The sequence below is a fragment of the Tiliqua scincoides genome, chromosome 4 (genome assembly GCF_035046505.1).
Source record: "Tiliqua scincoides isolate rTilSci1 chromosome 4, rTilSci1.hap2, whole genome shotgun sequence".
NCBI classification, from domain to species: Eukaryota; Metazoa; Chordata; class Lepidosauria; order Squamata; family Scincidae; genus Tiliqua; species Tiliqua scincoides.
Genome location: NC_089824.1, coordinates 84,900,483 through 85,044,661, shown reverse-complemented (window position 1 = coordinate 85,044,661; position 144,179 = coordinate 84,900,483). Strand labels below are relative to the sequence as shown.

The 144,179-nt window shown below is 43.4% G+C and overlaps 1 protein-coding gene and 1 pseudogene across 2 annotated transcripts; one reads left to right on the top strand and one right to left on the bottom strand.

Moving 5' to 3' along the window:
* The first annotated feature begins 74,626 nt into the window (after window positions 1–74,626).
* CDH20 (cadherin 20) lies at window positions 74,627–131,987 on the top strand. Of its 2 annotated transcripts, XM_066626173.1 has the most exons (11): window positions 74,627–74,881; window positions 88,507–88,801; window positions 92,098–92,217; window positions 96,870–97,037; window positions 100,666–100,853; window positions 105,805–106,058; window positions 113,644–113,780; window positions 118,906–119,027; window positions 120,875–120,992; window positions 128,932–129,183; window positions 131,488–131,987. In XM_066626173.1, the coding sequence occupies exons 1-11, from the start codon at window positions 74,627–74,629 to the stop codon at window positions 131,985–131,987; spliced, it is 2,409 nt and encodes an 802-aa protein (XP_066482270.1). The 2 variants fall into 2 exon arrangements, with proteins under 2 accessions (XP_066482270.1, XP_066482271.1); XM_066626174.1 differs by lacking the exons at window positions 74,627–74,881; window positions 92,098–92,217.
* Window positions 131,988–140,433: 8,446 nt separating this feature from the next.
* On the bottom strand, window positions 140,434–140,551 carry LOC136650206 (5S ribosomal RNA; annotated as a pseudogene).
* Between the last annotated feature and the right edge of the window lie 3,628 nt (window positions 140,552–144,179).

Below are 144,179 nucleotides of genomic sequence, written 5' to 3'. Positions count from 1 at the left end.
GAATCCAGCAAGTCTCCAGAGGGCCAGAGGCTCATTGGAGACTGGGGGCTCCCTGAGGACCAGATTGGGAGTCCTCAAGGGCTGCAAATGGCCCCAGGGCTGGGGTTTAGGCACACCTGCTTTAAATGAAGGCAGAACTTCACTTTATTCACCAATCTGAATGTATTCTATATTGACCAACAATGTCATTAAAATAATGTCCCCTTATCCACAGGGGTTCTATTCTGGAACCATTCCCCCCGCAAATAGCTGAAACTGTGGCTACGGGCAAACACCCGTCCCCACAGTCCCAGTGGGCTTCCCCATCCAGAGGCAACGGGATATGTGGACACTGGGTCTGAACCCGATCCTATTATGTCCTAATAAGGAGGTTTTAAAAGGCAATACACATGCGTCTGCCACTTAACAACCATTTGCATAACAATGGACCACGTATGTGATAGTTGCCAAAGCACAATAAAGATGCTCTTAATGAGGCAATCATGTGTCCCATAGCCTGCAGCAGGGTGTCTGTTTACACAACAGAGAGACTCTTAATGTAAAGAAGAGGCAATCCATCTCCAGTAGCCTATGCAGCCAGCTAGTGTCTGGCAGGGAGTGTCTGTTTACACAACAAAGGCAAGAGATTGGACTGAATATTCACTTAATGACCTAATCACATAACAATGGGGATAGGAGAATGTATGCCCATCGTTAAGTGACGCACTCCTGTAGACCACGTTGCTGGAGAATACTATTCACAAGACACCTTCTGCTTTCAGACACTTTGGGTACTCCAAAGATGATCAGCCAACATATGTTCAACTACACTAGCCAGTCAATTAAAGGAGCCAGGTGATATTGTAGTTTCACTTCCTGTATTGTGTGTTAAAATGTCTTTTGTGACCACATGAATTTCTTGAATTAACAAGCTAGTTTTTATTTTATAATGCGATGGATTATCTAAAGTGGTTTGCTCATTTATTTGATAAGTACTGTGTAGTGTTAAGTATTAGCATCAATAATTTATCGCATATTAAATTATATACAATGATGAAACCTGACAGAGTGTGTGTAATGTAATGCTACCATTATGTAGTGTGCAGCTTTGAAAGTTAGACTGAACTGGAATAATTCCACTTTTAAACATGTGTCTCCAAAATATGCTATCACTCTCTGGGATCCACTGTTTGCCTATGTGATGTGAGTGATCAGAAGGAAGTTAAGGTTGATGAGTATTTATCTCAGATGAGGTACAGTTATAGAAGCAGATTGACTCATTGACAGCCCAGTCGTATCCAAGATTGGGCTGTACTGTGGAGCGTATTGTGACACTGGAAGTCACTTCCACTGGTGCAGTATGGCTGTCTACAGCACATACAGTACTCCACTGGCAGCCATTTTGAAGAGTGGGAGACTGATGGAGAGATAAGGGGAAATAATTCCCCTTTCCCCTCTGCTCCTCCCTCCTGAATACAGCTTGTGCCTTTTTGGCATGACTGCATCTGTAGGGGGAGGGATGATAGGGTTGGGCTCTGAGTGTATACGTTTACCCACTTCTGGGCAGAGTTGTAGACCCTAATAGCTCAATCCTCTCTACCATCATTGGTGATGATGCAGCTGCACAAACAGGGTCAGTGTTGTATCCAAGGAGGGAGTGATCAATTGGTCTGGGAAAGGTAAGAAAAAAATATTTTCCCCTTAACACTTCATAAGCCTCCTGGTGGCCTATGGGTCTTCTCTGATCTAGGCCAGCTATAATGCTAATGCAAGGAGCAAAAGGGGGAAGAATGGGTTCAAAAAGAGGTGATAAGGTCCTGGTGCATGCTGATGCCAGCAGGATCCATTGCCCCCCTTCCCCAACACAATCCTTGCCCTCCCCATCCCCAAACCCCCTTCATCCCCACCACTGCCACCAACTTAACAAGAGCAAGCATATCTCCTAGAATCTGCTGCTGCATGGACCACACCCGTGCCCATTTGCAGCAGCCACCCAGAAGCGCAAGATGACAGTCTGGCTTTTGTGCCACCACAAAGGACCTCGCGCTGCCAGAATTCAAGTTCCATCAGCACAAGACACAGAAAGGATTTGGTCAAAAGGAAGCATTCATAATGGAAAGAAACAACTGGCCCATACAATAATAAATGAAAATCCCCATTTATACGTGTACGTCATGCAAGACTGTGATATGATAGCTTAAAACGAGCATCAAATTCTCTACTCATTTGGCACTCTTTTTCATCCTCCCTCCCCCCATTCAGAGTTGCCCAATATTTGGGGTTGGTTTATCCCTGATGAAAACCTGATCATTTCTGAATAGCTAAGATTTACCATAAATTTATCCTGAATAAGTCTGCAGCTAAAAGTGCATTTTCTTTTTTGGGGGGTAGCCACGAGTACACCGATGCTCTTCCAGTGTGATGCATGGAATATAATTTCAGTAAATGAATAAATGACTTCTTATATGAAAGGCACATGCATGTTTCTAACCACAGAATAAAAGCATTATGATACAGTTCAACAAACCATGGTTGAACCAAAAGCAAATCATGGTTTTTTTTAATCAAAAACCGAACCTGAATGTTTCCCCTCACCTTTCCTCCTTTGTAGACCTGACTGAAAGGAAGGAGTCCTAGTTTTTTAAACCACAGTTCTGTATTTCATCCAAATCAGGAAACTGTGCTGAAGCACTTCTTACAAACCAGAATCAAATTGATCTGATCTGTATGGCGTACTTAAAGCACAGTTTCCTGATTTGGATGTAACACAGACATGCAGTGGAGAGCTGCAGTTGGCCATGGCTACCTAGCATGGGTGCACTACAGAACCGTGCATCTCCTTATTCCGTTCTGAATTCACACACAAAAGTTCAGTTCAGCCTGAGACTGTCTTTCTCATTATGTAGTCTATATCACTGCACACACTTGTCTTATATCTGGCATTCCAGTTTACTTATTCCGTGAAATTAATTCCTTGCAATTATTCCTCAACAATTAATTCCTCCAAGTATGCTATCCCTTGGTCTCTGTAGTGATTATCTTATACAAAGTCTGAACCCAGTAGTTTTGCTCTCACTCATTCTCTTCTTGCATCCCTGAAATAGCATTTAGGGATAACCTCCCCCCCCCACCCCACCCCAAAAAATCTGCTATTTTTCCAAACAGTTCTTGAATGATGGACAAAAGAAATGCATGTATGAAACATTGTTAAAATTCAGTCTTTAAAGTGAAGCTCTTTGTATAGAAATTTGTTGTTGAGAAAATTAATCTGAGGTTTTTCCTGCAAACAAGAAAAAGTTGTGCTGAACTGAAAACAAGTCTGTGCCGATGGTGGGTCACCAGCACGAGGGGTCTGGGGAAGTTAGGAAGTTAAGAATCCTCAAGTTAGGAATCATATACACGAAATAGAACATGTTATCATTGTTAACGACCAAATGAAACCATTGATTTCTTGCGTTATCCTGTCATGTGTTAATTGAATCAGTTCATGCTGAATCTGTATATTCATGTAAAGAATGGGATAATAGGATAAGACTCCTTGCCTCTAGAGTCTTAAAACACAATCCTTCTGAGCCTAAACTTGTCTTTATTGGCCTTTATTAAAGCAAAGCACATCCCTGCTAAAAGAATGAGGGAGGTGGGGTGTAAATATTTAAAAATAAATAAATAAAAGCAGGTTTTGAGTATTGATGAGACTTCATAATGAAAGAACTGCTTCATGTAAGGTGCCATTTCTCTAACCACAATCAGGCATTCTTATCTATTTCTATCTGAATGGACCCAGTTTATAATCCAGTGGGAAAAGCTAATGGGCATCTTATTAAATAACTACCAAAAAGGAATTTTTTTAAAGAAGCATAATGATGATAAACATGAAAAGGCAAAAAAAAAAAAAAGGCTGCTGTTTGCAATTTTGACCTAGCTATTAAATAAGCGGTGGGAAGGGAGAAAACGAAGTTAAAGGGAGTTGCCCTTTCTGTACAAGAACCATTTCATGAACAGGATGTAATGGGCACATTTTGAGACCTTCTGCCCTGGCTCAGAATGTTGTTTCTTCCCACAGTGCACTGGGATTTAGTTGTTTGTTGGTTGATAATTGCAGGAATTATGTGTTTGATAGAGGTGTGCAGTTAGGAGAGTAAGGGCACAATCCTATCCTGCACTAGAACAGGCAAGCCAAGAAGCTTGCGCTGTATCCAGTGCAGGATTGTGGCCATAGGCAGCTCGGCCAGAGGCAAGGGGAAACTTTTCTCCTTACCCCTGGGTAAGGGCCGCTGGCCCCTGTGGGTCTCCTTGAACTTGCACCACCTGTTGAGGTGGCACTAGTCCAAGGAGAGCAGAGCAACTTGCAGCTGCTCCGTTCTCCCTGGGAACGGGGGGTGGGATGTGGCATAACTGCCAGATCCCAGCCCTGCCTCCCAGCCCCCGGAGCTGCCCACCCTCCCCCCACCCAGGAAGGCCTCCCTCCTGCCTCCTTCCCGCCTCTCCCCTGCCTACCTTTTGTCCTTGCGTCGGCCCAGCTGGACCGACATACGAGTCGAAGAGCAAGCCGGCGCAGAGGCTTGCGTCAGCCTTCCGAGGAAGCATCAGCCGGCTTCCTCTCGAGAAGGCACAAGCCTGACTTACTGCACGTTTGCGACCCTCCTCAGCCGGCACAAGGGACTTGCGTCAGCCCAAGGGCGCCTCTGGATTGCGCCCTAAGATTTTTAAAAGACCTATGTGACAATTAGATCTGGGTAGGGGTGAAACATGCCTCTGCACTGTCAGGATCCATCACTCACTTCTGCCAATGTTCTTGTGTGCCCATGGGCACTCCTCCTATGGAAAGCAGGTGGGTAAACAAGCAGGTGCACTTCCATCTTCCCTTTGCTTTCAAAGTATGTGCCATGCAGCCTCTGTAGTCCAGGCCTCTTCCATGGGAAACAGTTTGTTTCTTTTGCTCCTGTTCCATTTCTCCAACTATTCCTGTACATTGCAGCTGTTTATTTCACAACTGGAAGTTTTATTGGAACCAGACAGTAGGCTGCATTCTCTGAAGCCTGGCCTTGTCTTAAGCCAGGTGATCTGCTGTCTTTGGCCACACAGAACCTTAGCCTAATTTCGTCTTATACTGCTTACACATGTCCTTGACCCTTTCATCCACCTAACGTCTACTCAAAAATTTAAATCTAAAACTAATCATGATCGAACTCATTCAGCCAAAAAGCTCACTTGGTGACTGGGATTTGGACCCGGTTCCAGTATCAGATGGCTATGGCCCCCAAGGGCAAAGTCCTGTATTAGACACACACCCCTATGGTCTCCTCCATTCACCTCCCAGATGGCACGTTGGGCAATACTGCTGAATGGTACAAGGATTCAGGGATTGGTCTGGCAGGGTTGGCCTCACAGATGAGCATGGTTTCCTAGCTAGTGCTCAGCCTGGCCAGTCCTTGCATGGATCTCATTTTTTTCTCCTCTTCAGCTACCTCAGAGGTTTGGAGTAAGGTTAAATAGGATAAAACCCAATTATACCTTTCCTTAGAGCAAAGGTGAATTCAAATGTAGTAATATTAAAGTAGACTGACTCAGGGTACCTTTGGCATAAATACGACCTGTTTGAATCATGCTTAAAGGGACTCTCACCAAGACTCATAAATATGTTCTTGTTAGGATTGTGCCTCAGGTAATGGGCAAGTCAGCCCAAGTCAAGCTGCTTCAGGTGTCAGATCTGAAACCCTGAAGCTTCTAGGTTGATTCATACTGCTCATAAGTGCTTGTCAAATGAAGTAATTTTTTCTTTGAGATTGACAATTAAGGTAACACTCTCTGCTAAGCCATTTTCAAGGTTAACGTGATCTGCAGCGACATTCATGCCAGGATACAATCTCAGTGCACATGATATAGCCATAGTGCTAAAGCTAAGCAGGTCTTAATTTGGTCAATGTCTGGATGCTAGATGGCCTGGGAAACCCATCTATGCTGCCTTGAGTTCCAGGATGAGTGAAAAGCAGGGCAGGAATGGAATAAATAAATATATGCATATTTTCCCTAGTATTGTAAAAAGAAAAACTAGCTTCAGAGTTACAGGAGGAAGCAATGGGGTAACACGAGAGAGTAATGGGGGAACTGAGCTGAACTCTTTCCTATCCCATTGTAATGCCACAATTGTTAGAGCCCTCAGTTCCATGTTCAGCATCTTCAGACTTATTACTGAAATCTGTTACTTCCACCTCCAGTCAGTGCTTCCCTCCATCTGATCAGACTTCACAAGCCCCCATGTTCTCTTATATTAAGACAAAGTGTACCTCTTAAAACAAAGAAAAGGTATGCTTTGCCTGCATTTGTGCCAAAGGATTTATTTAATCCCCTTGCTTTATGATTTACCATACTTGAGAAGTGTAAAAAAATTATTTTATAAATCCTCTCATAACAGAAGTTCCTGACTTGCTTCATAATTATACTAAATGCCACTGGGATTCAGCTGGGGGAGGGGGGAAGCGCGCACACACACACACACACACACAACGTTGCTCAAACAAACCATGTTTTAGCAAGATAATAAAATGTTCTAAGAATAAATTAAGATGCCTTTATTCATTCAAATAAAACTATTATGCCATTTCATTTTTGCTTTTGTACAGTGATTAAAATGTGGCACCTTGTACTGCAGTATTTTCCTCAATTGATCTTACTTAGCTAAACTTTTCCACTTTAGAAAAACTGAGCTTAAAATTTACCTCAAATATACTGGGTAGAATAATATTGAATTCATTATTATAACTGAACTCTATCTATAACACATCTCAACTTAAAAAAAAAAAACCTTTCCAAAACTGGTTATAGCAGGGCTTTTCAAACTGGGGTGTCGCAAGTCTCCAGCCCGCTGGCCCTGGCCTCTGCCCCCTTAAGGGGTGGGGGCAACCTGGAGGCAGGGAGGAGGGAGTGAAAGCGGAGCGATCGCGCTCCACTTCCGCTTTAGCGGAGGCGGGGTGCGATCGCTCCGCTTTTATGTTCACTGCTGCAGGGAGCCCTGCCAAAGGTTCACACTGGGCTCCCCGCACCCTGGGGAGGCTGCAGGAGGCTTGGGTAAGTGCTCCCAAGCTCCTGCAGCCCCCTGAATGGCACAATCCTGGGGATCATGCTGCTGCCTTCCACCTGCCCCTTGCCACCTCCCCTCCCCCCCCCCGTCCCCACAAGCACTTAAGTGGCTCAAACTCTCCAGGAGAGTTTGAAAACCACTGGGTTATGGAATGGTCAAATTAGTGAAACAAACAAAACAAATATCATACAAAACAAAGAACACATGGCCAATATTTGCAATTCCATCATTTGTATTCACTCAGATGGCTGCTTTGTACATATGGAATGTTTTAGAAACAATATACATAAATTCTAACCGAATTCCAGACAAGCTTGGAAGACTAAACTTGGCTGAGTGAGTGAGTGAGTGAGTGAGTGAGTGAGTGAGTGAGTGAGTGAGTGAGTGAGTGTGTTCCCGTGTCTATGTCGTATCCCCTGCCTATGCTATTCCCTGCCAGCATGCTTTGCTGCCAGTGGAGAACGTGTTGCACGTCATGGTAGGGGGAAAGACCAGATGGCCTGGAAGAGGTAAAAACACTTTATACTTACTTCCCTGTAAATCACTTGGCCATCAATGGTGATCAATTCCAGATCTTTTCAAGGAGAGTCAGAGGTGAGTCCATACTGGGAAAGGGGATGTGCACTGCCACCACCAAGATCTATCTTCTCCTGCCCCTGAACCTGCCCTTCTCCTCCCGTGTCCCTGTCCCATCCTGCCCTGAACTGCCTGTGTCCCACCCCCACGATCACCTTATCTGCTCCAGTGTGTCCTTGGTGGGCCATTGGCGGGCATAGGAAGTCTCCAGCCATTTGCACCAGGGGAGCTGGATCACCTGATAGCGGTGCACCTTTTGCTCTGTCATAACTGCATGCTCCACTGCCTTAGGCCTAGGATAAGACTGAGCCATGTGTGTTTATATATATGATTTTTATAATGTGTACTCTTAAAGGATACAGTGTGCCAGTGTGTTCACAGGCATTGTTTAACTCTGAAGATTCTCCAGAGTTTTGTGACATCTCAATATGACTTTAGAATTTTCAAAACTTAAGTCCAGCGTCACCTCCACTGACAACCCAGCTGATGCAGCCACTGCTACCACCACGCCTACTGATGCAGCTGCCAAGAAGGCAGCCAATGTTTGTTCTGACTCCAGCTCAAGGGAGTTGCAGGTGGAGCAACATGGGGAGAATGAAAGCACTCTCACTCAGGGTAGGCTAGTCTCTCCCACTGGACAAATTCACTTGACCAATACACAAGAACACGAAGCCTTTGAGGATTTACTAGTTTGGTCAAGAGAGTTGGTTTGGTAAAGGAGGCCTGAGGCTGATCTTGGGCCTTCAAAAAACAGGAGATAGACTGACCCATGCTCACCCAACAGCACTCCCAGAGAGGAAAGGCAGAGACAGTCACTACATGTGCAGTCAGTTTGACTTCATGAAAGACAAAGACAAGGAGTTCCATATTACTACATGCATCATCCCTACAGATGAGACTCAAAGGGGAAGTGAGATTGATTGATTGATTGATTGATTGATTGATTGATTGATTGATTGATTGATTGATTGATTGATTGAAATAACAAAACAAAATCCTGCTTGGAATGGCAAACACAAAAGAGGTTTTGAATCTTTTAAGCAATCCTTCTGTAGTCACTCCCTTCAGGGTAGGTCCACTTCCTGCCTTGTCAAGTGGGGGCCCAGTGCACCTAGGATCCTTGAGTTGTGCAGTGTTACCGCAGAACCCAGCTCACCTGCCCAGGTCAGACAGGCCTTGGAGTTCTCTGCAGGCTGTCTCATCTCTCTGGGGGGTGCTGTTATAAATGGGTTCCCCCAAATCTGCCTACTTGATATGCAGCTCTGCCTTGCCTCAGCCTCTGGGAGCAAGTCTCTCCTGGAGCCACTCAGGATGTTGGTAATGGGTTTCTCCTTTCCGGAGTCTCTAGTCCTTTCCCTGCTGCAGGTCTACCTTCCTGGAGAGTTGTGCCTCCCTTGCTCCTATCCCTCCTTCTCTGCTTGGGTTCAGTTTTTGTTGAGTCTTTCGTCCCCTTCTCCAGGTCTTTGACTCTGTTTTGCCCTTTCTCCTTCTCTTGTCTTTCTCTTACTCTTTCTCAGTCTCTTCCTTCTCTTTCTTGGCTGTCTTACTCTCACTCTTAATTCCTTCTGGCCACTTGCTTCAGCCCATTTGAGGGCTGGTACCAGCCCTCAGTTGTCATCGTTTTTGGTTGCTTAATAGCCGAAGAGCTATCAGTCCATCATTGCTTCTCAGAGGCACTCAGCAATGGCATCATGGCCAAGTGCCTCCTGACTGTTCAGAGTGAGCCACAGCAGTGCAAGGTTTGCATGATGCCTCTGGGATCTTCTTACTCCACAACCTTACTGATTCTTTTCAACCGATAGGATCCAAGCACTTGGGAGCTTATCAATACATGCATGCACATCATTAATTTGATGAATATGTGAACTCCCTCCATTGAAAAGTATTGTGTTTCAGGACATGCGTAGTGATATGAAGGCTTTGTCAGTAATGCTTGGTCGGTTCACAGATGAAAGTCATCACCCAATGCTGCAGCATATGTTAATGATAGTACTGTGATGATAGCATAAGGTAGCAAAACTATTTATCCTACAATTTACAAAAGCTGTAGCACTGCAAGTAGGGAGGGCCAAAACTAAGAGTGTGGCTTACTAAGGCATCACATGAGTTTGCAGCTGAGCTGAAATCTGAATTGTGGATTTTAGAGCTCATGCCTTTTATCCGCAACATCATTCATTTGTAGTCTCTGCTTTTTAAAACCTGATAACTTACTCAAAGTATTGATATAGTAGATCAACTCATCTAACGATTGTGTGAAAAGGATTTGAGGTTCCTGCAATCTTAAAAAGAAAAAGTATCTCATTTGAATTTCATGGAGTTTATTTTCAGTCAATTCTATAAAGATCCAAGGTAATCTTCCCCTGAAAATATGAGTATTGGTATTAGAATCACTATACTATACATGACTATGACAGAAAAGGAAAAAAAAACCCATTGGCTATAGCTTCATGCTTATATCTACTTTTGTAAGTAATGGGTATCATAGAGAAACTCCTTTTGCTCTGCCCTATTCTTTATTCTTTCTATCATGCTGAAAGTGCAGGAAAATGAAGACAGCATATTGATTTGGGATTTCTCTTGTGGATTAGCAGGGTTTACATCCACCCAGGCTTGACCTTAATCCAGAAAGGCAATAATGCCAAAGAATTCATGAAATGAATTACGAGTAGTCTATCACCTCAATGGGTTCTCGCAAAAGTGTAACTAAACATTTATGGTATTCCTACTTGAGGGGCAAATGTATTCATTCCCATTCCCCTTTTGGGCTGGACTATATAATCAGCTTTAACTATGGGCAACATTGGGAGGTGCTGCTTAGGATATCATGGGAGGGCAATACTTCTGAGATACTGAATGAATGATGTGTTTTGTTAAAAAAAGAACCTTCCTATTTACATGTCTTTCTCAGAAACAATAAGGGGCAAAGCAAGGATGGAGGAGGACGTTACCCTTACCCCAAGGAGGCCTCTAGGGACCAGAACCCCCCCCCCCGCAAGATGCAGGAGCTGTACCAGTATAATCACACTACTGTGCTGGTAGTTGCAGTGTCAGGTCACAGAGCCTGACAGAGGAGCAATTGATTGGCATGGCATAGAGAAAGTAGAGACCAAGTGAAGATTTGTATTCTTTATTTATAAGCTTATTAGTCACTTCTCTTTTAAAGAAAAGGTTGTCAAAGTAATTCATGAACAACTTAAAAATTAAAACCACAATTAAAATACATCTGGGAGAAAATAGTTTGCAATAAAAATAAAACAGAATTGCTAAATAAGTATAAGAGGCACTAATAATAATAAGAGAAATAAAACCGTCATAAAACCCACCATTAGGGAGTTTAAGACATGGATAAAATTAACCATCTGGGAATATCGACTGAAATGAAGACTAGCAAGAGAAGGGGCAGAGCAAGAGAAGGGAGTTTCATGCCATGGAAAAAACCCCTTTGGGATATGTGTTGATACATTAGTAGGGATGAGGAAGTCCAGTCCCCTTGGGCTCCCGCTCCTGCCCTCCCTCAGCCAATGAAAATATTAGAATGCCCATGCTTTGTTCAATAATCATCTGTTCCTCCCTTCCTATCAGAGACCGGAAAAGAGAGCCCAGTTCTGCCTCCATCCCATTCACTGCAACATTAACTCTTTCCTGCCCCCTGGTTGGAACCTCCCTGCTGCTCACCCAGTCGGAATGCTGACCCCACACGGTTTTCACACCGTGAAAGCAGTAAGCAAGCACACCCAGACATAGGCAGACTCAAGTCAGCATGTGTGGGGGTGAGTGCTGAGTCAAGGGGGCCCTGACTCGAGTCTTTTTCAGTCTTCCACATGTGCGACTCACGAGTTGCCAAGTCACCCAAAATTTTCACAACTCAAGTCCGAGTCGTCCGAGTTGAGTTCCCAGTCCTGTATGTTAGCTATCCATTAAAGTCAACCCCCCCAACTGTCCAGAGAGAAGAATGATATGAAAACTTTCCAAGAAACAGTAAAAGTTGCTACAGTTATGTTTTTCCTATCTTTGGTCTGATTGACTTTTTCCCAAAGAAAGGTCTACTGATATACTGTCGTAAAAGACCCACTGAGGGTGCAAACATTGTGCTGCTGCCAGGCCATTCAGGATTGCCATTGCAAAGCAGTAGCAACTCTACATGCCTGCTACCATGGAGCCTAGAGTGTGCTGGCCCCAGTATGTCAACAGAGAGGGTGTTGTGGGCAGAGAGGAGGAGTGCAGGGGGAGTTTCAGGTGAGGATGGGGAGGGCAAGGGCATGAAGGGGGAGGGGACGGATGGATCCTGGCAGCAGTGACTTGCATCAGGATCCTATCACCTCTTTTCCAGTTCATACCACCCTTTTCCCTCCTTGAATTTACGCTGGCTACATAGCTGGCATAAGTCTGAGAAAATCCATATGCAGCCAAGCGGCCTCTCCGGAAGTAAGCAGGAAATATTAAACCACCAAGCTATACTAATCACATAAGCCATCACATTCTGCACCAACTGCAGTTTCAGTGATGTCTTCAAGGACAACCTCACATAGAACTGTAACGTAGGGTACATTAAAGTAATCTAACCAGGATGTCACCAAGGCGTGGACCACTGTGGTCAAGTCTGACCAACTCAGGTATGGCTTCAGCTGGCATACCAGCCAAAGCTGGGCAAAAGCTGAAGCTGGTTGTCTGTGTACCCAGTGTTGCCTGATAGCATTTATTTTAATGCATGCAGGGATCATGTGGGTCAATGTGTGTATTGAACACTGGGTGTGTTCCAAAAGAGCACAACCCAATGCAGTGTTGCATTGATTCCAGAACTGTCATATCCTCAGACCAGGAAGACCACATTTCTCATCTATCAGAGAAATCACCCTCCCACACCCACCCACCACAGAGCAATCAGCTGACTCTGATGGAGCTTTGCCTACTGCAGAATTCTAATGAAGCTACCGCACCTTATTGGTGCAGCAAATTTAACTTTGTCACAAAAGCCACATCCTAGAAGCTCTCTTGCCCAGAAAAACAAGTTGATAGCAAAACAAGAGAAGGATTCCCAACCTTAGTTAGTCCTCACCAACTCATGGATAAACTCAAGGAGGCATGTTAGTGAGCCAGTGGACCTCCTGAGCTAGCTACAGCACCCTCAACGAGGTTCAAAGACAAAGACAGCACCCACTCCTATCCCTGAAAGCAGTTAAAGCTTTTGCACCAGTGTGAACTGGACAGCCAAACACTGTAGTCCACCTCGCTGAATGCCTATCTCCCCAGAAAAAAACAGCTTCCACTCTCTAAACCTGCTTCCCTCCCTCTGCTGTTGCCTAGTATTTAGGACCCACTTCAAAGCTCTCTTTCTATCTTTCAAACCTGCTTTGGTCAGCAGACACACTGGCTTTGATCAGGAGGAACACCTGCTTTGATCAGGACTAGCACTTGACACTCTTGCCTCTCAGCTCCTGCAACGCATTGCACTCAAGCTTAGCAGAAATGGATCAGCAGACCTTGTCTTTGGTGCAGCCTCACCACTGATCCACAGACTCCCCCACTATCTTTCATTGTCTGTCTTGTGTGCAGTCAAATTGATGACATAGTTAGTGTTTGCTATTTCTTCCTTTGTGAGAGTGCTATATGAGAGCAAGTATTCCCTTTCTTCTCTGCACCACAGAACTCCTATTTCCCTAGCCCCCAGTCTTGTTGGGAAACTCACATAATTTCACTATGCCCCTTTCCCCCCACATGCTCACATTTTACCCCTTTCCTCCTAAGGACTTCCTCGCCCCTCCTGTCTTCTATCTACCGCTTTCTTTTGTCCTGTCTTCATAGCAGCAGCCTAAGAAACCATGCATTGCTTTATTTTGATATCCCCTTCTCAATTTTGTTAAAGATCTTCACAATAAAGTTGTTTCACTTGCACCTTTCACCCTTGCCTCCTCTTCCCTCCCCACCAAACCAAGTTACATGTGTTTAAATGCACACCTGATAACATCAAGTACAAAACATCAAAAGGAAAGGGGCCCTAAAGCATTGCACTCTCTAGAAGTTGGCCTAAATGCTTTGTAAATGCCAGTTATCAGTATCTGCCTCTCTTTTCAACATAACTCTTTTTGATCACCTTGTTATTTTCTTGTTTCTTTACTAGCAGCTCTCTTCTTGATCTGTTCTTTCTCATAATGATACTCACCCATGAAATGTTCTTTCTTTAAAAGTTTTACCTCCTTACTTGGCAACTTCAATACATGCAGGTTTCCCCCCACATCTCCCTGTTCCCCCCACATTTCCCCTGAAATCTCTTGTCAATTCAGTCATCAATTCGAATGTTTTCAGTTAATGGACACATGGATACTGTTCCAAATGGGGGGGTCGCTAACCAACCTTGCTAATGGAGAGGTGTGGATACACGATATTTGTCAGGGGAGTTAATAACCGGGGATGTTTTCTTTAATTGTCAAACTACTTGCAAACTGTTAATGAGATAGCTCGGCCGATGTAGGAGTGTTGTAGAAACAGAAGGGAAGACAGTTTTGAGAGACTGAGAGGCAGGCAAGAGCCAGTGCTGGCCCAAGGCATTCTGCTGCCTGAAGTGAAGGATGAGACGGGCCCTTCCCCAGATAGCAGAACAACATAAACTTGTAGATGACTGTGTAGACATAAGAAGAAATATCCAAAATTCAAAGGAGAATGATACTTTCCATTTGTTCTAAATAAAGAGAGCAAGCTTTTGTGTTCTGCAGAACATTTAATCAAATTAAAGTTCTGGTTAGCAAAAAGACAGGGGAGAGCATCTTGTAGGAGCCCCGACAGTCTTCAGACTGTCAAATATAAAGAAGTACTTTGCTTAGCCTGGCTTGACTTTCTTTTCTCAGCCCTGAATAATATGAGATGACTTTAATGCATACAAAAGGAAGGAAGCTAGAAATTGTTATACCCTTCTCCCATCCATTCAGGAAATACAAACGCTGCAGTAAAGCAATCCTATGCACATTTATGCAGAAAGAAGCCCACTAAGTGTGGTGGAACTGAATGTTGATAGGATTTCAGCCAAAGGTAAGGGGCAGCCCAATCCACCATAACTCCCCATGTGGTGATGCAACAGCGCCAGCATGGGGTCCACTGTATCCCGCGGTATGTTGAAGCCTCCTCAGGGTAAGGGAACATTTGCTTCCTTGCCCTGAGGAAAGCCTGTGTCGTACTGACAGGACTACTTGGACCTGCGCCAGCAATATCACGTTTACTCAAGAAGGCAGATCAGGCCTGGGAAGGGCTTCATGATCCGATGGGCACTGCTGCTGCTGAACCATCCCCCTTCTGTGCCCAAGCTGCCCCTTTTCCGCCCCTGTTGCCACTCTCTTCTGCTCACCCCCTGCCCTGTTTTGCCCTCTCCCCACCTTCCTCCCGTTCCCTGTGCAGACTTACCTGAGATGACATGTGTTCGCATTCCATTGCTGCACTTTTGTTGAATTCAGTGAGGCTGACTTCTGAGTAGATATGCATAGGATTGCGCTGTTGCCTAGATGCCAGTCCAAACTTGAAACACGTAGGTTCTTTAAAGCATAGAGATTGGGGAGAAGCAAAACTGGAAAGATTGTGGGGGTTGGGGAGAGGGCAAAACTGGAGCAAACTGTGAGGATAGCCAGTCCTGGCAAGTGTTCTTTGCATACGGAGACTTTTTGGATTCACTTGCTTGGGACTTGAGGGGCACAAAGAGAACTTGTCCAATTGTCCCAGACCAATAACCACCACCCTCCCCCCACAGCTGGTGATGATATCAGAAGGCTCACCTTAAAGAAACAAACTGAGTGAGGAGGAGGACATTCACCTGTGGCTCCCACTTTTCTGCACGTATTGATGTTTTCCTTGCATGAGAGGGACTATAAGGGTAGACAGAGGACAAGATGGGCACAATGTCAATGGGGTAGTGACTGGAACTCACCTTTGTGCTTCTTGCTTCACGCTTTTAACTGGGTAAACTAGAAACTGTTCATTTCCATAAACTGGAAACGAACTGGGCAAAAGGTAGTTTTTGCTGACACCATCCTAAACTATAGAACCCATACAGAAGGAAGCTGCTATGGGGAAAAGAAACTTGGGTGAGGAGCAGAAGAGAAAATATGGCGGAGAGGAGAATGGTGGGCTAGAGCTTTGGTGTTTACCTGGCCTTCACAGGATAAAAGTATAGACCTTTTACCACAAGGGACAGCATTTAACAATCATTTCTTTAGTTGGTACTTATAGTTCATTGAAGCGGACCTTTCCAGCATTTTTGGAAAAGCTAATCTGCTGTGCCTCTGTTGTAAAAGGACTTTAAGTAGTCAAAATGCAAAATGACTTTTGTCTTGAGATAGGAGCCCAGCACCTCAAAGGAGTGGACCATGTTTAAAGTTGTACTTTTTTTTCCTTTTTGACTCCAACTTGGAGAATCATTAATAATATTTTACAATGGGAATTAAGACTCTGTGAAAGATCACCTCACCATAGGATGCCTATAAAATTATATAAAAAGATCATTTCTCATGGGTAATTATTCAAAATGTCTTTTAGAGCTGTCACCACTAAAAGGTCATAACCAGAAACCACACGGGGATATCTGGCTTGCTGTAGTTATAAATAAAGAGAAATGGTGTCATAGCTCATATGCCTCTGTATGAGAACTGCTTCTTATTATGTATTATTTACGTGCACATATTACAGCTGCACAGAGAAATCCCTTCAGGCTCAAGGACCCTATTTTGCTGTGAAAGATACAAATATGTAGTGGTTTTGGCAGCAGGGTGGGGTGGGGGGAAAGGGGTAGAATCTGACTTTTCTAAAAATCACATTAATAAAGCTGTTCTCTGTTACAACCAGTTCTGGACTTTCTGTGATTTGAAAATTAAACAGATGATGTGCGCAGGCAGTATTAACTAAACCAGCTCTACCATGACTGCCTCTTCCAATTTTCTGATCATTTGTTTGTGCATAAATGCAAGGACCCTACCAGAGACCATGATACTGTGTCACTTTCCTTAGCCCATTCTGTTTACTTCTGTTTGGATTTCTTCAAATCTTAAACAAAGAAGTAACCTTACCTTCAACAACTGTTGTCGTACTGAGTCTCAATGCAAGTGCATTACTAAGATGAGGCCTTCCACACCAGTATTGCACCATATTCCTGATATCAGCACAAATCTTGCAAGGCATCTCTTGTATTGACCTCTGCTATTCTTTCCATCTATGTTTATTTATGCCCCCAGGGTGGTTCATGTTATATAGTGGGTCCATGCGAATAAAGGAAGGCATAGAGATAACAGCTCAATACGTTTATTCCATCTTCAGAACAGGACCTGGCAATGAATCTGACACAAGGCAAACAGCCCTGGCTTTTATACCCTTTAGCTCCACCCAGACCCATTGTGCCTAACCCCATGATTGCTGCAGTTGAAACATTAACTAGAGGGCCAATCAGATGGTAGGATTTTGATCCATCACCCAATTGGCCAGCCATAAGTCTGGGCCAATCAGTTATGCAGGATTTCGATCCTACTTAACTTACATACATAACAGTTCACAACAATAAAATCAACATGACAAGTAATTAATCTCAAGTTAAATAACCATAATACATGTAGGTCCATCCTAATGGAAAGAGTCAGAATCACTTCCCAAAAGACCTAAAGTGGAAGATCTTTGGGAAATTTGCTTCTGTTTCACTATTGTTCTGTGAGTTTGCTTGCTCCAGTGTTCTGCCTCTCCTTCCTTCTAGGCTAACCTGGAGAATTTCTCAAATTAGTAACCAAATTGGTGCATGTGAATATCTCGCAATTTAATTCCCATTAATGTGTTCATCTCCTTTTCTGTCTACCACCTTACCTATTCACCTTCTCACAGCCATTTTAAAGGTCTCCACACTATTCACGGGCACCATTTTGAAGGTCTCCACCACATTCTGAGGGTCTCCACTGCATTCTGAGGGTCTATGTTGGCGTTCCAAATGCAGCAAAGACCTTCAAAATGGCATGGAAACCTTTAAAATGCACCTGTAAATGCCTTCAAGAATGCCTCAGATAACTTTATGGTGGCCATAGATGGTGTAGAGACTGTGGATAGTCAAGAACAGACTGCAAATTGAGTGAAGGAAGTGGCAATCCTGCTGCCCATGGATAACAGTATCCATAGGTAGCAAATTCATGGTTAGTGAGGATTGACTGTATATTACATGCTCCCTACAAGTGACACCAATCTGGACATGTCAGTCTGTTCACCAGCTGAAGGCAACCCTATTTAGAACACATTGTGTTAGTCCAATCAAGGTGTGATGCATTTCCCAAAAAATGTGGTGATGTTGGCCATAAACCCACCAAAGTCAAACACTTTTAAGTCTCATTGATTTCAGCACATTGTTAGGATGTTCTTTGTTCAGCCCAGCTGAAATCAATGGGAATTAAAAGTATTTTACTTTAGTTAAGTTGTGCTAATTGTTCCCTTCAAACTAGTCCAGCGCCATGGGTTTTATTTAATATATCCAGTGGCTTGTACATCTCCTCCTCCCCATTAGTAAATAAAAAATGAAAAAAAGGGAAAGAAAAAGAAATGGAAAAGAATAAAAAGGAAAAAATGCATAATGTAAATAAAATACATCATGCTTACAAGGAATATTAATAAGCAATCTATACATTAATCTTAAAAAGTTTCCATATGTCCAAAACTTTATTCATATGTTGTTGCCGTTTATACACCATACATTCAAATGCTGAAAAAGTTAAGAGATCCTCAGTCCAGTGAGTAATAGAGTGTGTGTGTGGGGGGGGGGGGGGGACTTATTCTTCTAGTGTTTTAATAGGGCAACCCAATCCTTACCTGTGCTGGAAGCCACAGTGCCTTGCCCTGTATCTAGAGTGGGGTTGGGCCAGGTTGCAGCTCAACTTGGACTAAGGGGAATTAGTGGGGTTACTTGGATCTGCACCACCAAAATAGACAGTGCAGATCCAAGCAAGGTGCAAGGCTGGGCCACCTGGGATGGGGGTTAGGATCTGTCTTGTGCCAGACTCTGGTCCCACCCACATCCTGGGCCCGGCCTGCCCACAGCAGCCCTGCTCCAGAACATCCCAGTTCCACCCTCCCCCTGCCCTCCCCAAACCCCGACACCGGCCTGACTTGGCTGGTGCAGACTTACCTGGCACCTGTGCAGCAGAGGACAGATTTGACCTCCCAACTTTCACGGTGGCGCAGAAGTGCCTTGCACTGGCCTAACAAGGAGTTAGGATTGCACAGTAAGGCCCAAATCCTAACCAACTTTCCAGCACTGACACAGCTGTGCCAATTGGGCATGTGCTGCATCTTGCAGTTGGGTGGCAGACACAGATGCCTCTTCAAGGTAAGGAAATGTTTGTTCCCTTACCTTGAAGTTTCATTGCCCTTACCTTGGTGCTGGAAAGTTGGTTAAGCAACTTTCCTAACCAACTTTCCCGCACTAGCATAGCTGTGCTACTTGGGGCATGTGCTTCATCCTGCAGTTTGGGGGACAGTCATGGAGATCTCCTCAAGGTAAGGCAATGTTTGTTTCCTTACTTCAGCGTTGCATTGCCCTTAAGTCAGTGCTGGACAGTTGTTTAGGATTGTGGCCTTACAGCCCAATCCTATGCATGTCTACTCAGAAGTAAGTCCCATTAGAGTCAGTGGGGCTTACTCCCAGGAAAGTGTGGATAGGATTGGGCTGTTAGTTTTGTACTACAATATACTACTATAAGGGCACAAAGAGTCAATTTCTGCTGTCTTGCAATTAACTTCCATGAAATAGGCAGATAGTTCAAAAGAACATAAGTATCAATAAATATCAATGTTTGTTATAATTTGGAATTAATGCAGCTAATAACATCTTCAAAAAAAATCGTATCACTATATGAGCTTATTTATATTAAGAAAATGCTACCATTATATATGAAATTTATTTCCAGAATTTTACTTCATGTAATGACTTTTACTTGTTGTATTTAACCATATTTTCATTTGGGACATAGATCTCCAGTCTTCTCTGGCTTTATGTGGTTTACGGAAAAATGTTAATGCATTTCTTAAAATATGAGAACTCTTAAGTGCATGACTTAATCTAATAGATCCATCAAGTGTCTCTATAAGTAGTCGTTATCGCTAGGCGGTTGTGCTGAAAATTTTAGGATTTGGAGAGAACAGACACTTCATACCACTATATTTAAATTTCAGAAATAAACCCATCACTAAATTTAACTCCTGCTAATAGCTAATCAACCCTGACAGTTTTTTGCAGTAACTATGAATGATCAGTAAAGATGTATAGAAGCCAGCAAAGATTGAAAGTATTCTTCTACATGTGCAGTTTTATCTGTAGTTGATTTGTGTCAATTTGATTTATCTCTCTTCTCCCAAGTCATTACATATTGGTGAAAAATGTTTTATTCAGAAATGGTCTCCTACTCTGACTTCATGTTATAAATTTGTTCATTGCTGTTTTGAAAAAAAACAAAAAAAAACAAAACCACCAGCCTTCTTTAATGAGGTTGCATATTACTGAGATTTGTACAGCCCAAAGAAAACAGCTTTTTCTTGTAATAGCAGTGCTGATTCATGGTAAGCTTGGATCTACCAGAGATGCATCACTCAATTTAAAGACCCCCAGGGTAAATGTAAGAAGATCGACTCACTCAATCGCATTTGGAATAAAAGAATTACTGCTTAACTCTACATGGAAATGAACAAGCATACCTTAGGGCAGAAAATATCATTAGAAAAACATATGTCATTGGAAAGCTAGTGGGAATTTACCTAAGCTGACGATATTCTTTAAAAAGCTTATTTAATGAGTCACAGAATCTGAAAACCACTTTTCTCCTGAACTTTTGCTTTTCTGAAAAAAAGAGCTCTGGGTAAGGACATCAGTCTATGCTCTGCAATCTTCAATTAAGGGCGCAATCCTGAGGCACCCTTGGGCTGGCCCAGGAGGATCGCAAATGTGCCACAAGGCATGTTTGTGTCTCCTCGTGAGTCAGTTAGGCTGGTACACGGAGGATGAATTCAGCTTCCTTGCCGTCAGAGGGACCAAGTCTTACATAATCTACGCTCCGCCATCGCAAGGCTTTGGGGTGGATGGAGAGGAGGTGGGAGGGAGGTGTTCCAGGGCAGGAGGAGGTTGGGCGGTAGGCAGCCCCAGGGGTGGATGGGCGGGGAGTGGGAGGTGGGGCTGGGACCCAGCAATTATGCCAGATCCCAACCCCATTCCCTGAGCAGCACGGAGCGGCTTCAAGCCACTCTGCGCTCCTCTGACTTTTGCCACCTCAGAAGGTGGCACAAGTCCAAGGAGACCCATGGGGCTGCAGTGGTTTAACTGGGGGGTAAGAACCTTCGGTTGAACCACTTTGCAGCCCTTTCTTGTGCTGGATACAGCTCAAGTCTCTTGGCTTGCCTGTTCCAGTACAAAATAGGATTGTGCTGTAAATTTGAGGAACCTTCTTTTTCAAGGGGTTCTTTAAAGTTTCCAAAACATGTGAACAGGATATCTCTTGTCTGCCAAGTAATGCACATGGCTGCAATGGAAGCCTCAGATCATTTTTGCTTCCCACCCCACACCTACTCTGTGCATATCCTGTAGTTTTCTTTCAGGCATTCAAAGTGACATTGGATTATATGGGTATAGAGGGCAAATGCTGCAGAACTGTTCAAAATTCAACACTTTCTCTTGAGATGGCTGTAAGATCAGAAAATATACATGTTCTGGGTGGAAAAGAGCTTGCACAATACCCTTTACTGTCCTTTTACATGCTATGATAGATGCACAATAGGAGGCATTGTATTGTCTCTCTCACAGGTTGCTCACCCTCTCTTTACATCTTTCAGGTGAGAACTTTAGAGGTACAGGCGGGACCTCAATATCAAATGATTTGGTATCAACTGATTTGGCTTACCACTGATACCAAGTTCCACCTTGTAAAATGCCTTGTAAAGAGAAAAAAAGCACCCAAATCCAATTTTAATCCTCTAGGGCAGGGCTTTTCAAACTGGGACATCATGACGCCCCAGCCTACGGGCCCTGGCCCCTGCCCTCTTAAGGGGCAGGGGCAGCCTGGAGACAGGGAGGAGGCAGTGGCGCGATCCCCAGGATCGTGCCGCTTAGGGGGGCTGCAGGGGCTTGGGTACATGTACCCAAGCCCCTGCAGCCTCCCGGGAGTGCGGGGAGCCCAGCGCGACCTGCAGCAGAGCTCCGCACAGCAGTCAAAGTAGATTCGGAGCAATTGTGCTCCACTTCCGCTTTACCCTGCCCCTGCTGCCTCCCTCCTCCCACCCATGCAAGAACTTAGTGGCTCTCAAACTCTCCCAGAGACTTTGAGAACCACTGCACTAGGGATTCCAGAATGCTTAGACCTGTGCTAGCATTGTAGACAGCACTGGTAGTTTTTAGATTGGGCAGTCTCGTATCCCTAGCATATGTCATGTCATCTGAGTTGGTTCAGGTAAACAGAACTGCTTGTTTCTGCATTGATAATGTTAAATGGGGAATACTTAATACATTAGGATTAATTCTGATATCAGATGATCTGGTACCAGGGGCAATTAGTCTGCTTGTTCTTTGGAAAGCATTTTCCTTTTACTCTTTGACCACTTTAGGCTTCTTCTCGCAACAACAAGGCATACTGACAATCGCAAAACTGTGTAATGATGTTCACCTTGCAGAACAGGGACAGGATTTTAGCCCCTGCTCTAGCAGGTTTCTGGGATCATTTGCTTGAGTAGTTTGGAAAATCTTGATAAAGTGTTCATTGACTGCTGACACCTCTGTACTATGTATCTTCCTGCTTGTCGTGTGTGAGACATGTAGTACTCTGTATAAAGTAGATTACCCCCACCCCCGCAATAAAGACACCAGACTTCGGCTTGGATGAAAATGGGCCACTTTATTGAACTTTAACTGCAGCAGGGCAATAACACTGAACATCAATTGTGCGGGGCCATATGGGGGAAACGGTCCTAGCCGTCTGCCTCCCCCTGCGTTCTCATTGGGCGTACTACCTGGCTCGAGGCCCCAGCCGTCAGATGCCAGCTTAGGTCTGTCACCGCCACCCCCTAAAGGGGGGCAAGGCAGCTGGACTTCAGGCTAGTCGGCCGAGCCGCACCATCCTGTCAGTCCAGGCAAGGGGTTCGCCTGCCTGCCTCCTGGAGCCGGTCAGGCATCATATGAGCGGTTCAGACTTACCCCTCACCCTGCTGCCTTGGATAAACACCGAGCCAAGTACCTGCCTACCCAGCCCCGCACGTACCCTGCCCACACTGGGAGTGACCAACCCAGACTAACCTAATAACCGCACCACCCTTTGCCAGTCTGAGGTAGGCGAAAAAACAGCCGTCCAAGGTCCAATCAGGATGATTGCAAAAAATTCCTACCCGGCCCCTGAAGGCGACCAGCTAATCCCAGACTGGTTAACAGGGCGAGCGGGCGGGGTTGCCAACTGGGAGCAAACTGAGCTCCAGCCAGAGCACGCGCTCCTCGCTGGCGCTCAAGTCCCGCCTCCCCAGCTGCGTCGCCCAATCACGGCTCAAGCCTCTGCCCTGGAGCACAAGGCGGGGAGGGGGCAATCGGCTGCTAGCACCTGATTGGCGCTAACAGCTGTTATTAGTGCAATGGGATTGATAGTGCAATGTGGATGAATATGGGTCAGGATCCTGCCTGAGGGTTGCATTAAATAGCTTGCAGTCCTGGCATATTTCTGTGACCTAAAGCTCTGTGGAGTTTGTTCAGGCCAAGAGGCTTGAAATGAGAGTTGAAAAGTAAATAACAGCCGTAGAAGGAGATTTTTGTTGGGGCTGTTCTGATACAAAGGGTTTAAAAACTCTTCCTTTTGTGATGGACTCAGTTCCAATTGGGCTTTCCACCACCCCCCTTCAGTAGCTGCTATTCCCACTTGAAAAAGCTCATGCAGAAGGGCGAGTGACAGGATGAGCATCATATCTACTTTGGCCCTCAGTCTACTAGAACAGGGGTGCCCAAACCCCGGCCCTGGGGCCACATGTGGCCCTCAAGGCCTCTCAATGTGGCCCTCAGGGAGCCCCCAGTCTCTGGCCCTCCGGAGATTTGTTGGAGCCCACACTGGCCCGATGCAACTGCTCTCAGCACGGGGGCGACTGTTTGGCCTCTCGTGTGAGCTGTGGGATGAGGGCTTCTTCCACTGCTTGCTGTTTCACGTCTATGATGCAGTAACGGCAGCAAAGGACAGGCCAGCCTTGCTTTGTGTAAGACCTTTTATAGGCCTTGAGCTATTGCAAGACCTTCATTCATTCATATAACTTCATCTTTAATATATTCATTTATGTAAACTTATGTAAATTTATTCAAATTTTAAATGTAAATTAATTCTTTTCCCCCCAGCCCCCGACACAGTGTCAGAGAGATGATGTGGCCCTCCTGCCAAAAACTTTGGACACCCCTGTACTAGAAAATTCATATAAATATGTTTCACTAGACTCAACAATAATCTATCATGTACCCATCCATTTGAATGTTAGCAGTATGTTGTGCCTTATGCTCTGTTCACAGAGAATGATTCAGAATTGACCAAGCAGCTGAGAACTGTGTACTGTAGTACTAGCTTTATAAAAACTTGGCCTTGTACTTCTGTCGAAAGCTGTTTTGGAAAGCACAATTTACCTCTGTGGTTTTTAATAAGATACCATAATTTTTGAGCAAATGTCCCACTGTGGTTTCGACTCTTGCATTAAACCAGTCTTTTTATTTTTGAAAATTCATCACTTGCATCACATAGTAATCAACATGATTTGAATTGGAGTTTTGTCTTTCTCTGGAGACATAAAAATAGTCTAAAGCCATTGGCTTCATTTGGGTAATTAGTTTGTTTGCAGTCATCTTGAGAAACACAGTTGTTTTCTGTGTGAAATTCACAAGTCCTAACAGATTTTCAGGATCAAAAGGTTTCATTCAAGTGTTGACAAGCTTAAGATGGGATCACATACTTCCTCTTATTTGTTTGTAGGGTCCCTACAATTTGTGTGTGTGTTTGTGTGTGCATCTGATTTCACCCAGAGGAAACCTTTTTTCCCCTTAGTGATGCTAGCTTAATTACAGCTGGAGAAAATACCTCTGCAACTGAGATGGTTTGTTAGCGTGTCAGAACTGGATACAATATCCACATAAATTAAAACTCAGTAATTAGTTGGAAGCAATATCATACAATAGAATAAACTGTGAATGCATAAGCAGCACAATATGCAGACAAGCGTCTTGAGATTTAGAGTGATACAACTGTATCCCATATGAACGTAATTCACAACCCAATCCTATCCCCCACCATGCTATAGCATACAGCCGCACCAATGGAGGGTGTGTTATAGTGGGGGAAAACCAGTAGGCCAACTAGAGGTAAATAAAACATTTTATTTACTCATCAATAGGCCTTCTGGCTGCCTATTGGTCTTTTCAGATCCACACCAGCTATTTTGCTAGAGTAAGAGAGGATGGAGGAATCCATTTTAGAATAGCCACCACAAATGGCTGTGGTGTCTGCAGCCTGATGTACAGCCAACTACACATGGGCCTGCTGGTAAACCGGGGGGGGGGGAGGTGGTGGGAGGAGCAGGGAGGGGGATAAACAGGGGAGTCAGTGAGCAGGGAGTTGGCAGATGAGAGGTGGGAGGTTGCCATTGAGCAACTTGGGTGTTTGTTTTACCCAGCTGCCATCTTCCAAGGGAGCTATCTACCGTTGCTGGTCATGTGTAGTATCCTTGAGTATCTCCCCACGGTCTCCCTCCAGTTGGCATCACCCCAATAGTGGTAGCTCACTGGCTCTGCGCTTGCCTTGCCCCCTGATCACTTTGCCCTGGTGGTGCTTCTCTGGGTGGACACAACGGATATAGGACCAACATCAGGACACTGCTCCATGGACTACAGGCTGTGCTGAGGTTTCCATGGATGCTGATTCCATGCATACTAGGAAGACTGTGTCAGTATTACATTGTCTAGATGGACTTACCGTGTTTCCCCAAAAATAAGACACTTGCTTATAGGAAAGACACTTTCTTTATATGTGTCAAAAAAACACACTAGGTCTTATTTTCGGGGCATGTCTTATTTTTTTTTTAATGTACACAATCCACAGTCATTCATGTACAAAAATACACCTTACAAAAATATCCCCTCGGTACCCAGGGGGATGCCTGCCTGTCTGCTCAGAAGTCAGTCTCTTTATAGTTAATGGGACTGGAGAGCCTCAGAGCCTGGTAGGCAGGGTTGCCTCACTTGCTGCTTCCCGCCTCAGCTCCTCCTCAGTGTCCTCTGCCCAAGGCAGCACAGCAGGCACTTTCTAGGTGGCGGGTGCGGGAGTGCAGTGTTCCTGGCCACATTGTCCGCCGGCCCCCCTGCCCGAGGACCTTTTTCATCCCGCCCCCTGTCCTGGCCCTGATCACAACTAGGTCGTATTTTTGGGATAGGTCTTATATTTCAGCAATTCTCATAAAACACACTAGATCTTATTTTCGGGGAAGCACGGTAGGATATGCTAGTTGTTGTGCTTGTATCAGACCATTGGTGTAACATCTAAATAGTATTGGGACATGAATCTTGTTGATTTGTTTTAGCACAACAATTTAAACAAACAGTAATGAAAGATAATTTCTGCATCTGGGAATTTCCATTCTTTGACAAATGCATTGCTAAATTGTTCACTCACTCAGATATTAATCAACAGCATGCAGGTTCAGTAAAGCCTCTCTTGCAGTGCAATCCTATGCATGTCTACTCAGAAGTAAATCTCATTGTGTTAAGTGGTGCTTACACCCAGGAAAGTATGTATAGGATTGCAACTTTGATTTTTTTTAAAATAAGTATATACAGTAATTGCAAAACTTTTGAAGCATTTCAAAATACAGGCCCAGCCTATTTATACACAGATTTGGCTCAACACGAATGGCCCCTGCAAATGAGAAGGAATGTGCTGATCCCTGGAGAAGGGGGAAATGCACCCCTTTAAAATCAGTTTAAAAAACTGAACAGTCCTTTAACAATAGCCTCCTTGAGACAGAGAGGGCAGCTGGCTGGCAATCCATCAATCCTTCTCTCTTCAGGCAACCCCTCCCTTCCCCCTGAGCACGTGAAAGAAAGGTGATCACTCTGCATTGGTGAAGGGAAGGGCTGAGTGAAACGCCTTTGTAAGCGCTTGGAGGATGACTGATTGATGGATTGCCTTCTTAGTGACTCTTATCTTACATCACAAAGGTCAACAAGGCTGTTTTTAAATCACTGGAGCAAAGAAACTTTGTTTTTCAAATTGATTTGCTATAGTGTGTTTTTTGCCATCCACGTGTTTGGAACGGAACCCACGCAAATAATGAGTCTCAACCTGTAAGGCCACTTTTATTAGTCGATAATCATAATTTTTGTTATTGGTGGATAGGTAACAGGAAAACTGTGATCAAACCCAATAATTGCCAGTATCCTGGCCAAAACCAGAAAATGTGTTTTTCCTAGGAAGCTGCCACCTCTCCTTGGAAGTAATGCAGCCATGGATCATGTTTATTCAGGTATAATTAATGCTGGTTTTCCCACTTAATAATGGCAAAATCTATTGTTAAAGTAGTTATTTAACAGTACATATTAATTGTCATGTTTTGTACTTTTTTAAATCAGTACAAATTTTTTAGTTCCCTACCAAAGAATTTCTGCTAATAGATTATATACATTAAACACATTATAAATTTTTCAACATAAATTAATGAAAGTTTGTACTTTAAACATTCTGGATTGCTAACTGTATAAAAAGCACTTTATAATACCATAATAGTGCTTAATATCAGAGTATCATATCAAAGTACCCTAAGATTATGCTTACATTTTTTTCCATGTGTTGGCATAGAAAGGCCATGGCTAGGTTCAAAATCTAGTTGTTAATGTGATCTAGTTCTCTCTTCAAATTACTTTCCTCCTAACTGTGTTGAGTTTTCTTTTGTTATTTTTTAGCCAGTATGCAAATATGATAGAGATGTCAAACTGAATATATGTACTTGGAATTGTAAATGGCAGGGGAAATGAAGAAACTTGTCCTTGTACAATATTATACTGTAGGACGCTGGAGTGAAGGAGGGACTTCCTTTCACAAAACCATCTCATACTTCTTCATGAAGAATGAGCAAATGTCGGCATATGCAAACACCACTAATTCTTGAAGTTTCTAAAAAAACAGGCTAAGGCTGCAATCCTAACCACACTTTCCTGAGAGTAAGCCCATTGAACTAAACAGGACTTACTTCTGAGTAGACCTGGTTAGACTTGTGTCCTAAATTTCTTAAGAAAAATTTGTCAAGTGCCCTTACAGCTTAACAGGACCAAACTATGTCTGAGGTGGTCCTGTGAGGTTCAGTATCCTCTATGTCTGGGCATGTAAAACATAGCCTGATCCTATCCCCTTATGTTTTCCTTCCTCTGCCAGCTAACCTGGACCCCTTTTGCAGTTTCCATCTTCCCACCCAACCTGAATCCCTTGCCTGATCCATGCATCTCCCTTGGCTTCCTTCCTTCTTCCTTCCAACCTGATCACAAATATGGTTTCCCTTACCTCAGTGTTTCTCAAACTGTGGGTCAGGACCCACTAGGTGGGTCATGAGCCAATTTCAGATGGGTTCCCATTTATTTCAATATTTTATTTTTAATATATTAGACTTGATGATACCATGGTATGTGACTGCATCTGGGGAAATGTTACAGACCTGTACTTTAAACAAGCTACTATATATATTCTTTTTACAATGATAGTAAATGGGACTTACTCCTGGGTAAGTGTGGGTAGGATTGCAGCCTAGGATGGTTAAAAATTTTCCTGCTTGATGATGTCACTTCTGGTCATGACATCACTTCTGGTGGGTCCTGACAGATTCTCATTCTAAAAAGTGAGTCCCTGTGCTAAATGTGTGAGAACCAATGCCTTACCTTGTAGCTGCCACCACCAGTATCTTTCTGCCCGTTCTGCCTTTTCAAAAAACAGAAGGTGGCAGTAGGCATAAGGAAATGGAGAAGACAAATAGAGTGGCACTGGTGGTACACCAATGGCCTCACTAGCCCACCAATGTCACTATACTCCACGCTTTCTTATTCCTTATCCTGCCAAAAGAGCAGATGGGAGAGAAGAAATGCAGCAGTGAGGGTGGCCTCCATGTGGCTACTGCTACTGATGTGGGCAAGCACAAGGAGGCAGGGGGAAGTGACTAGCAGAGGCAGCTGGTGGGCATGGGACACCACAGAGCACCCCAAAAAAGGCCTGAAAAGGCAATCATAGCCCTTCTCATCTGCAGGGCCAGTCCTAAATGTTGGTGAGTATATTTCCTACTTTCAATAGCAAGCTGTTCAGCAATATGACTTTTCCTGTATCTTGGGCCTGGTCTGCATACAAGCAGAATGAAGTTGGGAACTCAAGTCAGGGACGGGAACTCAAGTCAGATGACTCAAATTCGAGTCACAAAAATCAGTGTTTTTCGCTGACTTGTGTACACTTAAGTCACACATGTGGAAGAATTTGCAAAACACTCTAGTCAGTGTTTTTCGCTGATTCATGTACACTCAAGTCACACATGTGGAAGACTTGGCAAAACACTCTAGTCAAGGGCCCCTGACCACACTCAGTTGCCATGCATGCAGACTCGAGTCTGTCTGTGACTGGGTGTGCTTGCTTCCTGTTTTTGCAGCATGAAAATCTTTGAGGTGCCATCATTCAGACCAGGTGAGCTGCAGGGAAGAGTTAATGTTTGCTTTTTGCATTGGGCAGGAGGGCAAGAGGCGGGAGACGGCTCTCTTGCCCCTCCCTAAAGGATCAATGATCATTGGACGAAGGATGGTCTGGTTTTTTTTCTTTGGAGGAGGGAGGGCAGGAGGAGTATCCCAAGGGGGTTCTTGGTTTAGGATTAGATAGAGAAGTCCAAGGAGGGGGGAGCACAACCCAGCAGCAGTCCTGGTTTTTTTTCCACACCTGTCATGTGTATCAAAAGGACTCATGACTTGAGTCTTTTCAAACCGCAAAAATGCTTCATGCAACTCAGAAAGTGCCCCCATTATGACTTGTTTTTTTACTTGAGTCTTGGGGGTAAAAAATGACTTGTTTTTTTTACTTGAGTCTTGGGGTAAAAAATGACTTGTTTTTTTACTTGAATCATGACTTGCGACTCAACTCGAGTCAAGCCGTACTGGATTTGCCCATCCCTGGTAGAATGCTGAAGTATTCCATAAGAACATAAGAACAGCCCCACTGGATCAGGCCATAGGCCCATCTAGTCCAGCTTCCTGTATCTCACAGCGGCCCACCAAATGCCCCAGGGAGCACACCGGATAACAAGAGACCTCATCCTGGTGCCCTCCCCTGCATCTGGCATTCTGACATAACCCATTTCTAAAATCAGGAGGTTGCGCATACACATCATGGCTTGTACCCCATAATGGATTTTTCCTCCAGAAACTTGTCCAATCCCCTTTTAAAGGCGTCTAGGCTAGACGCCAGCACCACATCCTGTGGCAAGGAGTTCCACAGACCGACCACACGCTGAGTAAAGAAATATTTTCTTTTGTCTGTCCTAACCCGCCCAACACTCAATTTTAGTGGATGTCCCCTGGTTCTGGTATTATGTGAGAGTGTAAAGAGCATCTCCCTATCCACTCTGTCCATCCCCTGCATAATTTTGTATGTCTCAATCCCTCCTCAGGCAGGATGTCCCCCCTCAGGCATCTCTTTTCTAGGCTGAAGAGGCCCAAACGCCGTAGTCTTTCCTCATAAGGAAGGTGCCCCAGCCCCGTAATCATCTTAGTCGCTCTCTTTTGCACCTTTTCCATTTCCACTATGTCTTTTTTGAGATTCAGCGACCAGAACTGTACACAATACTCCAGGTGTGGCCTTACCATAGATTTGTACAACGGCATTATAATACTAGCCGTTTTGTTCTCAATACCCTTCCTAATGATCCCAAGCATAGAATTGGCCTTCTTCACTGAAGCCGCACATTGGGTCAACACTTTCATCGACCTGTCCACCACCACCCCAAGATCTCTCTCCTGATCTGTCACAGACAGCTCAGAACCCATCAGCCTATTTTTTGCCCCAATGTGCATGACTTTACACTTACTGACATTGAAGCACATCTGCCATTTTGCTGCCCATTCTGCCAGTCTGGAGAGTTCCTTTTGGAGCTCCTCACAATCACTTCTGGTCTTCACCACTCGGAAAAGTTTGGTGTCGTCTGCAAACTTAGCCACTTCACTGCTCAACCCTGTCTCCAGGTCATTTATGAAGAGGTTGAAAAGCACCGGTCCCAGGACAGATCCTTGGGGCACACCACTTTTCACCTCTCTACATTGTGAAAATTGCCCATTGACACCCACTCTCTGCTTCCTGGCCTCCAACCAGTTCGCAATCCATGAGAGGACCTGTCCTCTAATTCCCTGACTGTGGAGTTTTTTCAGTAGCCTTTGGTGAGGGACCATGTCAAATGCCTTCTGAAAGTCCAGATATATAATGTCCACAGGTTCTCCCACATCCACATGCCTGTTGACCTTTTCAAAGAATTCTATAAGGTTCGTGAGGCAAGACTTACCCTTACAGAAGCCATGCTGACTCTCCCTCAGCAAGGCCTGTTCGTCTATGTGTTTTGAGATCCTATCTTTGATGAGGCATTCCACCATCTTACCCGGTATGGATGTTAGGCTGACCAGCCTATAGTTTCCCAGGTCCCCCCTCTTTCCCTTTTTAAAAATAGGCGTGACATTTGCTATCCTCCAATCTTCTGGCACCGTGGCCGTTTTGAGGGACAAGTTGCATACCTTAGTCAAGAGATCTGCAACTTCATTCTTCAATTCCTTAATAACTCTTGGGTGGATGCCATCAGGGCCTGGTGACTTATTAATCTTTAATTTATCAATGAGGTTCAATCCAAGGTTCTTGTGAATGAATGCTTCCCCACATTAAAAATTCCCTGCAAGTAGAATATCAACACAAGAGGCAAAGCCCTGGGTTAAAACTTTCTCCAAGTTGTGCTGATTTCTGTTTCCAGGGAGATTTTATTTTCTCCTAAGAGGAAGTATTCAAAAGTGATACCTCTTTTCCTGCAGTCTGAAGTGATATGGTCTACTTGCTCATTGCATTCCCATTCTGCTGCCTGATTTGACCCATCTGTGTTCTCCTCTGGTCTTCAGTAGTTAAACATGTTTAAAAGAGCTTGAACAAAAAATCTCATACTTAGAATCAAAATTTATCATTGGATTTTTTTGTCTTTATTATTAGCTTCTCAGTGATGCTGTCTTTCAAATGTAGCATTACCAAGAAGGAATATACTCATATGATACTTTCTTGATAACCTAACACTGTCTGGGTTCAGATATAATGTGTAACATGATTTGTTTAGGTAAACTGAGGTTTGTCTGTTATAGATGCTCAAACCATAATTTGGATTCTTAACAATGGTTAGCACAAATCATGCTTCTGTGTGATGTTTAAATGCAGCTGAAGTTCTCTCCTAAATACCAGGTATGTGAAGACTTGTTTTGGTTGCTGTTCTGTGATTAGAGAACTTCACCCAGTACATTCTTCAAAACATTTTGTCCCTGATAAGTACTTAATGTTACCATGTTAAACACAGGCACTGAAAACATGTTCCAAACCTACAGTCTGGTGAGTTTTGCTTCAAACAGAAAGATTGGGAAAGGACCATATCTCTGTGGTAGACCACAAGCTTTTGCATGCAGAGAGTTCCGTGTTCAATCCCTCGCGACTTCACATAGGGTGGATAAAGACCACTTTCTGAATTCCTGAAGAGCCACTGCCTGCTTGTATAGACAATCCAGATCTGCATAGACCAATTTTCTGATTCAGTATAAGACAACTTCATGCATTCATGTTATGATCCCAATCCTGAGAAAGATAATTATTGTTAAATCTCATTGAAGTTCATGGGACTTAGGTTATAGCTTAGTCCTATACAAGGTAGGACTGTGGCATGTAAGAGTCTGTGACAATAGAGCTGCAAAATACTGCCAGAGGAGGCAGCACAACAATCTCAACTGATGGACCCTGACACACCTGCCAGACAAAGTAAGGTGGGGGAGGGGAAAAAGTGTGATGGGTGGATCCAGCAGTAATGATGCTCGCCAGAGCCCATTCTCTCTTTTTCAAGCTTCCCTGCCCCTTCTCCCGAAATTTGGGCCAGCTACAGAGCTGGTGCAGGTTTGAGATAACCACTTGCAGAGCAAAAAGCAGACAGAGTAGAAAGGGGAAATTCCCCTTTCCCCTCTGAAGCAACCTGTTATGTGTGGCTGCACCAGTGAGGGGAGGATCATATGACTGGGCTCCAAGTCACAACTAACTTGTGTAAGTACCATTAATTTTGTCAGGACTTCAGTGCAACTTTTCTGAATCAAGGCCTTGGTATTCTAATTGCAAATTTATCTACCTATACACATGCCCACAGAGGGAGAGAGCGAGAGAATGGACAAAGCTCTGCAGCATTATTTGCTGTAAAAGATTTCAAGAACATTTCATAGTGGAAGTAATTAGGTCTTGATTGATTAATTATGACCCAGCAACATTAACTTACAGGAATTCTGTAAGTAATGTCTTAATGTAACATTACAGGAATTCTAGTAAGCACTAATGTAACAAATAGTGAGTAGCACTTATTTTTTTCATTATCTTGTCTTTAATACAATCACATTTGCTGCTTTTCATTGAAGAAGATAACCTGTTGGTGCTGAACAGTACTTCCCCCTCATATAGCAATTGGGAAGTGATTAATTCTAGTTGCTGTAACACTCACTATTCTGCATCCAGTTCCTTTTAACTTTTATTTATACTTAATGATACTTCTTGGGAAAGAGTGCTACACAAGCAAGACACAGTAACTTAGCCCATATCACAACAGACTTATGTCTGTTGTATATTCACAGTATATTCGCAGTATATTCACAAAATGTCATTAATATGCTATGCACCATGACATTTTTTTTATACATCACCCTCTTTAAGATTTTAAGGTGCAAAGTGCTTGTCTTCTCAGGCAAGAGATATCTCCTGGGATCACACTGCTTTAGACAATTGCATCATGAATAATTACTTCCCTTTAGGAAACTCTTTACTTACAGCCCAATCCTATGAGGGCTTTGCACTGCCAGAACTAGTGTTCCAGCAGCACAAGGTCCTTTATGTCTTTTACAGAGCATGGTATGCCATTCAGATGACCAGGACACTGCTGCAAACAGCGAGTGGCTGCATCCACTCACCCTGGAAAGAGCCCTGACACTGGTCAATTCATGTGGGGGATGAGAGGGAAGCAGTAAGTGGGCAGAACAGGGCAGGGAGGGGGAGAAACAAGCAGGAGACTGGGGCAGGGAGGACGGTGGTTCAAGGCTGGGAAGAAGCTGGTATTGGTGGCAGTGGTGCTGCCAATATCCTATCCACCTTCCTATTCTAAATCTGCCTTCCTGTGTCCACTTGGACTTAAGCCCTAGGCAAAGGAACAAATGTTCCCTTATTGAGAGGAGACATTGGGTCTTACTTAAAGGCCAAGTGTCATGAAAATCCCTGCTCCCTCCCCCTTTGGCCTTTTTTCCCTTATTTTAGGCACTTTCAACTCCCTAGAGCAGTGCTCCCCAAACATTTTAGCATAAGGACCCACTTTTAAAAATGACAATCACAACCCACTAGACATAAAAATCTTTTAAAAATTTTATTTGTTAATAATTTTAGTACATTATTAATAATAATTGGGATCCTGAGCTCCCAAGATTGATAGAGACCTTACATATAGCATGGAGTAGAGATCTGCTAAATTCTCCCTAGAAATGGAGTTCAAGGACTCTTCCCTCAAATCTTTCTACAGTCATTCCAGGGTACCAAAAGGTTGAACTGGAGAGCAAGATGTGCAGTTATGGACTTCCAAGCCAGACAAAAGGCTGAAACTGCGTTCACATGTAATCTACAGCATGCCAGTTACTAGAGAAAATAGGAAAAATTAACCTTTTAATTTGGGAGATATGAAGATCACCTCATACTACAAGTTAGCATTCCAGCTAATGATTTTCTTCTGCAAATTGGGCAAAGGTGCTTCCAAAGTTGTTGGGTTTTTTTAAAGTTTCAAAAGCTTTATGCTACCCACCAAAAATCAGCTAGCAACCCACTGGTGGTTTCCAACCCATAGTTTGGGAAACAGTTTCCTAGAAACTTCTCTGGTGTTTCAGGCTCTCAAACCAGGTTACTAATAGCCCATTCCTGAGCTACCCGGCACCCAGAGGAGCAGTGATGCCAAAATGGCTACCGCTGCATCCTATGAGCTCAGGTCTGTGGAACTCCTTGCCACATGATGTGGTGCTGGCGTCTAGCCTAGACGCCTTTAAAAGGGGATTGGACAAGTTTCTGGAGGAAAAATCCATTATGGGGTACAAGCCATGATGTGTATGCGCAATCTCCTGATTTTAGAAATGGGTTATGTCAGAATGCCAGATGCAAGGGAGGGCACCAGGATGAGGTCTCTTGTTAATTGGTGTGCTCCCTGGGGCATTTGGTGGGCCACTGTGAGATACAGGAAGCTGGACTAGATGGGCCTATGGCCTGATCCAGTGGGGCTGTTCTTATGTTCTTATGTCTGAGTCTTCTCGTGGGAAGGGAACATTCATAAGGGTTCAGTTTTCTCAATGGGTCAGCTCCAGTCTGCGCCAGCTATTTTGCTTCTCAGCCTGACATGGAGCATTGGATCCGGCAAAGCAGGGCTCCACAAGTCCCACCATGGTTCCTCTCCCCCGTTCCACCCTCCCCCCCAGAATGTCTCTCCCTTGCCCGACAAACCTCACCCCTGCCTGGAGCTCTTCCCTTGCTCCAGGTGGCATCTATCCTGCTCTCACTCAGCACCAACTGGTGGTGGGCCAGCGCCTGCAGTCCCTACGTTCAAGGTTCTGTAAATACGCTTTACAGCATGTTTATTATGGCTGGTGGTACACTCATACTGTTAGTGCAGAAAAGCTCAGGATTGGACTCCAAGATACCCTGCTTCAAAAACCTCTTTAATTCAGCAGCATGCCACAGATATCACATGGCAGAGAAGACAGTTCAAAGTATATATTTGCTGTCTTCACTTTTTTTTTTCATCTGAGTTGTAGTTTCCCTGGCAAGGGGCTTACATATTGGGGTTGGTGTTCTGTGATTGGTTGCCTAATGTAGTCTGTATCCTGTGTCCATCATAGGAAAATGAACTGGGCAGGGAGTGGCAGGAGGTGCGATTTGTTTGGTGTTTTGCCTTTCCCTATTATTCCCTATGCATTTACGCTTTCCTATCCCATCTCTTTCATTGGCATACCATTTTTCCAGCATTGCAGGAGCATTCATTATTTGAGTCGCTCTTGGAATATGACATATATTGACTACTCATCCCTCCTACATTACTCCCCTAAGTCCTCCACATTGTGCCTGTAAGACTGCACCAGTATCTACTGCATGTCTGCTGGTGGGTGGAGCTCTGTGTTGGTGGGGACTCCATTGCACTGATGTACTTTGACATGTGCTGGCATATCTTAAGTATAGGCTTGGGCTGCTGGTCAACTCTTCTGAAACTATAAAACCCTAAACTCGCTGTGTCTTCTTCCTATGGATGATGTACCAATCCCTGATCATTTCAGGTGCTTTTTTGGGGGTGGGGGTACCTTTTCCAGAACTATGGCATGTTTCTTTTGAGTTGACAGCTGTGCATAATGTTCTAACTGTGGACATACTTTAGATAAATCTTAAATTATTATGACACGTGTAGTCCACACTGCACATGGCGTTTCTCTTAGAAAGGAATGCATTTTTCACGTCCTAAATGATTTACTTGTAAGACTATTACCAGAGCAACCAACTCATCACCCCTTCCTGAGGCACCTTATCCATCTCTTGACTTCTGTCTAGGAAAGAAGTGTGTGAACAGTTGCTCCAGTATCTAGAGAAAATCATGCAGCTACGTGATCTATTCTGAGAGAATAGCAGGGTAGACTTCAATGTTCTGATATAAGATGTGGTCATGTCAGTTTGTGCTGCCAGTACAGTGCTCTTACTAGAAGATCAGGAAATGTCATTAGAAAAAAAGAATCTTGACTGCAGGATTCTTGACTGCAGATTCTTGACTGCAGGAAGGAATTATAGGGAAACACGCTTGGAGATGATTGAAATAAGCTTGAATTATGATGATTGAAATGGCATTCATAAGATGCCATTGGCTCTTCTTGAAAAGGAAAAGGGTTAGCATTATGTATTAAAATGTGTGAAAAGAAAAATAAAGAATTCATAGAATCATAGGTGTCTTGGTGGTCATCTAGCACAACTGCCTGCTCTGTGCAGGCAACTGCTGCAACATCCCTGACAAGTGGCCATTCAGCCTCTGCTTGGAAACCCCCAAGGAGGAGGTCACTGTAACTGGTTGACTGTTTCAATACCAGATAGATTTTACACTTGGGAAATTCTTCACAACATCTAACCTAACAGACCAATCCTAACAAACTTTCCAGCACTGATGTTGGAAAGTAATGGAGGCCTTCTCAAGGTCAGGGAACATTTGTTCCCTTATGTTGGGGCTGCATTGCAGCAGTCTCAGCACTAGGAAGCTGGTTAGGACTGGGTTGTTATAACCTCTACTGAAGAAAGCAAATGCCTTTGATCATGGAATAGAGTAGCATTGCTTTTGCCAGTTTCACCCAAATGTCTTTGTGAATGCCTTACATTCTTCATGACCAGAACTTCAGTTCCAGCATAAATTATGATATAATAAGCTGTCTATTTTTGGTACATATGTGGCTGTTCATTAAGAGTCATGTCAAATCATCATTTGGTCATGTCAAATACTTGCGTGCCTTACTTGTAGTCATATATATGAAGTAAGAGTATATCCTTTGTTATTTCTGTATTCAATTTTAAATGGGTGGATTCTTAGTTAACCCACAAGAACACTTTGACAGTCTTCATCATATTGGGAAGACTATTTCAAAGTGTTCATGATTTAATACCATTTCGCCCATTAAAAATAGCATGTCCATGTCATGACTCTGCACCAGCTGAATTGAATCTATTTCTGCACTATATGTATTGTCATCTGTTTAAATTGGTCTTGTTCTTCCATTCCCTTCATTTTCCAACTGAAAGGGGAAGGGAACAGACAAGCTCCAGTTTAATTCGTTCTGGCAGTTATTGGAAAGTTCCCACTGTGAGGGAAGCCATTGCCTGTTGGTGTGGAAGGGCACTCAACCATACAGGACCCAAACAAAAGGGGACGCTACTTTTCTACAAGTATATTCAGGCATGTATCGACATATTGGTTAAAGAACCACCCATTCAAATCCTAATGGGGAATAGAGAGAGACTAAAAAAGAAAATAATAAAGGCTATGAGAACTAAGATTGAAGAAATTAGCACAAATTGGGAACTGGTGAGAAGGGGGTGGAATCTGTTTTGTATATTTACTCCCATAGATTACTGTAATGCTTTTATATGTGGCTTAAAGCTATATGAATGATTCTGTTATGAGTGATAACAGTTACTGTAAGATTAATTTGGAAATGTGAATAGAAGAAAATGGTGTTTGGAGACAGGGTAGAGGTTAAGACGTTTTCCGTCTCTTTTTGCAGCAAATCAGAATTCCACATTAATTCAACCTTTTAAAAAGTATATAAGGATAATATATTTCTGAGAAGCTTTCTAAAATATAATTCTGGCAAAACCTGAGTATTTTGCTTTATTGAAAAGCCTTGAAATAGTCAAAAGGTGAAGGAAATGTATTGGATGATTATGAAGAAAGGAACAGGTTATTTAAGAAATCGCTGAAGTAGCAGTTCTTTTAAATTGGCATGCGAATGCTTTTAAAAGTATGATGAAAAGGGTAGGTTTTTTTTAAAAGCTTTTTTCCTCAGTTCCCGAGCAAAGAGGAAGAGAAAATTTGCCAACAGAATCACTTTAAATCCCTGGTTTGTTCTGTTTCTGCTTGAATTTTCCTTACTTTCCTCCCCTGTTTTACAAGTTGGACAATTGTTCTAGCCATATGACATCCCGAAAACAGTTGTTAGGAAGAGATGTCAGACTTAGGTTCATGACATACAAATAACAGGCCCCCACTGTGCTAATAACATACATTTCAAAGAGAAGCAGTGATGTGAACTGAAAACTAACAAACAGCATCTACCTCACTAGGAAACAGTGACCTCCTCCAAAGGCTGTTGAAGTGACAAGTGAAACTTCAATCAGGCATCTTGCTTAGAATGCTAAGTTTTGCAACCCTAGGCTTTGGAGGGGGGAAGGGACGGAGGGGTTGCACATGTTTAAAAACTGTATGCAGTGTTTTACATTATTTTTAGTACAATTTGCCCTCTCTTCCTACAAACAAGCTATTTCCATGAGAAATCACTAGCAAAGCACCCAGCCGTTTTAACTATCCCTCAGTATAGCTATGCAGAAGAAAAAGAAAAAATTTTGACAAGGTAGAAGAGCACAAAGAATGTTACGAGTCAGTTCTAAAACTGGAAAAGGAACCCAGCAGAAATAAGTTGATACTACATTTAGTAACTAATTTGCTTGAGCTTTCAGAGCCTGGGGGAACTTAATAAACCAGCTACACATTGCCATTAATGAGAGATTTCTCAGGAAGCATTACTTAATTAACAATACTTTGAAAGGGCAGGTTAGCTGCTATACTCTGTCGTGAAGTAGACTAGCTGGGCAGTAATAAAACTGGAAAGGAATTGCACTGGAATATGCACAGAAAAAAGTGCATATTTGTTTCAGAGTCAGTGTGTATGAGGTGTATAGGTGCATTTTTACGCATGAATAGGTTGGCAAAGGGCTGCAACAGAGGGCTGGGCTCTTCTTATGTTTTATTTTTGGGGAGAGAACAGAATCCATACATGGGCAGCTACTTATACAGGGGTAAGATGAGCTTAAAATGCCTTTTTTGAACAGATCTTTAAGATACAGGAGTGCTTTCCACCGTTGCAACAGGTCAACTATAATTGAATGAGTTATCCTGTTTTATTGAGTACAAATGTAACAACTTCTTAGTTTTCACTTCAAAGTTTGCACCTGTTTTCTTATCGTTCTCTGTTTATGGATTGATATAAATTTTATCTGGGTTTGCAGGCTTGAATAAAGAATTCTTGGGGCCTCCCCCCCCCCAAGTCAAAACAGGATAGCCGTTAACCCCACATATGCATTATTCATTTTCTACCATCTCAGCATAAAAACGCTATCTTATTGTTCTCGCCATCCACCGAGGGGCTTGTGTGCCATCAGTGCCTTCCTCATGAATGGCTTCTGTAAACCTTGCCTCCTGGGCTGCTGTATTCATCTAGTGTCTAGTGCTTGAGTGGAAAGAGGCAAAAAAACTTCAGATTCAGAATTCTCTTGCAGGTTTAAGAAGATGCTTTTTGCCTGAAAGTTGATGGACTCTTAAATTACAAATGAAACTCCCCCCTTTTTTTTGTTGAAGCTATGCTGTACTGATAAAAGGAGAGAATTGCTGATGTTTCTGCCAGAGAAGCTGTCGAATGAAGTATCTACCTATAACCTCAACTGCAATAGTAAGTGACAGGAGCACAGAAAAAAGGCCAACATAGTGACACCAGTAAAAGAAACAGAAAGGTATGATAAGATGCTTTTTTTGTATGGCATAATGCGTTCCAAATCTCTTCTTTTCCAAAAGACAATTTTCTAAAATGTTTTCTGTCTTCTTTGTTTATAGAAGAATCAGATGAAGCTGCAGAATTGTGTTTAAGTGTGATAAGTTGCATGCAGCCTCATTCTAGGCAAATTAACCTATACGCAAAGGAGTTCAATTGGGTTTAGGCCAAGTATGCATAGGACTGCAATGTTAAATCTTAAATCATTTTAAAACTTTAAGAATTAAGGTGTAAAATTTCTGGAATTTTTCATAGAAGATTTTTAAAAATCCCAATTTCCCCTCCCTTCTTGGAAAAATGGGAACTTGGGAAAAGCATTGGGTGATTATTATTGACACTTGGTAATGTCCTTTGGGCCAAGAAATATACAAAATACAAAAGAAAATCATAACTATAAATAAGAAGTTGGCATACTAAGATAGTCTGCCATGTATGTAAAACATACAATCAGATTTTATTTCAGTAGGATATAGATCAGTGTAATCTATACACTGATTACAGTGTACCCAGACTGTACATAACCCAGACTTACCTGTATCCAAATGATAAACCAATGTAACCTACAGTTAATACAATGCGAAGGGCAATGTAGACTAAACCTTCTATCGTCTAAACAATGTCTGAACTCTTATGTTATGACCACTAGCTTCAAAATTTCAAGGTTTGAATGAGTTTACTCTAGTTATTCAATTTTTTTAACTTTTCAGCCTGTGTGTATTTCCCAGTTTCTTGCACATATTACAGATGGAGGAATTTGACGCAAGAGTAGGAGTTAGTATTTGTTTGGTAGATTACTTTCTCCTATGATAAGAAGGTTATATAGGAATCAGATTAGCTATGTCTTTGTTGTACAGGGATGTCTCCGTATCTGCAGGGGTTCTGTTCTGGAACACCCCCCCCCCCCGGGGCAGATACCTGAATCTGCAGATACAAGGGGATGCCTCCTCCCACCCTTTGGAGACAAGGGGAGCTCCTCCTGTGGCATCTGCCAGGCTCTTACAAGGGAAGAAAGTCACTTCAGGTTTTAAAGCAAAACCAGAAGTGATGTTTTTATGCCTTTAAAAGGCCTTATGAGGCTTGGGACTTTTTTTCCTTGTAAGAGTCATTCTGAACCAACAGAGGCTATGGGAGAATGCACGCAGCCTCTGCTGGGCTTAGAAGACCCTCCGGAGGCAAGTGGGGTGCATGTGGGGTGGGTGCATGGGGGCCTGCAGATCCCCGATCTGTGGATAAGTGAAATCATGAATATGAGATCCACGGATACAGGTCCCTCCAGTTGTTTACAGAACTGAATTATAATTAAACACCAGTATATTCAACTCAAAGGTTCTTGTAGTTTGACAGCCCAATCCTATCTACGCCCCCGCCCCCCACTGAGGCAGCTGCACCCCCTCGCCTGGGGTGAGCCTCCATTGCTATGAGCAGTCTACTAGGAAATTTGCAACAATTTTGCTGTACAACTCCAAGTGGACCTGGAAAAGATAGAATGAGACCAGGGAGGGGAACATGATGTCAGCAGAGCTGATGCCACCAATACTATCTCCTTCTTATTCTCAACACACCACCCTCCTCCCCCTGAATTCCATTCCACTCCTCCCCTTCCCCACCTGTTATCCCCACCAACTGCCCATCCCCATGCCAACTTACCTGCTGCAGCTTTTCAGGGGGCTGCTCACAACCTACACCAGCAGCCTGGCTGTGTGGAATGGTGGGTTGCATTTTGTGACCTCTATAAACCATGCAGCACTGCCGGAATGTGAGTTCCAGCAATGCAGTGGTCCCATAGGATTGGGCCATAAATAATATCAACATGAAAAAATATAGTTTAAGTAGTTTCTAAAAGATTAGAAACATACTTTACAATGCATGCTATATACCACAGCAAACATTTTTAAAACATGATTCATGATCTACTTCAACAATTCAACCACCCTCCTAAAAGGGCACAGCTGGCTAATCTTCAGAAAGTTTTTGGAGAGTTGGCAAGATATATTGCTCTAAGAACTTTGTCCCATAGCCTGAAAAGCAGCAGAGGTGGATGTTGAAAGAGCAACAGCATGTGAACACAGTTACCCAGTATAAAATCAGTGGGTGTACCTATGTTGATTCCCATCTGTAGGGAAAGCTGTTACCTAGCCTTTTGCTAATTGAAAGGCTTTCAGGTTGTTCTCTCCTACTTTGACTATACTTCTCATTAGTTACTTTTTCTTTCTGTTGCAGTAAAATTCTTAGCAAAAACAGATTGACTTCCTCCATTCTGTTGACAGTGGACTCTGCAGGGGCATTAAGGGGCCTTGGAGGTGTTTTGTCAAACTCCTGTTCGTTGCTTTCCTTAAAGAATTTTTGCCCATGTTAAACTAATTAGTTCTTCCAGCTTAGCCATAGCTAGATCTAGCAGACTGCAAAAACTACCACTGTACCCCAACACCAGCAGGAAGGAGACTAGTAGATGGCTGGCTTGCCTATAAGTCTGCAGGTTCTCTCCTTTGAGCAGCCCTTTCAGATACAGCAGCACCCACCTCAGCTCTCCACCACTCAGCAGTCTCCATTGGATTAATCTGTTAGTTCATCCATCAGTCAGTGCACCAGTTTGTGGTCTGTCTTCCAGTCAGGGTGCCAGGAAGTTGTTTGCCAGTCCATTAATTGTTGGCAACCTTCAGTCTCGGAAGACTATGGTATCGCGCTCTGGATGGTGGTTCTGGCACAGCGTCTAGTGTGGCTGAAAAGGCCGATTCAGGAGTGACAATCCCTTCCACACTGGGAGCAAATGTAGTGTGTCCCTGGTCTGTCTCCCTGGCTATGGGCCTTCCTTCTTTGCCTCTTTGTCTCAGACTGTTGGCCAAGTGTCTCTTCAAACTGGGAAAGGCCATGCTGCACAGCCTGCCTCCAAGCAGGCCGCTCAGAGGCCAGGGTTTTCCACCTGTTGAGGTCCACTCCTAAGGCCTTCAGATCCTTCTTGCAGGTGTCCTTGTATCGCAGCTGTGGTCTACCTGTAGGGCGCTTTCCTTGCACGAGTTCTCCATAGAGGAGATCCTTTGGGATCCGGCCATCATCCATTCTCACGACATGACCAAGCCAACGCAGGCATCTCTGTTTCAGCAGTGCATACATGCTAGGGATTCCAGCTCGTTCCAGGACTGTGTTGCTTGGAACTTTGTCCTGCCAGGTGATGCCGAGGATGCGTCAGAGGCAGCGCATGTAGAATGCGTTCAGTTTCCTCAACTGTTGTGAGCGAAGAGTCCATGACTCGCTGCAGTACAGAAGTGTACTCAGGATGCAAGCTCTGTAGACCTGGATCTTGGTATGTTCTGTCAGCTTCTTGTTGGACCAGACTCTCTTTGTGAGTCTGGCAAACGTGGTAGCTGCTTTTACCAATGCGTTTGTTTAGCTCGGTATGAGAGAAAGAGTGAAAGAAAGTCCATTAATTAGTGTGATTAAGAGAAAGTCCATTAATTAGCGTGCTAGAAAGTCAGTTCGCCAGCAAGTCAGTTCATGAGTCAACAGGCCCTTTTAACCAAAAAGTCAGTCCATTTAACCAGCAAGTCTCCTCTTTCCTCCTCTACTCTGTCTCCAATTACAACCCACAAACTCTCCCCCACCATCAGGTGCTGCTTATAACCCTGAAGGCCACATTTCCTCTAGTGGCTGCAGCTGTGCAGCACACTCCCTGCTGAAAGTCCAGGCTTTAAGCCCATGTCTCCCAGATTCACCAGAGCAAAGGTTTACTGTAGGCACCATACTCTAGCTCCTTGGAATAGTAGCTGTGGGTCCAATACAGGAGGTAGGTGCTTATAAATCCAAACCATGAAGGCTGGAACTCTGTACAGATCACATTTGGTAGTGGCCAAAGGCAGGACTAATAACTTGCATTGCTGGCTGCCCTAAGCTAGTGCTCCTTCCAGGATACTCCAGTAGATAGTTGGGCTGCCAGAGATTCTGCCCTTGTCATGCCAAGGTCATGTTGCAAGCTATGATCAATAAATTGTGGGCCATTGTTATCCAATCAGGTGTCTGCATGGATGACATCAGGAATCAGCTAGTTCAGGAGCCAAAGGACCATTTGTATCAGAGGCCCAGCTGGCTGGGCCAACCCCTGAAACTTCAGTACCAGTGGAAGTAGTAACCTCAGTTGTACTTTAGGGGTGGGCAGGGGGTGTCGTGCATGAGGAGCCCTGTGCAAAACTGTGCTTCGAGGCTCTGAGCAATGTGATGCCAGCAGTTAATGTCTGCATAATATTTTCTTCCACTTGCCTTGGTCCCTGCTGTGATTAGGAAGTGTTTCAAACAGGGTGCATCACCACAAAGAAGGGTAAAGAAGGATTGCGATCTAACCACCCTTATCCCTGCCTTTGTAGATGAGAAGACCCTGAGCAGGAGGGAAGGAAACTGGTTTTTTTCCTAAACATTTCTGGGGCAGTTGCCTGAATGCTAACCTCACTAGTTGATGTTAATATTTTTACAGCCCAATTCTATCCTCCCCTCTCTGCCAGTGGAGCCATGCCAAAAAGGATTGAGCTTCCACCTTTGGGGCGGGAGGGGCAGATCGGGACGCTTTGGGGAAGTAAGGGAGAATATTTTTCCTTACTTGCCCATGAGCCTCTCAACTGACAATGAGATCTGCGTCAGCTCCTTAGCTGGTCAAGTCTGAGGAGAGAAAGAGGTTGCTGCTGGTTGGCAACCTTCAGTCTCGAAAGACTATGGTATAAGCCTACAGCACCTGGTATTCTCAGGCGGTCTCCCATCCAAATACTAACCAGGCCTGACCCTGCTTTAGCTTCCAAGAGGGCGTGCCTGCTATTATCGGAGGGGATAACACCTGATGTAAGCTGCTTGTGTCAGGCACCACCCCTCCTACCTCCATCATGCCTCTCACCCTTTCCCTGCCCTGTTACACCCTCCCCTGCTCACCTACCAGGTTCAGCGGGCATTCTACATGCTGCCATCGCATATGGAGCTGCTCCAGCCCTGCTGCTGGCGGTCCGGTAGCGGGCGGCTCTGTGTATTTGTGGCAGCCATGAAGCACATTCTGCCATCAGAGTGGTAGTTCCTGCTGCGGTTCATGCAAATAGGATTGGGCCATAAATCTGTTGATTTATTAATAAGATATATATTCCTCCCAGGACCATGTTTCCATTTGTTACGCAAACTTTACTCGGCATAACATCTTAATTTACTCTGAAATCATGTTTATGAAAAATGTACTATCAGAAAGTGTGACGGCCTCTTCTGATGATACTTTGGGGGTGCAGGAACTGCTGCTCTGTGCCCCTCCTGAACCATTCTGGTAACACTGGAAACTCTAGGCTACGTGGAAAGGAGCAGCTGTTCCCCACGCTACTGTTGCTCTTTCCAGAATTTGGCATGGGAAGGAGCCACACCACAGGCTTCTCCCTGGGATCTCATGTCTTCTGGAATTACTGTAACAATGTAAGAAGAACCACCCACCGCAATAACCACCACGCTACTGAGATAGCACCAAAAGGAACCCTGAGTTCCAACTCCCTGAAACAGCACAGCAGAGAACAAGAATGCTGTCCATGAGTATCTTCTCTGCCAAAGAGATTATTATTCTGACAGCAGTTTCCACTTGTGCGTGCAGGGAGAAGACTGCCAGAAATCAGCTGGCCGTTTAGGTGCTGATTCCAGTCTTTCCTTTCACAGTATCCTTTTCTATGGGAAGATTACATCCAAAGGGGCAATTAATGTGTGGAAATTTTGTTTTCTAGGTACAGGGTTACCACTGCAGGCTAAGCATGTGTAGGCTTAGAAAATCTCATGTTCAAAACCATTAACTCTCATCCATCCAGTTTTCTAGTGGTGGTCTGTATTTAGATGTATACTATAAATGCAATCTACTGGAAGTTGCATCCAGGGCAAAGCCCCCCATTGACTTCATGGGTGAGAGTTTCATAACAGTGATGCTTTTGTGCAAGTTCCCTTTATTGCACTAAACACTGGACACAAGATTGCAGTTGCATAATGTTATATTGACTTGCACTCTGGATTTAGATTGATTGCCATATCACATCTTGCCTTTTGAGTTTAAAGAATTCTTTAGCTCACTTAACTTCAAAGTCAGCCTTCCAAATAAATATCTGAGTGGTTTTTTTTATCTTGGGGCATGCCTTATTATGAAGGATATAATCAGATTGATATGGTATTGCATATGGACGTGTGATGTTCTTTTGAAATGTGCCTCATAGCAAAAGAAAAGAGGGATATATAACTATGTATGTATTTCTTTGAAGAGGCAGGCAAATTACAATGGCTGAACGGAGCCCTGCTATGCTAATTAAATGTTAGGCACTGGTCTAGTCTTGAAATACTGAATAAATATAAAGCAATATAGAAAAAAGTTTTACTTTTTTGATAACTCTTTTCTTAGAACATACACTGTAGGTTTCCAAATGTAAATATACATGATGCGAAAGATTAATGAATAACAGCCCAATCCTGAGCTATCTGAACAGCTGAAATCCTAAGCAGCGCTGAAAATGGTTGCTGCTGCATCCTGTGCACTTCAGGCAGCCTGTGGCAGCTCCTCCACAGAAGGGGACTTTTGTCCCCTTCCCCCAGGTAAAGAGAGTAGCCCTGCAATGGGGCTACTTGATTTACTGCCAACGAAAAGGTTGGCAGTGAATCAAGAGCCTCCGCGTAGGCCAGCAAGCCCAACATGGAGACTCTGGATCTGGTGGAGTGTTGCTCCACCAGTCCTGCCTCCCTGTCTTCCCCAGCATGCCTTCCCCACCCACTCCCCGTAACATCTCCTTCCCACCCTCCGCCTGCCTCCCCAGAACGCCTCCTCCCTGCCCCCCCCCCACGCCCCTGCTTACCTCTCCACTGCTCAGCAGTCCACGCAACTGCCGAGCGGCAGATGTCAGGTGCCCGCCCAGCAGTAGTCCAGCACCCGCCAGCACTGAGCTACCACCAGCGCTCACCCAGCAGTAGGGCCAGCAAACGTGCCTTATGGCACATTTGCAACAGTGCATGCCAGCAGTGAGCTGGCGCACCGAGCCCAGGATTGGGCTCTGAGTCAACAAAAATAACTGAAAATAGAAGTTCACCATTTTCAGAAAAATGAAATATGCTTGTATTGATTTGATTTTAATTCTTCCTCTTTGGGAGATTCTAGGTAACAACAGAAACCATAAAAGCTCTCTGACTTTCCTGCTGTGATTCACCCTGCTTTCATACAAAGGATAACTCTTGCAAGGAGGGAACCCAGGAAGAATTTGCATTGGAAATTCTTCCTGCGCTCCCTCATTCCCTGCAAGAGTCACAGGGGTGCAAGCGGGCGAGAAGCCTCAATGCCTGGCTCCTTTTTGTTGAGCCTTGTTCGGGGGCCCAAAAGCAGCATGTGCCTTCCTGCAGCATGGAGGAAGGCACATGCTGCTTCTGGGCACCAGAACAGGGCTAGGGGGGGAAAGGAGCCAAGAGGGGTACTTCTCACCCACCTGCTGCCCTGTGACCACCACCGCCGCCGCCGCCATCCCACAACTCTTATTGGGAACAAGGAGGGATCTCAAGGGTGGTAGTTGGTTTTTAATGTTAGTGGCCATGCATTCATTTGTGGTGGTCTTTGATGAGTGCAACACTTGGAAAAACACTGCAATATATATTTTGGAACACTCAACATAATATCCCCCTTACTGCAACACAACAGTATGTCCATACAGTATACCACAACAGGACAGTAAGCCTATATTTCTAGCCTGGAAGGGTCTTTTCTTCCAGCGGATGTGGGGTGCCCTTCCAAGGGCATTTTGCTGGTGGTTTGCAGGTCAAATGCCAAAGAAATTTCCATACAAATTCTTGTCATGCCCATCACTGAGCCTATGATTTTCTAAATGTGTCAGATCCTCAGTTCTGCTGCCAGATCTATGTTATTTGATCAAACTGTTTTTAATTCAACCGATAATTGAATGCATAATTAAAGCTTTCATCCATTTGCTAGCAGTGTCATTAAATAGTTAGTTGTAAATAAATCTGAAGATTTATAATAAATCTTAAAACCAGTTTCCAGAGGAATTAGTTCTGAGAATACAAAAATCTAAGAGTTAGATTTTTGTATTCTCAGAACTAATTCCTCTGGAAACTGGTTTTAAGATGTGTGTTTAATCTCTTTTGATATTAATAAAAAGACCTTGTGCCCATTTGTCTTGGAAAGGTCATCATCCGTTTGAAATTATTGATATGTGATTGCCAATGGTTGTCTTAATATCCAAGGAATCCATTCACTGTTGTATTTGCTTCTCTAGACATTTTGGCACACATGCTCTAGTATGGTTCTAAATTTCTGTTCCATTTGCAGGTTCTCATGATCTGCCATATTTGTGGATCTTGATGTCCACAATCGGAACAGGCAAACTCTGTGTTCATTGCTTCCAGTGGCATCACTAGGGTTCGTGTCACCCGGTGCGGTATGCCAGCGCGTCACCCCCCAGTGGGTGGGGCAATACCCCAGGTGGTGGGCGTGGCGATGTACCGTCGCTCCGCCCCCACTGGTTTTTTGGCTGTACCTTTTGATAGGACAAAGATAGAACACATTCTGCATGAAATTACACATTGACTTATATATAATATGATGGTATTATTCTTCCAAATTATGATTTTAGTGATTTTGATCACTAGTGGTATCACACACACCCCCAAGGGTGTCAACTTACTAACACCTTATTGCAGCAGTTCTCAAACTTTTAGCACTAGGACCCGCTTTTTAGAATGACAATCTGTCCAAGACCCACCAGAAGTGATGTCATGGTGGAAGTAACATCATCAGGCAAATTAAAATAAATAAGTATAAATAATTAAAGTAAAAAATAATTAAATAAGCCAAAGCCAGCCCTGTTCCACCAAATGAATTTCCTTTGTAGCCTGCCTGCAATAACACCCCCCCCTCCAAAACCAGTAAGGTTTTCAGCCCTACCCAGTGCCCAGTTCAATTTAAGAACTTCTGTTTAAACCAGATCACTGTCAGGATCCACCTGACTTTGCAAGTCTCAGAAATGTTCACCTTATCAGCTGCAGCCTCTGTTTTGATCCTGTTTAGTGGGGGGGGGGGGAGGCTGCCTTCTGGAGCACTTGTTTAGCTCCAGGTGCATAGGATCAGGACCATTCTGGTAGCCTTGCATTCTCCTTCACCTGATCTTCCACACTAGCCAAGACACGTTTGCTTACTTGACCGTGAGTCAACTAAACTTGACCGTGAGGCTTAGTTTCACTTTCCATAGGGCTCAATACATTCATATGCTTGGAGGAAGGGACTTCCTTCTCAGGTGTTTTTGGGGGCTGCATTCTTTGGATCAGAACCATTCTGGTGTTGCTGGATTCCTCTCAGCCTTCCCTTTCCAATGGTCTAAGGCGCGTTCACCTACTTGCGAGTAAAGGTGTGATACGGCTCACTTTCACTTTCCATAAGGATCCATGCATTCTTTGTTCTCCAGGTTTTTGGCCATAACTTTTGATAGAAAGGAGATATTTCACTGTGGTTTTTTGCATTGCATTCCTCTCAAAACTCTGCATTCAATGATATGTAACATGCTGGTATTATTCCTAACCACCGCAATTTTAGCATTTCACCCCCCGTGCATGTCACCCAGTGCGGTCCACAACCCCCACACCCCTCTAACGACTCCACTGTTTGCTTCCTCAAGAATCAAGGTATCACGTAAGTAATTTTTGGGGAAGCTGAGAGTAACAGGATGGGGGGAAAAAGAATTGAGTATACAGGTGGAGCCTCTTTATCTGTGGTAGTTCTGTTCCTGGACCCCCCACGGATAATGAAAACCATGAATAAAGAAATCTGTGATTTATGTAGCCCACCTGAAGCTGTACTCTAGTCACCTCTACAGGCTCTTCTGGGGCCCCTAGAGGCCGTGCATGGCCTTTATGGGCCTCAGAAAAAGCCCCAAAGCGTCAGAAGGCCACAAACCTGGTTCTGCTTTTGCCAAAAACCAGAAAAAGCATCAGTGGCCTTCTGATGCTTTTGGGGCCTTTTCTGGGTCAGTAAAGGCCGTGTGTGGCCTTTACGGGCCATGAACAGCCCCTGAAAGTATCAGAAGGCCATTTCTGGTTTCACTGAAAACTGCTTTTCTGAGACCAGTTTTTGGCTGAAAAGCGGAAGTGCCCTTCTAAGACCTCCAGAGACCATTCTGATGCCCATAAAGACCATGCATGATCTTTCTGGGCCTCAGAAGAACCTGTGAAGGTGACCGGAGCACAACTCCTGTCACCTCTAGAGGCTTCAAGTTGAGCCAAATCCGCAGATGTAAAATCCACAGATATGTAGGCTCAACCTGTAGTCCTTAAATTGCCATCGTATTGTGTTGATATTGTATTGCCCTTTTAATATCCTACTTAATAAAAGGGTCCAAAGTTGTTGGTTAAAAGAACAATTAGAAGTTGTTTGTTTAAATAGTAGTAAACAAGAGAGGTGTTTTTTTTTTTGTTTGTTTGTTTGTTTTTTTGCATTATTATGGTAGACTTACCTTTCATAATTAGAGTCAGGGCGAGATATCTTTTAAACCCCAACGGGCACTCATTTTTTCAGGGGATTCACAGTGACGTGCTAGATGAGGGGCTGGTGGCAGGGATGGAATCAGGTTGTCTGGGATGGAAGCTGGCTGGAGACCCAGGTCCACTGGAGTGCCCACCCAGCTCAGCTGACCCTTGAACCTCAGTACTAATGAAGAAGGATGCCATGGGAGCCTTAGCTCAGGGTTTTGCTTCATGGCTCCTAGCAACCTGCTGCCAACCGTGGTTGCAGCATCAGTTTTATTTTTTGATTTCAACCCCAGGTTCTGACAGTTGAAGCCAGGTGCAAAAGTGGAACTCAGAGTTGGGATGGTAAGGAACAAGATCTCAGTCTAGGAACTTGTTTTCATTACCAGCACTGAGCTCGCAGTCTTTTCACCCCAAAACTGGTTCAAAAACCACCAAAGCTGTTGACTAGATATGGCAGGGGGAGAAAATAAATGTGTTTGTGCACTACAGACATCAATAGCTTTGTCAGAACACCCTCAAGTTGCTTTTCAGATGTCTAACAGAAGATGTTGAAATCAAATTGGGGAGCCTATCCATTTGTTTTCTTCTACCTTGTTATGTGTTTATGATAGTTTTATTATACCTTTCAACTACAAGGTTCCCAAGGCAGCTCACAAATTATAACAATTCAATAAAATGTTGCAAAAATATACTATCACCATAAAATGTCCAACAAGAATCAGTAGAGACAGAGCATGATTCATCAATAATGTGCCACTGTATGCCTCAAAATAAATTAACCTGGTGTCACGAGGCTTCAGTGGGTGCCAGACTGGTGGTAGCAATGGGGTGAGGCGGTACCAAGAGTGAACCAATTTTCATCCTAGCTCTGATGTCCCATTTTGCACTGTTGTTGTCTCCTTGGGGCCAGCAGCAAGCTCAGTGAAAACTGTTCAGTTGTTGTGATTGAGATGCTTGTAAGGATGGCTATCCTGCTCTGGTAGTGCTTAAGACAAGAAATTAATGAATGACTAGTTGCTTGACACTGCAAAGGGAAATGCAGTGAAATGCATCCTGACACCTATTAATGACAGACTCCCATTTGTGCTGTGTTGTCAGGTAGAATGTCACCATATTTTAATCCATCTTGTTTAGTCAAAGCAGACAAGGAAACGATTGGTTTGTCTTCATTCTGATACAAATGGTGACTAGATTCCAGCGCTGGCAGGCAGCTCTCATTCATATCTGTTGTTTTGTATAACAATTCCTGCTGTTAAAATGAGAACATCTGAAACGCAGGTTCAGAGCACTTTATTGTGCTGGTCGTTTGCCATGCAATCAAATAAATCCATATGAAGCATGTTGGACATTCTTAATGTATGCAGCATCTTTCTTGAACACACTTGTAATACACGTTGTGGCACCTCATCCCCATGAAGCCACACTTCACATAACAGTGGGGTGCACAAGATGATCTCCCCAAAATATTAGGGTACAAGCAAACTTGTGCGTAGAGGAAGTGTATTTCATTTCAGGTATGTATTTCTTTGTAATCAATAAATTCAATTTAGTGTTTCTTAAAATATTTTTAAAAGGTGAAATTTAAAGAAAGGAGATGCCTGAATCAGCATGTTAAATACTGTCTCCCTTACTTGGCGATGTGCCAGCCTTCAGGGCTCCACATTAGAACTTGCTGATAAAAACTACAGGGTTGAATGGAAAATGAAAGAGTGCTGAGTCCCCCATTTTTTTTTCTTCCTTTTATGATCTGATAAAACAGACATGCTTGTTTTGTTTGTCTGTTTATTGCTATGTAGAGTTGATTGAGTTTGTGTACCAGAATGTATCAGTGTGTTTTCATTGTGCATATTAACTGGTGTTTGAAGGTCTATATTTCTTTTTAAGGAAATGTATATAGATGTATTTGTTATCACTTATATTGTGAACAGTTGTGTTGTTAGTGATGGATGCTTGGTGTTGTGCTGTGAAACAGTTGTAGACATCATGTAAAGTTCCAAATATAATAATCCAGTAATTAGGATTATAGGATACCCATTTATGATAATAAGGCAGCCATTTTCAACCACTGTGCCGTGGCACACTAGTGTGCCGCAAGTGGTCCACAGGTGTGCCACAAGAATTTGGGGGAAGATCATTTATTAGTAGGGCCAATGGGGATGTGAGCCCCCCACTGGCAGCATGGTGTGCCTTGTCAATTGTCAAAATCCTGATGGTGTGCCTTGACAACTTGTCAGTATGCCACGAGATGAAAAAAGTTGAAAATCACTGCAATAAGTTATATGGTGATAAGGCTCCAATGCTCATTTAGTCAAACCATTTACTGAAATTACAAGTAACAGACCTACTGTAAGCCCGGAAAAAGTTGGCAGGGTTTGGAATTTGCCAGGTGTAAGAGAGGGCACCAGGATACAGGAATCTTGTTGTCTTGTGTGCTCCCTGAGGCATCTGGTGGGTCTCTGTGAGATACAGGAAGCTGAACTAGATTGGCCTTTGACCTGATCCAGCAGGACTCTTCTGATGTTCTTAAGAATTAGCTGCACTTACACAGCAGCACAGAGAGTCTTGCTTTTGAGTCCAACAGAGTCACTGTGCTTCATATTGGGTGGTTGCTCTCCAGTGCTCATGTTGTTGCCACCGCTCCTGTTTTGTGGTTTGCTCCTTTCAGACAAAAAATTCCTCCCCCCCCCCACAGTGTTTTAGATCCTCTATGGCTTTTTGAGGGGGGAGTGCACCAACATGCTTACATTGCTAGTTCCCTTTTTTCAATATGCATGTAAATTAAACTAATCCAGAGTTCAGAAGAATCCTTTTAATCTCCAAAGGAATTAATTTATTTCTTCCTGAGTGCTGACAGGTGTTAGAAGAAAGGGGGTGGTGGTCGGGCAGCCCAATCATGAGCTGCTGGAGCACAGAGCTGCTGCAGTGCCAAAATGGTGGCTGTGGCATTCAACACACCCTGGGCAGCCACTGCCGCCGCCTTCTCAGGAGAAAGGGACTTTCATCCCCTTCCTCTGCATAAGGAAAGTAGCAACGCAATGGGGCTACTTGATTCTGTGCCTGCTATTGAGCGGGCACAGAGTAACAAAGTCCCATGTCATGCCAAGAGGCTCGACATGGGGCTCTGGATCTGGTGGAGCAGAGTTCCACCGGTCCCACCTCCTCCCTCCCCCCATCACGTCTCCTCCCCACACTCCACTCGCCCCCCACCTGTTTCCACCTGCCCCGGAATGCCTCCTTCCTGCCTCCCCACACACCACCTTTGACCTTTCCGCCACCAGGCAGTACAGGCAATCGCCAAATGGCAGACAGACAGCCTCCCACCAGCGCTGGCCCAGCACGGGCTCACGCTGGGCTAGCTCTGGTGCTGGGTTGGCAATAAGCCCACAAACGTGCCTTATGGCACATTTGCAGCAGTGGTAAGCTGGTGAGCAGAGCTTGGGGTGGTGTTCTAAAAGACAATACAGGAAATATTAACCCTGATACCAGTCCTACCTTTTCTGTATGTGTTGCAAACACCTTCCTCCTACCCTCCAGCCCTTCCCATCCCTCTATACCCACACCCTGCATTCCATTTCTTTCAGCTCTGTATCACCTTCCAAGCCATGTGCTACATTACAGAAAACCTCTTTCTCCCCCACCTCCCAACTGTGCTTGCACCCCACATTACTCTGACTTTTTGCGCCTTCCTGATCTCTCATCTAGACCAGGGGTGCTCAAACCCTGCCCCGGGGTTCACTTGCGGCCCTTGAGGGCTCCCAATCCGGCCCCCGGATAGCACCCAGTCTCCAATGAGCCTCTGGCCATCCAGAGACTTGCTGGAGCCTGTGCTGGTCCAATGCAACTACTCTCAGTGTGAAGGCAACTGCTTGACCTTGCATGAGCTGTGGGATGAGGGCTCCCTCCACTGCTTGCTGTTTCACGAGTGTGATGCAGCAGCAGCAGTGAAGGAAAGGTCGGTCTTGCTTTTTGTAAGGCCTTGTATAGGCCTTGAGCTATTGGAAGACCTTCATTCATTCATATGAATTCCATCTCTAATATATTCATTTATGTAAATATATGTAAATTTATTCAAATTTGAAATGTAAATTAATTCTTTTTTATTCCCGGCCACCCACACAGTGTCAGAGAGATGATGTGGCCCTCTTGCCAAAAAGTTTGGACACCCCTGATCTAGACCATAGGAAAAGCCACCAGGTTTTGCAAGGCCAAAGCAGATTCCTCATCTCCCTGTTTCTGTTCTCAAGCTGCTATTCCCTTATACCCTTCTCCTTAGTGTGCTCTTTTGTGGGTTTGCACCTGATTTTTCAAGTGACCTATTCCTGCTTTGTTCACCAGATGCTTAACATAAAGGAATTAAGACTCCTAAGAAGCGTTATGGAACAAAGTGGAATTTCTGTGTAAGATTGTGTTTCAGTGAAGCTTTTTCTGACATGGCAATGAGCTCTGGGGATGTTTTGCCTGCTGCATGTTGTTGGAGGGGGGGAAGGGGTTGGTCTGTTTATCTCCTGCACAAATTGAGTGGTGGGGACAGATCCATCACCATCTTACCTATATGTAGGACTGTTTTCTTTTGGTCTGACTGTGTAGTATGCCTCTCCCCCACTGCACACATTGAACAAAAAAATTGTTCCAGTCTTTCTCTGGATACTTAAACACCCAGTTTCAGGGACTGGGAAGATACAAACACCAGAGTTATTTTGTACTCAGCCACTGTGGTAATAGGACAGACTCATCAAATGTCTTGGAACAAGGAACAATGGAATGTTGTTACTTCAAACTTGGATGACAGAAGCATCACCTGCAGATCTTTGCACACCCAGCTCTTGTGAACGTGCGGTTTCTACTTCTGCTTCTCCTTATTCAAGAGGTGGCATTTCTGATATTTCTCTCAGGTTGTTTGGTGCTTCATTGGAGTTTCAGCAGAATGGATAAGTGGCTCAAGAAGACTGTGACTACTGCTGCAACTAACTTTCAAAGTCATGAAGAGGGGGCTCTAACAGCACAATCCTATCTTGCCCTGGAATAGGCAGGCCAGAAGGCCTGTGCTGTATCCAGCATAAGTCTGGGACCAGAAGTGGCTCAGCTGGAGGCAAGGAGAAACTCTTCCCCTTAACCCTGGGTAAGCCACTGTGGGCCCAATGGGTCTCCTCGGATTTGCACCACCTCTAGAGGTGGCACAAGACTGAAGAGAACGGAGTAGCTTGAAGCTGATCCACACTGCTCCGGGAATGGGGTTGGGATCCGGCATAGCAGCCAGGTCTCCCACTCCCCATATGCCCACCCCCAAGACTGCCTTCCGTCCGCCTCTCCCCATGCTGGAACGCCTCCCTCCCTGCCTTCTCCCTCCCCTCCCCAGACCCCTGCATCAGCCAAGGTTGGCCAATGCAAGTCTCCCTCCCCAAGTTGGTATGGAGGGCCTCCGTGGGTTGGCGTGCGTCCCTGTGCCGGCCTACCTGGCTCCTGAGGAGGCACAGACATGCTTTACAGCATGTTTGCAACCCTCCTGGGCTAATCCAAGCATTCACAGGGAAGTGATGGCTTACAAATCTATGCCAGAAAATTTGAAAAATGTTTTGAACGCTACAGTCAAAATAGTGATCTTAGAGTTCAATCCTGAGCTCGGCATGCCAGCTTACTGCCAGTGGTAGCCCAGCACTGGCACCAGGCTATCACTGGGCAGGTGCCCGATCTCTGCTGCTTGGCAGTATGCAGCAGCAGCATTTTCGGTGTTGCCGCAGCCCTGCACTCCAAGCAGCTCAGGATTGGGCTGTTAATAAAGGCAAGACCACTACAAGCCCGCTTCTTTGAAAGGTAGCGCAAGGAGGTGGGTAGTGCCCATGTGTCCTTTCTTCTGCACACTGAGGCTGTGATTTATGGATTAAGAGCACGAGAATGGCAGCTTTGCCTGTTTTGAGACATTTCAAAGTTCCATTTAAGAAAAGGAGGTGAAACTGTCTCAAGAAGTAATTATGGAGATCTCTGTACTTTTGAATATGCTGAAAGATAATTTTGATTCTTATTTTTTGGAAGAAATAAGAAAGTACGTGCCAAAGAACTGGATAGCAAATCCGTTTCAGCGCAACACGCTGAATGCTAAATATCAGCAATGGCCTATGAAGAACTGATCGATCTTTCCAAAGACAGATCCTTAAAACAGCAGTTCAGTCAAAGAGAATTGATGCTTTTCTGGCTATTTGTTCAAGAAAGATTTCTAACAACTGCAATGGAAGCTTTGAAGGTGCTGCTTCCTTTCTCATCATCATACACCTGCGAAATTGGATTTTCGGCAATGGTAGCAATCAAAAATAAATTTCAAAACAAGCTGCAATTATCAAACTCCTTTTGCCTCAGAGTATCAAAAATCAATGTGTATTTCAATGCTGTGCTCCATATGTACCGAAAACAAGCGCGCCCTTCGTACACACCTCATTATGACAAATAGATTGCATTTTTTGTAAATAAAGAAAAATCATGCTTGCATAAATAAATGCATACATAAATAAAATAGAAATATATAAAAATACTTTGTTCTCCTTTTTAAAAAAAACTCTTGTATCACTTGTGATTGCTGACAGGCAGGATGATTGCTTCCATGGTAGCATGAGGAGGGACCAGAAAATGTTTCTGGGCTGGAATAAAGCATGGCACTGGATGCCAAAGTGGGTTGGCATATATCTCCCTCCCAAGCAGTAGCAGTCTCTGCATAGTACATATTTGCAGTTATTCTTGTAATTTGTAATTTGTAAACACAACTCTAATTGTTGTGTTTATAGTTGTAATTTTAAGTTAATGAGTTCCTAGGTGAGAAACATCACTTCCTGCTGACATCTCTTCTAGCTCTTGGTGGGTCCTGAAACATTTTCTTCTTTGAAGTGGGTCCTGGTGCTAAAATGTGTGGGAACCACTGAAGTAAACAATACTAGGATGCATTCACACACATCACATATCCCTATTGATTACAAAATACTACAGGTGGGGCTTTGGTATTCATGGGGGATCCGTTCTCAAACCCTCTGTGGATACCAAAAACCACAGATAAGCAAATATGCGGTTTTGACCTTTTAAACCCTCCGAAGGTGACCAGAGCTGTGTTGCAGTCACCTCCAGAGGGCTCTCTGAAGCCCGCTGGAGCCACATGTGTCTGCCTGCAGTCTCAATGGGCTTCAGAATGGCCGTTACAGCCAAGCTGCTTTCCGTTTCCCTCAGTTTCCCTCCCTGGGCCTCAGAATGCCTTAAAAGGCATAAATATGTCACTTTTGGTTTCCTGAGGGTGGATGCGCAAAGGCCGCTGGAGGATATGCACGGCCTCTGCAGACTTCAGAAAGCCCACCAGAGGTGACCGGAGTACAGCTCTGTTTGCCTCCAGAGGGCTCAGGTGGGGCCAAGTCTGGGTCAACATGGGTTCAGGGGACACACACTGAGCCAGAACCATGGATAGGTAATCCACAGATACCAAGGCTTCCCCTGTATTGTATAAGTTATTAGTTGCAGCAAAAATCTGCTTGTCAGAAGTTTGGAAAGATCCTCCAGTTATGAAGATAAAGAATTAGGTATGCTATGAAATATTGAAGATACGAAAACAGTGACATATGTTGTCAATTTGAGAAAGAGGAGGTCACAGACATTTACCACGCAATCCTAACTGGCCCTTGAGCTGGTGCACCCTTTGCTGTGCTGGACCAGACTGTTGCAAAAGTGCCGTAAGGCACACTCATGTCAACTTGTGAGCCAGCTGCACTGGCGCAAGGGCCTGCACAGGCCTGCTTTTGCTGTATCCTAGAGCACCGCCAGCCAGCACAGGTAAGGTTGTGCCGAGAGGTGCAGGAGTTGGGTGGCAGGAGATGTTCTGGAAACAGGGGGGAGAAGTTTTTGGGTGGGGGCACAGAATGGGAGGCAGATCAGACCCGGGGGGGCGGAACCAGTGGAGCAGGCCTTCACAATATTCTAACCCCCTCCCAGCCCACCTGCCCTTACACCATGTTTCCCAGATTTGCGCCAACTAAATAGCTGGTGTGGATCTGAGAAGCCCTATATAGGGATGGCTGTACGCAGTCACCAAGGAAACCTCCAGCCACCTCCTGAGCTGCATTGGATGCAGAGTAGTCTATGTGGCCAAGCTGTACCAGTGCAGTTTAGGATTGGGCTGCCCAAAAGAGAAGGGTTTCATGTATTAACTTTAAGAAGATATGTGGATAAGGGTATGGTTTGTTAAAGCTGTACAAGTTGTTCACCATATGTTTTGAATGAGATTTATTTGTAAATTTGAAAAGAAAGACAGTCATTAGGCAATAAACAAGCAACTAATGTTTTAGAGAAGAGAATTAAAGATACCATAGCTGTAATTAATTTAAAAGCAAAAAAAGGCCATGGCACATAATTAAAGCTCATGGAAATCAGAGCATTTTACCTTGCAGTCAAAGATGTCTTAGTACAATGTCCATTGTAGTCTTTTCCCTTCATTTCTACTGGCAATACATTGTGTCCTTAATGAAGATTATGGCAATTGTGCTGTTAATGTGCTTCCCATCCCTTTATAATGAATAAAAGAAACTCACACCAATCATAGCAGAAGAATGCTAAGAAGCTTTTTCCCACTCCACGTTTTGTACAGTTGGGGAATACATTTCACATTGTGGAAAGAGAAACAAAAAAGTTGTCCTTGAAAGAGTTGTGTTGAGTGTAAGAGAAAGTGGTTGGTTAGAAGACAGAGGGAGAGAATTTCCAAGAATAATCATATTGTCAGATTTCAGACTTTCATCCATTTGCTCTCTTCTGTCGTAATCCACAAAACAACTGATTTTTAAAAATCTGCTCAAATACGTTCCTCTTTACTGTCATTGGTCTTCCTATTAGTGTCCGATATGGCCTTTCTAGGTGAGCTGGACACAGATGACAATGGTATGGCCAAGAGCCATCATTGCCCATGGCATGCACAAACAGCCTACAAATCATCTGTGCTCATACAGGTTATAAATTTTGTACTGCTTCAAAAAAAAAAATGCCTCTTTGACTAGAGCTGACAATGGGACAAAAGAAAAGAGTGCGCATACCAGAGGTCACAATAGCTTTTGCTGTGCCATCTTCAACTGCCCAATGAGCACCAGGAGAAGTAGAGCCATCTCGGCAAATGGCTATCATCACCTCCATCTATTGCTGCTTCAATGGGATGAAAATGCATTATTGTTAACAGTAATGAAACAGTATTTCATTACTGAATAATTATTCTATTAAAGCCATAATCTGTCTCCAAACCTATAAAGCCTAGCATATAGGCCAGTGTCTCTCAAACTGTGGGTCGACACCCACCAGGTGGGTTGTGAACCAATTTCAGGTGGGTCCCCATACATTTCAATACTTTTTTGATATATTAGGCTTGATGCTACCATGGTAGGTGACTGCATTTGGGAAATATTACAGACTTTTAACAAGCTACTATGTATAATCTTTGAACAATGATAGTAAATGGGGCTTACTCCTTGGTAAGTGTGGGTAGCATTACAGCCTAGGATTGTTAAAAAATTTTCTGCTTGATGATGTCACTTCCAGTCGTGATGTCACTTCCAGTGGGTCCTGACAGTTTCTCATTCTAAAAAGTAGGTCCCCATGGTAAATGTGTGAGAACCACTGATATAGGCTATAAAGCCTAGAATGGGCTTCTGGCAAAGAAAACACTGTGAAACCTATGGCTTCTGAAAAGAAAATATGCCTGGGTTTAGCCTGGGTTACATTCCTGCCTGGGCAGGAGGTCTGGTCTAGAGGGTACAGCCTCCGTTGGCCCAAAGATAACATCAGATGGTCGCCAGTTCGAGGACACCGGCAGCTCCATGAAACGGCTGAGAATGGCGAGACCTTGAAGCAGCTGACAAGCCCAGCTGAGTGATTCCACCTGCTCTTGGTGTGAGCAAGAAGTGTCTTGGCTGCCCTCCATGTGAGAGACGGAACTGCTTGTCAGCCTGTAGGGAGAACTGGAGGCCAGAAGTAAGACCAAACCAGGAAGATCCATTCTGAAATGTTGTTGGTTCTTGAAAGAGAGAACCTCTATGTTTGTAAAAATCCCCTTGAGGAGTTTAGAAATGCCTGCCTATGCAAACCGCCTTGAATAAAGTCAGTGGAGTAATCCGATGACCAGAAAGGTGGTATATAAATACCTAGTTATTATTATTATTACACCATACTCACCTTGAAAAGTACTGTTAGAGCTTATAATTAATTGCTCTTGCCAGGTTAGTTGAATGTACTCCATACAGCTTTCTCTGAATCAGGGCCATCACTGTGCTCAGGGAACAAGATCTATTCATGCACAGACTCTGAAGTGGCATTTGAAGCTTTGGGGACATCCTTTCCACAGCATTAGGATTGTTAGGGGATGACTGGGGTCAAGGTGTCGTTATTTTCTTTTACTTTATTCTTTTAGCCTGAAAGACTGCTGAGAAGGCCATGGACTCATATTTCATATTCCCAGAGACCCTTTGAAGTCTGGATATGAGAACAAGGTATATAGTTCTGTTGCACCTCCAATAGTTGTAGATATACTGTAAGGCTCTTATTCCTTCCCCAGATTTGATTTCACAGGCAGCTGAAAATGTTCTTTATCTTGCTGGCAAATAGTATCCCTTCATGAAGTCGAGGCAATCAGCAAGGTCAGAACCAGATAGTATAGATGTCACTTCTGGCCAGCAGTTACAAATGTCAGTTCCAAGAAAAGATAAATTAGCCCTTGAGTTACCACATATTGCAGCACTGCGGGATGAACTGGCAGCAAACCTTGGCTTGCTGCTCCTACATCTACCCTACATATAAATGTAAATGTACAAAATAAAGTCAGTACGTATGCACAACTCATATACTTGCTTGTACCTGGAGGTTATGAAGAAGATAAACTGCTGACAGGTTGACAATTTAGGAAATAGAACTGATCTCTTTTTACTTCAATGTTTTCAAAAACTGTTGATAGATAATGGATTTGGGACTAGAATTGCCAGTGCCATCCAGATAACCTTCCTGTTTCTTAAACAGTCACATAATTGTGAAGCAGAGAGCCAGAATTGCTTCTTTTCCCCATTGCTCACTCTTCCCATGTACATGCTTGATTCAGTAAAGGGGGTTGGGAAAGATGGGCAATTGAGCATAGAAGCATCCTCCTTTACAACTGCAGAGGATTCATTTAATTGCCAAATGCAGTGGCAGACCTGCCATTGAATAAACGGGGCAAATGCCCTGGGCACAGAGCCTTGTGCAACTTTGGGACCATGTGGAAGCCTCCCTGAGCAATTGAAAACCATTTAAATAGTTGGGGAAGCTTCAGGAGGCTTCCCCAACACAACCTGGAATCGCACTAGGCTCTGTGCGCTCCAGGTAAGTCGGGGGGGGGGGGTGGATTTGTGCACAGGGACAGTGGCATCCCACAGGGGGCACCATCACGAACCTTTGCCCTGGAGCACGGGGCTGGGGAGGTACACTACTGGCCACATACAAATCTATTTAGCCCAAATGCTAATATGGTATGTAGTTGGAATTTGAATTAATTTTTTGAAGCTAGTGTGAGGCTGCAATCCCATACACAATTACTTGGTAGTAAAACCATTGGACTCAGTGGGACTTACTTCTATAACAGCCCAAGCCTAATGCAGCTTGCCTTGGAGCTGCATTACAGCTGCATCAGCGCTGGAAAGTTGGTTAAGTTTGGGCTGTAAGAGGTCTTGGTGTTTGTTTGGGTTTTATTTATATATTTACTTCTTTATTTTAAGCAGATGAAATACTTTGAATGTTGAGTGAAATGAACTGCTGATGTGGCCCATGAGAATCTACTGACTGATCTCTAGTTGTAACTTTTTTACAAACAATATTCTCAGTGTTTGTTTATGCACCATATGGTGCCTTGTCAGGTTTCATTGTGGAATTACAGGATCTTAATAAAAGAAAAGGTAGTTAAAAAATCTAAAACCAGCCTCTTTTGATAATGAAAACAAATCCTTCAGGATACCTGTGGTTTGGGGGTATATTTTTTTAGAAACTTGCAGTAATATGTAGCAGGGCACAGTCCTAACCAACTTTCCAGCGCTGATGCAATTGCAGTAGCGCAGCTAGAGGGTGTGCAAAGCACTAAGTTTCATAAGGTGCCTCACCACAGCATGCAGGCAGCCCCTCCCCTTCAGAGCCATTCCAGGCACTAGAGCAAAACAGAGGATACACCTCCCTTTTGCTCTAGTGCCTGGAATAGTTCCAAAGGGGCAGGGTTGCTTGCACACTGCAGTGTGGCCCCATGTAAAACTTAGTACTCTGCACCCCCTCTAGCTACACTACTGCTGCAGTGCAGCCCTAAGATAAGGGAACAAACATTGCCTTGAGGAAGTCTCTGTGACCCACCCACCCACCACCATAGGATGCAGCACATGCCCCTTTGGCACAGCTGCCTCGGTGCTGGAAAGTTGGGTAGGATTGGGGCTGCAGTCATCTAGCTAAGGCAATAACCTCCAACATTTATCCATCATCCAAGAGCATTGGTGCATCTTGCCAGAGCTGGCCCATCCATGAGGCTGACTGTGTAGGTCACTTCAGGAACCGGATTAGTGGAGGGCACACACACGTCCACTGGCTTACCTCCACGGCTAATCCTTCTCTGGATTGGATAAAAATCTCTCTGAGAGAGCAATAACTGATGGCACAATCCTAGGCAGATCTACTCAGAAGTAAGTTCCACTGTGTTCAATGGCGCTTACTCTCAAGAAAGTGTGTGTAGGATTGTAGCCGGGCAGCCCAATTCTAACTTGCACTGGAACAGGCAAGCCAAGTGGCCTGTGCTGTATCCAGCTCAGGTTAGGAGGTAGCTAGAAGGCTATTTGTGGTAAGGGGATATTTTTCCCCTTACCTCGGGTAACTCCCCAGTCACTCCTATGAGGCTACTCGGATCTGCACCAGTGAAATCGGTGGCACACATCTGTGCAGCCTGTATAAAGCTGGTAATGCCAGGCGTGGGGATTAGGATACAGGCTGGTCCCACCCTCTTCCTGGGCCTGATTTGCCTATGGAATGACACTCTCCTGCCCCAAAATGCCCCCTCCCCATTCACCAATCTGCCCTCCCCCACTCTCTCCCATCCCCTACACCAGCCTGCACAAACTTACCCTGTCCAGGGCTTGATCCGGCACTAGCAAGCCAGCACACATCATTGTGCCAGCCTAGCCGGCTCTTGAGTAGCCGTGAATGTGCTTTATGGGACGTTCATGACACTCCTGGGCCAGGAGGCTACGCCAGCCTATCTCACCATTAGGATATAACACTACAGTCTGTTCAAAAAGAAGACAATTTGCAATACCTTTTTCCAAAACTTTCTAACCCAGTGGTTCCCATACTGTGAATTGGTACAAACTGGTGGGTCAAACTGGTGATTTTTAGTGAGTCGCCATAAGGTAATGGAAGGATCAGTTAAGTATTTTCCTCAAGCCCTGAGGCTATTGAAAAACCAGATAATGTAGATGCTAATTATCCTACAAAAAGCTCAGCTCCTGCAGTCTCAAAGATAGCTGCTAACTGCCCTGCAAAGAGCTGAGGTCCTACAGTTTGCAAGCATATGTAAATATAGAGACATAAGGTTTGAGAGTCTTTTTCTGGTTATTATTACTTATAAATAAATAATATTTCTTTCTAGATCTTCTTTTTCTGAAGTCTGATAAACCTAGGTGAGTCCCGATAGCGTGTCATTTAAAAAAAATGGGTCCTGGTGCTAAAAAGTTTGGGAACCACTGTACTAACCTATAATAAGAAACTCATTTCCTTCCTCAACCAAAACCAGAAGCAGGGTACCAACCAAGGAGAATTTGTTGCAAACAAAATCAGTTTTTCATGTGACATACCCTAGGAAATTAGCTAGTGCAGTGCACATGTTGTGAATGGTGCATAATACTGTATACAGCAGTGGTTTTCAAACTTTTTAGCACCTGGACCCACTTTTTCGAATGACAATCTGTTGGGACCCACCAGAAGTGATGACATTAATCTGGAAGTGATATCATGGCCAGAATTGAAATCAACAAGTAGGAAAAAAATTTTGACAATCTGAGGCTGCAATCCTATCCAAACTTACCCAGGAGTATCTTTGTTAAAAGCATATGCACAGTAGCATGTTAAAAGCACAGATCTGTAACATTTCCCCAAATGCAGTCACATTCCATCAAGTCTAATACATTAAAAATAAAATATTGAAATGAATGGGGACCGACCCGAAATGGGCTTTCAACCCACCTGGTGGGTCCTGACCCACAGTTTGAGAAACACTACAGTTTTTATCTACTGAATTCAGATGGACAGAATTGGTGATATTGAAAAACATGAAATGTTGTCATTTATTAGTTTACCAACCCCATGGTTATGTGAGACTACTAGGTAAGAATTATAGAACAGTGGTTTGAGCATTAAAGTGCATGTGAGATTAATGGCAAAAGTAAGTTGGGAAACCATGAAAAGTAAGCTCTTTAATGAAGAAAAGTACTTACCCCCTGCTCTCAGTTTTAAATATCGCAACAAATTAAAGAGCAAAAATAAACAGCTCACTTAAAGCATACTCTGCACTCTGGTTTAATTTCTTCCTACTGTGTTCATTACCAAGCTGTTTGCTTTCTTTAAAGAAGGATAAGGGCGAGAGGGGAAAAATCTTTTAAAAAGAAATCATTACACACGGAAGTCAATCTCCTCTAATGTATTCCTACAACAGGGTATGCGCTGCTAGAAACTGCTTACTATGTAAATATATATAAAAATCAAATCTAAGTATAGATACATACATATGCAATTTTAGAAATTTGATTACATCCCTCTTTCTCCCTTGCACTGCCACTTGACTCAGTGCAGCAAATATATTGTGTAGCCCCTTCTGCTTATGCCCTGTGGAGCTTATGCCCTGTAAAGTTGTCCTGAAGTCCATAAAGTTCTAGAGACAGATCCAGGCAGGCTATTCAGAGTTAAGCCTGCACATGGTTGTGAACTCTAACATTTAAATTGTGTCTTAGAAGCAAGTTGGATATTCATATCAAATATTCAAAGAGTGACCTGAGCGTATGTAAAGGATGACCAGCACTAGGACAAGCTAAAACCTTCTAAACAGAACACCACTGTATTACCCCCTTTCCCCAACCAACAATTTGTTACCATGTGACCTTACAGCTGCTGTTCAGATATTTCAATATACAAAGACCAGGGAAGAGTTTCTTATATCGTTGCCAATGTGAAAGGAGAGAGAGAGCCAATATAAAGGTGCAGAATGTGAATGAAAATGTATGTTCCACTAGCGCTAGTTAGGATTGGGCCATCAGACAATGAGTACAGATTTGCGGAAACAAAAGCTCTATCCTGGAGTTGACAGAGATGGCTCAGTTTTTGAAACACACCTAAAAATAACCATATTGCTTTGTGCTGAAGAGAATGTGCCCTTGTTCTTGTTGTCATGAATTATTGTTAGTACCCTGGTTCAATCTACATTTCTAATAGCAAACTAATCACTTACCTGGGAGTAAACCTCATTAAACATAACAGGATTGAGGGCCCAATCCTATGGCTGATGCAGACTTGAGAAGCCCCATTGTGGGACTTCGGGCTTTCCATGGCGGAAGGGGATGAAAGTTAGATGGTTTTAGATTGCAGAGAAAATGACAAGGTAGTGGTTGCTACATACTTGGTGGGTTCCCTCAGTATGCAGATTTAGATATGTCTGTGGAGTGGTTGGCAACCTTCAGTCTCAAAAGACTATGGTATAAGCCTACAGCACCAGAAGGACCCAAAGTACCTAATGCAGACTGAGCACACTCAAGTGGCCTCCAGGAGCCTTAGCATGTTGAAGTGTTGAGTTAAAAATACCAGAACACCAATGGAGTGGGCACAGATGGGGAATTAGCCTACTCAAGCTGAGAATGGAGAGATGCAATATTTTGATGCAGGTCCCTCTTCTTCTGTATCAGCACTGTGGCTCAGTGGGTCGTGACCCAATTTCTGGTGGGTCCAGCAGAGCCACCAAAGAAAACACATGTGATGAAAATATCAGATAATCGCATGCATCAAGACCTGAAGCTATTCAAAAATCAGATAGCAGCTAACTGCCCTGCAAAGAGCTGAACTCCTACAGTTTGCAAGCTTATGTAAACATAGGGAGATAAATGTTTGAGCGTCTTTTTTCTGGTGTGTTTTTTTTCCCCAAGTCCATCAATGACAGGTAGCGGGGGCAGGTGAAGGCTGAGTCAAATCCCAATCCTGAGCTGCCTGGAGCGTGGGGATGCCACGGCCCCAGAATGGCTGCCATGGCATCCAACACACCCCAGGCTGCCGCCACCACCTCCTCAAGAGAAGGTGACTTTGTCCCCTTCCCCTAAGTAAGGGATGTAGCCCCGAAATGGGGCTGTTCAATTCTGCAGTGGCTCCAGAGCCAGCACAGAATCAGACAGTCCCATGTTGGACCGGCAAGCTCCACCAGTTCCACCCTCCTCCCAGTCCCTCCCCCGTCACACCTTCCCCGCCCTCCCCCTGCCCTGGAATGCCTCCTCTCCATCTCCCCCCACACCCTCATTCACCTCCCTGCCACCAGACAGTTCAGGCGACCACAGAGCGGTGGAACCTGGTGGAATCGCAGGCTCACGCTGGGCTAGCTCTGGTGCTGGGTATGCAGTAAGGGCTTGTAAATATGCCTTACGGCAGGATTGTGACAGAATCATTCAGAATCAGGCCCTAAGTCCCTCAAGCCTTGAGGCTATTCGTTAGGACTGTCTCATTACAAGAAAGAGATTGAGTTTTGTTTTGTTCAAATAAATATATAAATATTACTTGTAAATAAATAAATAAAATATTATTTCTTTCTGGATCACATTTTTTAAAGTCTCGTTAAGCTAGTTGGGTCCTGATAAGAGTGTCATTTTTAAAAGTGGGTCCCAGTGCTGAAAAGGTTGAGAACCACTGTGCTGTATTAATACAGACTCCCCGAATCCCAAAAGATACATAATAATGGTCCAGTGTGATATTGGCATGCTGGAAATGCTGCTCAGGTAAACACTGCTTCATTCCCTCCTCAGCCCACTCCACTTTCAAGTATTTTTTTCCAGTCTTTAGTAAAGCTCTAATTCATCTACTACACACAATGCAATAGAATGTCAATGCAAAGGTGTGGGTTTTCTTTTTTTTTTAATGGACTAAAAAAGTGTATAGATTGGACTGTAATTGCTTTTTACTACTTAGCTAAATGGCTACATTAATCATGCATGAATACATAGTGCATCTTACCTTTTGCTTTACTAATTAATCAAAACTAAAAAACATCATCATCCTGATGTAAGAGCTTGATCCTGTGAATCTGATCAGTGTTCTGTATCCAATCTACTAAGGCACTGGAAGTTTCTCCTCAAGTTAATGCACCCATTCACATTAATATGCAAGATGCAGACTGCTCAGTGCTTGGCAGGAATGAGCAAATACTACACACATGAGACAGATGATTTTCAAAAGGCTTGTGTAATCCAGTTAATCAAAACCAGTGTGTACTTATGCCCTTCTCAATGCAATCTCTTCTCATGGTGAATGTCAAAAGATTTTATTCAGCTTGTTTTAAGAGCATATTTTATTTTTAAGGAAATCAAAATCTTATAATTATAACTAGGTACAAAATATTTTTACTGTACTTTAAGCATACATGAGCTCTGGAAGATTGAAAATTTGCCTCCCTTGCTGAGAAATATTGGTCCAATAATAATAAAACTTAACACATTTGGAATGTCTCAGTGTTTAGCCCTGGTCAGTTTTCATGGAGGGCCACTTCGTTAATAGAGTTAGGTGTGGAAGGCTAAGGCCATAGGTCCGCCTCTCCCACCCACAGGCAAATCCTGTTGCCTTAAATGCAGTGATAGGACCATTGCCTCCTGGACAACTGTGACCTGATCAGATGTGTCCTGGTATTGAACATTTGCATCTGTTCTTTTTGTGTCCCAAACATTTGTGTCCCAATATATGTATATTTATACTAGATGTGCTTTTCAATTTTTTTAACTCAAAGGTAGGGTTAGAGTAGGGCGGCTGGGATAAGACACATGGGATATATAACATAGGGTTTGTTGCTCAGTTACTGTGGGATGCAGATAACCAGGACGCCAAAAACAAAAAAAGACATTGGTGTTCAGAGACACCAATGACTGGGACACATTTGACCAGGACACAATCATCCAGGATGCAAATACTCTTAAATGCCACCCCTTTCACACAGGTCACTCACATCTGGGTTGGTAAAACCCACAACATGGCCCAGGGAGGAGTATCTTCAGGAGAGACTGTGGTGTATAGAGCACTTTAAAAATTCTTTTTGATTATTCATTTTATTTGTTGTTTCCTGTAACCCATTAGTGACTAGATCCCCTTGTCTCCACACATCCTGGCTTTCACACATTCTGACATTCACACATTTATTTGGCACAGGAATGAATTTCAGTTATACAATTACACTAAAAATGATTGACACAAATACATACCCAGAGGAATTCTACCGGAGGGAAGTTTGGAAGTGGATTCCCATGGAAAATCAAGCCACAACAGGGGCACTCATTGCTCAAGGGCACTATGGAAGCATCTGGCTATGCTAAAACTTGAATTTGCGGCACTTTACTTGCAAAAGCAAACATATGAAAGCCTTCTGTTTCCAGTAAGAATGGTTTAATGCTGGATCATTTGTTTTCCTTATTATTTTAAGCTGATGTACACAGATGTTCAATAAACAAGACTGCTTGCAAGTTGACTTTAAGCTGAACCTTCAGTGACTCGTATTCCAATATTCCTACACCATGGCATTAGTAGAAAGGTTAATGCATACCTTTGAACAAGTGTTTGTTGAGATCACAAATGCAACCCAAGTTAGGGGTAGGATAAGAATTTGTTGCAATAGGCACATTTGACTATATGAACAACCTAGCTTGAATAAGTGAGGAGAATCTTGGCAGACCCCTCCCCCATCTTCATTCTGATAACACACCTGTTGAAACTCTCCCTTGCCAAAAGAAAGAAAGAAAGAAAGAAAGAAAGAAAGAAAGAAAGAAAGAAAGAAAGAAAGAAAGAAAGAAAGAAAGAAAGAAAGAAAGAAAGAAAGAAAGCAAAATCTTTCCTTCGACAGGGAAAAGATGATGTATGGTATATAGGTATGTATATAGTGGCAGTAACAGCAGCAGTGAGGACTCATAGAAAAATTCAACAGACCCCATTTACTCAAAGTCTGAAAACTGGCCATTTTTACCTCTCTCTGTTAAAACTCAGAACATCTATTTTCCCTCATAATAGCAGCCAGCACTGTAGCAATAGAGCAATGCAAGGCACGAGTGAGAATATGAGATGAAACAGTGTGAGTTATTTTCTTGACACTTGGAGCAGCCTTTGATTGTAGAATCTTTCAGGACTGTGTTTCATAGAATGCAAGCTGAAATTACCCATGCTCAAATTATTTTCTTTTAGAAAACAAATGCATCCATGCTCACTATTAATTCAATCTGCTCCTTTCTCTCCATTTGTTATACTTGGCTATCGCTTTAGCAAAAATGAAACATCTGAATTCCCCACAAACTTCTGTTTCCTAGCGCCTAGTGGCTCATGGAAACTGTCAAGGCATCTTTGCAACTGCTAGGTAGAATACTCTGGATGCTTTCCTTATAGTAGTGACAGACTGCCTAGGGCCAGTCAGATAAAGTTTCTGCATATGACATTCTGTGAGACCCGGGAAGGCAATGTGTGGTATGAATGTGTGAAGGATGTGAGAGATAACAACTCCCCTGCTGGACCAGGCTACAGGTTCTTCTAGTCCTGCATTCAGTTTGCAGTAGCAACCAGCTGGATACATATCTGGATATGCACAAAGACAGCATGGAGGTTGACGGCCACCCCTCGTAGGGTGGCCCAAACCATCTCTGAATCAAAGTGCATTTGTAGAATAGGGGATACAGAAAGGGTATCTGTCCCTGGTATCTGACATTCGAGGGTACACTGCCTCTTCTGTAGACTACTAGCTTTGATAGACTTACCCATAACTGAGTCTTGTTCTTTCTCTATGCTGTGACCTTTAAAGTACTTCACGGTTTGGAGTCAGGTTATCTGAGTCACCACCTTCTCCCATATATTCCGGCCCACCCTCTTAGGTCACCTGAGAGGTCTTTTCTGCAAGTGCCACCTTTCTCCTAAGTTAGGGGGATGGCGGCATAAGGGCAAGCCTTCTCGGTTGGTTCCATAATTGTGGAACTCCCTACCAGAGAAATTTAAGATCTATGCCCTCCCTCATGAAGTCTCAGCAAGAGCACAAAAGATTTTTGTTCTGTCTGGCGTTTGGGTAACAGGTTGCCTGCCTCATGTATCTCTGGAGCAGTACCTTGGTTGTAAATAGTTTGCCTCCTCCAATTGGTTTTATTTATTTTTTGTGATTTTATCTATTGTTTTTGTATATTCTATTTTTTGTTAAGTCGCCTTGCGCATCTGGCCTGGGAGATTTTTTTCTGTATCAGTCCTAAACTTATTGCCAGTCAGTTTCATCAGGTTACTCTGAATTTCCCTCTGTCTGTGTGTCTATCATGTATTTAAATTTATTTACTTATTTAAAAGACTTATTTCCTGCTTTACAGCTTTGGAATCTTCCAGGACAGTGAACAATGTATACATACAAATACTTAAATACCTATTATGATGACAGCATGAAAGCAGCAGTTAAAACTGTGATAAATATCTTCCTGGCAGAACATTTTTTTTAAAGGTTTTTCAACCCATTCTTATCAACATTTTCTGACAATGGGACTAGTGCCCTGTTGGCATAAAATGACCTGCGATGACTCAGAGACTGTGCTGCTGCCAGGCCATTTAAGGCCACTGTTGCAAGGCAGCTGCAGTGGCAGATTCCCACTGCCATGGACCCTGAATGGCGCCAGGACAGGTAGGCTGGTGCAAGGATGGTTCATGGTCAGGGAGGTGGAGCAACCGGGGGCGTATTTTAGGACAGGAGGAGGTAGATCCAGCAGCAGTGGCTTTCACCTGACACACTCCCTAGCTCTCCTCAGAACTGCACCAGCAAAGTGGCTGTTGCAGGTCCAAGGAGACCCAAAAATGATCAACCAAAGACTATCAGCCAACCTAACAGGAGGTAAGTAAAAATATATGAGCAGGCAATTGACACTTCTCTCTTTTCTTCTCCCCCGCCCATCCCCTCCCCTCCGACACACACATTCCCCCATCTCATAATTGCAGTTAAAACCTCTCTTACTGCCCCTCCTGTCCCTCTTCCCCACCTTCCAAAGTCCAGAATCATTTGCCTCCCATTCTCTCTCTCTCTTTTCCCCCCACCTCAGTTGAATCCTGCATTTGTTTCAGTCACTTCTCCTTACTGCCCCTCACCCTGCATTTCTCCAGTATGTGTTCAATCTGACCCCTTTGCCAACACTTTCTGGCACTTCTGAGAACAATTTGATCACCCTGCTTCAAAACATTATTCCTGCTTTCCAGAAATCACATACACTTCCCTCTCCAAGCTTCTTGTGAATTTCTTTAATTGCTATGTAATGATCTAATCGTATTAGTTGTATTAATTAAAAATTAATTGTAACATAATTTAAAGTAATTAAAAACTAGTAGTGTGCCTTGACAACTTTAGTGCCTTGTCAGTGTGCCATGAGCTGGAAAAGGTTGGAAATGGCTGGTATAGATGCTACACTGCATTCAGCCACTAGATGAGGTGAATAATGGAATCTAATGGAATGAAATTACAGCTGAATGCAGTATAGTGTCTATACTCATGTGTTCTGGAGTGACAATAGAGGAGCAAAAAACCCAGAAGTGGGTCTTCAAAGCTATCTTTAATCCCAAAAGCTTGCAACCAGTGCAGTTTAACAGCATGAAGGTAGGAAATGGGATTTCGGTGCTTCTTTTCCTTGTTACAAGGCATTTAAAAGTAGACCTCAGTATCAGTGGTGATTCAAAACAGTGGATACCAAATCAGCGGGCAATGAGGCACAACCTATACAGCTGTGCAAATTAATTTATAATAGGTTTTGCTTCTTTGGAAGGATTTGGGTATGAGCATGATGAGGTATGCATCCCCTATGTGTTTTTTTTTTTTAATCGTCTTCTCTGGATAAAACAGTTAAGTGGTCAGTCAAATCATTAACCTAATTTCATAACAGAAGATAAAGTGAAATCTTAGTAGACTTTAAATACTTTTAGAAGATCAATATTAAACTTTCTGAAGAATATACTTGCCCGAAATGAACCCAAAGGCAAAGGAGTTTCTTTTTTTTCCCCTGGAAAAAACAATCTGAAACATTAAGCACACAGAGGATGTTAAATGCATTGACAGAGTTACAAACTGCAGTGTCACCTCATTAAACCCAGCAAACAGTGAAAGGAAAGACTGCTACAAAGCATGGCCTGCAGTGAGATAAGTTAGTGTCATCTAATTTCATGACAACAAAAGATCTGTGACTGATGAGAAAGTGTTCGATGATGGCGATCAGCATTCCTTGTCCCAAATGAGTTTTTCAGGCTCAAGGAGGAAAAATTTATTCGCTTAACTCAGGGGTGCCCAAACCCCGGCCCTGGGGCCACTTGCGGCCCTCAAGGCCTCTCAATGCGGCCCTCAGGGAGCCCTCAGTCTCCAATGAGCCTCTGGCCTTCCAGAGATTTGTTGGAACCCACACTGGCCCGACACAACTGCTCTCAGTGTGAGGGCGATTGTTTGACCTCTCACGTGAGCTGTGGGATGAGGGCTCTCTCCACTGCTTGTTGTTTCACATCTGTGGTGCAGTAGCAGCAGCAAAAGAAAGGCCAGTCTTGCTTTGTGCAAGGCCTTTTATAGGCCTTGAGCTATTGCAAGACCTTCATTGATTCATAGAAGTTCATCTTTAATATAATCATTTATGTAAATTTATGCAAATTTATTCAAATTTTAAATGCAAATTAATTCTTTTTCCCCTCCGGCCCCCGACACAGTGTCAGAGAAATGATGTGGCCCTCCTGCCAAAAACTTTGGACACCCCTGGCTTAACTCATTGAGGCATATGCCACAATCACAGCATTCTGAGACCTTTTGTGGGTGATATAATGAATGATTAACTGACCATTCACAATTCTTGAAATGTCACATTAGCTGCAGTGGCCAACTCCTCAGAGAGCAGGCAGCAGCCTGCAAGTAGCCAAAGGCTGGGTGCTAAAAAAAATAATAATTAAAGGCAGAGATCATTTACAGATGCTAAAATTTAATCAAAGCATTGCATTGCATTACATCAGCAATATCCATCTGCATGCATACAAGCATGGGGAGACCAAGAGAATTTTGCAGAAGTCAGGAGAAAAAAAGAGATGAACCAGATTGGTACAGTGGTATATTAGTTATGATTTTTATGAGACGACTCCTTCTAAATATTATCAAAGGGTCCAGGTTATAAATATTTCTTTAAAAATGTTCTATTAACTCAAACCAATCAATAATAGAGCAAAATCTGGCAGCTGCCTTAGCAAAGCGGCAGAGCCTTCCTTTCCAGCTACTCAATCATTACATTCGTTTGACATTCGTGCAGTACTTCAGTCATAAGACAAGATTCTACCTTTTTATGGAACAGGCGCAACTTATCACGTTTTTATGAGGGAGATCAAATACTCCATAATGCTTCTTCCTTGTCTTTTCCTTTTTACTATGCTCACCATTACTTGTCAGAAACCTGAACAGGAGAATTTCTTTTGCTTTACAGGCTACCAGTACCCTAAAAGTGGTCATCTCCAAATAGCCAAAAGACTGCTCTTTGAAGCTTCAGAGGCCTATCCATTGGATTCTTTAAAAGACCAGCAGTAACTTTGGAATCAACCTCGGTATGGCAATGCGAACTTCTGGTGGAATGAGTGCTGCAAAGACATGGCTTGGACTCAGTATATCCTTATGCTTTTGCTTATTGATGAACCTTCTTACAGTTGTATTTTCCGAGAGCACCAGATCACCTAGCAAAGGCCATGCTGACCACCTGTCAGACAACTTGCTTCTGCATCAGCGAATGAAGAGGAGCTGGGTATGGAACCAGTTTTTTGTTCTGGAAGAATATACTGGCACTGATCCTTTGTATGTGGGAAAGGTAAGAGGCAGTATCAGAGCATTGTTACATTGCACAAACATATGTAAGCTATATATATTTTTTATTTCAATAGAACCATTAATATACATAATAAGCAAAAAAAAAAAAAAATAGCCAGGTCCTAATTCCCAAGGAATTAGCCTTGGGAATAACAGTCTTTGGGCTGTTCTCCCACTCCTAGAGATGTATCTATGGACATCTAATTTATTTCATTTCCTGAGAGCTTCCAACTGGTGTCACCTTGAACTGTGAATAATGTCTATTTTGAGAGGTTGTCGATAATTTGTCTTTTTTCCAAAAGACCAGCACTAACAATTATCAACGGTAATTGATGTCACCTCACAAAATCTCCGGTGGTCTTTATAGGAATAGCTCCAGTGTTGGAGTGCAGGCAGGTTATATTGATGCAAAAGGGTTTGATGGGGAGAGAGAGAGAGAGAGAGAGATTGCAATGGCACAAGTGTCAGTAGCCAAAGTTGAAGACAAAGCAAAACCAAATAAGATTAGCCAGCAAATTTTGAAAAGCAGATTTCTTCAAGAGCAGGGGTGTCAAACTCGTTTCATACAGAGGGCCGAAGTTAGCATTCAGGACTCCAGCTGAGGGCCAGAAGTGATGTCATTAAGTAGAAAGTGACATCATTAAGCAGCTAATGGCCAAAAATAAGACCCTGTTCTCATATAGAAACTCATTAACTGCAAATGACACAAGAGAAAGTACGCAAGATCATATTTCAAGATTTGGGAAAGCTCAATTTTCATGTGGGCTGCCATTTCAGCTATAACACACCACAGCAGCTGAGAACCTGAGGGCCAGATAAAAAGCTTCGGGCCTTATGTTTGACACCACTGTTCTAGAGTCTTTAACAAGAATTGCTTATAATTTACTCAAGGGCAGGCAACATAATCAAGGCTCCTTATGCCAAGAACTATCTCTTAAATGTGCAATGGCCACCAAAAGCAGCATCTGTGCATTTATTTTCTCCTCTCAACTTCTATAATTTTTAGGGCAACTTACCGATGTCCTGGTGTCACAATATTTTGCATTTCACCATTCTCTGTCTGTGTCAAACAGATAGACTTAAGACGATGGATATGTTGTGCTAGCCATTACAAAGGAGAGGTGGAATTGACCGTGGTGTTTTTGGCAGGGGCCATATGTTCAGTGGAACCCATATTTCCAGCCTAATTGGTTCTAACCTTGTGTTGTATACGTGTAGTGTATGTATAGCACATGTCACTTATGGGCCAATCCTTACTTTATGCTGGCACAGCAGCCACTGTGTCAACCTAGGGCAGGGGTGCCCAAAACCCGGCCCTGGGGCCGCTTGCGGCCCTCAAGGCCTTTCAATGCGGCCTTCAGGGAGCCCCCAGTCTCCAATGAGCCGCTGGCCCTCCCAAGATTTGTTGCAGCCCGCACTAGCACAATGCAACTGCTCTCAGCGTGAGGGCAACTGTTTGACCTCTCATGTGAGCTGTGGGATGAGGGCTTCCTCCACTGCTTGCTGTTTCACGACTGTGATGCAGTAGCTGCAGCAAAGGAAAGGCCAGCCTTGCTTTGTGCAAGACCTTTTATAGGCCTTGAGCTATTGCAAGACCTTCATTCATTCATATAAGTTCATCTTTAATATATTCATTTATGTAAACTTATGTAAATTTATTCAAATTTTAAATGAGAATTAATTCTTTTTCCCCCCGGCCCCCGACACAGTGTCAGAGAGATGGTGTGGCCCTCCTGCCAAAAACTTTGGATAACCCTGACCTAGGGTGTTGCAAACATACCATAAAGCATATTTGCAGCACCCAGAAAGTAGGCTGCACCATAGAGAACGAAAGCTACTGCTGGGCAGTGCAGGGGTGGGGGAAGGGTGAAATTGAGGTATGGAGCTGGTTAATGGGGCAGGGGAGGGCAGGAAGTGGATCAGGCTTGGGAGAGGGTGGGATTGGCCAAGCTGGTTTATACCAAAACCTATTCCCCCTCCTGAAAACCTGATATGGGGCTTCCTGGACTTGCGCCAGTGATTTGCTGGCACAGATCCAAGTAGCCCCATTGCACACAGGCTGGGGCTCTACAGAGAGAAAGGGAAAAAAGTTCCTTTACCCTGAGGAAACCTCCAGTCTGTTCAGTCCCAGCGCTGGATACAGATGGTCCATGTGAACCCACTGTGCTAGCGCTGGTTAGGATTGGGCTCTTGGTCACCAAAAGCAAGTGCAATGTGAATGTAAGCAATCAAACTTTCTTTCCTCATATAAATGAACAATTCTGTGAATTTCTAGCTTCTACAGATTGCTCTCTATAGGGAGAGTACAGAACAACAACCAGTCATTTTGTACTGCAATAAAGGCGCAATGGTAATTCATTGGGCAGGCTCTAGATATCCTGCCTAGGAATCACTTATAGGAATATTGCATTTTACTAGGAAGGAAGCAGAGAAAATAATTGCTGAGAAAATAATTCTTTGCAAAATAGTTTATGCATCACTCTTGTAATTGGTGTATAGATTATGGCTGCATGGGTGTCATGGATACCTACTGGATATGTATAGCCTATAGCCTTTGGTGCTCTTTGGGGCAAAATTTGGAATCTAAATCAAATAAATAGTTCACTTGTAAATGATGTGATGATGATGATGATGAGTGAAGCAGCATCCGTCCCGTCATACCTCTGCAAAATTGTGAAATCTTATTTTTCAGTGTTCTTTGTTCTTTTTAATTAAAGAAAATGGATTGTATTCAAAGGAAATGAATGAGTACTATTGAAATTAATAGGATTTAAGTATATCATGACTACTTTATCTCATTCATTTCAATGGTGCTTAATCAAGACTTTCTTTGGTACAATTCTATGCATCTGCAGTGGTTATATATTCCTTTACAGTGCAATGCTGTACTGATATACACAAAAGCACGTTCTTTGGGATCAATTGACCTTATTCCTTGGCGTGTCCTCATGTCTGTTCAACACTAGTGTGTTTTTTAGTTTTAAAAAAAGACGCAAAGCTACCCCTTCCCTGAGTTGCTAGGACCAACTACGGGTTAGTTCAACTTATTGTTTCAGTCTGCTTGAGCTTAGAGAGACAAGGCACATCTATCAAGTGCTAACATGAAGAGCTAATAGCAAGCTGTTGTTAAATAGAGGTACCCCAGTATCCATGAATCTCTGCGGTTTCACTTATCCATGGATGCACCCCATCCCGCATCCTCTGGAGGTGAGGGGAGCTTGGGTGAGGGGAGCTCTTCTGAGTGGGTTGACTGCCTCTGCAGGGCTCAAAATGGCCATTTAGGCAAAAAAAAGGAACTTCTGGTTTTTCCGTAAAGCCAGAAGTAACTTTTAATGCCTTTAAAAGTCATTAGGAGGGTCCAGGGAGCAGGGCAGGCACCCTGTGTATCCATGATTTCCACTAACCATGGAGGGTTCTGGAATGGAACCCCCCCGCCCCACAGATACTGGGGCACCCCATATGCAGTTCATGCAGTTCATGAACATGGAATATTATGAATTGCTAATATTTATCAAAGCATGTGTTTTGAGAATTGACCCTCAAATACCAGGATGCTGTGGATAGACAAGAGGGGAAGTACACATCCTACTTGAGAGCTTCCAGGAGCATTTGACTAGCTCCCTTAGGAAAAAGAAGGCTGAACTAGTTGGAGCACTTCTTATATGACCACCCCTCCAAGTTAGCTTCTCCAAATCTGCTATTCTGTGTTTGTTTTTTTTATGTCCAGTGGCTTTTTTGGGTCACCTTGGCTTGAGTGCGAACATTGTAGATAAGATTCCAATTTTGAATGCCACAAGACACTCATCAGACATATAATGTTGATGGTACGTTAAATTTGACTTAGGGATGGGTGAGATTAGAACACTGAACTGACTGCAAATAAACACTAAATATGGTGGTCCCAACTGCTCTTAGATTCTGCATGTATGTTCTTTGTTTATGAGTGTGTTCGGTTTACTTCATTTTTATGACAGTAGAAGTCATTTCATATATATTGCTTATGACAGTATTTCTTGTCTGTATGCAAAACAGAGGATGATTTTCCACCTCTGTTTTGTTTTCAGGTTAGACAAACACCCTTATTGTGTTTTCTGTAAGATTTGGAAGGTATTTTGGTCAAATTAGAGATATTTTTCATTTACCAACCAGCTGTTCTTACCGCCTTGTACTAAAGGTTAAAGGAAGGGCCTTAGCAAGTGTGTGTGTTGCACACACAAGATCAGAAGTTCAATCTACAAATAGGACTAAAAAAGCTGCAGTCTGAAGATCTGTTGCCAGTCAGTGCCTAATAATAATAATAATAATAATAATAATAATAATAATAATAATAATAATATTTATGTACTGCTTTTCAATGAAAAGTTCACAAAGTGGTTTACAGAGAAAAATCAAATAACTAATCGCTCCTGTCCCAAAAGGGCTCACAATCTAAAAAGATGCAAAAGAATGCTAGCAGGCAGCCACTACAAAAGTCACTGCTGGGGTGAGGAGAGCCAGTTACTCTGTCTCTGCTAAATAAAAGAGGAATACCCACTTGAAAAAGTGCCTCTTATCCAGTTAGCAGGGTTAGTAGAACATTTGACTGCCTAATTACTTTTTACTTTGTTCATATTCCTATCTTATAACAAATATGCCCTTCAAACCTGAACAATTCCTCCTTCCCATTTTACTTTCACTGGGAACTGAAGGAATATGCCTTGAGATTCATCACGGTAGTGGAGGCTTACCCAGGGCAAGGAAACATGTGTCCTTATATCTGGAAGAGACCTCCATGACCACTCCCCACAGAGTGCAGCACACGCTTCAGTGGAGTGGCTGCATCTATGGGTGGTGGTTTAGATAGGACTGGGCTGAGTTTTTCAGAGTCACATATGATTCTGCTTCCCAGGTTCTAAGGACAGTTTAACGATGGACCATTGTTTCTAAAATTATACCTCTGTATCTTATGCCTAGCAAAATCCTTCACCCCACGAATGCGTTCAATACCTCATCAGTGATTACACAAAACAAACAGCACTTGCGGTAGAACACACTGCAGAAGAACAAGACAAATCTTACTGTATTTCTTAATAGGTTGCATCCTCCCACCAACCTCAAGTTACTCCCCAAGTGACCTTAGTAATTTAGGTGCAGCATCGAAACCTTCTAAAACATATATGAAAATGCCAAAATGCTTTCTAGGAATACATACAATGGTTTTCTTCTCTTTTTTTTTTAAATTCACAGATGGATGCTTGCATGATATCAAAATTGCTGTAACAAGCAGTTTTGTAAATAAGCATGCATGAATTTATTTTTGCAAACTTCGCTTTTCTTGCCATTTTTGTAGCAATACCTGCACATGCAAATAAAAATGTTTCCTAATACTGAGAAGGAAAGTCATGCAATTTTTATTCTGCCAGGACACTCGCTTAATTCTGAAAAAGTAGTGCCTGAAGAGGACCCTAAAAATCTTCCATGTTTCTCGTAGAATACGACTTAGACAAAATTACTTACCTTGTGTCAGGTTAATTGTATCAAAAGGCACCTCCAATTTTCATCACTTGTGAACACAGCCTCTATAAATTACTTGAGTGACAGTGGAGGACTTATCTGTTGATAAGTCCAGTCAAACATGGACTAGAGCCCATTTTTGAGGCTACTCCCTGGCAATGATGGTAGTGAAGAAGGTTTCCTTCTCTGCCATCACTGACTGTGGAGACCTATTCAGTGGAGCTGTTCCAGGCAGTACAGGACTTTTTACATCTGGACTTCCTGGAGGATGAACCAAACCTCCATGGCCCACTATGATCAGTTTGCAAGACACTTTGGAGATCAAATCTCTCACATCTGCCACAATTTGGACTCTGCATTGATGGTTCCTGTTCATATACTATCTGAATCTGCTTGTACAGGTATTATGGATTATTTTCAAGTTATGCAGTCTAGGGGACAAGGTCCTTAGAAATATGAGGCTAACCACATGCCTGTTTGACCCTTGCCTATCATGCTGAAATCTATGTAGGGAGGATGGGATGAGGGGGCTGAAAGGGTGATAAATGCATCTCTCAGGGAGTGTGCCCCACCCTGCTTTAAAGTGGCAGTCCTCTTTAAAAACATCCTCCCTTAACCTCACCATGTTGGGCCATTACCAACCAGTCTCTAAACCCCTGTTTTGGGAGAAAGGTTGATGCATATTAAAAGGCAATGTGGGCAAACATGGTTGAGAATTGTGAGAATGAAGTAGAAGAAAATGGAACTTAGAAACAGCTGCTACCAGGAAATGGAACAACATTAAAACAGTATGAGTGGATCTTGAGGTGAGTTTTTCAGTATTTTTTGACTATATCAAGTGTGCAGCTTTCAAAATGAATGTCAAAATTAGAGAATGTTCAGCACAGCGTTATTCTAGGCAATTTGGCCAAACATGCCAAAGAGCAGATAAATAGTAAATTATTGTAAATCAGTCGACGAAACCATAATAATGTTTTCCACTAAAAATTCAATTTCTGGCTTCTGATATATAGTCTCTCAATTACAAAGAAGAGAGAAAAAGAAGCGAGAAAAAGAAGCTTCCTTTTAATGAATTGAAATTAGTGATTGGTTTTTAAAAAAAAACACACCATATTTATTTAGAATAGTAAATGCAAATTGTTTCCAAGAAATCAGAAAATGACTCCTGTTATTGCTGAGTTCATTCTGAAACTCAGATCCATTGTGGCGACTGAGAGGAGAGGGAAATATTATAGGATTCATGCTGTGGAGAAAACTGTAGCTTAGAATGGCTCCCTGTAGCCTGAACTAGTGGCTACAGGAAAAGAGGTGAGCCTCTGAGCATGCTGTGAAAGCACTTAACCCATTTGTGGTGGGGGAGATAGCCTCTCCAAACAATTGAAGGCTCAATCCTGTCCAATTTTCCAGTGCTGGTGCAATTGTGCCAGTGAGGTGTGCGCTGCATCCTGTGGTAGAAGGGCAGTCACTGGGGCATTCTCAAGATACAGGAACATGTGTTGCCTTACCACGGGGCTGCCGCCTTGAGTGCTCCTTTCTGGAGTGGAAAAGGGGGATATAAATAAATAAACAAATAAACAAACTGTGGTTACACTGGAGCTGGAAAGTTGGATAGGATTGGGCCCTGAGCCTCCTGACTGATACTCCTAGCCTCCAGAGAGGATGACAACTCTGTCTCCTAGTTCAAGTGTACTTTAGGGATCTGTCAACAAAGTTTGTTTGGAGAAGGGAGTCCAAGGCTGACCTCTGGTCCATGATAAAAATGGTACAAAAACAGAAATAACCGCTCAGAAAAATCTGTGGCTTCTTGTCATCAGTCCCGTAAATAGCTCTGTTTCTGGCCTAGCCTTTGCTCTCCAGGCCAGCACAAAGTGCATATGTACAAATGCATATCTCCTGCACACCTTGAATTAAAAAGATAAAACTGAAAGAAACTACAGACACCCCCCCCCCCGTATCCACAGGGATCTGTTCCAGGCCCCCGCGGGGGTCCCAGCGGACCCTTTAAGTCTGATGCTCCGCCTTCCCATGCCATTGCCTTCCATTTTTTCATTAGCAAGCAGGCATGTTTCTTACTTTTATAGATGTTAGAACAGGAACGCACCATGAGGCAGGCAGCCTGCACATTAGAAGGGCACAGTAAGAATGTTAATAGGAAGCAGGAAACTTCCCTCTGTGAGGGAGAGGGAAGGGAGATAGGATACAGCAGCACACACATGCTGCTGATCCCTCCCCCTCCCCATTCCACTTCCCTCCCTGTCCAGGAACAGCCCATTCCTCCCCCCCCTTCTTGCCACCACCCACCTCCATTTTTAGCTCACCTGGCACTAGCAGACAGTGGTCTTTCTTCCAGCCTGCATTGTTTGGCCACCAGCAATTGCCTCATTGTGCTTGCCAGCACCATTGCACAATGTGCACCAGTTCCAGGAATGTATGATCCACCAGCAAGGCAGTTTAGATAGGATGAGGCTATACAGTGTCTCCTGCAAACAGAAGACATTCTTAGGGTGCAAACATTGTTCACATTTGATAGTTGATTGTTTAAAGAGGAACCTTTTAAAGTGGTGGTTTCCTCTCATATTTATCTGGGGGAGAGCAACTGTCCCTCTTCACCCTAGTGTAGTGTCTTTTCCAGTGGCTGTTGCCAGTATTTTTTACAGTATTTCTACTGTATTTTTTAAGTTTGTGAGCCCTTTGGAGACAGGGAACCATTGACTGATTGATTTTATTATGGGCGCAATCCTAATCCCTTATGTCAGTGCTTTCCAGCACTGGCATAGTGGTGCCAATGGGACATGTGCTACATTCTGCAGTTGGGTGTCACTCACAGAGGCCTCCTCAAAGTAAGGGAATGTTTGTTCCCTTATCTCAGAGCTGCATTGCCTTTATGTTAGTGCTGGAAAGCACTGACATAAGGGGTTAGGATTGTGCCCTATATAAACCAATTTGTGAACTACTAATGTTTGAAAAGTGGTATATAAATATTATTATGAGATTTTTGCACAGGCAGACAGGTGTTATGACTGCTTTGTTTTATCCAGACATTGAATCCTTCCCAAGGATCTGGGAAGCCTGATTTTTATCTTATTTTGCTGTGATAAATATCGTTGCAAGATGTAAGCTGTTCCCAAATAAAGCTGCTTTTTGTAGTTGGTGGATGGTAATTTCTGTGGCCCCTCTGCTGTTCTGGTGCTCTTCAAGATGTTTTGGAATAGCACCGAGGGTGCCAATCACCATTGGGATTATTCTGGTCTTCTGCCACAACCTTTCAATTTTTTTTTTTTTGTAGATCTTTGTATTCTGTTATTTTTCCAGTTCTTTTTCTTCTACTCTACTGTCACCTGGTATTGCTATACCAGTTATTTTGACTTGTTTTTCTTTCTTCTTGACTACAGTTATGCCTGGTGTATAGTGCGATAGATATTTGTCTGTCTGTAGACAGAAATTTCATAGTACTTTTGCATCTTTATTTTCAACAGCTTTTTCAATTTCAATTTTAATTTTTCAACCAGTTTCAATATCAATTCTTCAACCAGTTTTTGCCTGCAGCTAGCTTATATTTTTTTGCAGATGTTTCAGAGTATCATTGTTGCTACCTTGTCATGCTTTTGCTTGTAGTCTGTACGATCTTTTTACTACAACATCATCATTATGAAGAAGAAGAAGAAGATTATTTATATACCACTTTTCAAACAGGTTGAGACTAATTATTCACATGGGTTCCGTTCCAGGCACTCACGTGGATGGCAAAAAACACACTATAGCAAATCAATTTAAAAAACAAAGTTTCTTTGCTCCAGTGATTTAAAAACAGCCTTGATGACCTTTGTGATGTAAGATAAGAGTCATTAAGAAGACAATCCATCAATCAGTCGTCCTCTAAGAGCTTACAAAGGCGCTTCACTCAGCCCCTCCCTTCACCAATGCAAAATGATCACCTTTCTTTCATGTGCTCAGGGGGAGGGGAGGGGTCAGTGGGAGAGAGAAGGATTGATGGATTGTCAGCCAGCTTCTCTCTCTCTCTCTCTCTCTCTCTCTCTCTCTCTCTCTCTCTCTCTCTCTCTCTCTCTCTCTCTCTCTCATTAAGGAGGCTATTGTTAAAGGACTGTTCAGTTTTTTAAACTGATTTTAAAGGGGTGCATTTTTCCCCTTCTCCAGGGATCAGCACATTCCTTTTCATTTGCAGGGGCCATTTGTGTTGAGTCAAATCCGTGTATAAAAAATCCGTGTATAAATAGGCTGGACCTGTAGTTCACAAAGCAATATACAAAATACAATCAATCAATTGTTCCCTGCCCCAAAGGACTCACAATCTTTGAAAATACAGAACAGACACTGGCAACAGCAACCAGACAACCAGCAATAATAGTAATAATATGCCTTGGGCATTTTGCTAAATGGAAAGACTGAATAAAAATGTTTATACTTTTAAAACAAACAGAAGAACTGTCTTTCTTGATCAGACCAGGCCTCATCTAGTTTGCCTCCAATGGTGGCCAGCCAGATACCTTTGGGCATCACAAGCCAAACACTAAGGTGATGGCTTTTCCCTGTTGTTTTACCCATCTGGTCAGAGATAGACTGCCTCTGAATGGGCATTTTGCCCCACAGTTTCAGAACAACTGAATAATAAATGTGCCATTAAATTAGAGAGTGTCTGTGTGATCCGTTATGAAGCATGACAAGATGAAGCACGTAAAGTTGTCAATTAACTTCCAGGCAGAGGTTCCAGCACCTTTAACAGCTACATGAACTTGGTTTCCGATCATGGGCCTGCAGTGACTGGGAAAGCAACAACCATTGAATTTCTCTCTGTACAACTGCTCCAGGACCAACTTGAAATGTTCATCAACAGTGGATCTGTGGCGGAGGGAAGAGGGAGCAAATAAAAGTCAAAAATAACATATTGCCTGTACACAACAGAACTTTCTTGTTTGGAATAGATCTCATTTTGTGATACAACTTTGATTGCTGAGTAAAACTGCTGATCCTACATTGTTGTTTCGACATTTTAGTCATCGTGATCCATTCCGAGGGAACACGGTGGCAATGGGCTTAGAACAGACTCCTTAGCTAAACAGAAATATATGGAGTTTTGTGATATGTTTCCTGAATCGCAGCTGCAGTATTGCTGATTCAGGGTATGACCTACACAACATCTTCTGAATTCAATAAAAATTGGAGCAGAGTTTATGTAGGCCAACAACAGGACACTTACTAGCTGGGAAGTGCAACGTTCCCCAAAGATTCATTGAGTCATAAGGTCAGGACTTTTGCTTGGCGTGACTTGACATTCAGCGCTTGCAGTCAATAAAGCCCCGGTGACACAAAACAAGGGAGAATTTGATTCCTCCGAAGACTTTAAAATTGATCAGACAAGTCGTATGATGCAGTCCATTTGTTTATGAGTCGGAAAAGGTTCCACGTTTGTATTACTATTTCTTGCCTAATGATCAATGTCCCAAGAAAAATGGTTGTACCAATTGTTTTAGCAATACGATTTCATAGCTATGCTTTCTTTTCATCCTTCAGCATATGTCTTTCTCTTTACTGAATTGTTTTTGTAAATGTGCAGTTGATATGAACTTTATCAACATTGTCATTAGACTATTTATATAGCACTTTTCAAGAAAAAGTAGTGGCAAAGCAATTTCCATAGGTAAATAACAGCCCAATCCTGAGCTTCCTGGAGCTGCCAGCTGAACACCCCCAGCCACGCCTCCCCCCTCCCCGGAACGCCTCCCCCATACCCCTGACCTTGCCCCCATCTCCCGTTCCACAGCCCAGCAGTCACGGAGACCACTGAGCCGCAGAACCCGGGCACCTGCCACACGCTGGCTCAGCGCCAGCCAGAGCTGGGCTAGCTCCAGCTGGAGCCCGGTGGTAAGCCCCGAAAATGTGCCTTACGGCAGGTTTGCGACTGTCGTCCGCACCACGGAGGCGCGGCACGGACCACAGGATCAGGCCCTAAATCAATAAATGGTTCCCTGTTCCCAAAGGACTCACAATCTAAAAAAGATGCAAGAGACGCCCAGCACTGAAAGTGATGCCAGGTTGGGGTAAAGAAGAATATTGGCTCTCACCTTGCAAAATATAAAAGGGCACCACTTTAAAAAGTGCCTGTGTAACCTCTCACTTCCTCCTTCATATTTCATTCATTTTGGACAGTGCGTTGTACCCTAAAAACTATATTTAGAAAGCTGCCATACCATATGATAGCATGGTGTTCAAGGGAATGAGCATCAGTTTTCTCCCACTCAAATGTGTTGGGTGGATAGAGAGAATGTGAGTGCTCCTGCTGTAGCAACCCAGTGAGGTTGAAAGATCTAGGCCACATGAAAGAAGACCACAGTGCAGCTCTTTCCCACGCTAGTGGCATTCTGCCTGGGAATGCTGGAAGAGGTCATTTGGTACATTGCTCTCATCAGGCCTAGATCTGCTAGAATGGGGCTGGATGTTTCTAACTAGTGCTGGGTGTTTTGCTGTATCAAGGACACCACAGCTGGAATCTCAAAAATACTTACAAGAAAATATAGGTCCAAATGACCACCATAGAGTTTGTCTCCAAAGTGTTTTTGTACTTCTAGCATTTTCAAGTATTTTCTCCCCACACACCCATATAAGGTTAAGGGGGGAGCAGATTTTATTGGGCAGAAATCTTCCTGAACCTATTCTTAGTATTTCTGCCTGTGGTTCCATAAACAATTTGTTCAAGCCTCAAGTGATTTTCCTCTTTATATTTTTTCAATTATTTCACAAGGCAAAGGTGTTTAGCAGACTTGTAACTAATTGAATCATTCTTCTTGTCTTTTGTAAAAGATAATTGATACCGCATTTTGCTTGTCTGAGTTCCGTTGCCTCCCAAATTATCAATGCCTACTCAGAACTAATTAGCTGCCATGCAGTGCGTTAATTCACTAATTCCCTTTAATATTCTAGGATGCATTATCAACTGCAGCAGCTGTGCTGGTGTGTATATTCAGATGTTTCAAGCCGCTTACTTTGGCTCACTGCTTTACAATGGCTATACTGTACTATAACTTTCTCATTTCAGGAGAGTTACGCTGTATTTTTTCTAGCATAACCTTCATAAATTTCTATGACATTAACTCACTGCCATAATAAGGCTATCCTTTTGTCTTCAAATTTAAACTTAGGCCAATATTAATGAAATATTAATTTGGCATGGGGGGAACCATAACAAAATATGCAAAAAAAACCATTTGCATTTTGTATGAAAAATACAGACCTACTAATCATTTTATTTATTTTCTAGACCGCTTTTAAAATGAGTTTTATCAGATGTGGGGGGGGGGGGAGTTCTGTAGGTTTGGAATGTTTACAGTCCTTGCTTAACCTAAACCCCATGTTTCTCCACCCACTCATTCACCACCAAGCCAATTGCCCCAGCCTGAGTCAAGGTCCAAGGCCAGGTCTCCTTTTCCAAAACCGATTCTATATTTCCCAAACAAAACACAGTCTCCAGGTCCTCAAGAAAAGCAAAGGAATGCTCTTTCCCTCTCCCAGCCTAGAAACTGCATGCACATGTGCTCCAGAAGACAATTTCTCAAAATCATGGAGCAGCTTTCAGGATGAGAAAGGGGGTAGCCAATGACAGGAACTGTGGGCAGGTTTTGTCTCTCCCACAGTGTTGACTCCCAAGTGCAGCACTTAATTTTTCCCCATAGAAATGAATAATAGTTATTCATTAAAGCAGTGTTTCACAAACTGGGTTCACTAGGTGGGTCATGAGCCAATTTTGGGGGGAGGGGGCATTCATTTCAATATTTTATTTTTAACATATTAGACATGATGCTCCTATGGTATGTGACTCCATTTGGGGAAATGTTGCAGACCTGTACTTTTAACTAGTTACTATGTATATTCTTTTAACAATGACAGTCAATGGGACTTACTCCTGGGTAAGTGTGGGTAAGATTGCAGCCTAGGATTGCTAAAAAATTTTCCTGCTTGACGATGTCACTTCCGGTCATGACATCACTTCCGGTGGGTCCTGACAGATCCTAATTCTAAAAAGTGGGTCCCCTTGCTAAATGTGTGAGAACCACTGCACTAAACAGTTTTCACAAATACTGTGTGTTAAAGAGTCAGTGACGTCTGGTTACCTTTTTGCAGCTCCATTCCGATATGGACAGAGGAGATGGATCAATCAAATATATTCTGTCAGGAGAAGGAGCTGGTGTTGTTTTCACCATTGATGACACTACTGGGGATATCCATGCCATTCAGAGACTAGACCGAGAAGAGAGATCCCAGTACACCCTGAGAGCTCAAGCCTTGGATAGACGGACAGGCAGGCCGATGGAACCAGAATCTGAATTTATTATCAAAATTCAAGATATCAATGACAATGAACCCAAGTTCCTGGATGGACCATATGTTGCTTCCGTACCAGAAATGTCACCAGTGGGTAAGGGGCACTTTTAAAACATTCTTTGGGTGCTTAGAAAACGAATCAGTACACGAGCTATGCAAGTGTTCCTTGCTCCTTAACAGAAACAATGCAGGAGAAAGGATGGAAATTAGTTTTACAGCCTAGTCGTTAATTTCAGACTATTGTGGCCCACACAAGGGTAATACGTGCCCCCTCTAAATTGTGCAAGCATTGTTTTAGTAATAAATTCCTGGGTGGAAGAAAGTGTGGGTTTTAGAATTGTAGCTTTACTGATCCTCTGCTTTTTCTAGGAATGCAGATGGGCAGCCCAATCATTCTCAAGTCCTCCCCCCCCCCGCCGCCGCCAATCAGAGACATGCAATGCAGGGGCAGCACATGAGGCAGAACCACCCACCGTAGTCCATGGAAAAGCACCACAGACACCTCACCCACTACTACCAAGGAGGCTCTCCTTACACCCAAGAAAACGGGAGGAGAGCCTCCTTGGGAGTAAGCAGGTGGGGCAGTGCTTTTCCGCAGACAACAACGGCGAGTTCTGCCTCACCTGCCACCCCAGCACTGCATGTCCCTGCTGCCAGTGCAGCCGCACCAACGGAACGCTTTCTCACTTACCCTTGGGAAAGTCTCCACCACTGCCATAGGAATCCTTGGATCTATGTCTGCTGTTTAGCACTCTTAAATCTGAGGTGTGTAACGGTGGTGGTAAGGGAGACAGGTAGGATATCAATGCATGCAAGTGCTGCTGATGCCTCCCTTGGTTCACCACCCTCGCACCCCCGTTCTTTGTTGTGCCCTGCTGTTATTGCACATACCTTTGTACTTGCACAATTGAACTTGCACTGTACAGGTCCAGCCTATTTATACACGGATTTTTTATACAAGGATTTGACTCAACACAAATGGCCCCTGCAAATGAGAAGGAATGTGCTGATCCCTGGAGAAGGGGAAAAATGCATCCTTTTAAAATCAGTTTTAAAAACTGAACAGTCCTTTAACAACAGCCTCCTTAATATGAGAGAGAGAGAGAGAGAGAGAGAGGGCAGCAGGCTAACAATCCATCAATCCTTCTCACTCCTTCGGACCTCTCCCTTCCGCCAGCGCGTGAAAGAAATCACGTGATCATTTTGCATTGGTGAAGGGAGGGGCTGAGCAAAGTGCTGATGGATTGTCTTCTTAATGACTCTTATCTTAGAGTCAAAAGATCAGCAAGGCTGTTTTTCAATCACTGGAGCAAAGAAACTGTTTTTTAAATTGATTTGCTATAGTGCATTTTTTTTAATCCACGTGAGTGCTTGGAACAGAACCCATGCAAATGATTAGTCTCAACCTGTACTTGGATTACCAAATTGAACTCATTCTATCAGATATGTATTGCTATCCTGCCAGCTACTGGACAACCTCCAGTCTAGCAGTCCCACATAGATAGCAAAACCTCCTTATGTTCTTAAGAAGTGTACTATCATAGCTCTTGTTGGGCTCAGTGGGTCACATTTTGCAGGCCAGCTGGTTGCAAAAGTGATGCTAAGGCCACACATGCTGCCCCTGAAGCAGGGTATGCATCCAGCTGGCATCCTTATTCCTTAAGACAGTATGCCTGAAGAGCTACAAGGAGAAGGTTCTGAAGATCTGTGGCAACAAGCTTTGTACTTCATTAAATTTCAGGCTGTATAGCCATCCCCCAGGACCCATAATCAGCCAGTGTAAATTAAAGCAGTCATGAGTCTTAGCCAGTTTTACACCAGGAGCTTAAAGGTACTTTGACTGCCCATAGATCAGGGAAAGGCAAAGGTGGTTTTAAAGCACTTTGATTTTGGAAAGGATTATAGGATAAGAAATCCACGAGCCTTTATAGAACAGCAAGTTATATCACAAAATAAAACTTATAAACTCTTTGCAGTTTACAGGACAATATTGAAATCCTGCCCTCCTAATCTCAAATATTGTTTGCCTTGTGTATGCATTATCATATGAGAAGGCAGATACGCTACAAACTTATAGATTCATATTAATGTCCTTACTTTCTCACTGTTGCCTGTCCCTCTTCACTGTAGCAAAAGCCAAATGTACATGTATGTGCTCTTGCATTTATTGTAGTCTGAGTCCTTTCTCTTGCTCTCTTTCCATTTTTTGTCACTTAGTTTGTCCAGCATCAGCCTGCAAGTTCTTTGGAATGTTGATTAGATATTTGCTCTGTAAAGCTCCAAGCATGCCTATAGTTCTGTCTATATGAAGGATGAGCAACCTACAGCCTTTGTTAGATTTACATGAATCCAGTGTTTGTCTTTTTTTAAGTTTCTAGTCTCCGGAATTGCAAATTTAATTTTAGGACATGCTAAGGTATACAGCTGAATACATATAACTCCTCAGTACAGCACAGTTAAGGACTTTTATGTCCTGTAGACCTCTGTGGGAGAGCTGAACATGCTGAGCTCTGCTGTTAACATCAATGGCGCTTTAAAAGGGCTGAACTTTGACTGAATCATATCCCATGGCATTTGGTAGCATTGCAGGAGTGTTATACCAGCATCACATTGGAAAATACATTTTGATAGGGTTGTTATGGTGCAGAACAAAGGCAAATAAAAAGTCTAGGACATGATGTTCAATTCTCAGGAAGGTGACTTACACCCAAATAGCAAGATTTTTCCAAAGTCTGACTCATACCTTTTTCACATTTTGAAGACAACAGTAGTAGTGGTTTAGAATATGTGTGATTTATCCATCAGCCAAAATTTGTAATCTACCATTCTCATGATTTTGGGTTCACATTTCATAAGAAGCCCTCGCTGATATTACACATGTAACACCAGAATGTACAACACTGTGAGTGAGTGAGTATGAACAAATGAACGAATAAATTGGTGCAAAACAGAATGCAGTTGTTCTCATACTCTCACTCACTTCCCATGACAACCTGTGTTTTCCCCTTCTCTGATTGATCATGTAGTTTTTCATGGCTTATCCTAGCAATGCCTTTTTTCATTAGCAAAGTATGGTTTTGAAACTTTGTTTTTAAGTTGTGAGATTTAAAAGGTAGAGGTGAGGAATGAGCACCATGTGACCTTTTAACAGACCACCAACAAACACTGCTTCTCAATAGATTATTTTCTGTCCCATTGAGGTAGATGGATTGTGTCTGTAATTCCCATTAGTGCTAATGAATTGTAGGTATAAATCCCTCAAGCAACAGGAGAATAGCCCCTAAGTGAAGGTTCCGCACAGCCAAACAGTTATAATTCACAGGAATCTAGTTAGATCCATGTCCTGTTCACAGCTATGAATCTAACAAGGTTCTACGCTGTTTTTGTCAGGCACCTCTGTTATCCAAGTGACAGCAACAGATGCTGATGATCCAACCTATGGGAACAGTGCCAGGGTAGTCTACAGCATTCTCCAAGGACAGCCATATTTCTCTGTGGACTCCAGAACAGGTAATTTCATTCAAGAGAAAAATCAGCCAAGAATGTGACATTTTCCATTAGCTTCCATTCAGTATTCACCTTAGGCTTTACTGTCAAAATCCAAATCATCAATGACCATGTATCCCATTGTTTCCCAATAAAGCACTGAGAGGGTATTAAAAACATGAATGAGAAATGGTCTGTCTAGTCCAGCAACAATTGTAGGCTTGTGCAATGGAAGGAAAAAAGCAATTAACTTTAGTGGACAGCGCATTGAACCTGAGAATAAAGCAACATAAGTAAAATGAAGATTAAAAATGAAATATACAGAATGGACAAACTGGTGTGTTGAAAAATGAATACAGAAAAAAGCTTTATGTGGGTGCAAAGCAACACAGTCTTCTGAATCACCTTTTTTGCCAAAATGTTAGTATGTATATTACAAACTCTGTTACAGACAATTGCAAGACGCATTCTTAAAGACATAGGCTTGCAGAAAGTTATCAGTTTGATTGCATATGATGAATAAGTATTACTTACAGGTGAGCTCTAGTTCTACTTTCTTTTTCCCTACATGGGCAGTTCCAGGGAAATGATGAGCAACTAACCATCACCACTTCTCAGGGTCTTCCTGCTAGAAATTAGCAGAGCCACCATATATGTGTCAACAGTACCACTTGGCCAATGCTGTCAAAGGGAACAGAAAGATTTTTTAAAAGGCTCAACAAAGTACAACTGCCCTGTCACTCACTAAGGGCGCAATCCTAACCGGCAGTTATGCCGGTATAGGAGCCCCTGGAGGGTCACAAACGTGCCATAAACCTGGGAGCTGCGCCGACGCACGGAGGCAGGCAGAAGCCTCCACGGCGGCTCCTGCACCACCGCTTGTGTTGGCGTTCTTGTGCCAATGCAAGTGGCAAAGGTAGGTGTGGGAGGGCGTAGGGAGGGGGTGGGGGTGTTTCTGGGTGGAGGGAGGGCGGTCCGGGGCAGGCGCATGGGAAGCCGGGGGCGGGGCTGGGACCTAGCAGTTATGCCAGATCCCAACCCCTGTCCCTGGGGAGAGCGGAGTGGTTTCATGCCACTCCGCTCTTCTCGGACTTGTGCCACCTCCGAAGGTAGCACAGGTCCGAGGAGACCCATTGGGGCGAGCAGCCCTTACCCACGGGTAAGGGGAAGAGCTTCCCCTTGCCCATGGCTGAGTCGCTGCACCCCACAAACCTGCTTTGGATGCAGCACAAGCCTCCTGGCTTGCCTGCTCCAGTGCAGGTTTGGATTGTGCCCTAAGAGCCCAATCCTATCCAGTTTTCCAGTGTCCATGCAGCTGTGTCCGTGGGGTGTGCACGGCTTCCTGTGGTGAGGAGGCAGTCACAGAGGCCTCCTCAAGTTATAGGAACATTTGTTCCCTTACCTCAAGCCTTCGTTGAAGCTATACTGATGCTGGAAAGTTGGATAGGATTGGGCTCTAAGTGAAGATCATCAACCAGACCTACAAGCACACTCTGGTCCTGTACCAAGGGTTAAAGCTAAACAGATAGAATTCCAGAAACCAGCATTATTCAGAAGTGCATAAAGCTGCAAAACCACCTTTCACTCACATGGTTGTCAGTTTGCTCTTAGTTTTCCACAAGGAACAATAGCGTGATGATGTAATTGTTGCTTCCAGATAAATTTCAGCTGAAGGGACTAGCAAACATATAGTGCAACATTGCAGCTATGGTTTGGAGTTTGGTCAGGGGCAGCCCAGGTTAAATGTACACATTTGGTCCCTGCTGTGTATATGCAACATTGGGCAGAAATGGCTTAAAGTCCATACTTGGCCAGCGTCACCTTTGGTTGCTCACTTGGCTTAACCTCCCTTACATGTTGATGTGAGGCTAAAAGAGAGTGAGAATGGTCTCTCAGCTGTCAGGTTACAATGAGACAGTAATAATAAGAACACATCAGTTCAAAGAAGACATAAAGTCCACAGACGTCCACAGACGTTTAAGTTGGGCAGCCTCAATCCTATTGAAATTCCCCCACACTGATGCAGTGGAGCCAGCATGGCTTGTGCTGTATCCCGTAGGGAATTTTGCAGTCTGGAGGTTTCCTTGTCCTGGAGAAAGCCCCAGTCATGGCAATTGCTCTACTCAGACCTATGCCTGCTAAATCACCAGTGCAAGTCCAAGTGGATCCATGTTGGTGGATCTGGCCTAGGAGGGGGGATAGGATACAGCTGTGCCAGCACTGCTGATCCCACCCCCCTTTAGGGCCCAATCCCATTGCCCCCATCCCATCCACCCCTCACTTCACCGGTGAGTAGGATTGTGCCAGAAGGTAGTTGAAAGTGCACAACACATTTTATCTGAAGCTGCAAAGGGCTGGAAGTAAAAAATTGTGAATAGAAAAGTTCTTATAGCTCTAGGTGAGTTATTTCAGATCTGTTTTTGTTTTGTTTGCATAAGCTTGTGATGGATTGTATAGTATACTTTCTTTTTGTGTGCTTGTAATGGACAACACAACTATTGTTTCATCACAACCACAGATTTTGTGCCCACTAAAAGTCAAACACCATACTTTTGGTTATGTTTCTGTGTTGCTTGTGTCTCAGGTTTGCTGGACATAGTGTAAGGAATCTGAAAGCCTTTCCCAGAGAGAGAGAGAGAGAGAGAGAGAGAGAGAGAACACATTGGTTGAAAGCTAAGTTATAAAAATACTGTAAAGAGATTATCTATTCTACCGGGGGTCTGAGAGTGAGAGACAGAGATAATAAAGTATTAGCTAAAAGTGCAGAGCAGTTTAGCCCTGGAAGGAGGCACACTTTTTCAGGAAGGAGCAATAGTAGTTAGCAAAAATAACCATTGCACCAGGAAGGTCTTGGCAGGCTTTATCTGAGAAAGCCTGCTGCCACCTCATGTTCTGTATCAGTAAAGCTCTCTGACTGAAAAATGGACTTCCCTGTTCTGGATGGTGGGAATAAGAGAATCCTGCCTCTGTTTCCATGATGATTTCTATTTCACCACCTGCTGGCATCACTTCTTCGCAGCACGTGTCTGCAAAGGTAGATATGCAGTTTTTGCAAAGCAAGTCCAAATAACTATTGTACATCACGTGTGTTGTTACTTGCACTCAGCTGGATAGTGCGTCATGTTCCCAATTCATGAGTACAGACATCACTCAAAGCTGTGTAATGCAGTTCTGAATCATTGTTGCTCTTTGCATGCACAATTGGTATAATTGCACAATAACTTGAACATGAACATAACAGTCATCGCCTTTTTGTGTGTGTGGATTTGGCCATAATATACTAACAGTTCAATCCTAACCAACTTTCCAGCACCTATGCAACTGCACCATTGGGGTGCACACTGCATCCAGCAGTTGGGGGGGCAGTCACAGAGGCCTCCTCCTCAATGCTTATTCCCTTACCTCTCAATTGGTTGGGGTTGTTCTGTAAAACCTGCTACCTATTTGGGACAGCAAACGATAATAAAGAGTTTTGTAGTGCCTTAAAGGCTAACAGATGTATTTATTTAAACAGAAAAATGCACATAGGAAGGAGAAAATCAGAATCTCTAAAGTTAACATGGTTACAAAAAGTAATTACTATGGGCAGGAGGTCTGGTCTAGAGGGTAGAGCCTCCGTCTGCCTGAAGATAACATCTACAAGGTCGCCAGTTCGAGGCCACCGGCACCGTGCGACCTTGGAGCAGCTGACAAACTGAAGCTGAGCAATTCCATCTGCTCTGAGCGTGGGAGGATGGAGGCCAGAATGTGAAGCCAGATCGGAATGAAACACCTTGAAAGTAGTGGTTCTTGAAAGAAAGAACCTTCTTTGAAATTGTAAAAATCCCTATTTAATAAGGGATTTAAGTAAAGCCTGCCTATGTAAACCGCCTTGAATAAAGTCTTGAATAAAGACCATGAAATGCGGTATATAAATACCTGTTTATTATTATTATTATTATTATTATTATTATTATTATTATTATTATTATTATTATTATTATTATTATGATGTCTGCCCACTAATCAGAGAATTTTAATTCATTGATCAACTGCCTTTAAATAATGAACTGATCAACTAATTTTATTTTTAAATTCATGTTACTGAAATCTCAGTAAAAATGAAATTTTAGATACCAAAATGTGAGGAGATTGCGGAAATAACAGCTACTACTCACTTTTAGAGGAAAATGTCATTTTTAATGTTTTCTTTTGCATTCCCTATAGCTTGACTGAAATAGCCTCAAAAATAAACAACTATGTTCTGACGAGTGAACCTGAAATTGCCTCCCCCCCTCCCCCACAGATTTGGATTACTCAGGCTTGAAGTGCTAATAAATAAGAGAATAAACTCTTCTCTAGTAGAATCTTTGTAAGAAGCAAATGGGAGAACAGGGGACAATTCTTCTTTCACTAACTCCTATGTGAACCTTTCATAGTACTTTCTTCAATGAATCACGAGCAATTTCACTGACATCCTTGGAGGAGAGCATCAGCATTGAGGCCACAAAGTCCTGAGAGCACAGTCTATCCTCCGTTTGAAAAGAGCAGGGGTAGATCTTTCTTGGATATTTCGAAGACACTGTTTTTGTTTTGTTTTTTTAATTTTCAAATAAATTAATAATTTGTTACTTTGTCCATGTTGATCACCTGAAATGTCATTTTTGCTTTCATTTTTCCCCCTGCCATTTTCATAGGCTTAATTAGGACTGCATTAATGAATATGGACAGAGAAGCAAAAGAATATTATGAGGTGATTATCCAAGCCAAAGATATGGGTGGACAGCTGGGAGGATTAGCTGGCACAACCACGGTCAACATCTCACTCTCTGATGTCAATGACAATCCACCCAGATTTCCACAGAGTAAGTATTTGTGTGCAGATCTCTGGGATGTTATCAAAGTGAGAAGAAATGATAAATTTATTATTACTTTATCATGCCATCAGCGTGCATAGCACTTCACCAAGGAAGAAGAAGATTACCACCTCCAAGGAGCTTATAATCTAAAAATTTTACACAGGGGATACATAATGGGCAGTAGATAAAGGTGAAGGGAACCTGGGGGAGAATATGAATTCTGTTTTGTCACACATCTTAGGCTTGGTTTGAAAGGGGGTGAAAGCTAAGAGGCTGTGCCAACATCTTCATGAAATAGATGGCTTTTGAGGGAAGATTTGAAGGAAGGGAGTGTGGTGGTATCATGTAAGTACCGTATTGTAAAAAGGAGTTCTAGGCATGGAAAGGCAAAGGGAAAGAATGGAGTCATGCGAGAGCAGAATAACATTGGACAGATGACGGTAGAAGAGCTGAAGGAGAACAGTAGTGGACCTCCCCAGCCCCACACCCCGGGGCAAAGGCCCACTATAGCACCCCCCTGCAGGATGCTGCTGCCCCCATGCATGCAAATCCACCCCCCACTTACCTGCAGCATACGGTGCCTTGTGCAACTCCGAACATGTCAGAGAAGCCTCCTGAAGGTTGTCCGATGCTTTAAGCTGTGCTTCCGGCAAACCAGAAGCACAGTTTTCGACCACGTCAGGAGCCTCAGAGAGGAAGAGAAGGGTTCTACAAGCTGCCTGTAGAACAATTATTGTGATAAACTCATTTGTACTCTTCTATGGAGCTTTGTAAGTGTCCTTGGGCTTTTGCTATGGCATGGGAAAGGAGGAATATAAATCTCTCAAATAAAATTAAATACTGATAGAGATTTTGGTGAGGGCTGTGTCAGTGCAGTGCAAAGAAAGGAAGCCAGTTTGTAGAGAGGTCAAGAAAGGATTGAAAAGAAATTCAACAGCAAGAGAATTAAGCAAATATACTCCAGAAAGTTGGGGTCAAAGGGCAGGAGGGATTGATGGATAGTGTTTTGAGAAGGGAGGCATGGTAGACCAGTGGTTCCCAGACTTACCTGGGTCACAACCCCACAACCCCTTCTTCCCAGCTGAGCCAGACACCGCCATCTTGGAGCTCGCAAAATCTCATGAGATCTAAGATGATGGTGCCAAAATCTCATGAGATTTTGTGAGATCTAAGGTCGCAGCACCAAACCTCATGAGATTTGGGTACCATCATCATGGCCCTCACAAGATTTTGCATGATCCAAGATGGTGGCATCCAGAGAACAGATAGGATGGGTCATTGGAGACATCCCACTGCACCCCTTTGAGTGTGCCACAATGCCCTAAGGCAGGGGTGCGCAATAGGTGGATCGCGATCTACCGGTAGATCGCGAAGCAAAATGAGTAGATTGCGGAGTGCCGATCCTCCCCTTCAGGTGCCTCTGGGAGGAAACGCCAGGAGTAAGGCCCATTGTACTCAATGGGGCTTACTCCCAGGTAAGTGTGGCTAGGATTGCAGCCTCACAGCCTAATCCTAGGCATGTCTACTCAGGAGTAAGTCCTGTTATACTCAGTGGGGCTCAAGGTACACCAACATACATTGTACACATCAATGTTATATGTTATGATGGCGCGAACATTGTAAAAAAAACTCTGGTAGATCTCCGGGCCTTGCTGGGTTTCAAAGTAGTTCTGAGCCAAAAAAGTGTGAGCACCCCTGCCCTAAGGCATCACCATGCACACTTTGGGAGCCCCTGCAGTAGACAATAAACTAGAAGAGAATGATATTATTGGTTATTGCTTGATTATTTAGCAGAAAAAAGGATTGTGGAAAGGGCTGTTTTCAAGCTTTATCATGTGAACTATTTGATCTGGTCCAGTAATGGCAGAACTGGCCACCAGGACTATTGTGATTTTCAAGGAGAGCTCTGTGACGTCCATTGGGAATAAGCTTTATATCAGCTGGGAATAAACTTTAAGTCTATTTTCTCAACAGCACAATCCTAGACATGTCTATTCAGAAGTAAGTCCCATTGTGTTATATGGAGCTTACTTCCAGGTAGGTGTGTTTAGGATTGCAACCCAAAAACCAATCCTAAACTGCCTGGCATGCGGGGCTACTGCAGTGGAGAAAATGGCTGCCCCGGTACCTAAGCGCACTGGGCAACCGCTGGCAGCTCCTTGGGAGAAGGGAGGTGAGAAAAGTAGCCCTGCAATGGGGCTATTCAATTCTTCAGCAGCCCTTGGACTGGTGCAGAATCAAGAGGCTTCATGTTGAACCACAAGGTCTGACACAGAGCTCAGGATCCAATGGAGCTGAGCTCCACCAATCCCACCCTCCTACTGCCCCACTCCCTCGCTGGCATACCTCCTCCCCACCCTCTCCCCACCATCCCCCACCTCTCCCCACCCAGAAACGCCTCCTCCTTGCCCTTCCCATGCTACCACCTACCTTTCCACCACCTGGCAACCACCGAACAGCAGAGCACCGGCTTTCTACTGGTGCTAGCCCATTGCTGGCTGGGGCTGGGCTAGCTCTGGCGCTGGGCTGGTGCTAAGGGCTTTACAGCGATGAGCTGGTGCATACTGTTTAGGATTGGCCTCCAAGTCTCCCAAAGTTTAAAATCCACTACCACATCATTCATCTTTTCCGTGTCTGTGGTTTCAATTGTTCACAGCATTACCAATCTGACTTTTCCAAAATGTTCACTGTAGTTTACCTTTCAGTAAAATTATCATACCCTGCTATTTTCTCCCTGCTCTTCATCCTCCAAGAACCGACGACAATCAGTCGTACCATTCTCAGTGTATGAAGACGATAAATGGTGCAGACTCTTGAGTCAAGAATTCACATAGCAAGAGATGGTAGAAAAATGAATCATTTCAAACTACAGTGCATTCAGATGGGTCAAGGAGGACTTTTAACACTGTAGATTTGTCTTTCCCCAGGCCCGCTGTTAAAGCAAATAAGTTATGCACCGGTTTTGCTCTCATTTCATTTCAAGTTGCCACAGGAAGCACAGATGCTTTGATGAAAACCATTTGAATATGCCTCCAAAATGCTGGGAAGCTTATTGAAACTTGGCAAAGAAGATTTCTATTTGTTTGGGCTTTCTCAACTGGATCAAACTCTAAGCTTTCCTAGCCAGGATAAAGGAGTTTCAGATTTGAGTCTCTATGGACTTTTCAATAGTGGTTGATGTATTTCATATCTGCAAGCTTTTTGATTTAATTATATATTAAATTATTAATTTATAAATAATTAATAATTAATTAATTAATTTATGACTTGCTGCTCTATGCTCTTTTTACCTTTTTATTACTTTTTATCTGACTACTGTTTTTATGATATGTGTTAATATGCTTTTATCTGTTTTTAAATTATGTTTTTAATCTGTTTTAACCTGTTGTAAGCTGCCTTGAGTCCCTTCGGGGAGAAAGGCGGGGTAAAAATAAAGTTGTTGTTGTTGTTGTTATTTAGGTCCAACCAGATTTGAGCACTTCAAAGGTCTAATAATATAATTGGTACAACTCTCCTATTGAATTCAATGTGGGACTTGAAAGTGCTTAATTTTGGCTGACTCAATTCCCTTATTAATTAATTTATTTAGTCCCAGTCATTTTTTTTTCTTTCCCCATTAACTTCTTTTACTCAGAACATTATCAGATGAGTGTATTGGAGTCCGCTCCAGTCAGCTCTACTGTGGGACGTGTTCTTGCTAAAGATTTGGATGAAGGCATTAATGCTGAAATGAAATACAGCTTTGTAGATGGAGATGGGCTGGATGCCTTTGATATCACCACTGATCCTAATTCCCAAGTCGGCATCATCACAGTGAGAAAGGTAAGAAGTTTATATTCCTCAGCGACAAAGAACTTGTTTTTGTCTGTATTTTTATTACCTTTATTACTTTATATACAGGCGTGCACCCCTTAACAACCTTCCAGCCAGCGACAGGTCATATATGCAACAGCCACTGTTGGTCAGGAGGTCGTACCTCCCAAACCTCTGAAACTGAGGGGAGCTCCACTCCCCTCACCTCTGGAGGCTCTTCTGAGCCTCCCAAGGCAGCATGCATCAGCACGTTGCCTCTGTGAGACTCAGAAGACCCCAATCGCACGAGAGATGTGATGTCCAGTTTCCCAGAGGAAACTGGAAGTCATGTCTCTTGCGCAATTCCAGCATTCTGAGCCTCCCAGAGGCAGTGCACAGACACACACTGCCTCTGGGAGGCTCAGAAAAGCCTCCAGAGGTGAGGGAAACAGAGCATCCCCTTGCCTTCGGAGGCTTCACATAGAATCAAACCCCACCTGATGACAGGGATACCAGTCCACATTCCTGTCATTAAGCAGCGCACAACTGTACTGCTTTCCAGCATTGTGTAAAATGCACAAGATTAAAACAGCAATTCACTAAAATATCCATCCAATCAGCTTAAGCCAGCAGTTTCCAAAGTGTGAGTTGTGACTCACTTTTAGATCATGAACCAAAGCACAGTGAGCTGTGATCTGGGCATTAATAAGGAGGGCATTCTACATCACTTGGTCCCAGTAGGGGGCTCGCACTGCCAGAACTAGCATTCCAGCAGAGCAAGGTCCTTTATGGTGGCACAAAAGTCAGGCCACCATTGCTCTCTTCTGGGTTGCTGCTGTAAATTGGCAGTAATGTGGTGCAAACAGGAACAGCTCCAGAGTCCTCTGTTGGTACCGTTAAGTTGCTGGTGGCGCATGTTACAGGTGGGAAGGGTGGGGGGAGGGAGGTGGTGGATCTGGCAAAACCAGCATGTTCCAGATTTTGTTCCCTATTTTTGAAACTTCTCTGGCTCTTTTCTCTCCTTGGACGTACTCCAACAAAATGGTTGACTTATGTTCAAGGAAACCCAGAGGTGATTGGAATAGAATTGGGCAGCAAGGCTGCAATCTTATAGAGTTTCCTGGACATAAGACTAATTGAACACAATGGGACTTGCATCTGAGTAAACATGCATAGGATTACAATGTAAGGCAATCTAGAGAACTGTCAGAGTGGTTACTGTACTGTCTCTCCTACTGTCTATAACTGAATAATACTCTTCATTTTATAACTGCCCTGTAACATTTATGCAAAGATATGCAAATTAACTGCATGCTCTAAACTACTCTAAAAGAGAATTATGTTATCATAAAAGTAAGCATTTCTACCACTGTTTCAACACAAACCATCTCAGTGTGCAACGCCACCTTTTAAATAACCTTGTAATTTAATTGTCCTACGGGGTAACCAACTTATTCAGTATCTGCATTTGAACTGCATCCACATTTCTCACTCTAGTGGCCAATAAAGTAATCTAGAGTGAGCCATACAGTTAACTGTAAACCCATAAAAACTTGTTTTTATCTTGCAACTTGAAAACCCATCGATGCTCAGTAGGCTAAGTGATGCTGTTTTGAAATGGGCAGCTATGAACTGCTGTTTTTTAGTGCTGCATATGTGAGTGACATTTAAGTCCGCTAGTCCTATTTGACGGATTATCAGAGCAGTTTACTTGGCTGAGGTATTTGTTTCCATGTTCTGAGTTGGTGCCTGCACTCTCACACATACTAGACATCTCTACAGGCTTGTGACAGAACATATATTTCATGTCCAGAAAGGACATGGGTTAGGCTGTGCCCCCCCCACACACACACACACTATGACAGCCCTCTATACCTACCTTTGAGGAGATGCATAGGTGATTGGGCAGCCTACTGGGGGGAAAGTAAAAAATATTTTTATTTTGGGTAAAACATATGGGTTAATATGGGTTGAAAATATATATTTTGTTTACCTCCTGCTGGCTGTCTGATTGCCCCCCACCTCCGATGGATGCACATGTGCTCCGTCAGCAATCTTTGCATTGGTCCCAACAATGGGGAATATGATTGGACAGTTAGTCACACCTAAATTTACCTTGGATCAAGGCTACTACATGTTTAGATGAATGTGTCCAGTGCTTTATGTGACTAGCTAACAATGTAAAGCAATGAAGGTGTCAAATGTATTGCTGCAAATGTATGCATCTTATTAGCATAGTAGTCATGAGAAAATGACTGGATGACAATGGCTTCCTGTTGACTGTTCACTGGCAAACCTGGGTTTGCTGCTCCTGAACACACAAAACATTCCTCAGTGGGAATAATATGGGTTAACATATCATGCTGTGCTAAAAATAGTTCTTACTAATGAATGCATATGCTAAAAATGAAAGTAAATACAAGCCACTGTATTGAGTCAAAAATTCCAGTTCAGAAAATGAACATCTTCCAATACAGTCTTAGTTCCCAAAACTGAGACAGCTGCTTCAAGGAGTGCTCATTTTGCTTTGATCAAGAACTGAGCCAATTAAAAGGATTCCATTGCTAATATTCAGCATTAAACTTTCCATTATGTAAGAGTAAAGAGTTTAGAACCATTGTGTTGTTGGAAATTAAATTATCAGCAGGAGGTCTCAAAATGTTCTGTAAGACCCCTTGCAACTATTTTCACATCCACTTTTATGAAAGTTCTTTGGTCATTCCCATGCCTTGCTTTGCTGTTGTCACTGTTTCTTTTCAATTATCATTTTATTGTTACACAGTTAAAGCACACATTAAGTATCACTGCAGTACAATTTTATGCATTGATTTCCTTCCTATGTAAAATACACCAGCAAAGGGTCATGAAAACTCAGCATGGAACAAAACTTCCATCTACAAAAGGGGGATGTCAGCATGGTGCTTCTTTGTATCACATTTGCTTTGCAATAAAGCCCCTCTCTAAAGTTTCAGCTATAATAATAAAGGGCATATAAGACAGTGAAAGTGGAGTATATTTGAGTCTCATTGATTTTAGTGAAATAGTTAAGCATGTGCTTAACTGTTTCCCATTGAAATGAATGGAATTAATAGTGCTTAACCATAGCTGGAATATGCCCATTTAAATTATAACAACGTGCGGTACTTCCACAACACTTCTTCTCAGTGCCCAAAGTATATCCTAAGTGTGCAAAGTATTTAACTTACATTATCTCAGTAATTCTTTGCAAGAATGCTGCTAGATTAGTTAATATAATCATATTACAGGTGATGGTGGTTAAGGTAAAACACAAGGGCTTGACTGAAGCCATTCAGTGAGCTCATGGCTGAGCTCTGATTTTATCCAGGGACTTCTAGCTCATGGCTCATACTCTTAACCTTTTCTGTAGTTCACTGGTATACGTTATTCATTCACAATAGCTGTTCAGATGTTCTTATAAACTGTCACACTTTGCTCACACATGCATTCATTAATAGCAGATGTCCCAAAGGAGACAAGTTTCAACATATATGTCACCTGTTAGATCAGGAATTGCAGACATAAATTGGATGTGAACCAAACATGCATGTTGTCTATCCATATGCATTCCTTTCAATGAGATGTTTCTTTGAGTATGCATCCCTGTATACATTCTGGTCAACTAGTTATTCAGAAATACAAGACTTTGCCGCAGGTTTTGCAAATCTATGTGATTGCTTAGACCAGGGGTGCCAAACATAAGTTGAACAGCCCAGGTGCAACCCCCGGAAGCTCTTTATTTGGCCCCCATGATTAGGAAGTTCAGTTCCACTCTTTCAGCAGTGCTGCTTCTGCTGAGACTTTGGGAGGAAGAGATAGAAGGAGATCTCCAAAGGCAAGGAACGCTATGGGGGAAGGAGCAGACCAAGAGGGGTGACATAAGGAGACACTACTGAAGTGCTGACAGAGCCCAATTATCACGCAGGCCAGCGGTGCCCAAACCCCAACCCTGGGGCCACTCGCGGCCCTCGAAGACTACCAATGCGGCCCTCAGGGAGACCCCAGTCTCCAATGAAACTCTGGCCCTCCGGAAACTTGCTGGAGCCCACAATGGCCCGACACAACTGCTCTCAGCGTGAGGGCGACTGTTTGACCTCTCGCGTTAGCTGTGGGATGAGGGCTCCCTCCACTGCTTGCTGTTTCACATCTGTGATGCAGTAGTGGCAGCAAAGGAAAGACCAGCCTTGCTTTGTGCAAGGCCTTTTATAGACCTTGAGCTATTGCAAGACCTTCATTCATTCATATAAGTTCCATTTCTAGTATATTAATTTATGTAAACTTATGTAAATTTATTCAAATTTCAAATGTAAATGAATTCTTTTTTCCCCCGGCCCCCAACACAGTATCAGAGAGATGATGCGGCCCTCCTGCCAAAAACTCTGGACACCCCTGACGCAGGCCACCACTTCTGCCAAGGCATCACTTCTCAGACCACTTCTCAGCTGCTATGAGCTATGGTGACGCTGTGACAGAAGCAATGCTGCTGAAAGGGCAGCCCATGTGATAATTGAGCTTGAAAATATCAAGATTTTAACATTTTTGCTTCTGTTTTTAGCAGCTAATGAGCTTCTATGTGAGAACAAAGTGCTTATTTCTGGCCATCATCTACTTAATGTCATCACTTCCTGCTTAATGACATTATTTCCAGCCCTCAGAAAGTGCCCTGAAAGCTATTTAGCCCACTGTTTGAAACAAGTTTGACACCCCTGGCTTAGACGACCTCCACTGCCCTCTAGTTACTGACCATTGGGTGGTTATAATACTTTCAGGCTCACCTAACTAGTAAAGGGAAGAGAAGGCGCTAATGCTGTGGCTATCATGTTTACCCAGCTTATTTGTATAATTCAGTGATACAGTTTTAAATGGAATATGTTTTATTTTAGGGGAGCTGGATTATACTAGTCCAGTGGTGTAATTTCATAAAGTTTAGGCAATACTCTCTTATTACTTTCTCCTTCTTTAGCCCTTGAGCTTCGAGAGCAAGAAAACCTACACTTTAAAAGTCGAAGGTGCCAATCCTCACCTGGAAATGCGCTTCCTGAACCTAGGCCCGTTTCGTGACACTGCAACTGTGCACATCAGTGTGGAGGATGTGGATGAGCCCCCAGTGTTTGAGCCTAGCTTTTATTTTGTGGAGGTACCTGAAGATGTGGACATTGGGACCACCATTCAAATGATTTATGCCAAGGACCCTGATGTGACCAACAACTCAATCAGGTTCTTTTTTCAATCTCTCTAATATCCACTGTGTTAACATCTACATCCTGTTGTTACTTGGATGAGATGATTTGAACACTGATTCAAACTTTCCAAAGAAATGCTTCGATGACAGCCGGTTGGGCCATTTTGTGAAGTCAGAACCTCCATCCACCTGAACTTTGTTTCAGAGCCAAGAATGAGCTCAGCATCACATTCAGGGTGCACCAGCTTACACAGACAGCATGAGGCCATTGTTGGGCAGACTCACTCTTCAGTTTCAATGTCAGGATAAAGGAAAACATTTATATGGTAAACATAGCAGATGCAGCACCACAGATGCAGATACACTTTTAGAAATGATTCTTTAAAGTTCCCAAATTAAAATGGGAATTGGCAGCAGGGGTAGTAGTTGTATCATTCACCATTATAAGCACAGGCACTTTCCAGTAAGTGTCTGTAACCACATTCTATGCAATGTTCCCAACTACCATGGACATGTTTTCTGTGGGCAGGAGGAGGAATTATATTTTCCTAACAACGGCTACTACGTGTTGTGGTTTGAAAATGGAAAAGTGTTATACTCTTGAAACTAAAGCACTACTTAGAGCAAACCTATCTGGTAGTTTCAAAAATAAATTGAATCATAACTATGTATTAATTTATTCCATGAAAAAAGGTTTATTCTGTGATATAAGCAGAGAAATACAGAGATGTTCTCCCTTTTTGCACATCTCCCCATCTTCCCCATAGTGTCTCATCTTGGAAGCAGAAGACTTTGGAAAAAGTCTTTTTGCTGTTAAAACTCAGAGTAGCAGAGAGGTGTGTGTGCAAGTTTGCATGCCTTTCTGCTGCTTCTTTAAAGCTTAATAGAAGATAGTAGAGAAAACAGGGATGTTTTCCTTGCAAGCCGGAAAAGGATGGAACTTCTTTCTTCTCTGGCAAGCACAGAAATGTGCTGTCACCTTCCCGAGCATCTATCACGCTGGGTTTTCTTTAGATGAGACCATGCTGGAGACTTACTATGTCTTTGTAATATTTGCTTTATTTAAAAATATATGTGGAGGCAAAGAGGCTCACCTACAGGGTGCCAGATCTCTTTTATCAGTTCCCCAGAGAGAGATCCTGCATACCATGTTCTGCCAATTCACAGCTTTCCCTCTCCCTCTCTGTTTCTGTGTCTTCAAAACTGCCTGCTCCTGTTTCTCTCACATATAGACCTGTGCAGCTAAGGGGTGTCACCTTTTCCAAGAGCTCATAAATATCTCATTCAAAAACAGAGGGATTCTCAAGCATCAGGAGACCATATTCTTGCCATTAACTTCCACTAGGAAAACTTGCTATCCTAGACTTTTCACCAGTAATTCACCTAACAAAGGAATGACCAACCAGCAGCTTTACCACGAGCCTTTTCCCGAAGATCTGATTTACAGATCTGAAGGATCTACAGAACGGCATGAGACCCAAAGCATGCAGGTGACATTATTGAAAGGGAGGCTTTCCACCTGCAACTCTGAGGGGCAAGTGGAAAGCCTCCCTCACAATGATGTCACCTGTCCTCATGCCGGAGGATGGAGCAGGAGGGCAATGTTGGTGACCAGGGATAAATTCTACCTTCTGCTGTGACCAGGAATAAATCCTACCCTTGAAATTCTACCTTTATTCTGGCTCTGCTGGTAACTTCCTGGTGGGGAGATTATTCCTGAGGCCAAGCCACAGTGGGGCTTGGTTGTACTGTATTTACTCGTGCACTGATGACATTGAAATTGAACTGTTGCAATGCACACTTTGTGGTCTGCCTATAGATTGTTTAGAAACTGCAATTGATATAGAATACAACTGCCACTTTATTAACTGAGGTTATGTCACATCCCTGTTTCACTATCAGCACTGGTTGCCTGAGCATTTATGAGCACAGTTCAAAGTGCTCTTAATGGTTTGGGTCTGAAATACCTGAAAGTCTCTCTCTCTCTCTCTCTCTCTCTCTCTCTCTCTCTCTCTGATTGGTTCTGTCCACCTCAAAAGGCCATTAACCGAGTCTCCATTGTGGGTATCCCCACCCTGGTAGCAACTTGTGGCAGAACTTTCTCTGTTGTGGTACCTGACCTATGGAATTTACTCCTGATGAAGATCATGGCTTCACTTTCTCCACTGGTATTTGGGGAGGGGGGAAGACTTAAGAGAGAGACTCAAGAGGTTCCACTGTTCCACTGAGACTTTGATTTGATTTGCTGTATAGGGTTTTTTTTGTTATGCTCTGCTATTTTTCTAACTTTTATAGTTTAGGCTGCAATTCTGTACTTACTTTCCTGGGAGCAAGCCCCACTGAACACAATAGGACTTATGCCTGAGTAGACATATATAGGATAGCACTATTCGTTGTTTTAATTCTGTACTGTTTTATTACTTTTATTACTGCACTATTAATTTGCTTTATTTAAAATGTTGTAAGCTGCCTTGAGTGATTGAATTAGGAAAGGCAAATTATAAATGATTTAAATAAATAAATGCAGTTCTTGCTTAAAAAGAAAGGTTGACAAGAAAGCAAAAACGTAGAAAGTGATTACCACATATACTTGCCTATAAGTTGAAAAATTTTTGCCCAATAATTGAGTCTGGAAATCTGGGTCGACTTATACACGGGTCAATATAGTGGCTGAGGCAGGGGCCTCTGGGAAGCTTAGCGACTGTCTGGTTAAGTAGGGGTGGGACTGGGCTGAGAAGCAGGACACGGGGTGGAGAAAAAACGATAATTTGTACTAGTAATTACAGTATTCAGAGGCAGTTTAGCTTCTTCTCCAAACAGGAAGAGAAGTGAAGGCACTTATGGGAATTGTAGTCTGAGTGAGGGTTGCTGCTGTGGAAATGCAGCACTGTACTTCTCACAAAGCCTCCTTACAACTCCCATAAGCACCTTCATCTCCCTTCTAGTTTGGAGAAGGCAAATGCCTCTTTTTTTCCTTTTTGCTGCTGCCTCAGAACATTCCTGGCAAGTCTTTTTCAAAGAATTTTAACCCCCCAAGTTTACCCCCCCAGTAAAAAGTAAGCCATGATCAAGGCTCCCGTTGAAATCAAGCAGGCCTCCTTCTCTTTAGCAGAGCTGCGAAAGCCTCATTCCATTTTGCAAATGCTTGCATTTTGCAGAGGTCTGTTTTTTTTAAACACCAGGATGGAATCCTCATTTCCATTTGAAACAAAATCCCAGGCTACAATTCAGTGCACCATTACTTAAGAATAACACACATGGAAAGCAATAGGTCTACTTCTGAGTAAACAGGGTTGCAACTATGTGCAGCTGCACTTGCTCAGGTTCATTCCTTGTTGCTTGCTTCTCTGCTGTGAATTGAATTGCACACTCCCAGTTATATGTTATAAATTGTGTGTTATATGCAGAGCCTCTGGCTTAACTCACCAGGCACCTTAAAGAAGGATTTCATTAATGGTTCTACTAGTATGTTGTTTACAGTGCACTTACTCTGATAGTTTTTACAAAAAGTTTATGAAGACCTGAATTTTAAAAGTTAATGAATAAAAATTTATCTTAGGATCTTTTACTATATTTTTAATAAATTAGAGACTGTACTGTTCTTAGGTAAGTTACTAGTAGGTTATTTTTCAGGATCTTGCCCAGGTGAAATCAGACAAAACTATAGTCAAACACCCCCTCCCTACGTTTAACCCCTGACTTATCACAGAACATTTCATGATTTTTTTGCTCAAAACCTGCCTTTGACTTATGTGTGCGATTGAATTATAGGCAGGTGTGTGCGGTAATTGCTAGTTGCATATTATAAAGGTATTTTCCCATCAGCAGTATGTGTTTTTCCTAGACTAAAAATTACACGGAGCCCCTATCTCCTCAAATCCCATATCTGTTGATTCGGTTATCTGCAGCTTGGGTCCGCGGGGCCTCCCTGTGTGTGTGCCTCCAGAGGTTCCTCAGAGCCCAGCAGAATCTTTCCATCCACGGCCTCTGCCAGGCTCGGACTGAGCCCTAGAGCTGAGAAAGTCGCTTTCGGTTTCTTTGTGAAACCTGAAATGACGTTTTTAATGCCTTATAGGCATTAAAATGCCTTTAATTTTAATGCCTTTAATGCCTTTCATGGAGAAACCGGAAGTGACTTTCTCAGCTCTAGGACTCGGTCTGAGCTTGGCAGAGGCTGTGAATGGACAGCTCCTGCTGGGCTCAGGAACCTCTGGAGGCGTGCACACAGGGAGGCCCCATGGACCCAAGGTGCAGAGACTGTGGAAGAAATCTGTGGCTTCTGCTAGGCTTAGAGAACTCTCCAAAGGGGGGGGGGGTGGGAGGGAGGCATTTGCCTGTATCCATGGATAAGAGGACACGTCTATACCCCTTTTTGCAATTTCCATTCACACCATCACCTTCAAAAGCACAAAATGAAGCTGTCTTATACTGAATCAAACCACGGACTTATCTAGTACTATCTGTACTGAAAGAGCCCTGCAGAATTTCGGTTCCAACAGTACTTGGAGATACAAGTGACTGACCTGATCTTTTGCACTCAAAGCGTGTGGGAACTATGATTCCCACCAGTAGTTAATGTTTGCCTTTGAATCCAAAGTCATTGTACAACCCCAGCTACACACTTGGTTTTATGTGTTAACAATTCCATCAGGTTCCCAGATTCTTGCTCGCTGTTCACAAATTAGCAGTTCCTTAACACATTCATGCCAAAATGAAGAGTACCAGGTTTATGGAACGAACTGACCAGTTTTATTCAAGCATCTCCTTTTAACTGAATGCAGTGTTATCAGTGCTCGACAGCAATCCTAAGCATGTCTACTCAGATAAGTCTCACTGAGTTCATTAAGACTTACTCCCAGCTAAATATTTATAGGACTGCAGTCTCATGGCCCAATCCTATCCAACACTGGCAAAGCGGGGCAGCTGGGCCCATGCTGTATCCAGTGCTGGATTTGTGCAGATGGGTGATCTCCTTGTTCTCTTACCCTATGTCAAGCCCTAGTCTGCACAATGGGGCTATTTGGATCTGTGTCAGCAGTATTTATGGTGCAGAACTGAGTATCCCCTTGTGGGGCTTTCAGACCCAGGACAGGAGTTAGGATGCGGCAGAGGCCTGCACCACCGTCCCGGCCCCCTCCCCACCCTCTAGTCACCCCAAAACACCTCCCAATCCCTGGAATTTCCTCTACCTGCTTCACCGCAACCTGGCACAGCACTTACCTGCCCCAGCAGGCAGTGGCCAGGATGCAGCACCCATGGGATGACACAGGACTTCCCACCAACACAGCTTACTATTAAGGGTGTCAAAATGTGCTTTACTGCACAGCACCAGCACTACAATAGGATTGCGCTATTAGTGTATGTACTTTTCTAATCTTAACAGATCACAGTATTTTGAGTGATATGCCAAGTATATTAGTGAAATCAACACATTTATACAACTGTATATCATTTGTAATGCTGAATTATAATGGAGGTTATTTGGTGATGTATATAGGAACTTTGCAGTAATAACAATAATTCCACCAGAAAATGTTTTGGGACTTCCACTGATTTTTTTTTTTAATTAAAAAATGGCTATGTTACATTAGACAATTCAATTTTAGAAAGCCAGGACATGTTTCCGAAAATGCTTACTGGACATAAAAGAAACTCTCAAATCCTCTTATTCCTAGCTTCCTTGACATCTGGACTGCCCACATTGAGAGATGCTGATTGCTAAAAGCATGGCCTGATTAATTCAGAATGACTAAGGGAGATTATGTAAACAGTTCAGGAGACTTCAGTGCTGAGGACCAGTTATTAATAATAGGCAAACGTGCAGAAAATGCTGTACAAAGCCTCCACCTGTGATGCATGACACCAATGATTAATGCTGCGCCACTAATCACAAGGCCATATTCAATTTCAGATACAAGTTAGCCTTAAACTGTCAGAGGATGAATTTTTAATGGGCCTTTGCAAGAAAGTTCAATATTTCACAATCTTACAAAGCTTTTTTTCCAATTTCCTTAATAAATCTAGCATTCTAGGAAACATGTTCATTTTAAAAGGGAGGGAGAACAATGGTTGTTTTCTTTGTCCTGCTTCTTATTGTAATACAAAATGAAGTTATTTCTTCCCCTACAAGTCCCTTTACAATGTTGTGGACCGTATCTGCTCTTTGCTACCTAAATATACACTTTCTGCAGTCTTTTCTCTGTTCTCTGCATCTCTGTTTTCTCAGTAATCCTTGTAACAATGTCATAGTGTTAAGATCCCCATATTATTGGCAACCTTCAGTCTCGAAAGACTGTGGTATCGCGCTCTGAAAGGTGGTTCTGGAACAGCATGATTTCACCAAGGCTACTCACAGCCCAATCCTGAGCTTCCCATCACCCAGGGCTGCAGTGGTGCCAAAATGGTGGTCCCATGAGGCTGGGAAGCAGTGCCGGGGCTACTTGGGGTAAGGGAGCTTACGCTTCCTTACCTCTTGTAGCAATCAGGCAACCCTGACGGATCTCCTCAGATCTGCACCCGCTATTGAGCGGGCACAAATTTGATGAGACCCGTGTCAGTTCTCTCGGACCAGGAGGTGGGATAGGTTATGGTGGCAGCGTCCTCCACCATCTCTACACCTTCCCACCCTGCTCCCTCCTTCTGTCATGCCTACCCCCGCCCTTCTCCTGCCCCCAACCACCTCTCTCCCCACCCCAACTCAGTGTTCCACAACCCAGCGCTCACATGGAGCTCTGGGCGGCATCTGGGCCAGTGTTAACTGGCTCAGGTGTGCCATATGGCTTATTTGCAACAGTGCAAGCCAGGGGCGGGCTGGCGCGAGCCCTTTAGGATCTGGCTCTCTGTGAGTTGAGATTGTAGCAAGGATTTCTTTGCTCATAATTTATGCTCTTAACCACCAAATTATGGCATGCACACTGTATTAATACTTATACAGCACTTTTCCTAAGCACTTGGACAGGTTTACGTATATTGTCTTAATAACCTTTAAACCATCTTGAAAGGTAGTGTTGTGCAGCGGCAGACCAACCTGAAACACTGCATGATGCAGCCTTGTTCCCGCTGTCCCTACAAAACAAAAAACCCAGCCACTTAGTATTGCCCTTGTGTGGTTTCTTCAACTGCAGCAGTGTAGGTTTTCTGGCCTGATTCAAAAGGACCATGTGAATGAAGGAGCTTCTTCATATATCAAACCAGAAGTCCTGCACTTCAGTGTCTGAAGAAACTACACCTGGTGCAAGAGAAAGAGGGGGGTGATCCACTTTCTGCTCGTTTTCTGCAGATGGAAAGCTGATCAATGCAGGTTGCATCTACGACAGGTTGGAGGGAAGCGGTGGCAATGGCTGACTGAGTGAAGGGTACCCCAAAATTTCCTCTCACCCCCTGTTCAATCTGCTGCTGATGCAGCCTATCTCACCTCACCTTATGAATGGGATGCCCCTGTAAAAAGACTATTTTGGAATTGCAGTGGTTGAGTCAGTTACCAAACCACTTTTAAAGGTTGATGTCTGAGCCAGAAGCAAACCAAAGAACTACAAAATATTGATTTGCATGAACCTTGAAATCTTCTTTTATTGGTGCAGTTCCCTCAACATAATGCCTTCTCAATGTATGCCTTTACAGATATTCCATTGATAGAAGCAGTGATCCTGGACGGTTTTTCTATGTTGACATTGCAACGGGTGCTTTGATGACTGCAAGACCTCTTGATCGTGAAGACATTTCGTGGCACAATATCACTGTGCTGGCCATGGAGCTAAGTAAGGCAAACAAAATTTGTGGATAAAATTGAGGAAGATATCACAACCACTGTTGACAGATTTGTTTCAACTTGTGCTGGTGCAGATGGGAACACTGGCTTTCCCCAACACCCTTTATTGGTTTTATTGATGCTTTGTTGATATTAAACAGCAATATTAAATAATATAAGCACATTCTCAATCTCTGTTACTTTCCCATATAACCCGCCAATCCTCTTCGTGTTATTTTTTTTTTATTGTGCTACTTATATGCATACGTTTATTCCTTCCATAGGGTAGTCACCTTAAGCAAATATGGACATTTACCTAGGAATAAACTCCATTGAATGCAGGGGGCTTATGTCTGAGTTAACCTGCATAGGATTGTTGTTTGTCTGTAACAGCAAACAACAATGGCATGGCTTATAACCTTTACAGATTAATGTTTAATTCAGCATAAGTTTCCACGAACTGCAGTCCACAAAAGTGTATGCGGACTTAAATTAGTGGAAATAAATTAGTAGTTTTTAAGGGGCTGAAAGGCACTTTGTTGTATTCCTAGATGTGAAATGATTTTGAAATATTATATTTGCATCTTGCATTTGCTTTTACATCCATGCATGAAAAAAGGAAGAAGAAGCAGAAAGGAAAGAGATCAGTTTAACAGAAGATTGTTGCTTTCTAATTTTATAATGCATGCATTAGCTGGCTTCCATTTCCTTTTTGTTGTATGTAAGAGAAGAGCAGTGCAAACACAACTGTTTCTAATAATTTTACCATTTACCATATTGTTAGCAACTCACTCAGAAATGCTCAAGTCAGACTGGAGAAATCGCAAGGAAAACTGACTGAAGGACTGTCTCTGATTACTGGTCTCTCTGAGTCTAAGTGCATTCGGGCTCTAGGAAATTCAGGTCTGGTGAAAGATGTTCCTGTGTCTCAGGCAAGAACACCAAATGCTGCCTTCCTTACCTGGTGGCAGTGACATGCAGTGAAGTCCAGGTCTGGGAAGGCAATACACACTCACTCTCCCCCGCTTTTATGCTCAGTTTCTGAAACACACTCTCTCACTCCACCACCCCCCCCCCCCCAAAAAATAAAGATCAGTCTCTGGAAGATTATCTCTCTCTCCGGTCCGGGAGCTCCGGGAAGCTCAGGATTGGGCTGCCTGTCAGCTTACTGATGCAGGAGTGTCCTGCTATTTTTTGATTGGAAGACAGTCACCCAGCCTTTATTTTTTTTTAATTGGAAGACACACATAGTTTCAGCCTAACCTACTGGAGGCAACTCTTCCTCCCCAGAGACTGTTGACACAAGCAGTGTCTTTTTTTATTAATAGGCAAGTGAAGGTAGCGCTCCCCGGTGGTTTTAATTGCACAGGTGTCCCTGCCTGTTTCGTCCCTTGCAAGCCACCATAGTGACTGAGCTGATTGGTAGCTCTCCTTGTTCCCTCTGTGTTTGTGTGTGTGCTACTTTAAATGGATGAGCAGAAAGGAGCAGCTTCGGAAAGGCGAAAAGTACTTTTTAAAACTTTTTTCAGTCCTTTACGCTTTTTTTTACTTGCTGAGTTAGGTGAGGCTCTTCCTACCTGCCTACCCTGGCTGCCCATCACTGCCTGATGGTGCACAAATAGGCACAAAAAGGTACTGCTGCTGACTGTTCTCCTTTGCTCCCTGGATTTGAGAAGCAAGAGGGGAATGGACTGGAAGAGGAAAGATGGAGGAGAAGAGAGAGGTGGACTGGAGACACTCTAGCCCACCACTTTCCTCTCCTCCATATGTCGTTTTCCACTGTTTCTTCCTTTTCAAACCCAGAGTATGGGGTTGGGAGCAGGATCAAGAGAGGTAGTGGATGGCAGAGGCAACAACTTCATGGACAGGCCAACACTCATGCAGGTTCAATCAATCACAAAGATGACTGCTACCAAAATGAAATTCTTTTTTTTGTTCACTTACATGGCCTAACTACTCCTGAGGCCTCCTGCACTTGCCTCTTAAGGAGGTAGTACACAACTTCTGGGAAAAAAATTCCCTCTCCCACCTCAACTGCATTGGCTCCACCCCCAACCATGAATAACATTAATAGGGTTCCGATTTTCACCAGGCTTTAAAACAAACATTCCACAATTGCCTCTCAGTCAGTTGACTGCAGCTCAGATCTTAAATCTTAAATCTACACCAGCCATATGACATGCATATTTACATGCACCACAGTGGAAAGCCACATTTTGTGTTTGATTGTGGGGATGAAACTAGCATTTAATTTTTACGCTCCTGGGGGAGTCTGCAAATGAAATGTGAGGACTTGTTTACTCAAATCATTAGCATTCAGGGGAATTATCATGAAGTTCTTTTTTCCTTTTTTATTTTTTTAAATTCAGTTCAGATAAGCACTTGCACGAAGTCTCTCTCCCTTTCCCTCTCCAAGAACTATTAGTAGCTGAAACAGATGCTCTGTATATTGCAGGGCTTATCAGAGTTGAAAGCAGCATTATCAGGGCGGACTCTAGGGCTCAGGGAATTGCTAATGAGCTCAGTGCCTTTTGCTTCGAGGTCACTGGTTCAATCCCTCCTTCAGCCAGTAGCAAGCAACAATCATTACCATCTGCTTGTTTTTTTCAGTGGCCTGTAGAAATGATTCGGTATCTTGAATACCTACCCAAACTCATGTTGGGGTCACTGCAGCTTTAGAACTACTGTGGCATTTCATAGAATTTCTTTTGTCCCCAAGCGTGCCAAAGCTTCAGTCTATGAAAAAGCTGTGAAAGGAACTGGAGAAAACATGGACCATCAAAAACAATTTAGTGTTCACACAGTGGCATAGTTAGGCTGGGCCAGCTGCTCCACCTGTCCCTGTCTCCCCCCCCCCCAGTGATCTGGAGGCTTGCCAGGCTCTCCGCTGGGGGTGCATGCAGCACTCGCTGCCCAAGTGCTGCACGCACCCCCCAGCAGAGTAGCAAGTGGATCATTGAAGGGCCCTCCCACCTGCACCTCCATTTGGCTCCAAATCAAAGCCATTCCAGAGGAACGGTGATGCAGTGACACAGCGTTGTGAAAGCAACCTTGTGCCACCGCACCCTGGGTGCTAGCTGCCTACACAACATTACTGAGTTCACAACCTTTTCCCAAAAAACGAAATTCTGTCTCTAATGGGACAACATCATCCTCTTTATTTCCCCATCCTATTCCTCTTCAAAGTTTGATGACATTGCATCTCACCATGAGGCTTACTAGAAATAATGTGGTAGAAGATGGGGGAGAACTAGATATGAGGCCTCCCATTTTCCACAGCCCATGTCTAGTTCTCCAAATATTAGTATCTAATGAAACTCACCATGTGCTGTGATGTCACTGCACAATGTGAAGAGAGTGGAAACCACTTTGTATGATTATGTCACATCACAGTGAATTTAACCCTTTAATTTTGAATTCCACCTTTTGCAGTTTGTGTGGACTTTACTAACGATACAAGTTATCTGAAGCTGAAACATTCATGGCCTGGTTCAATCAGTCTGTGGCACCCTTGTGATCACTCATGGAAGTCTGCAAGGCCAGCAGTAGGCTTGTGACCCAGCTGAGGTCACACAGAGCTGTCAACTGTCTAAACCAATCACTGGCTTTGGGGGGGGGGGGGAGGAAGCACTAAATTTCTCCAGGCACCTGACTCCTGGTGTAAAGCGGCCCCTCCTCCTTGCCTTCAGAGCCAGTTGTACTTGCAAAAGCAAAAACTTACCCCCTCCCCCGGAAGGCCAGTGGATAGGTGTTTGTGGAGACACAGCTTTATATAATTGGCAACTTCACACAATTCCCACTGGTTGTGTTTCCACTGGTGGCTTTGCACAGTTCCGTGTGTGTAACTTACATGAAACTACAGGTCCAGCCTTGTTATACACTGATTTTTTATACACGGATTTGACTCAACACGAATGGCCCCTGCAAATGAGAAGGAATGTGCTGATCCCTGGAGAAGGGAAAAAATGCACCCCTTTAAAATCACAGTTTAAAAAACTGCTTTTTACTGTTGCAGAGAGACAGTCATACAAGTGATTACAGGTATAACCTAAGTATCCACAGATTTTTCTGTGTCAAAGCTGATGAGAAGGGCCCTTTAAATTAAAGGAAAACAGTCCTTTAATAATTCCAGAGAGGGCAGCCCGCTGACAATCCATCATTCATTCTCACTGCAGGCTTCACTCCTCCCTTCCCCCTGAGCACGTGAAAGAAGGCTAAATGGCAGCAATTATCACCTTCTCCATTCTTTCCCCTTTGCTGGGGCTCCTGGTGAAGGGAGGGATTGTTGCCTCCTAGTGAAGCCTAAGCACCTGGAGAGAGACTGATGGCCTCTGTGTGCATTACAAAGGTCATCAAGGCTGCTTTTAAATCACCAGAGCAAAGAAACTTTGTTTTTTAAATTGATTTGCTATAGTGCGTTTTTTGCCATCCACGTGAGTTCTTGGAACAGAACCCTCACGAATAATGAGACTCAACCTATACTAGCTATCTGAAATGAGCCAAATGATACATCACTGAAGTTGCTACTAATTTTCTGAATTAATGGCATGTACTTGGTTCAATGTAGTCTGATCCTGTCATGTCAAACACAATCAGGTGACAGCACATGATTTTAGCAACTGAGGTAAAAAATTATTTTTAAAAAACAAGTTGGTTGTATAGATTGAAACACTCAAAATATAAATGCAATGGATATTTTATATAACAAGCTGGCAAGATTTCACAGGCATGTACATAATTAAATCAACCTCCAGAGTTCAACTTCTTTGCCTTAGCACAGTGATTTTCAACCTTTTTCATCTCATCCTGATAAGGCACTAAAAATGGTCAAGGCACACCACCAGGTTTTTGACAATTGACAAGGCACACCTTGCTGCCAGTGGGGGCTCACATCTCCCATTGGCCCTATTAATAAATGACCTTCCACCAAATTCCTGTGGCACACCTGTGGACCACTCGCGGCACACCAGTGTGCCACAGCACAGTGGTTGAAAATGGCTGCCTTAGCAAGTGGCTTGCCTACCTGCTCTTCCTGGCAGTGCAATCTCCATTAGAATTCTCTCAAGTGAGTCAGAGCTCAAGAATTTGCCTATGTTAAGACTAGCCTACTCTAACTTCCTTTTATTTTCTTCCAGACAACCCCTCTCAGGTTGGCAGTGTTTCAATCACAGTAAGAGTCCTGGATGTGAATGACAATGCTCCAGTATTTTCCAGGTTTTATGAAGCTTTTGTGTGTGAAAATGCAAAAGCTGGACAGGTGAGAAGTTCAGAAAACCTCTGTACATGCCTGGCACTATCTTCCATGCTCATGCTCCAATGAATAATTTTAACTAACATGTAAAAAGGGATTGGACTGCCATGGACCTATTTATTAAGGCTTTGTGCAGTGTCCAAAACCTATAATGAGATTACAGAAGTGGTTTGTGTTATGGCTCTGAAACCATCAGTGAGCTTAGGAATGATGACAAATGAATCACCAGGACTGTGGATGCCAGAGAAGATTGGTGCAAGTTTTGTGATTGGTGCAAGATTGGTGCAAGGAATGGCTCCAAGACCTTCTTGAAAAAAGGCAGAATTTCTGTAGCATATTCCACTTAGTGATATCATATGCAGTACTTGGCATCCCTAAATGTTCCATTGTTCACCAAATTATAAAAACAGAAACAAAAAATGAACTAGCCATTAGTTATTTGATTTTTCTCTGTAAACCGCTTTGTGAACTTTTTGTTGAAAAGCGGTATATAAATACTGTTAATAATAATAATAACTACCCAATAAAACTCAGTTCATCCACCATTGATCCTTGCAGTCTCCTAAGGCTGCAATCCTAAGCACATTTACATGGGAATAAGATCCATTGAACAAAATCGGACTTACCTCTGAGCAGGCATGTATAGGATTATTCTGTAAGTTGTTGCAGAGCCAGACACACTAAGCAAGTGTTAACCTTTTCATACCCTATCTATGGCCAATTGTATGGACTCTTTAAAATGAACATAAGAACAGCCCCGCTGGATCAGGCCACAGGCCCATCTAGTCCAGCTTCCTGTATCTCACAGTGGCCCACCAAATGCCTCAGGCAGCACACAAGACAAGAAAAGACCCGCATCCCAGTGCCATCCCTTGTATCTGGCATTCTGAGGTGCCAGAATGGCAGAACTCATGTTCCATTGTTGTAAATGGCATGACACTGCCATAAATGGCATATTTCTCAGTACCCAGTACAGTTAATAAATATTAGCATTTGTACAATTTACAATAAAAAAAGCTTCGTATCATCAGAATATCAAACTTGCATTGTACCAATCACAGTTTTGATCCATGTAGCCTAGAACCACTTACTCGACTGGCAGCCCTTCTCCAAGAACTCTAACAGAGGTCTTTTCTGGCACTGGCACTTGAATTTCTTTTGACTGGAGATCCAACAACCCTGAAACTGAGACCTTCTGCATGCAAAGCTAATTTGTCCTTCAGTGCACTGTCATCTCATATTTTGACTCGCTTGGATTCCTGTATTTTATGATGAAGCATGTTGATTAACCTTTGACTTCTGCAATGCTTCAAATACCTTCATATGTTATTAGAATTCCCACGCAAGTTGTAGGTTGCTTCCATGCTAAGGCACTTGAGTGAATAGAGAGGTTCCAAACAGCACTCAATTAAGTACTATATTAACCAGCAATTCCCTTTCCTATGGCTAAGATAATGTTTACTCACAACTCAGTCATATTTAAGAAGAGTCCTCTGAAACATTGATTAAAAGTTTCTTCCCTGAAAGTTCTGTACATTTCATTGCTTCTTATTCAGTGTGGTTGATGGATGAAGAGTTGGCCATTAGCTAGCCAGCTTCTCTTCCCCACGGGGGGGGGGGGCATCCTGATTTCCTCTCAGTACAGAAAACACTGGGATACAGCGATGTGGCAACACTGTCATGTGGAATTTCTGTAAAAAGTGAGTGAAAAGTCAATTCCAGATGAAAGGCCTAGTGTGGAAGCAAGCTCAGATGCAATGCTTGCTTTGTTTTCAGTGTAATCCTTAAAAGCTGTTTTCAGCCCCCCACTGGAACTGTCATCCATCTCTTTGTTTTGCTCTTGCATTCTACAGCTGATTCAGACATTAAGTGCAGTAGACCAAGATGACCCACAAGAGGGACAGCACTTCTACTACAGCTTGGCTCCCGAGGCAGCTAACAACCCCAATTTTACTCTAAGGGACAATCAAGGTAATTGGAGTGGACACCCATTTGTTATATTAACGTCTTCTGCAATGAGTTGGACTTGAGAGGGTCTGTCTTAACACTGCGTCATGAGACTGCCACAGCAAATAATGCCAAGTGACACCTGCTCCTTAAAGGCAGTAATAAAATGACATATTATTTTACACTTTTTACAGTTATACAGAATTTGCCCCCTCTGCAACATATTTCCAAGTGACGGGTTCTTTTATTTTGAGGAAATATGCCAGAGTGGTGCAGATTTAAGCTTTGTTGTCATGCTGTGGGCATCGACTATGAATGGGATTCTGCTCAAAACAAGATGCTATAAAGGTCAGGCTTGAAACCAGAATGGGGGGGGGGGGGAATCAAAGGGAAATTTATTTTGCTCTTTTAGTATCACAAGCGTTTTCCCCACTCTCAAAGGAGTATAGAAAAGGGCATATTCTTGTGACTTCAGAAGTTCTCCTGTCTTGCTCAAGATTAGTTTCATTCTTAAGTTAATTGTTATTCATTTTAAAATATAAAGTGAGTTTATAAGGGAAGACATTTGACACAAAGATAAGATGCATTTTAAAAAACATGGTTAAGAGGTCACAAGCAGTCAAAGAACACCAATCAGCAGAGTAAAAAGTACGGAGTTATCCAACCATGTATGCAGAGAGAAATATATACTTCCACCACCATCATCACTGTCAGTTTTTTCAAATGGAACAGACAACCAGAGTGAAAGAGAACCTGAGCTTTATATAGTAGTGTGATACTTCAAGGTTTGTGAAATAAATATAAGCTAGACTTCAACCTGATTCTTATTTAAGTGACATGGTAGCTGCCAAAATTGGAACCTTTAGAGTGCTGTTATAAGTAGGAAGGTGCTTCTGTGAAATGGAACCCCTGGTTCTAAGTTGGTTGTGCAGATTTTGTATATGCAGATAATCATTTTGTGGGGCTCTGATAAGTGAAATGTAGCTAAATCCCTTCTGCCAGAGCCCATTTCCAGAGCCTGTGTTACTAAGAGAGGCATGCCTGCTAGCTAAACAGCATTTGGGGAAGTGTGACAGAGTGTTCTCACAGGGGAAAAGCTATAGGATATATCTGCCATATTTAAAGACCCTATGCTGCCCTAGTTGACATAATCATTACCCCCACAATGGTCTCTTTGCCTATCCACAAGAATTTAAGTTAAAGTAGGCAAGGAACTAAGCAAAATAATAAATAGTACTGTAGCAACACCTAGTGGTGAAACAATTCTTACAACCACAGACAAAAATGGAGAAACCGGGATTGTACAAACCCCCAGAAATTCCTATTAAATTTTTCACCACACCAAAAAGTGGCATTGCTTATTATGGATACTTGATCTACCAAATCAAATATGCAATCAACAAAAGGGTGGTTTTTTCTGAATGTTTAGTTTGCATTTTATTTCAGATGTTTTTCAGTATCCTAGTTATATCTAGGAGGCTGACCCAGATTGTTATTACACATTGGGATAGTGGTCTATAGCAGCGGTCTCCAAACTGGAGACTACTACACACTGATAAACCTTTCCTAGAGCTTACTCTTCCATTGGGCAAGCTCCTATCTGTGCTTCCAATCACCCCCAAACTTTACACCAGCTGACCATGTCTGCCCAGAAATCTGGGCGCAAAGCCTTCTGGGGCAACGGAATGCGGAAGCAGCTGGCCAGCATGAAGTTTGGGGGCAATTGGTGGCACAGATAGGTTGCTGTCCAGTGGAACTGTAAACTCCATTTGCTCAGAGGAAGGGTTGTCTCTGGCACCGGATCTGGCCCTACAGAATTGTTCATTTAGATGGGTGATCACCTTGCCATTATGCTGGGCTATTGTTCTATCCCTTCTCCAACTGAAAAAGCTGGCTGTTCCTTCTCCAGCTGGCTGTATTTATAGGGCCCAGCTACTGTGCATAGTTCCTTGTTCTGTGAAACTGATCTAAAAGCACAACACCGCTTGGGTGTTATCTGGTGTGCTCCCTGGGGCATTTGGTGGGCCGCTGTGAGATAAAGGAAGCTGGACTAGATGGGCCTATGGCCTGATCCAGTGGGGCTGTTCTTATGTTCTTATGGGAATGGGAGAAGGAATCCATGACTGTGTGGAAAGCAATTGCTATATTTGAGAAACTTGCCCACAACTATGAATGTGCAATTTTTGCCCTTGAAAATTAAAGTCACAGATACTTATCATTACATTCTGAGAAGTGGGAGAAGGAGCCAATCCATATTCTTTATGGATGGCAAACAAACTCGCAAAAATGAACAAAAAACCCACTTGCCCTTAGAAAGCTCCCATATGGGACTCATCACTTCTGCAAAGAGCTATTTTGCAGCTACTTTGCTAGTAGAGGACCGAGGCACATGAAGGAGGTGAAGAGGGACAGGAATAGGATTCGACCACATGCTCGACCACCTAACCTGCCCTCTCCCTCCCTCATTCTTCCTCCTTTCCTGTCCCCTCCTTACCCAGAAATACCCCCATTCCTCTCCCTCCCACCCCTGTTCCTCCTACACCCACGCTGATCACCACGTTACCTTTTGCTTGCAGACAGCGGCCAGACCCACACATACGGCGACCAGTGACTATGCTAGCTGCCTCATTGAGCTAACCACGACGCTATCACATGATGCCTGGCAAGATCTAGGCATTTGCAGCACCTGGCTCTTTCCAGCTCTGCTGGCAGAATGCACATTCTACTAGCTGAGAATGAAATCAGGATTGGGCTGCCCAAATATTTAATGGGGTAGCAAGGGGAGACGCCACGTCATGCACATGCCATGAACATGCACATCAGATGAAGAAAAATAATCTGAACTGAAGGGAAAGGGAGGGAGACAGCAAGAAGAACACAAGGAAAACGAAAAGGGAGGGAGGAGAATGTAAATTGCCCCTAAAGAGCTAAAGCAGTGCTTCTGCGAGAACCTGAAAGTGGTCCGTGAGGTCTTACCCCTTCCCCCCAAAAATCAACCTTTGGTAATTTTAATAAGTACTTCTGATCAGAGGTGTCCTGAGGAGTTCTGATACATGGTGTGGCTATCACCCCATGGACCAACTCTGCCCCCTTCAAGATGCACCTGTGTACCAATCACTTCCAGGCCCACCCGGCTCTCTCAAGGCCCAGCACAATCTCAGGCACCCTGGAGGCAAATGGGGCCTTGGTGAGTGCAGCACAGTTCAGGGTCTCTGTATGGCCATCCAAGGAGGGGGTGAGGGGCTTCTCTGGATGACCAAGCACAGACCCCAAGCAGTGTGGTAACTGGACAAATCTGGCCGGTAGCTGCGGGAGCGTATGCTTCTTTCTAGCTTGCTGGAGCACAACCATGGTTGAGCATCCCCAATTTGGCTCTTGGCCCATGGGAGCCCATTCAGGTAGATGTGAAGAGGCAATACAGGGAGGCAGGAGTCAGAATGGTGTGGTTCACAACATTTCCAACTTTTGCCTTAGTGGTCCACAGTCTCCTAAAGGTTGGGAACCACTGAGCTAGAGAAAGACAGTTCTAAGACACTAGAGTGTGCAACATTTTAATAATTCAGATTGCTTAAATGTTGGAGGGTATATATTTAGAGTAGACTGCTTGGTTTAGACTGCAGTTTAGTTTCATTTAGTTCAAATGTCCTGCTGCTGTTAATTTCTTTTCTAAGAAGCTTGAAAAACAATCAGATCAAGCTAGTTTTTTATTGGGTAATTTTTTAACATTTATATGTTTCCTATCCTGGTGTTGTTGTTTTTCTGTTTTTTTGTTTTTTGTTTTTTTTACCCAGCTTAATGTCAGGGTAGGCATTCAGTTTACCCCTATAGGAATCTCTGCATGTGTTGACAGATTGACAATTCAAGTGCAACACATTGGTGCCAAGCCTTATTTGTGTCTTATTTCATAAGATGACACAGTGATTTGATGCCATAAATATTGCTTGAAAGTAACATGATGGGATATGATATGGATATCAGAAATCCAAAGCACTCTTTTTTTTTCCAAGACTGGATAATACGCCTTGCAGTATTTATCCCAGTTATTGAGAAATATGGGCTTTTTGTGCCAAAATGGCATGAAAGTGTTGACTGTGTTTATCATTCCTCTCCAATATAGTGTGGAGGAATCTCACTTGTTGTGAGATGTGTACTTAACAAAGGTTCTGTTCGTATGTACTGTGACAAAGCTGCAAAGTATATAATGTTATTCAATGCAAAGAATATTTTGAGTTATTATGTTGATTATAATATCATGGTTATTGTTTTTGTTTTATCCAAACCAAATATTTCGAAGCCAAATATTTCTGATTCACAGTTCTGAGATCCTTATTAAAAACCTGAAAGGTCTCAATGTTCAAATAAACATTAAGCACTTAAGGGCAAAAGCATCTGACAACTGACACACACCTTATGAAATGTCTACTCTTTGTGACTGACAAAATGTCTAAAACTAGTCTTTTACAACAAAGCACAAGAATGATGACTCAGTTACTGCTGTCACTCCAAATTATACTGTACATGGAAAATGAGTAAAACTGATGCTGAGACTTTTCCCCACGTATCTGTGTTTTCAGTTTGGTGCCTCAAGGATTAAGTAAGGCTGGATCACCAAACGTTAGAGCAATGGTTTCTTTCAACTTCATCAGCATTGCCTGGTCGAAAAGGGAAGACAAGGTCATGGTGTGTTCCAGCAAGGCAATGCCCTGGAGAAATTGGCAGCCGTTTCCAGATAAGCAATATGGGCAGTTCACTGCCATAACATGCTGCTGTGTGAAGACTCTCTACTTTTCGAAACTTGCTTCTTGTAAAGATGCCCATTTTATAATCTAAGGGAGAGAATCCATGAATATTTAGAATATACTATTGTAACATTTTACATGTAGTAGAATAGTGTGATTATTAGAGCACTCTTTTGTTCCAACTCATGTCCAGTTTGTAACAATGAATAAAATGGTATATCCATCGTTTGAGCCTTTGGCCCCAATCCTATGCATCTTCTGTGCCTCCAGAACTCACTTTCTGGTGGCACAGTGTGCTTTATAGCACTGGCAAAAGGCGACTGCCATTCTGCGCAGCCAGGCCACTACCGCAAGTAGCCACACTGTGTGTCAGAGGCCTGCAAAGAAGCCCATGCACCAGTAAGTTGCATGTAAGCCGCCTTGGGTGCCCTTCGGGGAGAAAGGCGGAATACAAATCCAATAAATAAATAAATAAATAAGTTGGCGCAGGGTATGTGTGGGGTGGGAGCGGTGCTGCCGATATCCTACTCCCTTTTTAGGTCCATGCAGACTTGCACCAGAAAAGTCACTGGCACAGGTTCGAGTAGACCCATCACAACATTGGATGCATACCCCTGGCAAGGGAAAAAATGTTCCATTACCTGGAGGAGACCTCTGAGACTACTGGATCAGGCCATCTAGTCCAGCTTCCTGTATCTTCTAGTGGCCCACCAAATGCCTCAGGGAGCACACAAGACAACAAGATACCTGCATCCTAGTGCCATCCCTTGCATCTGGCACTCTGAGTTAACCCACTTCTAAAATCAGGAGGTTGCACGTTTGCATCATGGCTTGCAACTCGTAATGGACTTTTCCTCCAGAAATTTGTCCAATCCCCTTTTAAAGGCATCTAGGCTAGATGCATTCACCACATCCTATGGCAAGTTTTACTTAACTACATGCTGAGTAAAGAAATATTTTCTTTTGTCTGCCCTGATTCTCCCAGCACTTAATTTTAGCAGAGGTCCCCTGATTCTGGTGTTATGTGAGAGGGAAAAGAGCATCTCTCTATCCATCCCCTCCATAATTTGGTATGTCTCATACAAAATCTATTAAGCATACAAAATTTATCTTCAAACAAAATATTGTCATACAAAATCTATTAAGCATGCTAGTGTGTGCACTTTTAAAAAAAAAAGGGGGACAAAGCAGAAACGTGGACACTGCTTCAGGTGCCCCCATTATGTTGTTGGCAGAGTCTTTGCCGCAGGACCTGTCCCAAGGTTCAGACCCCCCACCCCCTTGAGGACCCAACCCATACAGCAGACAGACACAAGGGGAACAGTTAAGGGATTTATTAAGAGCTAAAAGATAAGTCTCAGTAAACACTTCCCAGCAAAGGGAATAAACAGTTATAGACCCACTGAAAACTAGCCCTCAGCTCTTTCAGGCTTCCTAATTGGTAACACCATTGAGAGTGTTATATTTGCAACAAGCGGTCTCCACAAAAAAGACTGCTTCAGGCAAGACACTGAGGATGGCAGTCTGCTCTGGACAGCAACAGCAGCACAAACACATGACCAAGCAAACTCCTGAGAGGAAAGCCTCTGAGGGAAAAGGGCCCTTCCTCAGCCTGGGCTCCTCTTCTTATAGTCCCCGTCCTGAACATTTTAAAAGGGTTACCATATTTGGTAACTGAGAATTGGTCCATACGGTTGCGGTCTTCCCTCTGGTTCCCTGCTTGGGTTTTCCCGCCTTTTTTTCCCGCCTTCGATATTAGCCCTGCTCATAACAGAACAAGTCTCTTGCCACAAACCTCTTGGGACAGTCATGACAAACATTAGTAGGAAGGTGATGAGGGAGATCAAAGAATCAGCAAATGTGAGGGGTGTTTAACCCATTTCTGCCCAACCCACATGTATACATTTGTTCTCTGTTGCGTAAATGCAACATTGGGCAGAAATGGCTTAAGTGCCCCCCTGCCCTTGTATTCTCTCACTCCTATCCTGGCTGTTTTCCCTCACCTGGGCTCAGAGCCCAGAAACAATTCTGGCTGGGTGCATGTGAACAGCCTGGGAGAAGGGGTGGCAGGAGAGAGTCAGTGGGTGGGGGAAGGATTAGGTCTCCCCTGCCAATGTCCTCTTGGTCTTTGTATTAGTATTTGCCCAGCAAATACATACAGGTTGTGCCTTGTTATTCACTGATTTGGCATCCATTGATTTCACTCCCCACTTATACCAGAATCTACTTTCAGCACTTTCCCTTGTAACAAGGAAAAAAGGTGCCAAAATTCCATTTCCTCCCTTCATGCTGTTAAAACGCAACGGTTGCAAGCTTATTGGGGTTAAAGTTAGCTTTAAGTCACCCCAGAATGTATCTGTATAACCAGCCATTTTCACCCACTGTGAATTAGGCACAGGAATTAGGGGGAAGGTCATTTATCGTTAGGGCTAGTGGGGGGTGACAACCCCCCACTGGCAGTGTGGTGTGCCTTGTCAATTGTCAAAAACCCGATAGTGTGCCTTGACAATTTTAGTGCCTTGTCAGTGGGCCATGAGATGAAAAAGTTTGACAATTGCTGGTATAGACACTATAGTGCATTCAGCCATAATTTCATTCCATTATTTACCTCATCTAGTGGCTGAATGCAGTATAACATCTATACCAATGCATTCTGGGGCAACAATGGAGGAACAAGGTGTGAGTCTTAAGCCATTTTTCTACTGATTTGGTATCCACCGATTTTTTTTTATCCACTGAGGGTTCTGGAACAGAACCCTAGTGGATAATGAGCCAGAACCTGTATCTTAAATGCATGTTTACTACGGTATTGTTTCATTCTGCCCTGTGTTACAAAAGGGTGAAACTAGTTCCCACAGACAGGCCTCCTCAGATCGCAAATCTCACTAAAGTCTCTTTTAGGCAAGATAAAAAGTGGCAGCAGTGGTGTTGGAGGTGCTGGTCAAGGGCCACTGTCACCTTGAGTATAGCCTGCCAAGGCGCAGAGCCTGGGGTAACCCCCCTTAACTTACCATATCTTAGGGGTGGCTCTGAGTGTTATGGTGCAAATATAGATGTGGGAGCCCTGTTTTTGCTGCTTAATATGTGGCTTGAACCACAATCTCAGCAGGCCAAAGCAAAAACTGTGAGTTGATGGGATTCAGACTAACTAGTTCAAAAGCACTTACATTGCCTTTACATTGCAAATAAATATTGCTGTCTTCATTATTTTTCATTAACTCCAGACAACACAGCTTGGATTTTAACCAGGAGAACAGGCTTCCGGCAGCATGAGCAGAACACCTTTTACCTTCCCATACTGATAGCTGATAGCGGACATCCCATGCTGAGTAGCACTGGAACAGTAACCATTCACGTCTGCAGCTGTGATGAAAAAGGCCTTGTGATGTCCTGCAATGCAGAGGCCTATGTGCTGCCTGTCAGCCTGAGCAGAGGTGCACTGATTGCCATTCTAGCCTGCATCTTTGTTTTACTAGGTAAGTATATGTTGTTGTTAGGGAAGTTGGAGGATGACCCAGAGGAGCAGCATCTAATGGTTAGTGCTCTGTGCACTCCCCTTCTGCTCTTCACTGTCTTACTGGGTTAGTCGGCTGAACTGCCCCCATCTCAGACTGGAGAAACGAGACTGGAGGGCTGGTCTGAGAGATACTTCCCTCCAAGGAGAACTTAGAACCCAGAGGTTCCATTTCAATCTGAAGCACAGTAGCAAACATGAGCATTCTAACATCAGGTGATCCCACTCATTAACCAGTGAAAATAGACTAGACAGACAAGAAGTAAAAACATAAACAGTTTATTAAAACCCAAAGAAGAAAGGAATTAAAAAGTGAAGAGGAGGCACAGCAAGCAGGCTGATGGAAAAAGATCTTCAGTAGTGTAGAGGCTGAAAACAAAACTGAATACTGCTACTAGTAACTCCTAACAAAGGAAGCCAGGTAGGTACTTAAGAGAAAAGGCAGGGTAACCCAACGCACCACAACAGAAGGAGGAGTTTAGGGCAGATTGGGCTTGGAGGAAAAGGGCAAGAAAAGAAATTCCCAAAATGCAGCTAGCAGAAGAGTTTATTTCTAGTTACTTAAGTTGTTCCAGGATTTCAAGTCCCTTTCTCACTTGCTAAAAGGCCATGCTTCCACATATCAGGAAATTGCTTCCAAAACAGACCTGAGCATCATGGCTTTCCAGCCCTCCAGTCATGTGTGTCTACATAAAAAAAAACCTTCTAGTTAATAATTTGAACTGAATGGAGGCTCTGGGAGAGGGGTGCCCAAACCCCGGCCCTGGGGCCACATGCGGCCCTCGAGGCCTCTCAATGTGGCCCTCAGGGAGCCCCCAGTCTCCATTGAGCATCTGGCTCTCCAGAGATTTGTTGGAGCCTGCACTGGCCCGACACAGCTGCTCTCAGCATGAGGGCGACTGTTTGACCTCTCGTGTGAGCTGTGGGATGAGGGCTTCCTCCACTACTTGCTGTTTCATGTCTGTGATGCAGTAGCGGCAGCAAAGGAAGGCCAGCCTTGCTTTGTGCAAGGACTTTTTAGGCCTTGAACTATTGCAAGACCTTCATTCATTCATATAAGTTCATCTTTAATATATTCATTTATGTACACTTATGTAAATTTATTCAAATTTTAAATGTAAATTAATTCTTTTTTCCCCTGCCCCTGACACAGTGTCAGAGAGATGATGTGACCCTCCTGCCAAAAATTTTGGACACCCCTGCTCTAGGACAAGGGTGTCAAACATAAGGCCTGCAGGCCCGATGCCGCCTGCAGAAGCTCTTTATCTGACCTGCATGACAGTTGGGCTCTCCCAGTACCACCAGCTGCTGAGCTGTGATGCATTGGCACTGCTGAAAGGGTGGGGCTGGGAGATCCCAATTATCATGCAGGCCACCCTTTCAGCAGTATCTTGAAAATATGATCAAGAGTTGGGTATTTTCTCTTGTGTTGTTTGTAGCTAATGAGTACCTAAGTGAGGAAAAAATGCTTATTTCTGGTCAACACCTGCTTAATGACATAACCTCCTGCTGAATGACATTATTTCTGATCTTCAGGAGCTGCTATGAATGCTCTTCGGCTTACTATATGAAATTAGTTTGATACCCCTGGTCTAGGATCACCTAGTTACCTAACTGCTCTCTACCCTGGTCAGCTGGGCTTTGATGCCCAATCAACTGGCATATGTCCATCTCAGCCCTGGTGGACTAGGATCTGAGGAAAGACAGCAAATACACACTCTGATCTATCTTCTCTACTGCATGGCCTCCCTGCAGTGCCATTTTAAACAAAGGGAAAGCGTCTTTCAGGACATTGACCTAGCAGCTCAGACCTAGAAGCTGAGACATTCCAGAAGCCATCACAAAAATAAGGAAAAATAAGCAAAAAGGGGGGAATCAGAACATATGTACTGCCATTTTTGTAGGGTTGTCCATCTGTTCTTCAGACATGATGTGAGAGGCACTCCTCCTCTTTGGAATGGAGTGTCAATCAAAGCACTGCACTACAACTACATAGTGAGCTTTTGCAAACGCTATCCCATGTTACTTCCTGGTATTTTAGGTTAATATTTCAATTAGAGCACTATTTCTATTATTTAGATTTGTAGGTGATTTACATATCACCCATCTCATGATTTGACCATCAGAGCAGTTAGTGCTAATTCATCATTTGTCTTGACAGTTTCTAGAGATAGTTCACTTACTTTGAGAGATACTGTAACCTTAAATGGGGAAAAATGCCTTGTAAAATCCTGTATTTATTTATTTATTTGCTTACTCTCTATAGTGCTGGTGCTGCTGATTTTATCTATGAGACGGCACAGGAAGCAACCTTACATCATTGATGAAGATGAGAACATCCATGAGAACATTGTCCGCTATGATGATGAGGGGGGTGGGGAGGAAGACACCGAGGCCTTTGATATTGCTGCCCTATGGAACCCTAGAGAGGCACAAGTGGTGATGAAGAGCAGGCAGGACATGATGCCAGAAATTGAAAGCCTCTCCAGATATGTGCCTCAGGCCTGCACAATGGACAGCAGTGTTCACAGCTATGTGTTGGCCAAGCTCTATGAAGCTGATATGGACCTCTGGGCTCCTCCCTTTGACTCCTTGCAGACATACATGTTTGAGGGCAACGGCTCGGTGGCAGAGTCACTCAGTTCCTTACAGTCGGTGACTACGGACTCAGAGCAGAGCTACGACTACCTGACGGACTGGGGGCCTCGCTTTAAAAAGCTGGCGGAAATGTATGGTGCCACAGAAGGGAACGGGGCCCTTTGGTAACAACAAGGACTCAGTGCAGCCATCTGAATTTGTACTCATCAAATATGAGGACATGAGTGCGATGGCCTCCTACAAATAGCAATATGGTGCTTGAGGGAGAATGCAGAAGAAGAGTGCAAATACATAAAAGCTCTCTTTGGATCAGCTTTACTCAGTTACATTAAGCTACATTTGTAAACGATGACAAACAGAAAAGAAGAGGGGTGGGGAATATTTCCTGGGTTTGTTTTCGGTTTTTTAAAATGGCTACACTTGAATGCTTTCCGCCTGGACTAGAATGGCATTATCCTCTTTTGCTGATGGTTTTTTTTTTTCTTAAACACATGACAGCTTATTAAATTCTTTCTATCTGGGTGTGAAGACCCATAATTTTCAGTTTATGAGGAAATTGTCCACAGAAAGTCTGCCCCCAGTGGATTATGGCCTCTCCTACCTCCATTTATAAAGCAATTACTTGCTAGCAAATTCAAGAAGGCACAAAATGAGTTGGGTAGGAGAGGAGTTAAAACGGGGATTCTGTCACCAGCAGGAATGTTTTAGTCTTTGAAAAGGACCTGACTTTTGCCACCTTGCACAGCAAAAAGGTGTGCATGACATGAATGGGGAAGGGAAGGCACTGAGTGGCACACAAGTTGAATGACATCTGATCTCTGTGTCATATGCATTAATACTAATATCAAAATTAATGTATGTTGAATCTCTCCTCAGCTTAAAAAAACAAACTGTGGTTCAAAATTAAGCCAGAAAAATATGCCTTTTTTTTGCACTGTAGATACTTCTTCCACGTGCCAAATGTGAAAATTAGATGCTACCAGTGAAAGCCAAATAAAATAAAAATTATTTGATAACTATATGGGTTAGAGGGGCTTTCCCAAACAATGCGAGATCAAACTGAGGGAAGTTTACACTGTAGGTAACCTACTTGAACAAATGCAGTATTATAGAGGAAAAAAATGGATGTAATAAATATTCCATATATAAGTTTTGTATATTTGTTAATAATTTTGGTAATAAATATCATGTACTGGATACAGTACAGTACCTTAGGACCACTTTTAATAAAAGTTAAACTGAAGGAAAAATTCTGCAAATGATGTTTGTTACAGTCAGTTTTCAGTATCCGCGACTGCAGGGGTTAGGTACTTGGAAACCCCGGCAGATACCAAATCCATGGATAAGGGATCATTGATCTTATGGGATCAAGTTGAAAGGATCATTGATCCTATGGGATGAAGCTGATATGGACCTCCCTTTGACTCTCTGCAGGCAACGGCTCAGTGGCAGAGTCGCTCAGTTCCTTACAGTATAGGACCTGAGAGCAGAGCAATTACTACCTGACAGACTGGGGGCCTCACTTTAAAAAGCTGGCGGAAATGTATAGTGCCACAGAAGGGAAGGGTAGCTTACCTGCTAGCTACAGAGGCTTTCCGAATCCAGCAGAGATCCTCAGCAAGGCAACCGAAACTTTCAAAATCGCGCCTGTGAATAGCACAGAGCCCTTTAAAATGGCCACGGGAAGCTTCAGAATGCCAGCATATAGCTTCAGGATAGCTGTAGATGGAGCAGAGTGAAGGTAGCTGAGAACACCGCACAAATGGAGTGAAATAATTGGCAATCCTGCTGCCTGCGGATAAGTGAATCCACAGGCAGCAAATTCGCAGCTGGCAAGGATTGACTGCATGTCTAAGATCCAAGGTGCTGTTATCCTAAGGCCTGCTGACTTCATTCCACCACCAATGCAGCTGCACAAGCAACATTATGAACTCTGAGACAAAGTGCTCTGAATAATTTGGCATCATTTGTTTCTAGCAGCAATCAGCTCACACCGACTTTTTCCCATTTGTGATGTGTTGTAAAGATGACCTGGACCCAGCTTTAAAGGTGCTTGTGTTAAGTGTGACTAGTTCAAGTCAAGTCAACCTTTATTAGGCATAAACATTAGGTAGGTGAAGACTCTGTACGGAAACCGTAGACTAGTTGCTCAAGAATGTGAGTGGTGGGGGTGCACATTCAGTGGTTCCCTGAGCAGGCAAGGCAACCTGGACAGCTAATGAAAAACCAGGTTCAACAGGCTCCTTGGGGAAGCTCTAGATCAGCAATGGACAAAGCAAGGCCCAGCAGCTGGATCCAGCCTATAAGTGTCTACGGTGTACCCCCCCCCATTGCTCCCTGTCCATAATGAACAATCCCACCCTCAGACCCTTTTCCTGTGTGAATGCATTATCTCTCAAATATAGCAGTCTTGCAATCCAATCAAAACTAAAATTTATGACAGTGGAACAGAGGTTCCGCTGATGTAAATGGATATATGGTGGCATGTACAGCATGTCACTGGTGGCCGTTTTGGAATCTCCACTACAAAAGGCAGTGGTGTCAGTGGCCAACTACCACTACCAGTTACCTGCAGGAGCATAGGTAAGCCAGTGGGGGGAACTGGCAATGGGAGGAACAGGGTGGGAAGGAAGGGTAACGGGACGGTTTAAGCAGGGAGGGAGTGGGTGGGAAGCAGAACAGGGGGTGGAGGGGATGGATCTCAGTGGCACCAGCATGCACCAGGATCCTATCCTCATTCTCCTTTTTCTCTTTCTAACTCTTGAATCTGTTCCAGGAAAATGGCTGGTGCAAATCTGAGGAGACGTGTTTGGGCAGCAGAGCCTTACCCCAGGGTAAGGAAGAAATTTCTCTTGCCATGAAGAGACCTCCGTGACTACCCCCACTGTAGGATTCAGTGCACACTCAGTTGGTGTGGCTGTATCAGCAGGGGGATTAGTTAGGATTAGGCCCTTGGTTAGACTTGCCCAAATATTGGTTAGAATGGCTGTCAATCATGCCAAGATAAAGAGCATTATAATGAACTAACACTAAAGGAAGCAGTATTGTGGAAAGCATGACTACTGTTTTCTGTACTAACTGAAACTGGAAAACAGGATTTGAGAATTGACAATCATAATAGCGTACAATGTTGTAAACAAAATTTACTGCAGAGGTTGTATTGTCTTCCGGGCTCCTGGTTTGGTAAAGTAACTGCATATTATCTTACACTATGCAAGAGGGAGGCCATGGAGATTATTCTTGTTGAGGACCCTCTGAAACCTGAAGCCAGATCTGCTGATTATGAGAACTCACTTAGCCCCTACAACCATTGAGTGCACATTGAGTGGCTCCACCAATGATTTTTACACTTCAGATTCCAATGTCAAAGGCACTTCCAAACATTCCAATATGCTTGTTTCTTTGCCTTAACATCTCACAACCACATCTGTGTCAGGATCCTATGCTTGTCAACTTCCTTTTGCAAGCCTTCACAGACTACAGCTGTTGTAGGAGTTTATCAGCTTACATTTCATTGTTGTTGTTTTAAATGGGCTCTGTGGTTATTTTAATACTCAAGCAAGTACAAAATGCATTGCCCATAATCATGCAAATGGCATGTACCAGGAAAAAAAAATGGCTAAGGGCACAATCCTAACCCCTTATGTCAGTGCTTTCCAGCACTGACATAAGGGCAATGCAGCTCTGAAGTAAGGGAACAAACATTCCCTTACTTTGAGGAGGCCTCCATGAGTGATACCCAACTGCAGGATGCAGCACATGTCCCATTGGCACCACTATGCCAGTGCTGGAAAGCACTGACATAAGGGGTTAAGATTGCACCCTAAGTACTTTTCTTGAATGGCTACTGTAACATGCATCTTCAAAAAGGTGGTCACTTTAGAAATTCTCTTCTTAAGAAGTTGCTTTCCAAACAGAAGTATCATCCAATAACCCACCAGTATCTTCAAACTCAGGAGAAGAGCTCCTCCAAGTGGCATCATCAAATGAACATAGTAGAGCTCAAAAATACTAACATTTAGGCAAACAATTCATTTGTAGCAAACTGAGCTTTGGATAGATTATTGTTCCTTGACACACAAGTACTGGTGTTTGGTGTTCGATAATCTAGAACAGTGATTTTCAACCTTTTTTGTCTCATGGCACACTGCTAAGGTACTGAAATTGTCAAGGCACACTATGAGTTTTTGGATAATTGAAAAGGCACATCATGCTGTTAGTGGGGGGTTCATATCCCCCAATGGTTCTATTAATAAATGACCCTCCACCAAACTCCAGCAGCACACCTGGGGACCATTCGCGGCACACCAGTGTGCCACAGCACAGTGGTTGAAAATGGCTGATCTAGAAGCTTTGCAAAACTGACAGTGATTGCTAAAACTAAGTTTACTTGTCATCCATCACAGGGGTGATGGCCTCAGCCCATGGCTGTATCTAGCTTTAACACACCTTTTCTGCACAAACTCCTCTTATTCTAACACTGTTCAATAAACACTCTTGTTTACTCCAGTGTTTTAGATCAACCCCAGGCCATCCTGCACTTAGAACCTATTCATGCTCCAGGTAGTAGGATTTCCTTTGCCTCAGCCCCTGGAGAGTCACTGTGTGATAGCCTGGCCTTGGATTCAGAGGGGAAAACAGATATCAGATCTCTGAACAGGAAGTGAGAAGCTCCAGGAATATGAATTCAGACATCCTAGAGATGGATCCCCAGAGCCAGGGTCCATGGAAACGGCAGTTATAGGGAGTAATTTGTTCCTGGGCCCAGGGTCATAAAGGGGCCCCAGGAGTCAAAGGAGGGGGCCCAGGAATTTCCAGGAATCTTACATTTTTCCGATCTTACCTACATAATTTTGGTACACATAGGATGCTTTTAGAGATTTTAGAGAGACTTAGAAGTGTAGACTTAGGAGAGTAGACAGACTTTGCTTTTCCATATTACTGTACCTAGCTGTCAACACTGCACAGGCAGGTGGACCTGGGCTCCAAAGACTTTTCTGGCTGTTACCACGCTTCCCACACCCTATTTTGTCCCCTCCCAGCCCCCACTCTGTCCATCCCCATTGCCACCCTCCCTCCACTCTGTTTTGTCCCCTTTGGGAAGGGGCCCAAAAGAAACTTTATACCCCCGATAAATTTTCTTGGGGGCCCTGCCCTGAGCCACACTCATATGAGGACTCAAATGCCCAACAGGCTGGAGATGTCTTGCCCTCCATTACCCACCCACCAGTGCAGGGAATGTGTCAAGTGAGAGGTCGATGAGAGGCTGTGAAGTGCTCAGCACCAGGCCTGGGGGTTGCTTCTTTAAGGATCCTCACTTTGCCGGAATGGGGTAGGACCTGAGAGGGGTAGTTAGGTCCAGGAAACAGAAAATGCCTCAGTTGGAGCCAAGAGTCTGACAGATTATTAACTTGCCCCTTGGAGCTGTCCGAAGTCCTAGAGCTACAGCCCTGTGCGACAACCTTCCCACTCCTTTCCATGTTCACTGCTCTATGTGCAGGAGTTTCCAGTTGGGACTCCCTATCAGCAACATTCCCAGAATGAAAAGTTGTACTTGGGAGAAGGAAGCATGTGCCTAACAGAGCCTAAAAGAAACCAGCTGCATTATTCCATTATTTAGAATTGTCTGTTTTTGTTGACCCACAGTGCTCTCCAGTGGTGAAATGATATGCTTCCTACATTATGAATAGGCTCTATCCTTTTAAAGGTAAATTTGCTACCAAAAAACACAAGCCTCCCAAAAGTTATTCATATACAATAGAGTTCCATTAAGATTTGACAAGCTTCAAAATTAGCCCCTCCCCCAAGAGAATTCCCTCAACATTTCCCAGGAGCAGACTAATAAATCAACCTAAGAAATATACTGAAATATAAAACACTGGTTTCTTATCATGTGCATGAGACATTTAAGAATAGATTGTATTATGAATTTATCCAGTGTGACATATACCATTTTCTTGCAGAACTAATGGGTAGCCCAATCCTAAACAGCGCTAGCACAGCCAGGCCTTATGACCCATCCTATGCACCTTAGGAGGCTGCAGGGGGTCTCCTCAGAGTAAGGTGATTTTCCCCTTACCCTGAGTAAAGCCGCAGCCATCCTATGAGGCTTGTCGGATCAGCACCAGCTACATAGTTGGCACAAATCTGGGTAGGGTTGCAGCATAGGGCTACCTAGACTGTGACTGGGGGTTGGATGAGGTGTGGCCACCACCACTGATGATCCCTGTGGAGGCAGAAGAGATAAAAATGCCTTTAAATAAACAAACAAACAAACACTCATACACAGTGGTGTACAACAAGGGTGAGAGGGGGAACTTAAGGTGAAGGTTAGGTCTACCCCCTGCTTCAAGCAGCCCACCCTGAGTGACAAATATCCTAGGGACACCTCTGTTCATACATACAATATAATTCTGCTCCTGAATATGAGAGGTAGAATATGGGTAAAAAAACATGTAAGGGTAAGGGAACGCAGCACATTCCACATTCTTTACTGCCCCCCCCCCAAATGCAAAACTTGAGAAATAAGGTGTTTGTCTGCTCCTCACATTGCTAGTCTCACTATTTTGCCTCTACCTGTGTTTGTTTTTAAGCAGGTTGCATGGCATTCATTTGTACCGCCATAGATTTTGTTCCAGCCCTGACCTTAGTTACTGCACATCCTTTTACTCAAAAACTCTAATTAAGTCATGATCTTGCAACAAATGTAAGCTCACCTGCTGTTTTACTGCTTGTTGGGGGCACTGCAAAAATGAAAAAGTCATTTGTAATTAACAGAGGTCCAGCGGTTTAATTTGCTTTTCAGCCCATGACGGGCAAAAGTTCATTTATAAAGGCAGCGTGCGTAAGGGGGTACTAGCTGTACAGAAGTGCCATAGTCAGAAAGAGTCTGCATTAGCTGGCTTGAACTGGCATCTAGCTGGCCACTGCAAGAACACCTTGCAGTGTTCTTCAGACTGGCTGAATCCTTGGTCTGTAGGACTTGATCAGTAGGACTGTTCTTATGCAATGGAAGCAACTGGAGGAGAGGGAAGAAGGAGTGTCCATAGTAGTGGGGGAAATGTGAGATAAACATATTATAAATACATAAATAGTAGCTCAGCAAGGCTGCAAAGAAGTGGTGAAGGGCAGCTGGTTCCAAGTGCATCAGAATCCACTATGGACTCAAAAATGAGATTCTATTTCAATATTTTGCTGAGGTCAAAATATCTAAAAACAATTTCTGCCTTACGATGCATTTCTGAGTAGTGCTACAGATAGTATAACACAATCCAGCTAGCCTTGGGAGTGAGGGAGCCTCAGAAGGCAGAGCTGTAGCCACAGGAATCCATCTTGCCCCACCTTCAAAATGCCCCTGCCCACCCTGCTCCCTCCTCCATGCCCCCCATTTCCACCCTTGAACGGCCACCTTACCTGCTCTAGTGCAGCATCCAGGAGTCACTGCCATGAGCACAGAGCCTCAAGCCATTTGTGCCAGCAGTGCTGCACCTTTTACAATACTGCTGCTGCACTTATTGTAGCAGACAAGGAATTTTCCTGCCATAAGTGTCCAACAGGATTGGTTCCTAATTGATTGTGCTTTCAATCGCTATTGTAAGTTGCGGTGAGTACCCCAAAGGGGGGAAAGGAAGGATAGATTTTTTTAAAGTCATCATTATAATCATCATCACCAAAGGTGCAGTTGAAGCGCAGGGCCTTCTTGGTAGAGACATTCAAATTGAGGAACACCTTGCCACAGGAAATTCATCTAGACTCCTTTCAGCATGCTTTAGAGCCACTAATCAAAAAGCTTTTCATTTAGTCATGCCTTTCAGTCATTCTGAGCTATTGTTTTTGTTGGTTGGTCCTCTTGTTTTAAATATTGGTGCTGTTTTCTTATTTTTTTTTAATCGTGAATTTAGGTTAAATGAACAATTGTCAGCCACAGGGAGACTCTATTTTGTATAGATGATGAAAGTGAGGATAAGGCATTGGGTGGGCAGGAGGGCAGGCATCATTATACTGGCATCATGGAATGGAGGTAAGCATGATCCAATTCAGCCCCCACCCAGCAGAGAGAGAGAGAGTCACTACTTATATGTTTCTTAACAGCAGGAAAATTCTGTGACTCATTCAACACAACATGTTTTCTGAGGAACAGTTTTTATTGCATTAAACTAGAGGACACAAATTAAAGAGTAGCTAAAGTGACCTTGTTGACCAATTTTAATTAAGCTAGTTTCACAGTAGCTATTACCCAAAGCAACTCGGGACATCAAGGATTAGAGATTTCTGGCATTCTGGACTTCTTGCTTATTAAGCAGGAAACATTTGAGGCTTGACAGCATTGAAGAATGTGCAGAGTTGCCTGCAAGTCCAAAGAACAACAAAAACAGTAATTTTTTTCCCAGAAAACTTACTGCCTCAGAAATGGGGCTAAGACAGAACAAGAAGTAATTTCTGTTTTAAGTTCCAAAATAGTTTTCACTGAACCCAATTGTGAATCAAATGAGAACACTTCCACCACTCCTCCAACAGTCCTCATGAGCCTCCAAATTCTCTATTTACCACTGGCATCTTCTCTGGCAACCTTTTGGTTGGTTGGCATCCTTCAGTCTTGAAGGACTATGGTATAAGCCTACAGCACCCAGTATTCCGAGGCAGTCTCCCATCCAAGTACTAACCAGGCCTGACCCTGCTTAGCTTCTGAGATCAGACGAGATCGGGCATGTGCAGGGTGGTGAGCAGTAGAAGAAAGGAAGGAGTGGACTTCTTTGTGCTGGCCCAGTGGGGCTTGGGCCAGCCTCCCTGCTCTCTTGGTGGAGCAAAAGTGCTTTATGGCACTTTTGTGACACTGTTGGGCCAGCGTGAGGAACTTGCATCAGCCCATGTCCATTTCTGGATTGGGAACCACAGCTGATGAATTGCATTGTTGCTTGTTGCAGAAGTCTCCTGTGAAAGGATTTTCACTGCTGACTGATGGTCATTACTTTAAGGATTGCCTGGAAGCCTTCTGAGGATAATGCTCTGTGCATGTTTGGGAAGCAGATGGTGTACATTTCCGTGGCATACATTTCCTTCTGCCTCTGCCACTTCCCATTGCATAGTTCTGCCTAATTCCAAACTGCATTCTCTTGCCTTCAGCAGCCTATAACCAGCAATCCTAAAAATACAATCAGCATCAAGCAGCCTGATTGCAATGAATGGCTTATTTACCAACACAAGATTTTAAAAGGATCACATTTGATCCATGCAGGTGAAGGAAAAACAAAAACAAAAGACAACTGCAGTGCCCTAATGAATAGACTGGCATCTGACGGGCTCTGATGTAAAATGACCTGAACACAAAAGTCCATCAGGATCCAGCTTTCCAATAATGGCAGTCTGGGAAAATTCTCACTCACCCATTAACATTCAGTGTAGAAAATGACTGTGTCTCCCTCATTAATCATTTGGTGCAACAGAAACAATTGCCTTGAATGTTATTTTGGCAGCAGCAGATCATTACCCCATAACAAGAAGCTACTCTGTCGTCATTACATCCTGGGTGTATAAGTAATTGGAAGCGAAGTGGATATTATAAAATTGTTTTGAAGCGTCACCTTGGGAGGCATGAGTGACACAAATATTTGCTCATTATGTCTAATTCTCAGTACTTTCTCATACTACAATCAGTGATTGTTGTTTTAAATCAGAGCTAACTCTTTGGTTAGCCTGGTGGTAAACTAATTACAAGAGCAAGATACAAAGTCTCTATAGTATCTTTAAGGCAAAGTTTCCCAAACTTCTGATAGCCAAGCACACTTCCCTTTCTGAATTGAAATGGGAAGCATACTCCACTCACGCAACCAAAGGGAGCATTTGGTTGAGCAACCAAAGCCAAATGAGACAATGGTAGCATTTCTTTCTCCACATGTTTACCTAGTTCACATGTAAGTAGATGACAGGAATTCATCCTTCTCACCCTTCCCTTAACTTGCTTCCTCCTGTTGTTACCTGAAGTACTTTCCTCCTCAGGGCTCCCCAACCTCAGCAAAACACTCTTCGTTTTTCTGCATAACTCACTCTCCTGTCTATCAATGCTTCTAAGAGTGGGTCATTTTGCTTCATTGCTGCATCAAAGAGGTTAAATTCTCCAATCACATAGACAGGATTACTCATGCCCAACAGAGGCTGACTGACAGGTGACAAGATCAAAGCAGTACAAAGCCTTGAAGCAGGTTATTGTTAAGAATATTTATATACTGCTCTTTGATCACAAAGCAGTTTCCTTCTCTGTAGCTGTAGACTTTGAGGTTGTTGTTGAACTAGCCTTCAGTGTCTCCAGACAAGAGTGTGAGCATTGGGTGGGCAGAATGAGAAGCCGATTTCCTCTGAATCTACTCCTTGATCTATTCAGCTCAGTATTGTCTACAATGCCTCCCCAGGGTTTCAGAGAAGGCTCTTTTCCAGCCTTACTTGGAGATGCCAGGGACTGAAACTGGGACCCTTTAGTGTACAAAGCAGGTGCTCTAACATTCAGGTGCAGACCTCTTCCTTCATCAACACAAAATAAGGCACAGAGCTGGTGTAGCATAGTGGTTAAGGGGCTAAAAGCCCAATCCTACCCCCCACCATTGACGATGATACCTGATGGAGCTGTGCTGATGGAGCGCATGCTGCATCCAAGGAGGGGGACTAACCAGAAGGCCAACCAGAGTTAAGTAACTTACCTCTGGTTAGGCCTCCTAGCCACCTATGGGTCTCCTCAGACCCATGTCAACTATGTAGCTGGTGTAAGTCCAAGTAACGTATAAACACTGTTATAATACCATTATAATAATATAATCGGAGGTGGGTTGCAAAATGGGGAACAGGATCTGACATACATTTGAAGCTCATACTGATCCCCTCCAGACCGCTCTGCACTCCCCAAAATTCCCCATCTTGGAACACCCCAAAGCTCCCCCTCTCTACTCCTACCACCAGCTTACCAACACCAACCGTGCTTCATGGAGCCACTGGAGCACATGCTGCACCTCTGGCCATTTGTGACAGTGTCCTGGAGGTACATGACAGCATCCCAGCTTTTGCACCACTACAAAGGGCCTCGCCTTACTGGAACATGAATTCTAGCAGTTCATGGCCCAGATAGGTTTGGACCATAAGCTGCAAACCAAGTCTCCCCTGGTTCACCTCTGCCATGAACCAGGGGAGCCATGAACTATGGCTTTAGACAAGCCTCTCCCTCTCAACACAACTCCCCCAGCTGTAACAGAAGGATAATGATATTTCCTTGCCTTACAGATTTTTTGTCAAAACTGCATCATGCATTTTGCACGTGTTCTGGGTCATTTTACATTTAGATCCTTTTAGAAAGGTGGGGGATGACAGAACTCTGGACATGCTCAGAAGCAATAATCAACGGGTGCCAACATTCTTCAATTGGCAAAATTATCTCTGTTCTTTGTTATTGTTCAAAACAATGAAGGCTTTACATACTTGACTATTCCTTGACAATATTTAACTGATATGTGGCGATGTTTGACTAATTTCTGACCAGTCAGTTGGGGTGGCAGTAGTGGTCAAACGCCAACCTTGTGTAACAGAAAAGGAATAGTTAGGAACAGCCTAGAATTAAATTGATCACAGGGAGTGAGTAATGACCAGGGGGTAAAGGGGGTAATACACATCAGAAGACATGTTTTCTTCATTTCTCCTTCGGATCCTTTGAGAATTCCAGATGATAGCGAAGTATCAGAGCTTCAGAGAAATCGTGCTGCTGATGCTAACTAATACTTCTGATTAATTTTCTCTCACACACAGTGCTGTGGGCAGATGGATTAAAGAGCCATTTGATCTTGAAGAAAAGGTTTAAAGTTGCTTTGATGAAAAAGTGCCCCGGGGATACTATGGATTCGCTCATACAAAGGATTAATAAAAGAAAGGGCATTTAAATATAGATAGAAGGAAAACCATGTATTTATCATTTTATGTATGCCAATCAGCCTTTGGAAACATACTGGACCTTCTTTCAGAGTGTAGAAATGAATGTGTGTTCTCACATATACCAATAACAGCAGACTCCATTTAAACTGAGCAATTGTTTAGTGTAGGTTGTATATGTGGAAAGGTGTGAGAGTACCCTTCCTATTACTCATACAACCTCCACGGTGAACCAGGAACAATGCAAGCACACACCACCAATCAGTCCATCCCCTTCTCACAACAGACAGATAGCAGGAAGGGGGCCTACTCATTTGGGCACTGATGTACATGTACTTGCTGTACATGGGGGCACCCGAGACTGACACTCCTAACCATGCATGATGCCCAGCAAAACATACATTCTGCCAGCGTCACAGGTGTCACAAATGTGAGTCCACTGAAGAGTGCGGCTTG

Excerpts from the sequence above, each read along its gene's own strand:
- CDH20 (XM_066626173.1), top strand. The coding sequence starts at position 74,627 with ATGGCAATGCGAACTTCTGGTGGAATGAGTGCTGCAAAGACATGGCTT. Across the intron at positions 88,802-92,097 it reads ACCAGAAATGTCACCAGTGG|GCACCTCTGTTATCCAAGTG; the intron begins GTAAGGGGCACT and ends TGTTTTTGTCAG. Across the intron at positions 106,059-113,643 it reads GTGACCAACAACTCAATCAG|ATATTCCATTGATAGAAGCA; the intron begins GTTCTTTTTTCA and ends ATGCCTTTACAG.